General features: G+C 39.5%; 1 protein-coding gene across 1 annotated transcript; it reads right to left on the reverse strand.

Moving 5' to 3' along the window:
• Positions 1-26257: 26257 nt before the first annotated feature.
• On the reverse strand, positions 26258-103962 carry LOC124776231 (serine/threonine-protein kinase polo). The gene is made up of 10 exons (XM_047251090.1): positions 103735-103962; positions 103421-103645; positions 103129-103346; positions 102932-103027; positions 92954-93159; positions 85855-85962; positions 80227-80397; positions 70320-70473; positions 45563-45809; positions 26258-27363 (listed from the first exon to the last, which is right to left on the reverse strand). Exons 1-10 carry the CDS (start codon positions 103825-103827, stop codon positions 27178-27180), a joined length of 1704 nt encoding a protein of 567 aa, XP_047107046.1. The 5' UTR covers positions 103828-103962; the 3' UTR covers positions 26258-27177.
• Positions 103963-144179: the final 40217 nt, after the last annotated feature.

Raw genomic sequence — 144179 nt, forward strand, 5'->3', positions numbered from 1 at the left:
CTGTGTGTGACTTGGAACACTATCTACCTGCGACCATTAACAGCAAACCTCTGCATACTACAGTCAGCAGAAAACTTCCAACGCATGTGTGATGAAACATGTCCATCAAGGGAAAACCTGTTTCGGCACCCTCCTCTAGAAGAACTGTGATTTATGCGACATACTCCACTCCCCTGAAATATCTTGGACATAAATCGAGTCTTTAGTTTCATAACTATGGTGATTCTAAGTCAGTGGCACGTGTTTGTGAGGTACTGCAATCCCTGTGTATACAGTTGCTTGACGCGTGTTGTGTGTGGAAGAGATTGTATTCTGTTCCCAGAGTGAAAGCAGCATGGCATGTAATTTCAGATGTCAACACTGCTGCTGTACTTCTGTATGTTTCCTTGTAAGAGGCATTCTCCATAGGTGACGATCATTTTATAGAACTGATGCGTGTATAGTATAATTTCTGAACTGTGATCACATGTGAACAGTGCGCACTGTACACCTCTGGAAAGCTATACTGTGCATGTATCACAAAGAATCTATTTCTTTCTTTGGTGTAGAAGGAAGTAGCTTCATCTTCTTAAGATTTGTCACCATAGTGATTGGGATAGAAAACTTACAGAATGGTTGTATGTCAGATTATTGAGGGCGTTGCAGTCATCATGACTGACTCCAGACACTAGAACAATACTTTAGAATTGATAGCGCAGTTGATTTACGTAAAATGCTTCAAACTCCATCCACCTGGGGCTCCATCATACATAAACCACATGTTTCTTCCTAACTGGCTGTTAGATCATCACAACACACTCGTGTCTATTATACACCAATAGGGGATGCTAACCTCATCGCCATGCGCACATCTGGAGAGAACTTATTCACTTGGATGGGTGCCTTGAGTAAAACTGGTGCGGAACAGTCTTCGCTGGACAGCAGTTACGAACTCGGCTCACTGTGTCCCTACATGATACATGGAATGTCGTGGGTATAGTACCCTCTTACTTCTGGTCAGTTGCAAATTAAACCACTGACAGTATTGTAGGGAGAGGTGGTCGAAGACAATGCTAGGAGATCTTCCAACCACCAACTAAGAATGCAAGAATACTGTATGACTCCCATCCACATGGGGTAGACGGGCAATCGTAATCGTAAATTGTGCACTATAATCAAAGTCCTAGAAATATGTAGATAACCTAACTACATCAGTATAGGATGCTGTCTGGTATACTTTGGTGAATATGTTTGAGAATTAACAATGAATGGACATACTGCACAGTTATCTCTCTATATTCACAATGTAGTGTCGCAAACCTCTTAAAAAGAAGTACTTTGTTTCTATTACTGGCAGCTCATGTTTATCAGGCTAGGTAAACAGTGCAATGGACTACCTGAGACAAGTCTTTACAGATAACTTCAGTAAAATGGAAATGGCACTCACGTATCTCAAAGAAGTAACATCCATCACAAAATTCTTAAAATCCGAGTATTCTACTGGTTATGATAATGTATCAACGAAATTAATCGAAGGTGCTCAAGCGAATTGAGATCTATCTAAAGTTACTTGTCTAATCAAACTCTTATCAGCGTTACATTTCCTGAATGGTTAAAATATGCTGAAGTCAGGCTTCTTTACAAGAAGGGGGATAAAGAGATACCATCAAACTACTGACTGATTTCACGTTTTCTGGCTTATTCAAGAATATTTGAGAAGGTTGTGTTCAAGAATCTCCCAAAGCATCTGACTGCAAATAATACATTGTCCAAGCCACAGTTTGAGTTTCTTAAGGGTTCTGTGTAGAGAAAACTATTCACATGTACAGTGAGAACGTACTTAATTCACTAGATAGCAAATTAGGTGTTACTGGAATTTTCTGTGACCTGTCAAAAGAGTTTTAGTGTGTGAATCACAGCGTTCTCTTAAGTAATTTAGAATATCATGGTGTAACTGGCAGTACTGCGAAATGGTTTGAGTCTTATCTCACTAACAGGAAATAAAGGATGCCACCATGAATACCTGTACAGTAAGCAGTCAGTCTTCATCTGATTGAGAATTAATTACATGTGGTGTTCCTCAAGGTTTCATCTTGGGTCCATTACTTTTTCTTGTCCACATTAATGAATCTCATCTGTTACATAGTCAGATACTAAGTTTGTTTGGTTTGCAGCTGATGCAAACATTGCAAAAAGTAGCCAGTCAAGTACAGATTTAGAAAATGCTGCTAATTAGATTTTCACTGACATTAATAAATGGTTTAAAGTTAATTGACTATCATTGAACTTTGAAAAGACCCACTATATGCAGTCCAGAACATGTAAGATATTTCCTCCCAGCATGCATATGACATATGAAGACATGCATATCAAAGAGGTTGACAGTGTTAAATTTCTGGGATTACAACCCAATAACAAATTTAGAAATGCTGTGGCACCTAAACAAGTCTGTTTTTGCAGTAGGAGTGATGTCAGATGTAGGAGACATAAATACAAAAAAACTAGAATAATCTGCTTGCTTTCCTTCTATTGTCACACGGGATCCAATTCTGAGTAACTTGTCAAACTGAGCAAAAGGTTTTGGAATGCAAAGGCATGTAATAAGAATCATTTGTGGTTTAAATTCAAGAACATCATGTAGAAACCTGTTTGAGGAACTCTGTATTCTGATCATTGCCTCTCAGTATATTTATTCCTTAACGAAATTTGTTGCAAGTAATATATCTCTATTTCCAACCAAGAGGTCAATACATAGTATCAATGCTAGGAACAAGAACAATCTACATTAAAACCTAAAACCATTTACCTTGGTCTAAAAAGGGGGCCACTATTCAGGAACACTCATTCTCAATAAATTTCCAGCAACCATTAAAAACTTAGTTTCAGATAAAGCACAGTTTAAACAGGGTTTGAATGACTTTTTGATAAGTGACTCCTTCTACTCTATAGATGACTACCTTAACAGCACTGTTACACCAGCTAAATTAAAAATGTCTGCTAGATTTCAGTTTCGACAGCACTTAGTCACGACAATCAAGTTGAGGTGTTTTGTAAGTGATAAATTTATTAGAAGTGCATAACTGTTTCATTCTGACAGTACTAATTCTGTACATACTAGCAGTTCCTGTTTACTGTATTGTATTCACTTATTTTCACAATCTCCTGACCAATAACCAGGATATTGAGTATTATATTCAGATGTTTTATGATTTTATATTATATATTCTGACAAGTTCCACACTTACAAGAATCATCTCATATTTTGGGAGTATGGAACGTAATCTGATCTAATCTAGTATCAAGTACACACAAAGTAGTGGTGGGGGTGGTTTAGCAATGATAGACAAATTGGGAAGCTTGCTTTCATGTCACTGCCTGCCATTGAAATTACAGGAAAACTAGTAAAATTGATTGCACTATCAAATGTGGTGATTGTTACTGTACATTGTCCCATTCGACGGCGTCTTTTCCACCCCATCTGTCCACTGGTACATTGTTGATTACCACATAATGATTGACTAACACCTCTCGTTTGAGAGGGGGAGAGTCTTGGTGTGAACAACACTTTCCAGGAATGGCCAGCACCGAAATAGAGATCTGCAATATGAAGAATCAGTCAAACAGAACAACAAGACATTTGCTACCCCATCACTTTGGAAGATGAGATAAAATTTAAAGATGATCATCTTTGGACAGCTATTTGGAAACGCTGCACAGTTGCACAAATTCTTCCAGTTTCCATATTTGTGATGTCCTCCACATTTTTGTCTATAAGAAACACTGCCTCTGTCTTATTTCAGCCATACTGTGTGTTGTGTGAGCAGCAGCAGCGTAATTTACACTATGTGATGTCCAGCTTCCTGTGGGAGCTAATGGATAAGAACATGTTAAAATAAGTTTAGCACCTGACACAAACCTTGAAGTCTTGGTAGAAAAAAAAGTTATGGCTGTGTACACAGCTGTGGTCATACACTGCTTGGATGTGTTACAGCAGAAAAACAGTATATCAATCAACAACGTAGGGATATTCTCTTGCAACTCTTAGTCCATCCGAAAAGTTCCTCCTACCGTAAAGGTGATGAGGTTTACACTGGTCTGTGCAAGCGATTTCAGTCACTGACCACCTGCTGCAGTGGACTAATATATATTTAATGGGATCACCACATATGCTCAACGTCAACATGCAGACAGTATTTGTTTCCTGATATATCAGAAGAGAGAGATGCGGTAATACCTTATAGGGTTGAATGAGATTTTCACTCTGCAGCGGAGTGTGTGCTGATATGAAACTTCCTGGCAGATTAAAACTGTGTGCCGGACCGAAACTCGAACTCGGGACCTTTGCCTTTCGCGGGCAAGTGCTCTACCAACTGAGCTACGCAAGCATGACTCACGCCCCGTCCTCACAGTCGTGCTTGGGTAGCTCAGATGGTAGAGCACTTGCCCGCGAAGGCAAAGGTCCCGAGTTCGAGTCTCGGTCCGGCACACAGTTTTAATCTGCCAGGAAGTTTCGTATCAGCGCACACTCCGCTGCAGAGTGAAAATCTCATTCTGGAAACATCCCCCAGGTTGTGGCTAAGCCATGTCTCCGCAGTATCCTTTCTTTCAGGAGTGCTAGTTCTGCAAGGTTCGCAGGAGAGCTTCTGTAAAGTTTGGAAGGTAGGAGACGAGGTACTGGCAGAAGTAAAGCTGTAAGGACGGGGCGTGAGTCGTGTTTGGGTAGCTCAGATGGCAGAGCACTTGCCCGTGTAAGGGAAAGGTCCCGAGTTGCAGTCTCGGTCCGGCACACAGTTTTAATCTGCCAGGAAGTTTCCTTAGCGAGTTCTCTATCACGAAATGTCAGTGGAGTTATTATTGTTCAATTTTTTTGTGGTGGATGGTACAAAAAAATAATGAGGGTAGAGAGAATGTTCGGGTGACAGACACGAATGCATCCTGAGAGATGCAGATCTCCTTGGGACTGCAATATCTGTATGCAGTTTGGAAAAGCACTGCATGGTAGTAGCAAAATCCTCAGCATTCTTCCAGTTCCCGTATGATGTGGAGTTGTCCTAATTTTCTCAATAATAAACACCATTATAAATGCTTGTACTGTCTTTTTTAATATCTCATGTTCAGGAGAAAGCTTCATTCGGCACTGACCTCACACAATGTACACAGTTTGCAGAACTATGACAACATGTTCCCATTTCCATTGAGTGGTCAAAACAAGGTTAGGTCAGGTTAGTGTTTCTTAACGTCCCGTCGACAACGAGGTCATTAGAGACGGAGAGCAAGCTCGGGTTAGGGAAGGATGGGGAAGGAAATCGGCCGTGCCCTTTTTGAAAGGAACCATCCCGGCATTTGCCTGAAACGATTTAGGGAAATCACGGAAAACCTAAATCAGGATGGCTGGAGACGGGATTGAACCGTCGTCCTCCCGAATGCGAGTCCAGTGTGCTAACCACTGCGCCACCTCGCTCGGTGTCAAAACAAGGTTCTGTCAAATTAACTCAGCTCACAAAGTTTCTCTATGGGACGCAGAAGGGGTAAATACAGCACTCTGTGACTTCTGCTCATTTCTGTCTAATTGGAATGATCACGTGGACAAAGCTGCAGGAAGGGTGCTGCAGAGACTGAGGAAAAATTACAAGATGCAGAGAGACACTCTTAAACCACATTGGAGTTTTTCTGTGTGGAGTCCTTAGCACACAGGTTCGAAAAGGTGACTCCCTTTGACATACGCGAGTGCCGTGAATATGATTCACCAGTGGCTGTAATCATTAAAAGCCATCTCCACAGGATCCAACGCTGAATGGAGACAGCATGCAGACAGCATGTCTACCAGAAAGTGTATCACTATAGATCTGAAAGAGCCAGTGTATTGGTCATAGGATTTTGTACATTTCTTATGACTTCAATCTGGCATTTTTAATATTAATGGATTTCAGCTACTTCGCTTTGTGAGATATTTCTCATTAAAGAAACGGACAGCCAACGAGCTGTAGTTCGTAAAGATGCTAAGCATCACAGCGCGGGAGTAAAGAGATGAAATTTTTTTTATGTGCGCCTATACCTAGACGCGCGTCCAGCGTTTGAATGCTCTAAGTAAACACTATGACCCGCTGGGCGCAGATATTTAAAATCATTGCCGCAGGGCTGGATAGCAAGAAGTTTTGAAACAGAAGAAAGAACAATCTATCTTTTGTTAAGAAATATTCTAGAGACTTCATTATCCCTTGTACTTTTGGTCGCTGACATGTTGAGACGTACTACATAGCATTGCTACAAGTTGTATTTTTATTTTATGTAAAAACTATGTGAAACGACGAACAAACATTTCGGTAACTCGGGTGTGGATACAATGTACTTACGCACACGCAAAGACATTTAATCTTAAGAAGGAGTGGACTGACAAAGCAGCGATTATTGGACTGCGCCATCCACAAAATAAATATCAGATGTAAGTCATGCATTTATTGTGTATTTGTCAATGTGTAGAAGTTTAATGCCAATTTGTTCAAAATATATTAATATTTTACGATGCACTAATTTTCTTCTTTTCTTTTCTTTCACTAACCAAAAATGATGGCCGGCCAAAGTGGCCGTGCGGTTAAAGGCGCTGCAGTCTGGAACCGCAAGACCGCTACGGTCGCAGGTTCGAATCCTGCCTCGGGCATGGATGTTTGTGATGTCCTTAGGTTTAACTAGTTCTAAGTTCTAGGGGACTAATGACCTCAGCAGTTGAGTCCCATAGTGCTCAGAGCCATTTGAACCATAGCCAAAAATGATGTTCAAATTGTATATGAGCTTTGTTACAGGTTCGCTCTTTATTGCAGTGTCTCGATTGTGTTTGGGAGACCACTAATGTGTTCAACTTCCGATTTGTTAATCTTTCTCTTACGAAATTCCACTAATTTGCTTTCATTTCCATTTTTATATTCAAATAGGTCCCTTAGGTATTTTCATCGAATATTCTGATTGCGTGAAGGTAATCCAGGTGAAAAGGTCAATTAAGAAAACCCCTTCGTGTAATCAATCCGTACGTCTCCTGAACACAATCAAGAACCGACGCATCGGTCATCAATTAATAATCTCTCTCTTTTAAAGTCGTACTAAAAAACGACCACACAGGATAGCCATAAGTATGCAATCTAGCGCTAGGTTGCATTTTGTCAGTAAATATTACCAACCAACAGTTACAACATCACTATTATTAATAAGCAAGTTCCTAACGCCAGACATTGCATTTTTAATGATTCTTCACATAGCACACCATCTACTGCACATGATCAATCTCAATCAACCACCATCCTCCCTCTCCAGTAACCTAGTGGATATATCACAGAACCTTTGTTACACTGCCTATATAGCATCGAGATACAGTGCATTACAAATACTGTATGTGAGAAATATCTAGTGGCAGTATGAGGCAGTTGAAAATACCACATTCATTAGCTGGACCACTCTCTAAATTCGGTGAGAAGGGTGATTTTATTACAAGCTTACACCGCCATTGACGAGCACCCACACTTTCGGTCTGTTTACACACCCCTACGATCACCACATATATTGAATGTTGCGGTATTTGTGTGTAAGACCACTTCAGTCGGAAGCAATAGCGTAACTTGATTTGTAATGCTGTAACTTGGATATCATTAGTGATACTTGCGTGTGCCTGTACAACCAAGACCTGTTTTTATGCATGGTGACATTAACATAGTCATTCCAATTGTGTTTTAATAGCAAGTCGCTTATAAAACTATTATGTCTTTCTTCGTAAGACGCAATGGTACCAATCACAAACAAAACAATGAGGCATCTCCATCCATTGCGGATTTTCGTTCTGTATCGTTTGGTGCCACCAGCATTCAGTTATTGGTGAAGTATTATACTTAGTAGAAGAAGTATGATACATTTGCTGTGATCAGGCTTATAAGGCATGTGTTGTGACCTAAAGCTACTCCGGTCAGTGTTCCGACATGTGCACAGAAAATTGCTTTGTCCAGTCATAAGGGAGCTATGAATATGATTTGAGAAATTGCTATTTCAACACCTCGTAAGGGGATGAAAGATTTCACTTGGAAAATTATGTCTAATCATAAGAACAGTATAGATATTGATATTTCCAGACACATAGTCATCAGGAGGAACTATTTCTGATACTTTGCTCATTGTTGAATGTCGCCATATTGGCGCTACGATCGTAATATTTAATTGTAATTACACTGATAAATATCTGGTCGGTTTCCTAGGCGATTCTGCCTGGCGTGCAGCTGCATGGTAGAAGCAGCCGGTGGCCAGAACGAACTGACATCTGTGGCGAAGGGTATAAGCTGTCATTGAGCCACCCAAACTGCACAGGCTGAGGTAGAAGCATGCAGCCGACTTAACTATGGCGCCCTCTAGGTGGATGAATGGCAAACTGACACAGTATACATTGGGCAGCCTTTATGATCACACATGTTGCAAGTATTCTCTATGGAAATTCGAGAAGATTCAATATGAGCGAGTGTTCGCACTGGACAATTATTCCCTCCCATGTAAATTGACTGGTTGACTGTTTGTACTGCCATTCTACAAATTTACCCTCTTTATTTTGTTGAACATCGTCTGTCATGTGTGTTGTGTGCATCTAGATGGTGAAAAATATGTGGAAGAGACATTTGCTGTTTCTCTACACATGGGGAACGCATACAGTGTGACAATTGTGGAACTGTATGAAATAATAGAGTCATAACTTCTGAACAATTTGCCTTACGATGTCCAAACTGTACGTTTGGCCAAAGGGCATGATGGGAATTAGTACGTACATGCCTGATAAAGCCCACTTTCATTTGGATGGGTTCATCAATAAGCAAAATTGGATCTTTTGGGAGACAGAGAATCTGCATTCTGTGATCGAGAATACTCTTCACCCTCAACAGGTGACTGTGTGGCGTGCAATGTCCAGTCACAGAATAATTGGTGCAATATTCCTAGATGGCACAGTGACTACTGAATGGTACGTGAAGGTTTTGGAAGATGATTTCATCCCCTTTATTCAAAGTGACCCAAATTTCGACAAGATGTGGTTCTTGCAAGACAGATCGACTGCATCAAAGCAGGAAAGTGATGTACTGGAAGAGCACTTCAGGGACTGGATTCTGGGTCTGGGGCACAGAGAGGCCATTGGCATGGGCCTCGATTGGCAGCCGTATTCTCTAGATCTGAACAAATGTGACTCCTTTTTAAGGGGATATGTTAAAGACAAGACGCACAGCAATAGCCACAAGACCATTGCTGAGCCTAAAACGGCCATTCAGCAGATCATCGACAGCATTGATGTTCTGGCACATCAGCAGTCACGCAGAATTTCAGTAATCCTCTGTGCCACATCATCGCCAATGATGGCAGGCATATCGAACATGTCGTAACTCAAATCCAAGTATCTGTAGTGACGTTTACATGTTTAATAAAATGTGTGCATGCCGTAGTTTGTTGCTAATTTACGATTATCTTCATGTAATTCAGCAATTGTTACCCTGTACAGTTACAAGTGTTGAAACCTTAGTTGACTTTGTTAATTGCAAGGATGATCTGGAATCTGTTATATCATTGACATCGATATTTGTTAAAAAATATGAATGGAACTACCAGTTTCCTCTATTTTCGAGCTTTCATGTAAAGGTCTTCACAGACGAAACAAGTTTCCAGTTATTCAGTGGTTTGCAGCATGTCTCACATAACGATCTCGCTAAAGTTTCGGGTTTCTAGAAATATATTTTCCACTCTATCTTCGGAATGATACTGTGCAAGCTATTGGTAGCATACTGCTATGTGACTCATATCGAGAACTATCGCGTAAATGATATGACATTCTAGCAAACCATGAGAAAATACACGAAATTCCGTAAATTTTCGTATGCTAATCTACGATTTGAGCATAAACGTGTCACAAATATGCCGTTTTATGCCTCGTAAAAACGAATATTGCAGTTGACATCAGTTTCGATATCGGTCAATTATTTAGCGATTGATGAAGCATTTCTCGTCGACAGTGCCTACAGTAAATGTCCTTGTAATCCCCGAGTGGTGGAGATGGTCGCAACTCGTTGCAGAAACCATGGCAGTAGACAGGTCAGATTGGAAACAGTACCACTAGCGGACGCCTTTGTGCAACAGTTCAGACTGTGGCTGCTGTCTGCGGAGGGCGCACTGATCGCCCTTCAAGCTATCATATGGACGTCAGTTGCCTCGTGACCATTGACCATAGTGGATAACCGACCGACCTCACGGGAAATATATAGTGCTACGACTATATACGGTACATGTGCTTTTTTGTGATCTGTCCATCTCCGCAGTATATGTACAAGTATCTGATGGTCGAGAGATATATGTAGGATGCAGAAGTTTTGATTTTATATGGAGCAGGATACGAATTGAGTTTACTACATCGCCATAGTATGATGGTTCAATCATTTGTCGTGATATAGCGTAGTTGGAGATTGGTTTCACGTCGAAACATTGAAGCAGTGTAATCGAGGAAGTGTCTTTGGCGATAGTTCCCGTATTTCATGATCTGTAGACCACTTTTGCAGGGTTTAACTGTCAGTGCAGTATGACTGCTGTATGTTTTTAGATTTGTACAAATTAGTTTGCCACTGAAATTATCGTAATTTGCCCGTCTGTGGAAAGTGGCAGACAATGATCCCACACCAAAAGTAACAATTTGCGGGCAAGTTTAGTAAGAACCAATCAGAATACTCCATTCACAGGAAGTTCCGTGACGTCATATCACAAGACATCCTTTGTGCAGGGCGTAGGAGCCTCTACGGCATGATTCGAACAAGATGGGGCAATGTGTGTACGGAAAGTTGCATGATGTCTTCTTTGTTCGAGTATTCGGAGCAAACCAGCCGCCTCTGGTTCAGAGCTTCTCGAGATCAGCAGTTGTACAACATCGAAAATTCACTGAAAATTCCAGCCATTTTTCTCGTTGTTGGACAGTGCTTCAAATTCTGTTTACTTTGTTTTTTCCCTGCTATGTGTTGGGTTTCGAAATATGTCTTGAACTTCTAGATATGAAATTGTTCTGAGTGTCTTGTCTGCGCTTAGATACTAGTGTGCTTCTAAAAATGACAAAAATATAAAGCAACAGCCTTAACATCCCTGACTGCAGCAAGAAGTATAAACTGAGCCCACTAAGCCTTTCGGAAAAGTGATTAGGACCACAGCAGCTGTAGGATTCAGTTTTCTCTCTCTGACAGAGCCTTCAAACAAGCAGCTAAAACTCTGAATGTGGTGGGTGTCCTATTTAGAGTTAAGAGATTTTTTTCAGCTTCCAAATATCATCGTTTTGGCGCATAAGATTGGATTAGCAGCTGATATCGGTTTCGGGATCAGTAAATTAATTCGCGATTGCTGAATCATTTCTCATTGACATAACTTGGATAGTAAATATTAACACAATTCTAGATACTGGAGATGGTGTCAGCTCCATCTACAGCCCTCAGGGCTTTGTGCGCAAGGGTGTTTCGAGTTCTGCTTTTGTGATATATATGTTCAGTTTGTGAAGCCAACTGTTTAATATTTTCTGTGGCAGATCTTCTGAAGCAGCATCATTAGATTGTTTTGTGACATCTTCAAGGTACGTATGTGACATTCTGCACATTGCCAGATTTAACCATCCCTGAAGTAGTGCATGTTACATGACAAGGGGTACCCGTGTGCCACAAGGAAAGTGTGCCAGGGAGAAGGAGAAAATCTGAGGTATTTCCCCATGTAACATTAATTGCTTAGCGTGGCATTGCGGCTGCCGCATGTCAGGCCCTGGCTGGTGATGCGGGCCTGGCGCATAGCTCCTTCAAGTGGGTGCCGCTCTGGTGGACGGCAAGTTACAATCACCAGGTGTATTTAGCGCGATCTGTGACAGTGTAATCATATGGGTCTTTTCATTACTCGAATAAAAGAAAAGTACTGCAGTTGTTTAGCATCACCAAAATTGTTTAATCAATGTCAGTTTCGAGGTATACTGCGGTTTCAGAATCAAACAATATTCTTAAATTGTTCAAACAATGCTTTATGCGTGCTATATTATCCTACCATCATGAGGTCCAGCACCTCTACACAAACTGAGCGAATTTCCTACCTATTTCCAGATGTGGCGGGGGAGGAGGGCCAACAGCAGCGTCTTGTGCTTGTGTTTTGAACTAGGTCAGTTTGTGTCCAGATCTCAAGATGAGCACTTAAAATTTGACATTCCCACCAATAAATCTGAATTTCCTACCATTTGAAGTTAGGTTCGCTAAGGCAGCGCTATTGACGTATTTACATGAAGAAATTTTGAACTTCCCCACCTTGATGTCAGTGCAACGTTGCCATGTCTTTGGCCGCCACCTTTGTCCCACTACTAATTTCTTGTGGCTTCCAGCACACAGTGGCATCTTTCATTATGAAATAGTAGACATAGCTACGCAATGAATGTTGATGAAATCTGAAATTAGAGACTTCCTTATTAAGAAATACTGAGCTTAATTAAAAAATGTGATTCTACCAAGATATCTAAAGGCCTACAATATGGCCAGCTGCAGCCTAAAATAGACCCCCTCAGTTTAGTGATTGGAATAATAGACGATTCATAAGAACAACTACACGCAAGCGCTTAAATCAGAAGTAGTTCTCTACCCAACTACTCCGCATAGGATTGAAGGAATCTCCATTACGTGATTTATGCAATGTAGGTGGTGTGGATCACTACTGTTCTCGTGTACCAGATACAAAAAACATGAAATATCCTTCATCAGTACATTGTTTAACGCACAGATTCCTCTTACAATGTCTGCTGCAGCGTTGTGAACCCAAAAGAATGCACTAGTTTGAAATGTGATGATAAATCACTTAAATATGTGTGACCTAACTATCTGAAAACGGTGTGAACCTGACGTGCGGATTTTTGTATGTTATGTTTTGATTTTCTTTAATAAAGGGTATACATAAAGTCCAGGAACACTTTCAATTATTTATCGCACAAGAACGAAACATTGTTCAGATATCTTACGTGTCATTTTGAAAAGAAATCCTAAAAGTTCTTTTTTCATGTACACCGCCACAACGTAGTTCGGTAATTTGCCGACAGTCAGCGCTAGATGCAAACATAGTGCATTCAGATGCTCATCGAGCTTTCTGTGTTCTTGTTTGACAAAAACAGTTGTGCTACAGTTGTTCAAGGGATGTTTAGAACCAAGTACAGTAAGAAGCCAGCAACAAGGAGGGCCTTTTACCAATGGCAAAAAAAGATTCGTTATAAAAGGTTGCTTGTGCCCGGCAACGAGAAGCAGATGTCCCAGTATGAGCAAAGTGAATGTGGAGTGCGTACGAGAGACATTCATAAGGAGTCCAAAGAAATCTGTGCGTCGTGCATGTTGAAGGTTTGTAAAATAAAAAATGAAAAAACTTTCAGCGTTACTCTTCAAAATGCTATACACATAACATGTATACCATGTTCAGTTCTTGTGCAATGAATAATTAAAAGTGTTCCCAGACTTTCTGTGCACCCTTTATTGAGGTATAAATCACTTTATCAGTAGTTTATAGTGGTAACATGTATCAATCATTTATTCATACCCTAAATACTTTGTAAATAGCAATTTACAAAATGTATAGTAGAACAACCATTAAGAAAAATATTGCGTATATGACATGGCTGTATGGCGCGATGACCAAATGCCAACAATAAAAAAATAAAACATTTCAACAATACTGTTGTGCTACAAGAATGCATTTCATTTTCTGAGACATACCCAAAAGAACCTTTATTTCACTTAGCTATCCATCAATAAAACAGTATTAAAATCTGTAGTTCCTGATGCAGAGCAAGCCTTTGATTTCACCACTGTTCAACAATTAACATGTCCGTTTCTCTGCTAATAGACAAAAGAAAGCCAAATCAGTTAAAAACAACTTAAATTCAATGATAAAAGCTTGTATTATCTTCTGGAGGTGGAACCATCAATACTGCTGATTGGCACACGTGGAAATACATCACAACACTTTTAGTTTGGAGTGACTGGGTTATTCTTCACAGTGGAAACAGTTGTGAGAATACTGAAGGTGAGAGGGGTCTGTCTACTCTAAAGATGGCTAATTAAGACTAACCATGTCTGAGGAAGGAGAGTACAATAGACGGAAGCCAGGATGAAGGAAACAACATCAGGGAAAATGGATCAAAGATAGTAAGAGGCACTATGCTGTCCCACATTTGGAAATGACTAAAGTTGGAAGTACATCTGGATTGGAAGAAGAAAATGGCATGTGGATTATTGCAATTTAATTAATATTAAGTAGAAATATATGAGAGGTGACAAAGAAAGAAAATATAAAGTGATAAAAATGGAAAAGAATGGTCGGCACTTAGCGTGCGAACTGTAAAGAAGTATACACACAAACTTTTAGTACGCAAATATAAGAAGGATACAGCTGATAAAAAAGGATCCACTGCATGATAATTCTGAGATGAGGTGAGAGCATGTGACGGAGAGCAAGTTCACACTCTTGAGTTCAAGGAAATGGTTTACTTTAAATCCTCAAGAGGGCAGTTCACCTCAGTCACTTGCTCTAGCAGAGGCAATCATCCACATGTAGAATGTCATGGCCATGAATGTATCAATGCATAAACAGTAGGAGGAATTTCACTTGCTGCAATATCTTTAATTTTGTATTTTTACAACAGTCAGGTTGGAGTAGATGAATGGTGGGTACATAAAGTGGGTTCTGCTGTATGAACAGTTGCTGGGGTAAGGGCGGTAGTCTTTTACGGTTTGACAAGGATACTGCAAAGACTAAGAGGGCAACAAGGACAGTGGATGACCTGACAATGATACACCTGAGACACAGTCTCATTGTATAACCTGATAAAGTAGTGGATGTTGTGTTCAACTTCATACACAATGGTAAGAAGAGATGGGGTACAACAGTGCGACAACAGTTGCCATACGGACACTGGACTGGAGCAGAAATAATTAGCAAATGAGTTAACATGGTAAACAAAAGATTAACTTAACTTTTTATTTCTCCAAACAAAGACTTTTAAGAAATAACACAGCACGTAAGGATAATCAGTTTTCAACAATTTGTCCATTATATTTGGACTGTTGAGCTCCGTGGCCGTGGATAATGATATTTAATTGTAAAAATACAGCAACCAGCCACTTTTTAATGCGTTTTATTTATGCCAATATGCATTTCGGGTTTGCACCCATCTTCAGCTGGCAAATTACATGGATCTTCAGTTACTACAGTAGTACAATCTCGACAGCAGTTTGGATGCTGCAGCAGACATTCTCCTCTCCTTGTTTTTTCTTAACTTTTCTTCTTTCTTGCAACAACACAAACACTTTTTACCACGTATTTTACACAGGCGCACTGCGTTATCCGCCATGTTGTCGACAACATGGCGGATAACGCAGTGCGCCTGTGTAAAATACGTGGTAAAAAGTGTTTGTGTTGTTGCAAGAAAGAAGAAAAGTTAAGAAAAAACAAGGAGAGGAGAATGTCTGCTGCAGCATCCAAACTGCTGTCGAGATTGTACTACTGTAGTAACTGAAGATCCATGTAATTTGCCAGCTGAAGATGGGTGCAAACCCGAAATGCATATTGGCATAAATAAAACGCATTAAAAAGTGGCTGGTTGCTGTATTTTTACAATTAAATATAATCAGTTTTGCCAGTATGACCTTGTCCGAATGCAAACGGCGATATTCTGCAACTGAACTAGAGACCTTGGCTACTCTCCGAGCTCTTAAGAACTTTAACTACTTTTCTGAAGGACATGTCAGGGCGTACTATGATCACTGAGCCTCGAGTGTCTTACTATCATGTAAACTATTACATTATCATCTTGCCTGTTAGACAATGTTTCTTCAGTCATACGATTTTGAGACTGTTTACGTAAAAGGAAGTGGAAGTATCATTGCTGACACCTTATCACGATTGCCTCAGTAATTACCTAACTGAGTATCTGGTAGAACAAACTCTTGGTATGTGTAAGAATAAGGAGTTACAAAATGGTTCCAATGGCTCTGAGCATTATGGGACTTAACATCTGAGGTCATCAGTCCCCTAGAAATTAGAACTACTTAAACCTAACTAACCTAAGGACATCACACACATCCATGCCCGAGGCAGGATTCGAACCTGCAACCGTAGCTGTCGCGCGGTTCCAGACTGAAGCACCTAGAACCGCTCGGCCACACTGGCCAGCGAAGGAGTTTCAAAATAACGACCCCAGGTGGAGCACAGTCAAGCCCCCTCAGCGAGGGAATAATCCACAGATGCAATAACATTATTAATAATATGAAGGAGTTTTGTTCTACAGGACACACGCGCACGCACTTGCGTTTTAGGGCAAAAAAAAACAATAGGGTCATACGCACCAATGTCAAAACTGTACAATACGAATATAAAGAGTTAAAAACGACTACACATCAATCCCAATTGATGGAAGAGAAGACAGCTAAAAACAGGGATATGGAGGAAGGTCTATAAAATATGCCATAGAGAAATGAAGGTCCAGAAGTAATAATTAAATGGCCTTCAACATATTGCTGTTAGGATAAAAAAATAGGACAGTCCACAGCCCAGCTGATAACTCAAGATGGCAAACACAAACAGGAACGTATGGAGAGAGAGAGAAAAAAAAGAAAGGCATTCCGTCCGGAAATGGCGGACAATCAAAAGTTGGGCACAATGCGCACAAAGTGGTGGGGTAGCACCAGTTAAATGGCAATGGCTGAAGAAACAATGCCCAGTATGCAACCTAGTTAAAATGATCTCCTCGCAGAGAGAGGGCCAAGAGGAGGTCATCCAAGCTGCTGGGAGATGCTTAGTAACCTTGAGCTTGTTATGAAGGGAGGACCAGTGGAGATGCCAAAGTGACATCACCTGCTGACAGATGGAAACAGAGAGATCATCGGAGGGAGTGGAAGAATTAGCAGGCCGAGGTATGAGGACTACAGCTGTGGCTGCAGCATCAGCGGCTTTGTTTCTGGTCAGACCGACGTTACAGAGAATGCACAAAGAGGCTTTGAAGGACGCCGAGTCTGAGCAGGTTACACAATTTAAAAGCTCGTGTGGCCAGATATACTGCATGAGCTGATTCAGATCAAAGACCTCTGCTGTAAATACTGAGCAGTGTTCTGGAAGCCGATACTAAAAACAGGGGGCCAATGACGAAGGCACATCAACACATCTGACACCACAGTCAGAGTGCCATCATTGTACACAAAGGTACTATCGCGAAATTCTATGTGAAGGTCGTGAAACTGAAGGCAATACAGCAAGGCTGGAGTACTGTCCTTAGGAAGTGAATAAAGGCAAAGGTGAGCGTGGACCGCTGCAGGAAGCCAAGGTGGTGTAGGATTCACAGCCACCGGGAAAACTGTAGGCAGCATGACGATAAGCTGCCAGAGCAAGAGCCTAAAGCGAACTCCAGGACATAACAGAAGAGGGACACGCCCCATACTAACGGCCAAACGAGTTATGAAAGAAAGAGGCATAGGGAGGGTGGCCACGCATGGCAAATAGCAAGCATATCCGCCGAGGAGAAAGTCAAGGCATTAAGACAGTGGTAGTTCAGTAGCCTCTGCACATAGACTCTCAACCGGACTAATGCAAAAGGCGCCAGGGGCAAAATGGATGCCACGATAGTGGATAGTATTGAGATGGCGTACGAGGGACGGATGTGCGCACACATTAATGAAATACCCACAGTCTAGTTTCAAACAGACATGGGACTGGTACAAATGGCGGAGGGTGGTTCGATCTGGTGTCCAAGAAGTACCATTGAGGACACGAAGGACATTGAGGGACCACATACAGCAGACTGCCAGATAAGACACGTGGGAGGACCAAGATAGTTTCCTATAAAGCATGAGTCCTAGGAATTTCGTAGTTTCAATGAATGGAAGAGCAACAGGCCCAAGATGTAAAGATGGTGGAAGAAACCAATTGTGCCACCAGATATTCATACAAACGAGACATCGCTGAAGACGCCGCTCCATGAGGCAAGTCCGTGGAGAACTGCAATATATGGCAAAATTGTGAACAAAAACAGCGCCGGAGGTGCCCGGCAGGAGGCAGGCCACTATAGGGTTAATGACGATAGCAAGAATGACGACGCTCACAATGGAACCTTGAGGCACACCGTTTTCTTGGATAAAGGTGCCCGACAAGGCAGAGCCAACAGGAACCTTGGAAACTCTGTCTTTTAAAAATTCCTGAAGGGAACAGGGCATGCGGCCACACCAGTCCTCCAACAGGTGTCTGAGTCTTTCTCGAAATCGAAAAACACGGCCATTCTGGGATTTCTGGAGTTAACCATTCATGACATGGGTGGACAAAGTGATGAGATGGTCAACCCACAGAACGCTGCACTCTAAATCCACACTGTGCAGTGGCTGGTAAGTTGCAAGACATGAGCCAGCATACCAGCCAGGCAAGAATCATATGTTCCATTACCTTGCAAACATAGCCGGTAAGAGAAATGGGCTGATGGAAGGAAGGTGTTTGTCCTTACCGGGCTTAGTTATAGGTACAACAGTGGCTTCACACCAGTGTCTGGTAAATGGGCCCTCTGCCCAGCTGCTTATATGTATTACGCAGAAAATGCTTGCCCGAACGAGAAAGTGCTGCAACATCTGAGTATGAACAGCGTCTGGCCCTGGGACGGAGGATCTGGATGAAATGATAGTATGATCTAGCTCCTTCATAGTAAAGGTGTCATTGTAGCACTCACGATTCGGATAAGAGAAGGGTGTTGGTCAAGCTACCTTTGCCCATTTCCGATAAAGAAAGGCAGGGTGATAGTGGAAGGAGCTCGAAATCTCCACAAAATGGCAGCCCAAGGTGTTGGAGATAGCAATAGGGTCCATAATGACATTGTTTGCTACTGTCTGGCTGGAAATTGGGGAACGGATCTTGGTCTCCGTGAGCCGTCGGAGGTTGTATCACACGACGGAAGAGGGAGTGGAACTGTTGAACTAGTGAATGAAATCTAGCTAGCTTTTTTGCTATCCCAAAGAATGCGGCAACACTGCAGCACTGTGCACGCATCTGTTTGTAATTAATGCAGTTTGCCGTCATAGTATGACAGTTACAAATGCAGAAAGCATGTCTCCGCACGTGAATTCCCCCAATTCACCAAGGGACCAGGACACAGCTTGGTGAAGAGGAAGTGTGAGGAATGGTACGTCCTGTGGCGATAAGGATAAAGTTTTTAAGATATTCCACCTGGTCGTCACAACTGGGGAAATGATGCTCGTCATAGGTCGCCAGGGAGGAGTAAAGCCTCCAGTTGGCCTTAGTAAGCTGCCATTTGGGTGTGTACGGAGGTGGGGCAGGAGTCAGCAAATGGATAGCACATACGAAATGGTCACTGGAGTACATGCCAGAGAGGACGAACCACTAGAGATGATGGGCAAGCTTGGCAGTGCAGGAGGTCCAAATGGGAATAGGTGTGTATGGAGTCTGAAAGAATACAGGTGCTCCCGTGTTAAGGCAAATGAGGTTAAGTTGGACGAGAAGGTCAGCCAAGGAAGCAACTCTTGGACAGATTCTGGGAGAACCCTAAAGAGGGTGGTGTTCATTAATGTCACTGAGCACCAAAAAGGGATGAGGGAGTTGCCCAATAAGCTGGATGAAGTCTGCTCTGGTTACACCAAATAATGGAGGGATGTAAATGTTACAAAGGAGAAAGGAAGTGAGGAAGGAAAACGCAATCTGAAACAGCTTGAAGGCAGGTAGTTGGGGAAATAGGTCGACTACGAATGTCATCAGCAGCAAGATTCCTCCACAAAATGGAATGCCGAGCTCGCGTGAAGGTCAAAATGGACTGGGAAGAAACGCAAGAGCTCAAAGCTGTCAAGAGAATGCAATTTTGTTTCCTGACGGCAGAGAACAATTGGATGCTGCAATTGTAAGAGCCGCAAATCCTTTTTGTTGGACCAAAGGCCACTAACATTCGATTGGAGGAGAGTCATAACGAGGAAAAAATGAAGGGGTGTCACCTCGGCCGGCTGCCTAGTGCCAACCTTCGAAGACACGCAGCTACAGGGCACAGAGGCAGGAGAATTCTGCTCCGTGAGGTCTACAGAAGTGTCTGCATTCGTCAGCTGTCAACTAGCTGAGTCCAGGGAAGAAACACGGTTAGTTGTATGCACCGGCAACAGGGAGGTCAGCCAGATGACGGTATCACGTGGCAACACTGTCAAGGAGGATCTTCCAGTCGGTGAAGGAAAAGACCATTTGCCTTTGTTTGACTTCTTCGAGCCTTTCAGGTTACCAGAGGAACTCAGGTGTTGGTTAGCTGGAGGGATGTAGGAAGTCTTCATGGAAGTTTTCCTGCTGTCCTTTCCGGCCTGCCAGTACTCGTGACTTCGCCCCACGAGGCAATAGTTTGGTGGCGTGTTGCACAGCTGGAGGAAGAGAGAGGGACGCTACCATGACGATGGGCGATTTCACAACCGCGGTGCTGAATTTGAGGTCACATGACTGCTCGGCCATGTCCTTCGTGGAGCGAGATGTGGCAACAATAGTACTGTAGGTGCCAGAGGGAAAATGCTGTGTTTGCAACTAGCGAACAACTTGCGAGCGACCAGGTAAGGCACTTCTTCCTTCACTCGGTTCTCCTGGACAGCTCGCCCATCAAGACACACGAGACAATCATGGGAGGAGGCAGTATGGTCGCCACTGCTGTTGTTGCAGTCGGGAGGAGGCGGACAGTCACTCTCGTGAGCATCCCTACCACAGGTTGCACACTTGGTTGGGTGCAGACAGGACTCTTGAGTGTGGTTGTAACAATGACATTGGTAGCAGCAAATCAGGTATTGGAATATACGGTCTGACTGTGGTAATTTCATAACCTGCTTTGATGGAAGAACCACTCTGTCAAAAGTGAGGAGTGTGTATGGGCACTAAAGAGGCGTCTACTTTTTTCATCATTCTATGGACAGCAATGACACGCTGATCAGAGAGATACATTTGGATTTCTGCCTTGGTCAGACTATGGAGCAGCCAAGTGAAAATAACACCATGGGGAGAATTTAGTATTCAATGGACCTCGTCATGAACAGGACAGGCATGGAGGAGCGAAGCTGCAAGCAGTTGTGCTTGAGAATCCAAAGCAGTCATAAAAGCGAAGTGCCATTGCGTAGATGAGAGCACGATTTCACAGTGCCAGCAATTTCATCAACACCTTTCTGAATAATAAACTGATTTACCGTAGCGAAGGACTGACGGTCTACAGTACATAAAACCATAAGGAACTGTCATGCAGCTGGGAAGGTCTTGAATTAGCCTCATTCCGTTTACATTTCATAGCCGTTGACTGAAGACCGTTGGCTCACTGTGAGAAAATCCCAATGATTGCCAGTGTCTCCTATGTCACCCACCTTAGACGACTGTTCACACCTTCAGAACACGTCTTCAGAACACCTGACACAGGGACCAATCGGCAATTTGGGCAGGTACCAGCTCAGCCAATCACCTCTCCCTGGGCCTGGCATGTACCAGGGGTATGTGCAAACCCTACCTGTTGACCAGGGTCTGGGAATTACGCATTACCCAGTCACCTGTTACTGGTCAGACACATGGGTCAGCCTTCAGGAGCACACAAGGAGGGGGGGAAAAAAAAAAGAGGAATCTAAAACGCCAAAGGGTGGGAAGGATAGGAGGTGAACGAAGAAAGGAATACAACAGAGGAAAGAATTCTGATACTGACTACCAAAAATCCAGAATATATTTGCAAAAACAGCCCAGACATGTTCCCCAAGGGAGAGCGAAAGGAACAGCAAGAGAATAAACATGCAGCGTGGAAGGGAAATGAAGCTGCAAAGGCTGGGACTCAGTGGTAGCCAAGCATGAACTCGCCAAAGAGTGGTGACCCGAGAGAGAGAGAGAGAGAGAGAGAGAGAGAGAGAGAGAGAGAGAGAGAGTTTTTTTCAAAATGCTCTAATGGCATACTCATTATTTATGGGCATTATGGCACAGAAAAGTGCTGCATGAAATTTATCCTAAATTGCTATTTGCCACTTATGTTGTGATAAGCACAACACATTCTCATAGCTTGTCACTCTGCCAAAGATAAAAACTTCGAACTTGGGTAGTGAGACGGAATTGCATCTGGTATTACCTACAAAAATTCTGAGCACATTTTGTATTGACCGTTCAGGACCACTATCTTCCGCCCATGTGGGCACTCAATATGCTACCGTTAAAAATTGTAAACATAAATCACCAAAACCCATGAAGTTTTAGTTGAGGAAATGTCTTGGCTGCAAGTACAGAAAGATGATGTGACTTACCAAACGAAAGCGCTGGCATGTCGATACACACACTATCATACACACAAAATTCAAGCTTTCGCAACCAACAGTTGCTTCGTCAGGAAGGAGTGAAAGACTAAAGAATGCGGGTTTTAAGGGAGATGGTAAGGAGTCATTCCAATCCCGGGAGCGGAGAGACTTACCTTAGGGGGAAAAAAGGACAGGTATAAACACACACACACACACACACACACACACACACACACACACACACACACACACACACACCCCATCTGCACGTACACAGACATAAAGCAGACAGGGAAAGGAAGACTGGTGAAGGGAAAGGAGTGTACATGTCAAATTACTGGACAGGAAGTCTCCCCTGACCCACAGTTCTGGATGACTTTTCTGAAAGCTACACCTTTTTCTTAGACCTCTCCAGTCCTTTCCTTCGAGTCCTTCTGCCTGGAGGAGGAGCCATGGGCTCTGAAAGCTTGCCTAATTATAACCTTTGAAGTGTGTTCTGCCACCGTTTGGTGAGTAGATCTTTGATCTATCCTATTACAGATCTGTCCTATTACATTATATTGTCATAAATGGATTGTTTTGTTATAATTATGTGCTAGCAAACAGTAAAATTTGTTAGCCCTGTGATAGTGAGTGGGCCCACGAATAAAATTAACTGTTCTAACAGTAAGGGTAGATTGCACAGTATCACTGCAATGTTGGTATGATCATGGAGCAGTAACAATGAAATTTATTTTCTTTATCTCTTAAAATACCCTGTCTACATATGGTTGTGTATATGCATATATAGGAGCAGTAAAGTTTTTGACACACACAGCTGAAATCAGCTACATCATAACAAAAGTAAAGGAAGTGTCGAAAATAATACAATGTAGTGAAATGTTACTACATTAGATGCGTTAGCAAATATTCTGATCACATTTCTCATGAGAGGACTAGAAACATGTACGTAAAACAATATTCAAATACGGCAAGGCAGAGAGGAATTACGATCACAGTCATTTTCGAGCAATCAGTACTAAAATGGATGTGAAAAGGTAACAGTGTAACTGGTACAGGCAGAGACTACAGCAAATAACTAATGTACACTTATGTATCTGGAATACGCTGTGGCAATCTTTAGATTAGTTCTCGTTGTCCACTTAGAATGTTCTTCCATCCAAGAGAATTTATATCACACTCAAAGTTCCAGCTAAAAACTGCTTGAAAATTCCACGAGAGTTTCACACACTCCGGGTGTTACTGCTGACAAGCACCAGTGGCATGAGCAACAAATCAGCCATTGAGGCAGTTTAATTGCAGGCAGCAACTTAGATATGGAGTCTGCATTCTTGAAGCTTAAATGGATGAATGAAGAAATCTTTGTAATCTACATGATGATATATAAAGCCAATGGCATCTATAACACCTGATTTGCTACTTCTCCTTAGCTGCTATCAAGTGAATGAACTATTTCATCAGCTACACACAACACTTTGTGAACAATGTGGATGTAAAGTATGAGAGCACTCCAGTTACCAAATGCTAACATAGCCTCCATTACATTAATGACAATCACATGCAAAACAGTCCATATATCAAAAATTAAGTTTAATGCCTAATATCATTAAATATTAAACAAATTATTCACTTGGGATATGTATTTTGTTGTATGCATAATTAACTTGCATGTGCTATCACACTCATGACCGTTTCTATGACTTTTCTATGTAAACCACCATTTCTGAATGTCAATGCAACTTCCTGGACCCCTACACAAAGCAGCCTGGAAGTCTCGAACCCAACTGTCCTGAAAAACTTTCCTGAGATTCCCGGTTCGAACGATGGGTCCTTGGGTGCTCCTGATCTCACCTCTAATACAAGCATCACCACAATCCAATACAAATTAATAACATTTTACCTCAAATGACGAGACTACTTCAATTTTTTTCTTTTCTAGAAAAATATTCAAACTTTTTTGGTAGCTTTCTATTATGTGTCACATGAACAGGTTGTCCTACATAGAAACTCTTAGCTATGAAAAGAACATTTAATTTCAGAAAATAATTTTATAAATAAAATTCCTCACCTCAATCAAAGGGCACAATGAAACGATACATGAAATGGCATGTAAAGCTGTGTAATATTATTAGGAATCTGTAACTGAGTAACCTTTTATACGCATGGCCAGAGGAGGCAAACTTTAATATGAATATGTTCATCTCTGAAATTTTGCAAATTCATCCCCACTTATTTTTATAAATACTCTTCTTCAGCTAGCTTACTTCCTCCTGCCTTGGTCACCACTGATGTAAGCATTCTTAGTTAATAATAAGTGCATTTACTGGAAGTGGTGTACATGCATTTATTTTGAGAGTAATGATCACTATTTTCACAGATAACAATCATAAGTTCCAATTACTTTAAGGACTTAACACTTTCAACAATGGGGGCTTGTCAAAGAACAATTAACAGTTTTCATCTTGTGTAGATCACTATTAATGATAGCATGCTTTTTCAGAGCCTGTAGCTAGTATTTCACTACGAAGGCCGACATCAAAGTGCAAATAAAATTGGCACACCTGTAATAACATTCACGTAAACACAAATTATGAATTGTGAGCCTGTTATACTGACAGCGAAGTCCATGTCTATATACCCTCTTTCTCAAGCAATTTCCTGTAGCAACGTAACTCTACTACATTGCAGAGGAAGAGTTATACTGCATGTAACACATGCCTTGTGTAGCTAACACTGTCCTGTTGATAAATGTCATCACAATACTGTGGCTTTGGAGGTAACACCGGAGAACCCAAGAGGCCCTAGACCTACCAATGAGCTGTCACAGTATCACAGTCACTGCCAGCAACAACTTTAAGTCACACCCGATGGATCCACACACAAGAACACCAGTAGTAACACTGCTGTGCATCTCCAAAACACTGGAAGAATTGAACATTTACACAGGTCACCACCATACACAATGATGATGGTAATCTGAGATAATATGGAACTGCCACTCATTGCTGAACAAATTGGCATCATTCATTGATGGCATATGCTTCCCACTCATGACACCACTCTAAACACAGCCATCTGTTTTGTGGTGTTAATGGCAGCCTGGACATGTGACATTTTTGTCCAGCCACTGCTACTCTGACCAATGGTGCAAGGTGTACAATGTTTCACCAAGACCATTATTAGCGCAATGATGGTGAGGGCAGATATGAAGGTGTTACAACTCTCGTGGTGCACAATATGGCAACCCTCCTGTGGTTGTACGTAGTCAATAGTGACCCATCTCATTCACATGCAGTCCAACATCAAGTTACTGCCACATACAAATGCCCTGCAAATCTGGATACCGCACAATTTGACCAGCTGGCCACATGAAGACCCACAATGAAGCCCCTCCCAAACTGGTAAGACTGACAAATGAGTACACAGCACTTCAGGGTCCTTCACAGTAATCAACATCTGGCACTGTTTACACACTGTATATCCTACGAGGCCTGATAGAAAAGAAAGACTAATGCACTCTGGTGGCCACTACCTTATGCTTACCCATTTACATACCCACCAATAGTGAGTATGTGCAAGAAGTTACACTGACTTTCCACCAGTCTTCTAGGTCTCTAACATTTTTGTCAGGCAGTGGAGATTATTACCTTTATCTGTAATTTCTGCTGAAAATGGGCATCTTGAAACTATGTCTGCACTGAATGCTCTGGGCAACCTTCTGCACATGCAAGAGCCTAATATGCATTCCTAACAGGAATACAGCTAGGCTTAAACAGTCACCACTAAGAAAAAACTTTTTGTCTAACCGAAGTCCATTTGTATGATTTAATTAAAATCAGAAAACCCACAGATTTGAAGACTTCAAAATAATCAGTCACTACACATAAAACAAATGTTACATTCAACACAGTTATTTGGAATTTTACATGCATGTTCAGTTGATTCACATTCTGGATAGAATATAGAGATTGTTACAGTTTAAAATATTTTATTTCACAGGAGTAGGTATCTATTAATATATAAAAGAACAGATAAGGGATGAAAAAACATTAACATATAAAACACACACTACATTAAAACTTCACATTCTTCTAGGAAAAAAATATAAAAAAGGTGGTGACAGCAAGGGGTGTGGGAACAGATGGGAGGTAAAGAATGTGTCAGAAAACAAGGGGGGCAGAAGGGGCGGGGAAAAGAGAGAGAGAGAGAGAGAGAGAGAGAGAGAGAGAGAGAGAGAGAGAGAGAGAGAGAGAGAGAGAGAGAGAGAGAAGCAATGCAGTATCTTATATCAACATGTGAACTCAGTTACTTAAATGGGACAATTTATTATTGTAAAAACAAAATCCAACAATAGAAATTTACAAATGATATATATAATAGTGTGCAAAACAAAAATAATACTAACAATAGTCTATAAAAAATACTTTGACTTATTTTGGTGACTGTTCGCAATTTCTGGAGCTTCAAAAAACTGCCTGTCAATCTCAATGAAATATTCTTAAAAATATGGGCATAGTTCCACAGTCTAAAAGATCCACTGTCACAATCTTTTTGCTCAGAATTGTCATTTCGTTTCACAATTTTTATTACAAGTATGGCTGTTAAACAGTTCCCTCCTTCCACACATTAGTTTGGATCACATGAAACGTGCACTTTTCATAGACCTTAACACAAGCTCCCAACTCACATCCTGTGCCGTACCTTCATAAAAATCAGATTTCATGACACAAACTATCAAGTGCAACACACAGCAAGACCATATCAACAGTTTGCAACCACTACTATACGCGTAGAGTAACAGGCCTTTTGAAACCTACAGAGAAACACAAAGTGTCAGTCTGGTTTCTGTAGACATTGGAAGTATCCATATACCAACGTTAAGCACGGTGACTTATGGTGCTAGTAGTGAAGACAACTTGTCATATGCAAACTTGAGGCATTGTGCTAATGCACTGCTGCATCCATATTGTTTTAATGAAGAGAATTTGAATGTATTGAAGTTTTGACTATCATCAATAAATGTCACTGCACCCATCAATGGACAAAGAATAATTTTGTTGTGATCGATGAAGTTCACCTGGAAAAAATAAACATTTCAGTTTAGTACAGAAAATAAACACATCTGAGCAACAGAAGCTTTATTTACACTGTCATATTTAACCCTTAACTCATGAGGTGTGGTCTCTCAGACCGCACGAAAGTTTTAGGATTTGTCTACGAAGGTCAGTTCTGGTGGAATACCACAATGTTCCTCTACCCTCCTTAAACCACCAATCCTGTTGTGGGTTGCATTATCGTCTTCTTGGTTTGGTGCTGAAACGTGTTATTGACACTGCATTACTTATCTTTTTTGTTTTTTCCCCCCCCCCCCTCCTCAGTATAGTAAATTACATGTTCACAGGAACATGTCAGTTTTAACGATCCTGAGTTTGATGAAACTGTTAGTCTGTGTATGGCAGAAGATGTCATTAATACAGATTGAGAAACAGGGAGAAAGACTACAATTTTACAACAGCCACTGATCACAGTTCTGCTAGTAAACCAAAGAATCATTCAGAGAAGAGCTCCAGGACAATTGTGATGGGGCCTTTCTGATTCTCAAATACAATACTCAAAATATTAGTTAAAATCAAATGTGTTATGGGTGGTGATAATGAAAAATGTGGACAGTAGCACTGAATGTCAGTTTTGCAGACATATTTTCATAACTATCAAGTGCAATTTTTACATGCAAGTTTAAACCAAGAAATTTAGTTTCATGAGGAAAGATACTTGCTACAGATATACTAGAATTTTTCAGAATGTGAAATTCAGTGCTCTAACAATTCATTTATGTGTACTATTCAAAAACTGCACAAAAATATGTTATTCTGTTTGATATAAAGTAAAATACAGCAGGCATGCTTTAGTGCAACAAGTAGGAGTACTTACACAACATTTAAATAGTTGTAAAAATAAATGTTATGTAACTTAAATTAAGAATTTCAAACAATTTGCATCTTAAATCTCTGAGACTTCTTCACCTTGTAATATACATTACAGGACAGTCACCTCTTAAGTAAATGATTGAAAACTGAACTGCAACCTGTAAGGGTGGAAAATTACCCCCCTTGGTGAAAGTTAATCCAAATAAATGCAATGCAATCAAAGTTTTATCTTCTTCAAGGGAAGAATTTTTCAATGTAGTTAAAAGCCCACAGAATATCTTGGCAAATTTCAGAGAAAAACTGAAAATTATTTTCAGATAAAGACCTACACATCCAAAGAAAGCTTTAATTTTCTTACATTTAATCAAAATCACAATGATATACTAACTCTGTTCTTCTTAGACTTCAGATTTAATAATTCTAACATAGCCACACATCTAATCAAGTTATCAGAAGCTACTATTCAACAGCTTACTTCAACTTGAGTAAAAAACGAAAAACCTTTTGCGATAACACAGGGTTAACTACTAAGACATGTCATTTCTTAAACTCTAACACATACAGCTTCCCTGTTATGAAAGCGGGTTGGTGGTCAACGGACTGAAGTGTGAGATCAACTCTCAGTAGTTCATCAAGAGTTAGCAACGCCCACCAAAAATTTGATCGAGTTATTGAAGTACGTAGGAGTGGTAAAATAAAGGCACTGAAAGCAATACTGATGCCAGAGCCAAGAAATAATTTAAGAAGTAAAAGCATATGGATCAGGCCATCACATAAGCCAGAGCAGACTATGGGTCTCCCAGGGCTCACCTATGGCAACTAAACAACACTCACATCCAACTTGCTGCCACCCAAGTCAGGGCAAAGACATTTAAAGAGCAACGAACACTTTCTAGCTGGGAGATTAGCAACATTCAAGGTGAGAAGGCTAAAACAGGGGAACACCAAAGTGCTATCGCTAAAATAGAAGATACAGTACAACAGAGATGAAGCTAACCATATGTAAAAGCAATTAAAACACAGGAAAAGCGGGATGACTGCAGCAAACGGGAAAGAAGCCAGGGTTGGGGGACCCTTCAGACGCAGTACGAGGTAGAACATGTCGCAAAAACCCTGCTCCAGCCCTAAATGTAGTTCTGAATGTATATTGAGAATAAAAACCACATGAAAATGATAGCTGTTACTCACCATATAGCGGAGATACTGAGTCACAGATAGGAACAAGAAAAAGACTGTTACACAATGCTTTCAGCCAAACAGGCCTTCATCAGAATTACACACACACACACACACACACACACACACACACACACACAGACAGACAGACAGACAGAGAGAGAGAGAGAGAGAGAGAGAGAGAGAGAGAGAGAGAGAAGCTACATGCACACGCACAGTCTCCGGCTGCAAAGCTGCTGTGAGCAGTAGCGCATGATGGTAGAAATGAACAGGATGGTGGGGGTAAGGAGGATAGAGGGTTGTGTGGTGCTGGAATGGGAACAGGGAAGGGTATGTGTAGAAGAACAATGACTAATATAGCCTGTCTCCCTCCCTATTTGCCCAAAATGCAGTGGTTGGTTGTATAATTCTTTTTGTCTTTAACACTGACAGTGTCACTAAACTATGAACATGCTGTTTTTAACAAGTGTTTTCGGAAATATGATGCCAGTCGGTCAGCTGTTGGTATCACATTTTCTTTGACAGAAGTGAAAAATGTTACAGTTATCATGCGAAGAAACCATGGGGTAACAGGAAGTCAATGAATTTTCTTGTCCAAATGAATGCAGCAGTGGTGGAACTATCCTCAGTACTTAACACCTGTACTGTTGGCACACATATTTAAGGTTGTCTCTCATATGAAAGATCTAAATGTGACTGATGTATTCCACATTTAATTTGAAAGTTACAATTATGTTTTGTAGAACGTCAGTGGTTAAAAATTGACAGGAAACCCATTATCTCAAATTTATCGCAAATACACACTAAAAACTGTCCACATTCACTATGTACCCTTGGCCCCATGTAGAGAGTTTACTTTTCAACTGTGTCTTTCCAATCTAATCACTACAGAACTTACATTTCCCCATCTAGTTTATTTTCAATATTGAACATAGTATTACAGTAGCAGATTTGTTATTATAGTAAAATTAGAATCTGGGACAAAGATAGATGTAGTTGTAACAGAGGAATACTGACACTAGTTAGAGTTGCGCAAAATATAAATAAACCTCAAAAATCAAAAAGAAGTCATTCATCTCAAGTTTCAGAAGCCTCTCGTAGTATTCCAAAAAGTTAAATGAACAAACATGAATATAGAAACTTGGAAACAAAAGTAACTAATTTTCTTCATAGAGAGCAAAAAAGGTAACAAAAGGCGACAATGTTATAAAAGTGAGATAGGTGACATTCATCCTGGGAGAAGCTTACAGGATCACAAAAGTGGCAACAGTCAATTACCCATAGACTCCTCATCAAGTCACTACAAATTAATGGTTGAGGATGGTCTGTTTAAAAAACCATAAGACTCCACTAATGGCTATCAGCTCCATTGTAAAAACACTACACATTTCCAGCAACAAATATTGTTCTTGATTGGATGTTTTAGAGCAGTCAGTGTAAATGACACTTGCACCCTGATGCTCCTTAACAACAGAGGAAGCTATCACAGAGGGATGAACTTTAGCTCCTTTGAATACATTGGTCCTGTGATCTGAGTATTAACCAGCACAGAGGGAGCTATGCTTGCAGAAAAACACAGGATGCAAATTATAAGATGGTGCAGCACAGGTCCTGGCAGATAGCCTTGAGGCACATTTTAACTAGTAATCCAACCCAAGGGCAAGGGTGTCTATGCCCTTTGTGGGCAAAACTAACTTAAGTTGGGCAATTTGTAGTTTGTCAGATCACGAGACTACGAATTGGTGCTGTCAGAACTGAAAACATCTTTCCTTTAGCAAACAAGATTGTCTAAGTGGCTAATCCAGATAGTGTACGTGGCTAGTCCAACAATTTCAAAGCTTGATGTGGCACTGAACCATAAATCTGGCACCCATGGTCCAATTGGAACGAGACCAGGGCCCCATAAATATGGAGGAAAGTAGCATTATCCACTCCTCAACAGGTGCAGGTAAGGAAGCAGGGAAAGTTAAACTTTTGCTTGGAAGTACTCTTTAGTTGACTGATACTGAACAGCCAGGTCAGGTTTACAACACAGGGGTGACCTAAAAATTGAGACTGTGAAATATTATCGAAGCACTGGGTACCCACGAGGCTTCTTGGTCAGGATGTACGTAATACAACAAGTAACATTTGACTCATTTTTGCAAGGAAGAATTGCAAGCCACAATAACATGTCCAAGCAAATATCTTGGTGCTGGTGTTCGGCAAAGCCTACGGACTGTGAACGATACCAAATGCAAAAGCCACTTACATGCAGTGAGTGAGTGAGTGAGTGATCATCTCTACCACCCCTAATTTCTTCTATCAAATTAAGTAGGAAGACCCAGAAGAAAACTAAAGAAAAAATTTGGAACAAAGTGGACACACCCTTGCTACCTTTCTCTTCACAGCACATGAAGCTATCACTTTAACTTGGCATTCACACCTGTGCATATGGTACACACTGTCTAAAGGTATCTGCGATTGTCCACCACTATGCAGTTTCCTGTCAGTTTATTGTAAAAAAATCACAGAAAAAGTGACAAGTTTTTAGGAGATCCTCAATTTGCTAATGCTTTCAAACAGCTTATATTCACATCATGTACTCCCAAGTTCTGCTTCTGATGTGAAACAATGTCTCACCCCATTGACCATGTTCCTGTCCATAAAGCAAAAATTTGACATACCAGCCACATCATTTCATGTTCAACAATGTAAAGGAACATTGAATTCCATGCTGTGATATGACTAGCACCTCGTCCAGATGTATTTTCACGATCTATAAGAGATTGGCTTTAGACGGACATTACCTACAAGGTAACTCTGGAGAAAATTTAAGGAGGTGACAGCAACTTACCCTCTACTACAAATAGGTGACTTACCACTGCGTGACAGTTCATACATTTTGCCCATTTTTCAATGTGTCAGGACTAATGGCATCCTCAACTTCAACTTCTACATCTACATCTACATCTACATTTATACTCTGCAAGCCACCTAACGGTGTGTGGCGGAGGGCACTTTACGTGCCACTGTCATTACCTCCCTTTCCAGTTCCAGTCGCGTATGATTCGCGGGAAGAAAGACTGTCTGAAAGGCTCCGTGCACGCTCTAATCTCTCTAATTTTACATTCGTGATCTCCTCAGGAGGTATATGTAGGGGGAAGCAACATATTCGATACCTCATCCAGAAATGCACCCTCTCGAAACCTGGCGAGCAAGCTACACCGCAATGCAGAGTGCCTCTCTTGCAGAGTCTGCCACTCGAGTTTGTTAATGATCTCCGTAACGCTATCACGGTTACCAAATAACCCTGTGACGAAATGCGCCGCTCTTCTTTGGATCTTCTCTATCTCCTCCGTCAACCCGATCTGGTACGGATCCCACACTGATGAGCAATACTCAAGTATAGGTAGAACGAGTGTTTTGTGAGCCACCTCCTTTGTTGATGGACTACATTTTCTAAGGACTCTCCCAATGAATCTCAACCTGGTACCCGCCTTACCAACAATTAATTTTATATGATCATTCCACTTCAAATCGTTCCGCACGCATACTCCCAGATATTTTACAGTTACCAGTGGTTGTTCCGCTATCATATAATCATACAATAAAGGATCCTTTTTTCTATGTATACGCAATACATTACAATTGTCTATGTTAAGGGTCAGTTGCCACTCCCTGCACCAAGTGCCTATCCGCTACAGATTTTCCTGCATTTCGCTGCAATTTTCTAATGCTGCAACTTCTCTGTATACTACAGCATCATCCGCGAAAAGCCGCATGGAACTTCTGACACTATCTACTAGGTCATTTTTTTTATATATATATATATATATATATATATATATATATATATATATATATATATATATATATATATATATATATATATATATATATATATATATATATATATATTGTGAAAAGCAATGGTCCCATAACACTCCCCTGTGGCACGCCAGAAATTACTTTAACATCTGTAGACGTCTCTCCATTGAGAACAATATGCTGTGTTCTGTTTGCTAAAAACTCTTCAATCCAGCCACACAGCTGGTCTGATATTCCGTAGGCTCTTACTTTGTTTATCAGGCGACAGTGCGGAACTGTATCTAACGCCTTCCGGAAGTCAAGAAAAATAGCATCTACCTGGGAGCCTGTATCTAATATTTTCTGGGTCTCATGAACAAATAAAGCAAGTTGGGTCTCACACGATCGCTGTTTCCGGAATCCATGTTGATTCCTACAGAGTAGATTCTGGGTTTCCAAAAACGACATGATACTCAAGCAAAAAACATGTTCTAAAATTCTACAACAGATCGACGTCAGAGATATAGGTCTATAGTTTTACGCATCTGCTCGACGACCCTTCTTGAAGACTGGGACTACCTGTCATCTTTTCCAATCATTTGGAACCTTCCGTTCCTCCAGAGACTTGCGGTACACGGCTGTTAAAAGGGGGCAAGTTCTTTCGCGTACTCTGTGTAGAATCGAATTGGTATCCCGTCAGGTCCAGTGGACTTTCCTCTGTTGAGTGATTCCAGTTGCCTTTCTATTCCTTGGACACTTATTTCGATGTCAGCCATTTTTTCGTTTGTGCGAGGATTTAGAGAAGGAACTGCAGTGCGGTCTTCCTCTGTGAAACAGCTTTGGAAAAAGGTGTTTAGTATTTCAGCTTTACACGTGTCATCCTGTTTCAATGCCATCATCATCCCGGAGTATCTGGGTATGCTGTTTCGAGCCACTTACTGATTTAACGTAAGACCAGAACTTCATAGAATTTTCTGTCAAGTCGGTACATAGAATTTTACTTTCGAATTCACAGAACGCTTCACGCATAGCCCTCCTTAAGCTAACTTTGACATTGTTTAGCTTCTGTTTGTCTGAGAGGTTTTGGCTGCATTTAAACTTGGAGTGAAGCTCTCTTTGCTTTCACAGTAGTTTCCTAACTTTGTTGTTGTACCACAATGGGTTTTTCCCGTCCCTCACAGTTTTACTCGGCACCTACCTATCTAAAACGCATTTTACGATTGCCTTGAACTTTTTCCATAAACACTCAACATTGTCAGTGTCGGAACGGAAATTTTCGTTTTGATCTGTTAGGTAGTCTGAAATCTGCCTTCTATTACTCTTGCTAAACAGATAAACCTTCCTCCCTATTTTTATATTCCTATTAACTTCCATATTCAGGGATGCTGCAACGGCCTTATGATCACCGATTCCCTGTTCTGCACATACAGAGTCGAAAAGTTTGGGTCTGCTTGTTATCAGTAGGTCCAAGATGTTATCTCCAAGAGTCGGTTCTCTGTTTAATTGCTCGAGGTAATTTTTGGATAGTGCGCTCAGTATAATGTCACTCGATGCTCTGTCCCTACCACCTGTCCTAAACATCTGAGTGTCCCAGTCTGTATCTGGCAAATTGAAATCTCCACCTAAGACTGTAACATGCTGAGAAAATTTATGTGAAATGTATTCCAAATTTTGTCTCAGTTGTTCTGCCACTAATGCTGCTGAGTCGGGAGGTCGGTAAAAGGAGCCAATTATTAACCTTGCTCGGTTGTTGAGTGTAACCTCCACCCATAATAATTCACAGGAACTATCCACTTCTACTTCACTACAGGATAAACTACTACTCCACCACCGGTTGCATGCAATCTATCCTTTCTAAACACCATCTGTATGTTTGTAAAAATTTCGGCAGAATTTATCTCTGGCTTCAGCCAGCTTTCTGTACCTATAACGATTTCAGCTTCGGTGCTTTCTATCAGTGCTTGAAGTTCCGGTACTTTACCAACGCAGCTTTGACAGTTTACAATTACAATACCGATTGCTGCTTGGTCCCCGCATGTCCTGACTTTGCCGCGCACCCGTTGAGGCTGTTGCCCTTTCTGTACTTGCCCAAGGCCATCTAACCTAAAAAACCACCCAGTCCACGCCACACAACCCCTGCTACCCATGTAGCCGCTTGCTGCGTGTAGTGGACTCCAGACCTATCTAGCGGAACCCGAAACCCCACCACCCTATGGCGCAAGTCGAGGAATCTGCAGGTCACACGGTCGCAGAACCGTTTCAGCCTCTGATTCAGACCCTCCACTCGGCTCTGTACCAAAGGTCCGCAGTCAGTCCTGTCGACGACGCTGCAGATGGTGAGCTCTGCCTTCATCCCACTAGCGAGACTGGCAGTCTTCACCAAATCAGATAGCCGCCGGAAGCCAGAGAGGATTTCCTCTGATCCATAATGACACACATCATTGGTGCCGACATGAGCGACCACCTGCAGATGGGTGCACCCCGTACCCTTCATGGCATCCGGAAGGACCCTTTCCAAATCTGGAATGACTCCCCCAGTATGCACACAGAGTGCACATTGGTTATCTTCTCCTCTCTTGCTGCCATATCCCCAAGGGGCCCCATTATGCGCCTGACGTTGAAGCTCCCAACTACCAGTAAGCCCACCCTCTGCGACCGCCCGGATCTTGCAGACTGAGGGGCAACCTCTGGAACAGGACAAGCAGCCATGTCAGGCCGAAGATCAGTATCAGCCTGAGACAGAGCCTGAAACCGGTTCGTCAGACAAACTGGAGAGGCCTTCCGTTCAGCCCTCTGGAATGTCTTTCGCCCCCAGCCACACCTTGAGACGACCTCCCACTTTACCACAGGTGAGGGATCAGCCTCAATGTGGGCAGTATCCCGGGCAACCACAGTCGTAATCCGATCGGGGGATGCGTGGGACAAGCTGGCCGTCCCCGACAAACCCCCATCTGGACCCCCACAGTGATGCCCATTGGCAACAGCCTCAAGCCGTGTGACCGAAGCCAACACTGCCTGAAGCTGGGAGCGAAGGGATGCCAACTCAGCCTGCATCCGAACACAGCAGTTGCAGTCCCTATCCATGCTAAAAACTGTTGTGCAAAGAACGTCTGAACTAATCTACAAAGAGCGCAAACAAATCGACACAAAATTTAAACGGTTATTAAAATACAAGATTGCCTAGTAAATGCAGTAATGCTGCTACTTGCGCACTGCTGACACACTGCTCGACGGCGGAAGGAGACTACACGATTTTACACTATTCAGGTACTAAAACGCGATGCTGCAACTCTCAAATGCTATAATACGCCCAAAATTTATGAATTAAACAATGCAAGTACCAAAAACACTCAAAGAAATTAAGAATCAAACTATGTAACAAATGAGTGGGCTAGGAGTATACGACTTGCTGCTGCAGCTGCTTATCCAACGGCGGCAGGGAGTTTTTGAAACTTGGTATATTTGACAGAAATTGTGTAATATATACCCATACAATGTCTTTCAGAAAATAACCAAACATTGAATTACATGCCAAAAGAGGTATTTAGTGATGTGTGGATGGCAGCAATGCCTTAACCACGTTGTTTTAGAGTGCTGATATACATATTATTTAGGTTTTGTGATACTGTTATTTGAGTGCAACACATTGAAGTGTTAGTGGCAATTTGGAAGATTTCATATTTTGAAACAAACTTATGGAGATGGTACTTTGGGTTGTATGAAATGTTACAAATTGTTTACACAATTTAGAACTGCCTGTCAGTCAACTGAAAATGGTCCTTTGCAAGGAAGCCTTCCATTTCAGCTGACACACATTCAGAAAATCAATAATCTGGTATGTGTCAATTGCAAATTATTTTTCAACTATTAAGTGAAAAAACCTGGTAAAAGGGACAAGAGTTATGGTGAGACAATGCGTGATTCTCTTACCATGACAATACGCATGCACACTCAGTTTTATCAATTCACCAGTTTTGCGCCAAAGATCTGATGACTATCCTCCCGCAGCCACCTTACACGCCAGACTGTGCCCCTTATTTCTGAAATAACATCAATACTGAAAGAACACCTTTTTCAAACTGCTGATGACATAAAAATAAATGTGTCACAGACCTTTAAGGCCATCTCAAATGAAGGTATCCAGGACTGCTTTGCAAAACGGGAACACCACTGGGAAAAGTGTGTGAATTGGGGAAGGGAGTACTTCAAAAGGGACAACGATGAATAATCTGTAAATAATAATGATTTCTTTACAAGTCTGTTACTTTCTGAACAGACCTCGTATACCGAATAAAATACCAGGTGATTGAAAAAGATAGAACACTAAAAGACAGGAACACAATGCTCACATAACTGCATAGAACAGAGTTCAAAGGACAGCTGCACTGTTTGTAGCAATGTGGTGACTACACCACAAGAGAAATTTTTTTTTTTAGAATTTGCATAAAGCAAATTCTTCCAGTGCAACACACGTTCTGCCATCGATTCAGCAATTTACGACTGGCATACAAAATTCTTTGAAGTTGCTCACTTATGCAAAGGGCAGAGCACTGATCAGCTACACATATCGGATGAAAATGTCGAGCGTATCAGATGATGATGATGATGATGATGATGATGATGTTGATCTGGGTTGAGGGAGCGCTCGACATCATGGTCACCAGCACCCTGACAAAAAATCAACATGCAAATCTCATGGGTGGGGACAAAGGCTGTCCCCCACATGAGCGTATCAGAGATGCATTCGCACAGAACCCTCTGACGGGCAGGCCAGGAACTTCAACTTACTCAAACAATGGTGTGGCGTGTTCCAGAGCAATGCTTGCATATGAAGCCTCACAAGTTGCCATTACCATAGCAATTGCATTCCAGCGACCACAACAAAAGGTATGAATTTTGCATTTCAATTCTTCAGAATATGGCAGAGGATATTTTTTACCGAATGACTTACCTTTCCAAATGAATTTACATTTCATATACTGGGTAAACTAAACTGCCAATGTAAAAATTTGGGGTCACAAAATCCTGACATTGTTGTTGGACATTAAAGAGACTCTTCGAAACAATGTGTTGTGTGGAAACTGACAAGAATGTCATACACGGACATGCTGCAAAATCGGTTGGTTCCTCAACTTCACGAATATTTCAATGATTTCACAACTAAGCATGACAGCACCCCAACTCACTTTCACCTTGATGTGTAACATTATCTCAACACCACCAACCACAACACTTAATTGGAAGAGATGGACAACAAAATAATCTTCCTTGCTTCTGGCCTGCCAGGTCATCAGACTACACCTTGTGATTTTTTTGTATGGGAGAGGGTGGGGTGCTACTTAAAAGACAGGGTCTTTATCCCATCTATGGCAGCAACTCTTCAAGAGCTGAGACATCTAATTGTTAAAGCTATCAATTAGATAGAGATTTGTTGATTCTTGTGTCAAATGAAATGGACTACCGTTTCGATATTTCTCTAGCAATGCCTGGTGCTCATGTATAGTGTATGGTGTATGGTGTAGTGTGTGGGGGAGCAAAATACTTTGAACCTTCCTCTAGCCACTAACATGTACAATATGTTGTGATCTTTCACAGTTTGTCTGTAATAAGGAACTGAAATCTGTTTTTGTCATCCTTTATAATGTTTTAAGTGCCATTTCAATTACATGACTGACAGGCAGCTACCTCTAAATCAATGTATGCTGCACAACGCAATTCATGAAGTCATAATAAAATTGTACGAAATCAAATCACTTCCCGAAACATTTTTTAATAATCTGTACGAGTTTATTATTTAACTGCGCATGGCTGAATACTTGTCCTGTTATTTTAAGGGGGTTGTCAATTTTCAGTTTATTTTTTAATTATTAGCAGAGTTACAATGATGAAATCGTTTCTGAAGTACCCGAAAAATAATTGAATATTTGACGTCACCTTCCTACAACATCCACTTTTTGAAGGAACATTTCATCACATACAGGTTCACAGAGGTAACAACCCACACATTCACAAGGAGAGGTTTCCAAATCGTATCCTGTATGTTGTCCAGTCCACATACAGGTCAATCTTGAACTTCTAAAAAAGTATGTTCATGGGAAAACCCAGAATCCAAATAGTCTAAATTCACTCATATGGAAACGATGCCCTAACACCACATTTTAATCTGCAGTTTTATCTAATGATGGGAACATAGGGAGGATGAAGGTACTAGAGAGAATGGGCTTTAAGATAATAGGAAATTTGACTCTCGACATCTTGAGGAAAAAAGATTTACAGTGTTTCTCTGCAGCTGGAAAATCAGTTGAAGACCTGGTAAAGGGAAGAAGGTAGGAGAAACAAAACCAGAAAAGAAGCCTTGAATGGGAAAGGATCCCAAGTACAAATCTGAGACCTTCTGAAGAGGTGACTTAAGGTGAAACATTAGGTTGAACTTTAAACTTCATTTCCTGAAAATTATGTTTTTGCACAGAATACGAAGCAAGCTGCAAAGGGCACCTCATGGTGAAGTTTGCTGCATGAACAGCAAAAATGTAGTAAGCAATAAACTTTTACCTTTCATTACCTTGTGCAGGAGAGCAAGAGAAATTTGTGAAAACATATGAAATTGTGTAAAGTTTGTTGAAAGTTGGTAAGTGCCCTCATTCTCAAATACTGGATGAATATGGTCTGGATAACCTGTATGCTGTTAGTTTCACTGCATCAAGACATATGTTTTCCAACAGTAGTGCTTGTCTTACCATGTTAGAACTGTAATACAAGTGATTGTAACAGTACTATAATTTTTTTACATTCCGTCAATTTTAAGGGGGCAGTCAAGCGACAACCGAACCCCACTGCAACAAGACCATGGAATGGTTCCATTCAAAAGTAATAACCACACATGTTGAAACATTTATACCACTGGGAGATGAGAATCAATTCCTGTCAGCTGCTGACAGACTTGCAACCACATCCACTCTTGCTGTCCCTCATCTAATAGAAACTAACAGCCACATGCATCGATCTTCAAGTCACCAAAAATGTGAAAATCATACAGTGAAGGATCCAGGTTATACAGACGATGTTTTAGTGTTTCCCAATCAAATTGCGTAAGTGTAGCCTTTATCCAATTGGAAGCAAGGATGCGTGCATTACCGTGCAACAGAATGATTTCGTCCAGCAGCATTCCTGGGCATTTTCACTTTTTGCCACAACGCAGCTTCCACAAAGTGTCTTCATAGCACTGTGCATTGACTGCGGTTCCACACTGTAAGAACTCAACAAGCTTCTGATTTCTTTGGCAGGAGAGGTGTGGGATGTTTACACTTCTGGTTTTGTCATTTGCCATCAAGCTGTTGCACAATAACGCCCACCTCCATACTGCCTATCAGCTGGAGGCTATGCTTCAGCAATTTGATTGGGAAATGCCTAAAGATCCTCCATGCAGCCCGGGTCTGCCTGCACGTCTGTCCGAGTTGGACATGAAGTCCAACAGTGGAGGAGGTTGTAGATCTGTCTGCAGCAGACCGCATTCAACAAAACAGGAACTAATCATTGTGTCACCCAGTGGGATAAAAGTCTTAATGTGTGTGGTGATTACTTTTGAATGTAACCAATTCCACAGTCCCATTGTGGCAGGCATTCAGTTTATATTTGACTGCCCCTCATATATGAAGTAGTAACAATTATTTTTGTTGTCCCTCAAAGCTGCGAGATTGGCAGCCTGCAACAGGGACCAGGTGATCGCAGCCATATAGTGATCCAGATCACTAACAGAAACAACAATTATTTGCTAGGTTATATGGATGATAAACATCCAGCAGCTGTTTATTCTAATATGCTGTCAAATTTTATTGTCAATAAAGCAGGTAGTAGGAAGCTCCTGCCTATGTCATTGTTCAAAGGAAAATGATACCAGAAGGGAAACTGCCTATATGATTTAGCTTTTAGGTGACAAGAGAATGGGCAGATGACATATGACCTATGACCTGAGGCTAGATTTGACTGAAGGTTGTTTGAAAAAGAATACTAGACCCTCTGCACACCAGAAGAGATGTTGATGCTGGATTCTTTTAGTGAACACCTAACCCAGCAAGTTAAGGGTCTGATAGCAAAGAACAATGCAGATCTCTTAGTAACTCCTGGCAATTTAGCCTCACAATTCAATGTTATGCATAGACCTTTTAAGGCTCACTTGCAACAGCTTTACAGTGACTAGCTTCTTGAAGGTCATCACGCCCTCACTCCAGAGGGAGACTTAAGAAATCAATATCCATGCTGGGCTAGAGGAGCCTCACTCAAAGAGAGCAGAAAGCCAAGTTAAATGATTATGTAAAGAGTCAGAAAGCACTGTTAGCCAATGCTACGGATGACTTTAGATGATGCATTATGGGAAAGACTGTCATAAAGGAAGAAATGTCAAGAGGCTTATGAATTAGGATTGTACACTCCTGGAAATTGAAATAAGAACACCGTGAATTCATTGTCCCAGGAAGGGGAAACTTTATTGACACATTCCTGGGGTCAGATACATCACATGATCACACTGACAGAACCACAGGCACATAGACACAGGCAACAGAGCATGCACAATGTCGGCACTAGTACAGTGTATATCCACCTTTTGCAGCAATGCAGGCTGCTATTCTCCCATGGAGACGATCGTAGAGATGCTGGATGTAGTCCTGTGGAACGGCTTGCCATGCCATTTCCACCTGGCGCTTCAGTTGGACCAGCGTTCGTGCTGGACGTGCAGACCGCGTGAGACGACGCTTCATCCAGTCCCAAACATGCTCAATGGGGGACAGATCCAAAGAACTTGCTGGCCAGGGTAGTTGACTTACACCTTCTAGAGCACGTTGGGTGGCACGGGATACATGCGGACGTGCATTGTCCTGTTGGAACAGCAAGTTCCCTTGCCGGTCTAGGAATGGCAGAACGATGGGTTCGATGACGGTTTGGATGTACCGTGCACTATTCAGTGTCCCCTCGACGATCACCAGTGGTGTACGGCCAGTGTAGGAGATCGCTCCCCACACCATGATGCCGGGTGTTGGCCCTGTGTGCCTCAGTCGTATGCAGTCCTGATTGTGGCGCTCACCTGCACGGCGCCAAACACGCATACGACCATCATTGGCACCAAGGCAGAAGCGACTCTCATCGCTGAAGACGACACGTCTCCATTCGTCCCTCCATTCACGCCCGTCGCGACACCACTGGAGGCAGGCTGCACGATGTTGGGGCGTGAGCGGAAGACGGCCTAACGGTGTGCGGGACCGTAGCCCAGCTTCATGGAGACGGTTGCGAATGGTCCTCGCCGATACCCCAGGAGCAACAGTGTCCCTAATTTGCTGGGAAGTGGCGGTGCGGTCCCCTACGGCACTGCGTAGGATCCTACGGTCTTGGCGAGCATCCGTGCGTCGCTGCGGTCCGGTCCCAGGTCGACGGGCACGTGCACCTTCCGCCGACCACTGGCGACAACATCGATGTACTGTGGAGACTTCACGCCCCACGTGTTGAGCAATTCGGCGGTACGTCCACCCGGCCTCCCGCATGCCCACTATACGCCCTCGCTCAAAGTCCGTCAACTGCACATACAGTTCACGTCCACGCTGTCGCGGCATGCTACCAGTGTTAAAGACTGCGATGGAGCTCCGTATGCCACGGCAAACTGGCTGACACTGACGGCGGCGGTGCACAAATGCTGCGCAGCTAGCGCCATTCGACGGCCAACACCGCGGTTCCTGGTGTGTCCGCTGTGCCGTGCGTGTGATCATTGCTTGTATAGCCCTCTCGCAGTGTCCGGAGCAAGTATGGTGGGTCTGACACACCGGTGTCAATGTGTTCTTTTTTCCATTTCCAGGAGTGTAGTACCAATGACAAAAGTAGTAACAGCAATGGCTGGCTTAGTAAGCAGAAAAGCTGTCAAGACAAAAATTAATGTAAACCATTTCTTTTGTTTCTTTTACTTCTCCATTTGTCAAAGTGTACGCAATAAATGAGTAAGTTTAAAATAAATCAAATTTTAACATTTCTGATAGATATTTTGCATCATTAAAACAGTTTGTAAATTTAATTAGTCAGAAAAATTCTGAAGGAGCCTCTTAAAAATGAGACATCTTATAGCCAGGCAAATATGTTATATGTTTTGATTTTGTTTGCGATATGTACAAAACTGTCACACCGATTAGCATGTTGAAAGTCAAATGGCAATGCAACCTCCCATCACTGCCAAAGTCAAGCAAAGTGTTGTTATGTTTAATAAAACGGGGTGCTTCAAAACTGTCAGCAGCAGTACAACTAATTCGAGGCAGATATGTTATTCATGGAAGTGTAGAGATGGTAGGTTTGGGAACTCTTACAGCAGCATTTTCACACTGGCAACTATGGACATTCATTCCCTTCATATCTCTTTCACATTAAACAGCAGAACTAACTGATATGCAGTTGATGTAACTTCTCACCAAACAGTAGATGGCACACACCAAACTAATATGTTCTCATGCTCATGTATTTCTTATTTCTGAACAAGATATTAAAACCTGTTTGCAAGCCATTTACAGGAAATGTTCCTAGCCACACACAAGTCCAAACGATGTGTGTGGCTCACGTTGATTGATCTCTTCATGATTTGGACTCATGGCCAGGAACCCTATCCTAATTCCTCCACAGCCTGAACACCCACTCTCCCATTAGCTTCCCTCCTGGGCATCCTCAGCCCAACTTGCCACTTTCCTGGACACTGACCACCTCTCATTGTTCCATCCATACAAAGCCCATGAACCATCAAGAACTGCATTTCAGTAGCAGTCATTCCTTCCACACAAAAAAACCACACACTCCCATGAACTAAAACCACACACTCCCATGAACTTCAGCTACCTATGGACAGCTTGTCTGCAGCGACAAGACTTCTTTTGTGCAGTACGCTGAAGGTCTCAATCAGGCCTTCAGACATACACTATCCCCAAACCTAGGCCACTGACAATTCTCACAACACTTCCTCATCCACCGCCCCACCCACTCCTCCTCCCATTACTCAGAACAACTTGCTGTAAAGGAGCACCCCCCTGCCACCTTCCCCTCCCTCCCCTATTTCATAAAAAAAATCTAATATACTGGACTGACAACTAAACAATGTCTTTTGCCAGAACTACTATAATTATCACTCTGGCCAGAAATGATCATCCAGCTCACCCCACCTAGAGTGGTATTCCGCCACCCACAGAATCTTCACTATATCTTGGTCCATCGTAAGGCACATTCACCCATACCACACAAGTCATATACCTGCGGAAGACATGGGTGCAAGCCTGTCAGTACACTCACGCAGCACGTCCTTCTACAGTCCCATCATACGCTTATCCCATCTCATTAAAAGCAGGGCCATTTGTGAGAACATTCATGTCATACCATCTAATGACATTTCTGTAAAGTTTATGTGGGCATGACAACCAATTAACTGTCCAATGAAACGAATGCTTACAACTAAACTGATCACCCATGGGCAGAATGCACGGGTGTGCACATCAACAATTTCAACAGTTGTTTCGTGAATTGGGCGATCTGGAAAACACCCCCCCCCCCTCTCTCTCTCTCTCTCTCTCTCTCTCTTTCTCTCTCAACATCAGCTTCTCTTAACTGCCTAAACAACATTTGTCTTTTCAACACACCCTTCATTCTCATTATCTTCCTCATATCTATCTCCATTAGCTCCCTACTACAACACCCTAAATTCACTCGCCCTACGCCCAATCCTTCTCCCCCCATCATCTCCTGTTCCTCTATTCTGTCATTCCCTCCCAATAAACTCTTCCGTATCATTGTTGTCATGCTCTGTATCAACCCACCATTGCTGGAGGCACATCGATTCTCATCCCATGAGCCTGCTGCCTCTCCCTCCTGTACTTCTCTTCTGTCCAACTGCTGTCTCCCTCTTATTTGTCAGCTACCCTTCCCTCTGTACCTCAAGCCACCTCTCCCCCACTCCATCCAACAATCCCTCACACCCATCAAGCAGCAGAACTGCAGTCACAGCCTAATGTACCCAGCCAGCACATGCTAGCTCAAGAAAGCATCTGTCCGAAGATAGCCACGTTTCCGGTCTTGTTCGATGAGGTATCACTTTTACTCCAGTTCTTTCCAAAACTTGCTTACGTCCAATTCTGGTTGTTAAGCAAGTGGTGACTGGGTGGTTGTCCTCCAACACAGTAGAGAAAGTTACCAATATATATATATATATGAAAAGCCATCTTCAACTTGGCTTACAACAATCCTTCAGTAAACATAATGATAACTGATAGTTACTACAACAGAAACAGTGTGACCCTTAACTGTAATGCAAACATGAGGAAAAACATCTCTTCTTGGCAACTAACGCTTGTATTTAACTTCTTTAAGTCATACCTGAACTGTTCCATTTGACAACACCATGACAACACCATTGGACGTCCGAAACCACTGATACATGTATGGAAGTCTGCTAATGGAATCACACTCTCTTACAGGAACTGCAGCTCCCGCTTTTATCAGATTATCCTGCATGTACCGTTCAAAGTACTTCAACAACTTCATCTTCTTTGCCAATGTATCAGGGTAACTATCAACAGTGTAGAACTTTTCTTCTCCGTTTTCCAGTATGTAATAGAGATTCCTGGAAAAAACCAACATTATTATTCATTACTTTTACTCCTATTACTAGCAAACTGAACAACATGGAAACACAATAGAAGCAAAGTATGATGAAATTGAAGACAATTTGTGCAGTGGCAGCAGAAATCAGCAACTTTACTTTTTCTCTCATGATGAATATATCCCTCTTTCCTGATGAGGCAACAGTTTGTTGCGAAAGCTTGAATTTTGTGTGTATGTTTGTGTGTCTGTCGACCTGCCAGCACTTTCATTTGGCAAGTCACATCATCTTTGTTTATATACACACACAATATATATATATATATATATATATATATATATATATATATATATATATATATATATATATATATATATATGCCGCCCAACAGCAACCAGCCGTAAGTAAGGTGGCAGTTACGTCAGTTGTGATCAGCTTGAAGTTACTTTAATACATCTTTCCACAGTAGCCTATTTTGGGCAAGATTTTTCATAGATGCCTAACTATTACACCCCTCATCAATTACAACCTTCAAGGGGTCACGCCTACATATATAGTCTGTCAACCAAAAATATTGTCTTGTACCATTCCACTGTTTTATAATTGTGAGCCTGTAACTATTCTTTGATTATTGCTTCAGCTAACACTGTGACAAGTTGTGCTGCCATACATGCACATGAACAGCAGCAACATAAAATAAACAGCAAGCAAGGAAATGCCTCAGATTCTGAGCCAGCAGCACAATCCCACAATTAGGCTGTTGTCTACAAGACAATTAGTAATCAAATAGGTGTCTGGCTGGGATCTTATGCAACTCCACTGCTTAATGCTCTGAACAGATCATTACTGTGAGTTAACAATTGTACGCGGCAACCGGATACAATTAAAGTTTATTTTCTTGTTTAATTAAACAATGGTTTAACTCATAAGTTTACTTTATTGTTGTTTAACTAAACCAAGATGAAACTGTGATGTTACTCAAGAATGTCTGCCTTGGTAACATGAAGACAGCTATTCTTTACACTTTCACGAAGTACACCGCACGCCCACTTGTGTGTTAATAAACTTTTTGTATTCAATCCTTGTTTCTCCATTACCAAAATAACTCTACCTGGGCACCTCGGGAGGTGCCTTATGCCTTTACTACTCTAGCTATCCACCAAATCTTCGGATTCTTCTGCCGCCCAATTTTGGAAAGCTTTAAGACCCTTCTTGTATGCACTGTCAATCTTCTGATTTTTACTTTCAGACAGGGCCGCACTCCCGAAAAATGTACTGAAGAGATACTCTCACACAAAATTCTTTTATACGTGTTTTATTTTATTTTTCTGTGGTTCTGTACTTACTATTATCAATCTACATATTATATGCTCTTTAGTTCTACCATCATTTTATTGCACTAATAGGAAATCTTTTCTACAACACTGTTATTTCATAACTGAATTCCCTGATCATCATCTGACTCAAATTTTTTGATGTGGTATTTTAATTCATAAATGAACATACTTTTTTGGACATATTTAAAATGCTCCTGTGATGTTAAGTACTTTGTAAATAACCAATGTCACTAAATGTACAAAAACTGTCCGAACAGGCCATGAAGGCGAAACATTACTGACCGGCCGCCGTGTCATTCTCAGTCCGCAGGCTTCACTTGATGCGGATATGGAGGGGCACGTAGTCAGTACGCTGTTCAAGTCGTATGTAAGTTTACCAGACTGTAGCCGTTACTTCTCAATGGAGTAGCTCATCAGTTAACCACACAAGGATTGAGTTCACTCAGCTTACCAACAGTGCTCGGCAGACTACATGGTCATCCATCCCAGTTGGAGCCCAGCCCGACAGCGCGTAACTTCAGCGATCTGACAGGAACTGGTGTTATCACTGCAGCAAGGCTGTCAGCTACTAAATGTGTAAATCAGGAAAAATAAAATAAGTACTAAAGTACTTGAGAGCATGTGTTTATGAAAGTCCTGTCTTCAATCCCTGGCCCATTCCAGGGGTTTTACCAGTCATTTACTAATTTTTCCACCTCTGCATCTGTGAGAAATACAGAAGGCATATAGTAATTGAGATTTAGAATTATACTGCTGGCACCCTAGGAACAACTGGTGAAATCAGCTCACAGGTCAGAAGAATGCAAGAGCATACTATATTCAGTAAGAACATGTTTACTGAAGTGTTCAAACTGAACTTGGGATTGAAGATACTTCAGTTATGTGGGCCTGAAGTATTTCTGTGGAGAATAGAGGTTTGGCAAGAGAAATGTCTTCGTATTGGGATTAGAAATCTGTCAGTTATCTACAAGAACTTTCTGCCTACCCTCACTACCAAAAATCTGAAGTCATCTGCTTTACTAATGAAGCTATCATTTTAAGTTGCAATAACAGAACTGTGACTGCATGGTTCGTAATTAAGAGTGTTGGCCTATCAGCTGTGAACCAAAACCACAACCCCTCTATATCAGCTCAAACAATACAGCTTTATAGTTAAACACTGTGATCAAAGACAAATTGTTACTGTATGCAGTGGAAAAGGAAAGCTATCAAACCCTGAGAACACACTTTTCACACATTTCTTGTTGTATGAGTGCTTAAAGCAACCTTTTGGTACCAACTTCTCACATAAGCTGCAACCATCATCATATTTTAATTTATATAGCAATACAAAGCTAGAAAATTAGACTCAAAGTTTTGAGCTGCAGCAGAAGCCCGATTTAAAGCAGCTGTTGGGGAACACTCCCATGTTACAGTGCAAATACTTGTATCGAGACAGCTGTGGGATGAGAATACTACACCTGGAAAGTTTTGGAAAGTAGATAATGCAATCTTACACTACACTGTACTGTGCTGTATATTGTACAGAATTTAAATACCATTAGAAGCAAAACATGTAAAAAACTTAACTGCAGTGATTAGGAAAATTTCACCAAAATGGCAACCAAAACAATAACACTGCAGTACTTACAAATGAAATGCTGTACTGCACTACAGTATATGAAACACTATAAAATACACAACTATTTATAACAACATCTGCAAGCTACTGTAGCTTCATTTTTCTTCCATTTTAAGTATGTCATCTTGCTGACAGGTCATTTCACAAATTTTCTTTTTAAGCACAGTGTTCCACATTAATTTTGTGTAACAACTGAACATGGTTTCATTCACTTCCTTCTCCACTTGCATAACTGTTTGAATTACCCAGCGTACCACATCTAATGGGAACATTGTTGTCTACACTTTCTTCCTCCTCTTCAATTGCATTACCAAAGATTTGGTTCAATCTTAGCCAACATGGCTATAACTACATTAATACACTTTTTGTCATCAATTATCTCTTAAATTAGTTCCTCAATTCATCACTACCCAGCAGTTCAAGGCTATAAGACTAATACTGCACAGCAAAACATCATGATACTGGATGTTAACTGCTGTTGAAAGCTGTTACTACATTCTTCATTTCTTTCATTTTTTTCAACAACACAGTGGTTTACTCTGGCTTACGTGTTTTGGCCTTACACCATTCTCAAAGGCTCAAAATGTCTCTCACGCCCTCAGTTGAAATGAAAATTGGTCAAACATGGCTATACAGTACCTGGTCTACATTGTTTGCAGACATCTTAGTGCAATCCATGTTTCTATGCCCAACAATTTCAGTATAAAATTAATTAATATCATGATCAAGACTAACATCAGTTTTTGAGAACATTAAAAACAGCCACAACATCCCACAAAGAATTTATGCATTTCGCTGCTGATATTGGTCATGCTTTATCACAGCACCTTCAAATTTACCATTTACCAAGGAACTTCCCATTTGCTCGTCTGAATTCATTATTGAAGTGTGCAGTTTATAGCTGTAGTGAGCCTTAAATGCTTCTATGGCATTCTGATCCAGCAGCTGAATAGATGCTATTTGATTTTGGCTAAATACACAACTGTTTACCATCTTGCGATTTCAACACAAGGAAATGTGGGCGAGCTGGGAAGTGGTCATAAAAGTAAACTTCAATCGCACATTTTAAATATCTTTATATCTGTACAACAGTCTTCCAGCTTATGGCTAGCCAATGTATTTGTAGCAATGAGGGCAATTCTGTCTTTATTCATAATGAATCCCACCTTATTTCCCCCCATCCCCTATTCTTAAAAAAGAAAAAACAGTTCTGATCAGAAGCTGACTATAATAAACCACTTTTTCCATGGCAGTTGTACACCTCATTATGCAAAATTTTATCTCCTTTACTTCAGGTAGATTTCTGTGAAATTGTGTAGCAGATTCAGTAACTTAAGAACTTGCTTCTGCTCCAATGCTCATTTGGCTAATTCCATGGTGACATTTCTATATTGAAAACCATCGGTCAGAAGCACTGAAGTCTTTGTTGCCATGTGAACAAAAGTGAAGTTCTCCAATTGGGCTTCAGGAATTTGCCTGGAAGTGGCACATCTTCACTTTACTTCATAAAAATCACCCACGTTGACATTCAATATGTTTACTGTCTATTTCTCATTTTATCCGTTTTCATTCATAAATTATCCCTGGTGAAATAGTGCATATGGATGCAATTAGCTACACAATAGCTGCATTTTTTCCTTCGTTTTCCTAGCCTTATGCCTAATCTTCACAGTGTTGGCATGTTAATCTGGAATTGGCAATGTTAATGGTAGCAGACTATGTACAGATGTCCTCCCTGTTGTCACCCCTCGCTTCCAGGGCGAAAATTGTGTACCCCACCCATTTGTGTCTAATGTTATCCATCTGAAAAAGAATGACTTTCAAAAAGTTTATGAATCATGTAACTGATGTGGGGTGTACGTATGAGCCCAGTATTCGCCTAATTTGATGTGAGGAACTGCCTAAAACCCACATTCAGGCTGGCTGGTACACTAGCCAGGCATATTCTAGCCACAGTGGCAACCATCCCCAAATTCCAGAACAGGTATGATAATGCATGCAGCTTTTCATGCATATATTCCTATAAGGAAGTATTAATTAGGTAAATCAGTCGATGAGGATTTTTCACGTCCCTATTGAGTCACAATCTATTCTGACTGCCAATAGGTAGGTCATTCTGTTCAGATGGTAATTTCTAACTAGTGTCAACTTCTGCAAGTAGCGCATATGATCTGAGGTCGCAGAAAACATTCCATTAGGTTCAAGTGGAAAGTGATCATACATGGTTTATCGAAGCGTCGAATTTTGCCCTCTGGAAACTGCAGTAAGGACCAGCAAATCAAGAAAGACTAAGATTTAGGAAAAGCTGACGATTACTCGTGATGTCTAAAGTAACCTAAAGATTGATCTCTTACATAGTAATTAAACACAATTTGGCACACTCCTTTACGTGGTATATTCTCAAAAATAATCCCTTCATGAATGCTGAAACTTATGCTCTCTCTCTGCATTAATATGGGAAAACAGTCACGCTTAATCATCCAAAGAGGCCTACACACCTTCATTTAACTGTGCAGGTATCTATTAGAGAGTAAATCTGTACATTTGTCTAAACTACATGCAGGCTACACACAGTTTTCCTCTCAGCTCTCTCCGTTGTGCCACTCTGTGCATGTTCATGGCGATAAAGTGAACATGATGGAGAGAAAAACTGTAACTACACCCTGTCACTTCGTTGGAGCTGTGTTGCTTTTTTCAGAAAAGCTAACCATTACTTCATCCCAAGTTTCATCAAGTCCCAGAAGCTTCAGGTTTTATATTGAGTGATCATATATATACATTTTTTTTGCACACACAAAACTTGAATATGAAGCACCATATATCACAAAGCCTTCACAAGCTTCCAGAGAAGATCCGAGCTGTAGTTCAGATGCTCAGAACTGACATTTTTCAGCACACTGAATGTCTGGCTCAATTGCTCCTTTTGGGGGTGGGGTGGGATGGTAGAGTGCAAATTTGTCGTCTTCAAATCTCAGTGGAGAAAAGGAGGCAGTAGATATAGGTAGTATTAACACTTTCACTGCAGTGTTGGGAAAGCAGGTGCCAAACCTGTGTGTGGTGCAGGAAACGGACTTTCTCGCAATGGATTTGTTTATTTTTAGTCAGAAATAAAAGATAAACACATTGGCATCTAAATGTAACTCATTTAGTTTTACAGTTTTGCAAAAGTAATTATACTCCCAATTCTTCACGGTAATGTGAGGGAGAAGACGCACAAATAATCAAAAACCACAAATAATCGAGGTATTTCCAACCTGTTTTTGTTCAAAAGTTCATCCAAGTTCTGTGCAAAGGTACTGTAGGCCTGTTTAACAGTGTGGCATCGTTTGCTTCTGAGAGAAACTGACGTCTTTCCACAGGGCGTTTCGAATTTTCTTGAGAAACTTATTTATGTTATTGCACTGAAATCACCTCCGGCCCTTATAATCTAGAAGATTATCAGTACATTGCAATGTGGTACAATAACTAACTAGGTCACTTTCTTCATCCCAGCCTTCACATTCACAGTCTTCTTTGTTTTGTTGTGGAGTATCCGTCACATTTTGGCATCAATTATGTATTGAAAGCCACGTTCACGCTTACTGATCTTCAGCCATTCATTCAAGTATTCTTCATCAAAATCTTCAAATCATTTAAATCAATTGCCAGATTTATCATTTGTGCAGTTATTTCATCATTACTGAAACCTCGAAAATCACTTCCTGCTATACGTGGAAGAATTTTTCTCCATTACTGAAATAGTGTGTGCGGCTTTACTTTCTGCCAGGCATCAGAAATCCCACGTACAACATTTAGAGTTGTCAACTACTTCTAGAAAGTCACCAAATCATCCTTATCAAGTAGCATTTTCATTCTCATTAGTCAAAACTGGTAGCACTGTTTTACCAATGCAATTGCGCCTTGGACAATTTGCCTTACAATGGCTGTCACATTGGGCGGTAAAAACTTTTCTACTACGAGTCAATTATCAGATACAGAAGTCCACTCCCAGATCTGAAGGGTTGTTATCAAGCAATATAACATCCTTCCACAATATAACATCTTCCAGAATTCACTGAACTTTGTGTACAAATTGCGTGTGGAATTAGTTCTTGAAAATTTCACAATCCATCTATGCAGCATTTTGGTTGCAACAATGCAAAGAGAGATCCCTAACTATAATATCCTTGAATGTTCAGGGCTTTCTTGATTTTCAAATCACTAGTAGTTCCACTTTGTGGTTCCCAGAAGCATTAGCCGTGCACAAAGTTTTAATGTGTTCTTTAGACACCATGTCCAGGAGCACGAACTTCACTCTTAAAAGCAATGACTGGTTGGTAGGCACTTCCAATACATACCACTTTTGTCCGCATTATGAATTTGGTCTGGTGTGAAATTCTCACCTTCCACAAACTTCTGGAACTCTATGAGGAAGTAATCAGCTGTCACAACATTTGAACTAACAAGGGGAGACCACATCATTGGGATAACTTCGCACACCTTTAGTAGGACACTACAACAATGATGTCTAAGTAGAAGGTGCATTACTCCAGCAATTCTCAGAAAACCACAAGGAATGTTTTAGTTTCTTACTTATGTATCTGTGCGTAGGTGCTATGGTCAAGTGGTTAGCATTCGAACTACGTAAGGCAAACTTGTACGAAGCGGCTGTTTGACTCCTGCTCTAATTGTTTTTAATCGAAATTTTTATCGTCAGTCATATTATTTAATTTATATGACACTCAACAGGTAATTAACTAAAAACTACAAGCATTTCCATGAAATTAATACTGTAGAACAAAAGCAAACTGGTGCTTTTCATTTATTATAATGTTCTACCAAGAACCGATGGAAGATTCTGTTAGCAAGTATTAGGTAATTTCTTGTTATTTGGCTACTTACTATTTTTAATTAAATTTAATTATTAGGAAATATTTGTAACTATCGACTAGTAAATGAAGAAACAGTTTTCCATGGGGGTATGCCTGTCGTGAATGATTTGCGAAATCCCTTACACATCCTATCTAGTAATGCATCTGGAACTACTTTGCACCTCAATGCTTCAAAGCTGCAGACAAGCAGCACACCACATTTGGCAGTTAACCTGCATAGCACTGGGACATTGCTAACATAGCAAAAACGAACAGTGTAGATGGAAATTTTTTGAATGTCAATGAATTTACTCTTGTACTACACAAATTTAGGTTTGAGCATGACTTGAACAGTCACCTCATACACATTCATCTTACAAAGCTCGAACGCTAACCACTTAACCACCAATAACTAACATACAGTGCCTAGGCACAGATACATCAGTTACATAACTGACATATAATACTTCTCTTGCGATTTTCTTGGAATTGCCAGAGTAGTGCACCTTACTGCTTTCACATTATGTTTTAATGATCTACCAAAGGTGTACAAAGTTTGGAGTAAATCCTTGATCCCAATGTCATACCCTCCCCTTTAAGCTGCTCTCCTTGCACAGTAAGTTTGCAAATCCTGTGATGCGCAAATCCTGTTAGTCACCCAGTGATGCGTTACATTCTACTTCTAATCCTAAGGCTTCATGAAAAAAAATTAGCTTTTTTGGCACACGTCATGCCTGAAACAATGACACCTTCTGCTTGTTTCTGTGTAAACTACTGCAAAAGAGCAGCAACTAATTCAATGAATTCAGGTCTCTTTGTGCTTTTTCATGTAGATGGCCCAGAACTAGAATCTGCATTTCCTGACAAAATCCTGTATTTTCTGCTTGTTCTCATTAACATACTAAACAGCCTGCATTCAAATATCAGCCCTTAGTTTTGAAGTGGTTTCTCCTTCTCAAATCTTTCAATTACTTCTGATTTTTGTTTTAATCTCAGCATGTTTGTTTTGTAATTATCTGTTTTACAAATCTCTCGACTTGTTTTGTTGACACTTACACACCACTTAACATCAGGAAACTTATCAATTTATACACAACAGGATGGCCGATAATAATGGAAACGGTACTCTGTTGTCACGTGGCAGTTGTTTGAACAATGGAAATGGTAATTCTTGTCACACACCTGGGAGATTACTGTATTTAGAGTTTCCACAGGATGTAAAGACTGCACTGCATAAACAGGCAAGAAGGAAGCACCTGACCAATGGAAATATAATTACAATCCGGCACACTATGGACATGCAGTAGTGAAATAGCTGCAGGTTGGACATGCCTTGTGAGAAAGTGCTCTGTCCGGAAGGAAACAATGAATGGCACAGACAGCAATGTAATTTTTAAGCTTAGAATGACGTAAACAGACCTAACATAACAGTACTTGTCTCGACAAAGCAATATATGAAACCAATTTAAAAGAGCGTAGCATATGAAACCAGAAAGTGAACGCGTATATATACACAGATGTAGCACCTGATGAGTAGCATCTACCACCCATTTAAAAACATTTACGCCCACGACACAACTGTGGTGTCGCCAGACCAGATAGTGTTAACAACGGAAAAACTTTAAGCTACAAAACATATGGACACTACTACGTTATTATGATTTTATTAGCAATGCCTGGATGACTGCTGAAGCTTCTATGAAGTTTAGATGCCAGAATGGTGCATATTCATATTGACACTAGCCTTACAATACAAAGCTAACTACATTCCCCAGAAGAACTTTTGTGTTTTTTCCTGCGAACTGTGTAAGTCACCTGCAGTACCTAAGGCTCTGCATAATTCATCCCACAAAAGCCAAATACAGGATGCGTGTTGTTCAGAAATAATTTTTATTTCTCGAAGAATGCTAGCAATGAGAGTATTTTACAGTGAATGCAAATGTCCCCAGCTGCCTGGAATGATGTAACCTAAAAGAATGTGTTTACAAAATTTCCTAACACTGGCTGTAGGTCAATATCAGAAGCCGCAGAACACAATTTCCCTGAATGCCATTACAATAAGTGAAATTTTCTGAAATGTATGAAGACATCCTAAATTCTGATAATCAGCTACTTGTGACTGTGTAATGCGTTTGTAAAGAACCAAGCACAGCTTGATGGAGGCAACTTGGGGTTGTTATGAGATGGAGGAAGAGGTGAAAGATTCACCTGTACTAAGTTTTTCTGCAGCTGTTAAACCATTAATCTTGATTTAGTGTGGACTAACCCCCTCCCCATTCTTTAAGGAATGTAACTCCATGTATAAAACATCTCAGTTTGAAGAAAGCTAGTTTTCCTAATATGCCTGTTCATTAAATGAAAAATTAATTTTTTTGTCATAAGAAACCTAAAACTGTGCTCTGAAATAGTGTTTTGTTTCCCCACTAGACAGTGCCACAAGTTACGCCAAAAAATCTTAACACAACACACATGCAAATGTCATACTAACAAATTTAAATCCACATGATGGAGGTTTAAACCTTTGAAACATATCGTTGAGATAAATAAACAGTGAGTAGTAACAGAAAACTTGTTGTTTCATTTATGTCAATAACAATCATGGTAAAGCCTAAACTAAAATGTTCGCATTTAAACCTATATCTGTTTATGGCTCCATGCTTCCCGAGTTACGCTTCATACTGCAACAAAATTTGGCAAGTACAATCAATGATTATGTTGGTACTGTCTGCAAAATGTGATATGAAGGTAATACTAAGGAAGTAATTAATAATAAAAATTACTGCATAAATACTGAAAATTTACTAAGCAAAAATCTTTTTTCCGTTACGTTCTGTGGGTGGCATGAGCAAGAAAATATCACAGAAAGGTTTGACATGACATGCAATTTCTTAGTGCCATACTTCTCATTAGCAGATTGGTACTGTCTGGATAATTTTCACACTGTGTTATGATGCCTCGGGGATATATTCCCAATTCCGAACTTTGGTACGTGTCTGTGTTAAACCTATACGGAATTATTCCCCTTAACGAGTACATGACAACTCTTTAAATACAGTCAATAATTTAACATTTTTATTGCCATTTGAAGTCTTCAGAGTGTCAACCTGTGATCGGAACTACGTGGCTGTTTTGGCCATTTAGTTATACAGTCGAGCTGGTTCTAACCAACATCAAGCAGCTAGAACGGCTGCTACTATTCTTGCAGTATTCCGACAGGAAAGAGCTAACTGCCTCTCAATTACCCCCCCCCCCCCCCCCCCCCAAAAAAAAAAAAAAAAAAAAAAAAAAAAAAAACTCAATAAATAAATGACTTATATTTAACAACTTTTCCTTTTTCTGCAACGTTACTTATCTATATGACAAGACTAATGAAAAAGTTCCTTCTTCATTCTAGATAATGCCTTTACATCTAGACACCATTTAGTGATTTTACAACTATCTGTCTAGTTAACAAGAAATGTGGTATAATATACATTTAAAGGTTGCTAAGACCAAGACATGAAGTTTCGATTATATGGGCTGGAAAACCCGTTTTCTGACTATGAGACACTTCATTAGAATACTTTTAGCTAAAACACCTAATTAAAGAAAAAATATCTGAGCACCCAGAAATTTGTTAATAGGGAGTTTTATGATGAAAATACAAACTCAATGTGGAGTTTAGTGGCCTCTGTACCATCTGATTCCTGTTTTAAAGGCTTGAAGGTTGTATGGGTAAATCATTTAGAAATCTTATGTGCAGACTGTAATACAATGAACCGCATTACATACAAATCCACTATGTGTCAGTTTTTTACTTTATGGCATTCTTTCATTCCAGAACAGTATATTCATGGGGAAATTTTTAGTTCTGCACTGAAATGCTTACAGCATCTATTAACTCCATTGTCTTTATGAATTATCTATTTATAAATCAGGCTTCTAACAATGAGCAATTCAATTGCTCTTTGTATGACCATTTACACAAACTTAGCAATACCAAACTGAATTACTTTCATCAAAAATATGATGTACACACTTTTCAAAAGTGCTGCACCTCTCAATAGATTAACAACAATTGCATTTTGTACAGATATCAGAATTTTAGATATCCTTGTAGCTTTTTGAGGATACATACACAGTAAGTAGAACCTCTCATAAAATGCTGTTTGTTGTAGAAATCTTACTTAAAAATAATCACTCAAGAAAAATATACTTCTGCCCAAAAATTTCACAGAAGTCAGTAAATCAATTAAGTCAGACATGAATATTCTGTACATCAAGGAAGACATAGATGGGAGAGTAAACCGAGTCATAAACCTCGAGCGGGTGCACCTGTGTATTAAGTGCGCCAACCACAAATAACATTGTCTTGCACAGTTCCACTGACGTTTTACAATCGTGAGCCTGTATCTATTCCTTCATTATTGCTTCAGCTATCATAGTGACAAGTTTTCTTGTCAAACATCTAGGTTAACAGCAGCAATATAAAATACACAGTGAAACAGGTGAGAAAAAGAAATATATGAAATGTGCAATAAAATGGCCTAGATTATGAGCTAGCAGCACAACCCCACAATGAGGCAGTACAAGATAATTAGTAGTTAAATACGCATTACACTGCAGTCCAATTCAAGTGCACTGTTTAATGCTCGAGGTGGGACATTACTGTGTGGTAACATCTTTATGCAGCAACAGTGTGATTCATTGAAAGTTATTTTATTATTGTTTAATTAAACAGTGATTTAGCACATAAGTTTATTTAATCATCATTAATTAAACTAAGATTACAATGTGATCTTGCTTATACACATTAACCTTGTGAACACAAAGACAGTAATTCTTTACATGTGTGAAGTATTCCACATGCCCCCTCATGTTACGAAAATCAGCACACGTGCTTGAAGGCTAAAATTGAATGCAAAATCATGTAACTTGCCAAAATCCACAGAAGGCTTATTATCAGGATTTGAAGCATTATCTCATGAGCTTGAGGTACACATCCGTACTAGCAATTGCTAGTCTTCTGGTACATCAGCCAGGAACAAAAGGCAAATTAACACAGGCAATGGTTAGTAAAAGACTCAACTAGGCTAATAACATTAAGCATCAGTTTGGGAATGATGGGGGAAAGGTAAATAAACCTATTTTACAGAGGATGACATGGCAGTCAATACCATTGGGCCTTCTGAGACCTGTTCAGATGAGGCAACTGAGCTGAAAATAAAAATGTATAAAACAGTGGTGCGTCCTGTTACGACATATGCAGGAAAAACAGAAATTATGGAACTGAAGTTGACAGCAATGGAAAAGAATGTATGAAGATAGATCCATGGGATAGCACATGGAACAAAAGAAGAAATGTATCGGTAAGAGGTAGTGTGGAATACCAGACATAAATAAATGGATGAAGGCAAGAAACTGCAAGGATAATGTTGAAAGAGTTGACCTAACAAGACTAGCCAAAATTTCTGAACAGAAGACTACAGACACGGGAACAAACAACTGGATGACCACCTAAAGGATGGGACAGTAGATGGTCCAGTAAATTCACAGACTGAGGCAGAAAAACAAGGCAACTCTTGTAGGAAGTAAGTGGTTTTGATTTACTTAAGCATGTTTCAGTACCTTCTGCTCAACATTCAATGGATTTTGTTTATTTTTTTGATTACAAATGACCCTCTTTTATTGATATTATTATTGTTACAGTTTTTGATATTTTAGTCTGATTCCTGTTATAGATATATTAAAACACCTCTTACCATCACTACTGCTGTTGCTGTTTGAACAATAGTTTTGCACATATTTATCTTATCGCAAAAAACACGGAGTTTCTACTACCAGCCCACACATTACTGTCAATAACAATAACAGTTACAAATGAAGAACAGCTCGGGAAATTATTTAACATATCTGAAATATCAGACTGTAGTATCAGAAACAATAATCTGTAGAATATATGGTAGATACAAAACTACCAATACAACAGAACATTGTGCGATGTGAGATGAAGTAATAAACAAAACTCACTGACGAAACAACAGAAAATGCTGAATCATGTTCCTTCAGTGACTTCTTGCATTCATCTAAACAGCCATCTAATCTAAAACCTGGAATCTTTGTGCTCTTTTCAGCAAACACATTTTTATTACTACAAGCTGAAAGTTGAATGACGCAGCAGCAATACAGGAAGTCCTAGGAAAATATTCTGCCTCAGCTGAATTAAAGGTTCTGATGTGTCACTTTCCAGCATGAAAAAGCAAGTGATCAAGGCTATGTCTGTTGCACACTCTTGGCTGAAAATGGTGAAAAACTTCGTCCTGGCTTGGGAACAGCCCAGAAATCAGCCCTATTACAAACTAGTGGAGCAAATATTGAAGAAACAAAGACAAAACTTGTCAAGAAACACATAGAAATATAGCACTGATGAAGAAACAAAATATTTGGCTCCTTCTAATAGAAAGTATGCCAAGCAGAACTGATTTACTACTAAGGATGAAACACGCACACAAAATAATGATGCAACATTTAACATGAACTTGCATTTTTTCTGCAAAAATTCTAGTAGATTCTAATAATTTTCACACTTCTGCTTGCTGTGGTCTCACAGCAGAAACCTTATGACGACAGTTATTCACCCACATGTTTCACCATATACTTTAACAAGGAATCTATATTGGTAAAACGCTATCCTATAACCAGCACCAAAGCCCTGTATCAATTGCAGCATAAGAACTGCATAAACTATTTTCAGTATTTTGTATAATTACTGACTGAATGCTGTCTTATCTATTCATTAAGTGGTATTACCTTACGGGTAAAAGTTGAACACAATAACACAAGTACCGTACTTACACAAATCTAATGTACACCTTTTTACTACATGCAGTATTCAAAACTGAGGTGCACATACGATTCAGTGGCTCATTACATTTGAGTACAAACATGAATCTGTTGTTCACCTGCAACATCGTTTAAATTTAGGCAAGCAGAAAGAACATTGTGTGAAATTACTTTCAAACATAAAGTCACTTTTGCGCTAAAAAATATGGTAACAGGTGGGTGGGGACAAGAGTTCAATGTAGCTGAGAGTAACATTTGCTTATGGAAGGAACAAATTGGCATTATTTGCAACCATCGCTTCTTGAAAGAGATTCAGTGGCCCTCGCAAAAGGAAGTCATCTTGGTGTTGAGGTAGGAGTTCTGGAATTCATCTGTGAAAGACGGAAGAATGGGGAACCTGTGACAACTGACACCATAAGAAACAAAGCAAAAGAGGTGGCTGCAGTTCTTCATATACTGAGGCAACAGTTAAAGGCTAGTGATCAATGGGTTGATTGCTTTATGAAACAGGTAAGCTTATCTCCAAGACACTGTACAACAACATGTCAAATCCCCCACAGGATTTTGAGAAGAAACTTTAGGAGTTTCATGGATATACCATCACACTTCAAAAAGACATGAATTTTGGGCCAAATAGGCAACACTGAGGAGACACCAATTTGGTTTGATATGACATGATTACGCAACTGATGAGAAGGGGACAAAAGTGGTTACCATCAAAACATCGTGGTGTTAAAGTGTGTTACTGTAATGCTGTCAAACACATTGGATGGGCCCGAACTTCTGCCGTTCTTTATCTTCAAAGTGGAAAACAACCTCCCAAGACCCCTACAAATGCAAAGTTGTTTCCTGATGTTTGAAATCAAGAGAAGGGATGCATGACAGACTATAATTCTTGACTGGCTCAAAGTATGGGAACTGTCACCAATACTTTGTCTTACTCCGTTTCACAGTCATCTCACTTATGATGCAATAGCCAGTAACAATGGAATGACTTGTGTGTTACAAACCTTCAATGTTAGTATAAATAAGCCTTTCAAAGGTTATGCTCAGGAGAAGGAAAAATGGTTTTGTGAAGCAAACTGTGAACCGACTCAGACAGGAAAAAATTACATGTTCTGCTCTCCATTCACAGTTTCACCTGCCTGGAAAAGCATCCAGGCACCCATAATCGTAAAATCATCCAAAAAATGCTATATTTTAAATACTCTGGAGGCAGTGAAGTTACGTGCTCTGGAATGCCTCCGGGGTTCGGGAAAGATCAAATGTATCTGATGCAGACTCCAAGGATACCCAGTAATGATGACATTATTGAATAATGCATAGGAATGCATGTAATTTATGGTGTGCGCATATGATATAAGCAATGAGGTTAGGAGTTGTTTTTTAATAATAACTGTCAGTTGACAATGGGGTCATAATTATTATTCTGAGCGTTCACATACTCAAGTACTGTGTAAACTAAATTTAGCCAGCCAGTGAGGTATCAACAAACTCTCTTTGACAATTTTTAAAATCTGGGTGCATTAGATTCACATAAATACAGTATTACCATTAGAAAATATGTTGAGGCAGAGTAACAGACAGTGCAAAAACACCCAAATTTCAATACCATAGTACAGCAGAAACCCACTAATCCAGTACCTCTGGGACCTTGATGGTGTGATACTACCAAAACTTCTGGATTACTGAGCATAATCTAAAAATGTATTTTAGCCTTCTGTAATTATGTGAATGTATTTGAATTCACATGATAGCTCCCGGTCAAAGAAATCAATTTTCTTTTATTTGACGTGAGTGCAGTACACAAAGAGGAAACAGCAAAATCACTAACTGTAAACAAGGGTCCCGTGAAGACTACCCGCTTCCCTATTATAACTCAGACTGCTCAGCACATCAGACCCGTATTTACGATGTTTCCGAACCGGGGCAATAGTAGATAGTGGCGTCCATCGACCGTTTGAGATAGGACATCAAAAATTAAAAAATCGAATTTTCAAAAAAACGTTGATTTTGTAGCGCACATCTTTCTGAAGACTGATACATAAAACATACGTGTCCGAGGAATTTTAAGACATATTATTCGATCTTAAGTGTGCCAAAGTGCAACGCCACACCTCTTCACACAGCATTCTTCTATCGCACGTCACTGTATTTCGGTCTGTGGAATTGAAACGTGTATATTTTGTACTGGAAGCCATCAAACTATATTCAGGACAGTGGAAAGTAAAATGTCCTATGGTGCCTTTCCTGCTTCCAGTTGGTGGGTTTGACATCATGCGCTCTTTTTTCTTTTAAAAAAAAAAACTCTTCAGAAAATCTGAACTTTTTATCCCCTCTTAGCTAACAACTTGCTACCTTGTGTGACATAAAATTAGGTATAGGATACACAAAACCAGTAAAGAGAAGAGACAAGCAAGACCGTACACATTTCTTCAATCCCTAGGCCCTAGAATTTTTTTCTCTCTAATCTTGCTATCGCTACAGCTTTACGTTACAAAATAGTTTTACACTTCATTCATACACTCCAGTTTCTCAAGCATGAGATCGAAAAGTAGTAGTGCGAAATTTTTATATAAATTTAGAAAGGTCATATTCTTACATAATTTAAGTGATTTCACCATTTCTTCTCCTTCCTCGTTCAAACAAACAATGTTGTAATCACTAATTCTGTATCTATTCCTGCCAGTGTCAAAGCTTATTCGCCGGTTAACTTGACTAACTCTACCAGAATCACCAGTTTAGTTATCCTGAGATTATTCTCGGGTTAGGCGTTTTTACGTGTTCGTACAACGCGTTTTCCGCGCTACTTCCAGAATAGACCTTAAAGCGGCTGCTAGCCAGAGACTGTACAACTGGCCCTTGCTAGTTTATCGATCCGGCCACAAATTTTCCGTCAAAATTTCATTTTCTTGGACACACTGAGAAGATAATACGTAATTTCTCTTACCTGTTATTCCTATTAGTCGTTTATTCACATCCTGGTAGTCTGAATCAATGGATTTTGGTGGTAATCATAACAACGCTCATCATTCGCAAACCCAATCAACCGCATAATCGGACAGTGGTTGGCTTTCTTTCTTTCGGCTATACTCTACTCAGCTCGTATAGCCCCTTTTGTCTGCAGGAAAGTTTATTTCTAGATGTGGCAAAGATTCCACTGACAGACACATCACGTACACTATGCACGCATTCACAAATCAACTTATGATTCATTCGGAAATCAACTTAGAATGTGTTCAACAATGTTCAAAAACCGACAGGGACACGTTTCAAAGTCATACGAATGATCGATAGACGCTGGATGCTACGCGCTTTGTGAAACAAGGTTTTTTCCCTCAAGAATATGAATTGCCCCGCCCCCCCCCCCCCCCCCCCCCACACACGCGCACACACACACACACACACACACACACACACACACACACACACGCACACACGCACACACGCACTTCTAGATCCAGGGCTGCTGCACAATCTGGCAACTTGGGCACGCCAGTACCCGGTAGCACCTAGCCGCCTTTTTTTTCTGTAGCCAGAAGCGGAAGAAGGTACTACCAAACTGCGCATGCGCATGATCCCATTCGTAACTGTTAAAACAACTCTAATGTTAACAGTTGTGACGTCATGCTCATCGGAGGCAATTTGTTGTTACGAAGCATTGCATAGTCTTCCTAAAGCCTTTGACACATTTTGCTGTTGGCAGACGCTTGTATGAGCACTGTGTTTAGATGGCGCATTTCCTTTGCAATTTAAGTTTTATTTCAGTTTTTTCTCTCGTTCATGTTTTATTGCCCGTAATTCAAAAAATTCCCGTATTTTTCCCGGTTTTCTCCCGGATGAAAAAATTCCCGGATCTCCTGGTTGTCGCGGGTCTTAGACACCCTGAACAGAACATCTGATCAGGTGAATACAGGGTTATGAATACAAAGTCAAACAGAGGTAATGCAGGGATGAGTTTAATAATGAATAAGGAAACAGGAATGCAGGTAAGCTACTATGAATAGCATAGTTAATGCATTGTCATAGCCAAGATAGACACAAATCCCACACCTGTCACATGCCAACTAGCTCTGCAGATACAGAGATTGAAGAAATGTATGATGAGAAATGACATTCAGATTCATGGGGAACTGGAATTCCACAATAGGAAAAGGAAGGGAAGGAAAAAAAGTAGGTGAATATGGACGGGGGAAAGGGATGAGAGAGGAAACTGCCCATTAGAATTTTGCACAGAGCCTAATTTAATCCTCACTAACACTAATTTGCTGTATACATGGAAGAGACCTGGAGACACTGGTAGGTTTCAGACTGTTTATATAAACGTTAGACAGAGATTTATGAACCATATTTTAAATTGTAAGACATCCACAGGGGCAGTTGTAGACTGTCCACAATTTGTTGTGAACTGTAGATTAGAACAGGAAAAATTGGAAAACAGTAGGAAATTAAGGATATGGAAGCTGGGTAAGTTGAAAGAATAAAAGGCGGTTGAGAGTTTCTGAAGGAGCATTAGGCACCTTCTGCCTACAACAGGGGAAAGGAATACCATAGAAAAAAATGGGTAGCTTTAAATGCTGAAATAGTGAAGGCAATAGAGGAGTATACAGGTAAAAAAAGGACCTAATAGAAATCCTTGGGTAACACTGGAGACATTTCCTTTAACTGATGAAAAGAGAAAATTTAAAAATGCAGCAAATGAAGCAGGCAAAAGGAAATACAAGCTTTTCAAAAACGAGCGGCAGGAAGTGCGCATTTGTTAAGCAGGAATGACTAGAAGACAATATTTTACTAGGGGGTAAGAGAGATACCACATACAGGAGAATTGAAAAGGCCTTTGGGAAAAAACAGAAGCAGTTGGTTGAGTACCTAGAGCTCAGACGGTAAACCAGACCTAAACAAAGACAGAAAAGCTGAAATGTCGAAGGAGTATATGGAGTGTCTATAGAAGAGAGATGAAATGACCACATGGCACTGCTGGCTGGGAGGTCACATTCAAGGAAGTTCAGCCGCCGAGTTGCAAGTCTTATTTCAGGCGACTTGCATGTCAGTGATTATGAAACGGTCCAGTCCACTAGAGCAGAAAGTCTCCAACCTGGCTGGGAACAGAACCCAGGTCCACTGCATGGTAGGCCAACATTACCACTCAGCTAAGCAGACTATAGCAGGGAAACGAACTTTAAAGAATTATTATACAAAGGGAAGTGAATGTAGATGAATATGAGGCGGGGGAGATGATACTGCAAGGAGAATTTGACAAAGCTCTGAAAGATCTGAGTCAAAACAAGGCCCCAGGGTAGACTAGATTCCATCAGAACTAATAATAGCCTTGGGAGAGAGAGTCATGAAAAACTCTTCCACCTGGTGTGCAAGATGTAAGAGACAGGCGAAATAGCCCCATACTTCAAGAAGAATGTAGTAATTCAATTTCTACAGAAAGCAGTAGCTGGCATGTGTGAAAATTAACAAACCATCAGTTTGTTAAGTCATGGTTGTTAAATACTAACACAATTTGTTTAGTACTTTAAACATAGCTGCGCTACAGCAACGGTTCCACGTAAATCAGACTAAGAACAGCCGACCAGTTGCAAAGGATAAAGTAATCTTTACCTAGGTTTCAATAGATATAAATCTATCTTCTTCAGAAGACGGCAGTATTATAACATGAAGTGATATGTCCTTATCGTTTAGGCAAACATCCGCATAGTTACATTAATCATATAAAATATAGCCCTGAAAACAGGGTTTGTCAAACAAATAAAATAGGTACATAGAAGTTGCAGAGCGCCTAAGCGCTTAGGCGCTCTGCAACTTCTATGTACCTATTTTATTTGTTTGACAAACCCTGTTTTCAGGGCTATATTTTATATGATTAATGTAACTATGCGGATGTTTGCCTAAACGATAAGGACATACCACTTCATGTTATAATACTGCCGTCTTCTGAAGAAGATAGATTTATATCTATTGAAACCTAGGTAAAGATTACTTTATCCTTTGCAACTGGTCGGCTGTTCTTAGTCTGATTTACAATTTGTTTACATACAAATGGAAAAATTGGTAGGAGCCAACCTCGGGGAAGATCAGTTTGGATTCTGGAGAAATGTAGGAACAAGCAAGACAATACTGAATCTATGACTTATCTTAGAAGATAGGTTAAGGAAAGGTAGACCAATGTTTGGTTCAGATAAAGCATTTGATAATGTTGACTGGAATTTTCTCTTTGAAATTCTGAGGGTCGCAGGGGTAAAATGCACAAAGCAAAAGGCTATTTACAACTTCTACAGAAACCAGATGGCAGTTGTGAGAGTAAAGGGGCATGAAAGGGAGGTAGTGATTGAAAAGGGAGTGAGACAGGGTTGTAGCCTATCCCCAATGTTTTCAACATGTACCCTGAACAAGCATTAAAGGATACAAAAAAAAAAAAAAAAAATTTGTAATAGGAGAGTAGGAAATAAAGTTCAGAGAAAAGAAATAAGAACTGTTTGCCAATGACATTTTAATTTCATCAGAAACAGCAAAGGATTCGGAAAATCAGATGAATGGAATGGACAGTGTCTTGAAAGAAGGATGTAAGATTAACATACGCAAAAGGAGGATAATGGAAATTAGTCAAATCAGGTTATGCTATGGGAATCAGGTTAGGGAATTAGATGAAGTAGTAGACGAGTTTTGCAGCAACATAACTGATCAAAGCCAAAGTAGAGGGGATATTAAATGTAGGTAGCATTTCTGAAGAAGAGAAATTTGTTAACACTGACTGAAGATTTAAGAATCAAGAAGTCTTTGACAGTATTTGTCCGTACCATAGCCATGTATGGAAGTGAAACATGGACGATAAACAGTTTAGATCAAAAAAAGTTTTCGACATGTGGTGCTACAGAATAATGCTGAAGATTGGATGGGTAGATCAATAATGAATGAGGAAGTACTGAATATAATTGGGGAAACAAGAAATATGTGACAACTTTACCTGATTAAGGGATTAGTTGAGAGGAGATATTAAGAGATCACCAGTTTAGTACTGGAGGCAAGTGCGAGGGGTAAAAATCTTACGGTGAGACCAAGTGATGAACACAGTAAGGAGATACAGAAAGAGGTAAGTTGCAGTAGTTATTTGGAGAGAAAGAGGCTTGCACCTTATAGAGTAACATGGAGAGCTGAATCAAACAGTATGGACTGAAGACAAAGAAAACAGCAGCAGGAGGTTCTGACTGTCTAAGTCTATCCAGTCCAAAATTTCATCTTGTGACAAATTTCTCATTTCATTTTGATGAACATTTAACTATATAACAACAGCATTACCTTCATTTGGAATAGTGAAGTCTGTTTCTTCATAGGCTTTTGGTCAGAGTTTTCACCAGGATTTCCTACGAGTAGAAGACTTACTTCATTCCACACCAAAGATGTTCCAGAAATAGGACCTTTGATACTCAAGTTAAAGGAAGACCACTGAACAGTCTGAATTGATAAGCTCCTGAAAAGAAGCTCTGTAAAGAAACTTTAAATTCTGAATTACTCCCCAATCCATTGGTTGAATCAGGGAAGTAGCATTTGCTGAAGGTGAGTGGCAAATATGTTCCCTGAGATCAATTTGGACACTGGAGAGTAGGCTAAAAACCAGCCCCTGCACAATCCCAATGTCATCCATGCATTGGAATAAGCTCCACAAATTCCAATAAATTTTTTAACTCCATTAAAAGCTCTTTGCCTTTTGCACTTGCTAACAATGAAGTAGTCTTTCAGATCTATTGGAATAGAAACACTTGCACAAAATTTTATGCAGCTGATCTATTTTGGCCTTTTTCAAAGCTTTTTGTGATCCAATGTCTTTTACTGCACCTGTCTATGAGGCGAACCTTCGAAGTTAACCTTTTTTCAAAAAATCTCTTATTGTTCAAGAATCAACATTATATTCTTCCATAACCTTATTTCTACATCACTACTCTACTTGCGACAGAGCAGCATTAATCATAATTACACTTTGAAACATCACTTTTTAATCGCTGTACACAATTGGTGCACAACAGAAATTGTTCGAGATGTGACTAGAATGACTATTCGTATTACATGACTTAATTGTTGACCACTGCTGAGCGTGTCTGAACTGTTGAGTACGTACAGAGCGATGCCAAACTACTGAACATGCTAGACTGCCAGATTACTGTGGTTTTACTTTATTTGAGAATGAGACCATATAATTTCCAACAAACTTTTGTGAGGTGCCAAACAAAGGCTGATACCTTGCAACACAACCACACATAGCCACAGCCTTGCAAGTGTTGCTACACCGCCACAACCGCACTCTAATTACAGCCTAGCGCAGTACTACTCTGCCCCGTCAATGTTTATTGAGAAAGGGAACAGCATAGCCTAGTACACTAGCTGTGTGATTACTGTCTTGTACAGAACTAGAAGTGAATGCAGTTGTTAAATACACTCTGAATGACAGATTTGTAATTTGTCTGTACCAAGTGATAAGTCAATGTTCAGAAAAACTTTTCAACACTATTGGATTCCTGTGGAAACGGAGTGCAAAGTTCAGTAATTTCTATCTATGCTGTAATAAAGTGAGCTAATATTTTGTGTGTTACAGTAGCCACTCAAGATACCCCCTGGAGCAAACCAATGGACTCACCATTGCTCTGGTGAGTATACTCCAACCTTTAGAAAACTTTTTCTTGCTGACACCATCCACAAAATGATGAAAGGAAAAAGTTCATCACTTACATTTTCTCTGTTCGTGCAGTGTAACTTCATCACTAGGCCTGACATTTTAATTTATTACTTCTTTACAACTAACTGTACTTGCAACATTTTCTGCCGACAGTTCCCATATATACCAAGAAATGTACCTGCAAAATTTTATCACTGTACGGCAGGCAGGAAGTGAAACACTGAGATGTGAAAAAGAACTAGCTTTCCTTAAAATGGAGTGCAAATTCCCTGCCTACACTCATCCAGTGTTTCACGATGAGAGTACTTTGTGACTTCCAATGAACTTCAAAATGTATTTCTAAACCTTTTCCTCACTTACATCCTTATTGGCAAGTATTTAACCCATTTATTCATTTGTAAAGCAATCAGAAGTTTGGAACTGTTTTGTACATGGAGGTTCAATTCTTTTAAGAATTTGGGGTTTACTAGTGCATCCCAAATCAGAAGAGGGATTTCAGAAATTTATTAGTGTTCGGAGAATGAGCAACACCTCTACTTGCAATACACTGCAGTGTGTCAGCGAAATGCCTAGCTAAGATTACACCACTAAATACACTACTACAACAACGTCACATTTTTATCCTTGTGTATGAAGCTTCCTCGAAATTTTTTTGTTAGTGAATCAAGTATATTCTTTTTCTCATGGAACTTTATTATCTGCTTCCAAACTCAATACTGTGTACTTTCTATACACCGTAAAATTTAACTATCAGTACTCAATGCCTGAAGAAACAAATACTTGTTACCTGCAAGGAAACTAACAGAACAACATGACATCAAAACTGAACATGCACCTCTGTAAAAGTCTGAAGACACTGACTGCATTTGTTTGTTAAATCTTTATGCAGCCTTTGCACAGAAAGGAATGAAACTGATCTAGTTCCCTATCTGGGCCAAACTTCATTTCAGCAAAATTGAAATAGCTAAACTGTATGTAATGCATTTGTAGGCTTTTCAGCCCAAAATTAGAAAATAAAAAAAATGAAATTAAAGAGTTGAGTGAGCAGAAATGGTATGGTTACAAAACAGACAGACATGTCTACAAATTTGTGTGAATGCCAAGAACATGCTGTAATGAAGATTGCCCTATAATCAAGGATCAACGAATGGAAAAAAGTGAAAGTGAGAGCCTATCTTATTTAACAAACTGGTTTACATGCAAATATCTTTGTACTATACTTACTTTCGGTTGGGATGCAAGCTCAACTTCGTGTAATCGTTGAACATAACACAGACACTATCATCAGACAGCTGATAGCCAAAACCATATTTATCTGAATAATCAACCCATTTACTAATCCACACAAATGGGTGAGACGCAGGATCTGTTGTCTCATCTGTTAACCAAGCAACACATATTATTAAGGTTCAGAATGTTACTTTATATACTATTAATAATAATAATAATAATAATAATAATAATAATAATAATAATAATAATAAAATAAATAAAGGTAGCTGCAGCCATGTTCATAAAGGGGTAACAAGGACAAAGGAGATGGCATGCCCTAGCACATGTTGGCAAGTGATAGTTAAATAAGTCAATGGTGTAGAGATGAACGGAGAAACAATATGTCAAATGTAATGGGATTCACCTGTCTGCACTAAAACAGATGAAGCAAAATGTGCACGATGAAATTTCACTGATATTAATAGATTAGCTAACAAGTCTTGTGAACAAGAGGACTAACAAGTCTTGTGAACAAGAGGACTAACAAGTCTTGTGAACAAGAGGACACACTTGCAGAAATGGCATACTACATCAGATTTCTTTAAAAAATTTTACCATAGGAAGCAGCTAGTGATTCATTTAGACGAAACATGTATTCATACATATTACACTGTGAATGGAAGCTTCACAAGTATTATTGTGTACGTGCACTACTGTGCAACTATTACTGTGAGACTTTGTGCAATTGCATAAGGAACAAACGTTTTGGCACTGAGAAGCACAAATTTTCTCCTGTTTATTTCATTACCAAATTTTTGTAGGAAAACTGTTCCCCTCTTACTGCCACCACACTATACAGATCACTGGTGTGGAATCTTGGGAAGAAGAAGAAAATCCCCTCTCCACAGTGAAGAAAGTGCTGATGCTTTTGATGCTAATGAACATTGTCAATCACCCAACTTGGTGCAACCCTTTCAATGTTGGGCAACTTTAGCATCCATTTAGTGAGTCAGTACATGCACAGTAAGTCTGCATCAAGAACACACACTTGGGAAAGAGACATTTAAATGAAACCATGTACCTGTACAGCGTGAAGCCCTCACTGCATGCAGTCTGAACCCCCAAATGGTAAGACATGCAATTATTTAGATTCTAGGTATGTTTTGGGCAACCTCCCTCTACACCGTTTTTAAGCAAATGCACAGAGCATCAATCCTTGTGGTTGCTGGAAAATCAAGAGAAGCAACGTACTCAGAAAAACTCAGACATGGTCAGTGAGGTACAATCAGTTGTAGATGCAAAACCATTGTGTGTGTCATTCTTCAAGGAACATTTACTAATACCCCATCACACATGGCTCAGCAATGTCTTAAGGTATGGCCAAAAGATGGCAACTCCTCAATGTAGTTATTACATCAATTTGAAGGATTCTCCATTTTCTCTCACATCATAAAATTTGGTTTTGCACTCTGCATATCACTGAACAATGCAAACCCCCAACTGTAATCACTAATTTAATATGTAACAAGAGTAGTAAAGGTAACAATGAAGCCCACAGCCTTGGCGTTCAATCGATAGGCACAAACCATACTAAAAACTAAGCTTTAAGACAACTCATTTCCTCAGAGCCAACTCCATTATTTGGAGTCCACCCACATTTATAGTATCAGATAAAAGTTATTATGTACAATGATACCTGCTTTCACTGTACAATAGGATCAAGTTAAACATGTTTGACAAAATTTGAGCCCCTCCACGTGCCAGGAATGGGAACCAGCAACCATTGTAACAGGAAGCCTCTATTGTCTCTTAAGGCTGCACACAGAGATGCAGGCACTTCTTGCTATGTTCACATTTAATACCCTAGTAGCCATTTACCCCTTTGTAAGATACCTCTTACCTGGATTCATCACTTTTCTTTTGCAAACCCTGAATGAACCAAAACCTTTAAGAAAGGTTTTTGTTTCAATAGTTCAAACTCACGTGCTACACTGCTTCCTTTAACAATGGCACTATTTTAGACCTCTTCTCTCGTGGCTTTCAGTGACTGACATTCCATCACGACATTCCATCGCACAAGACTGTAATGCTGGACGTACCCACATGAGGGTGACCGTTACCTACATGCCAAAAGTAACATTTTCTTTCCCATACACACTATCTTGTTCCATTTCACAAAAAAGATTTTGTGCAAAATTCTGCTCCATCTTACAGCTAGGCAACCTGAAACAATTTGTAGTTGGGAAAGAATGTAACCGTCAACTTGTACCATTCAAAAGTGGTACGAAATGTTTCGTATCTTCACTACTGCCTCTTTTACCCTAAGAAAAATTTGCAGGGGTACAGGTTTGCATAAGAAACAACTTGATAGCAATTGGCTATTTTTATATTCTCTGGTAATAATCTGTAAAACTAATTGTTTTTTAAGCTTCATCTTTTGTGGAAATGTTATTGTAATTTTGAATAATTTTACACACTTATTCCTGCATGCAACTGTCTTCTGATTTTTCTTGTTACTCAAGTTCCAATTTTGCAACCATGATCATAACATCTTTAAAGGCCTTTGTGGTAGAAAATCTCATCAATAAAATTCTTGTACTTAGAATGACAAAAGATAAGAAATCTATAGCCACAGAGGAATAATAAACACACATTGTATCCCATTGGTTGCATTTTCCTCTTCATTCTTACCTCCTGCTTTCAGCTCTTGTGACACGTTTTCTTACCCAATGTTGTCGCAGCAAGTAAGTATTCTGATCATCAGTCAACCCATGAAAAGGAAATATTAAGGTGCTTTAACTACTTCTGATGCCATGAACTAGGCTTCTACAAACATTCAAGCAAAGAAAATATACAGGCTGATTCTAGAGGAATGTCACAATTTGTGAGGCGATTCTACGTGTGAAAATAAACAAAGTCCTATGAACGAGTGCCTGAATTCCAATCGTTATGGAACTGGAGCGGGTTGAAGACTATACACATCCATGAATGATTATGAAGACAAGTGTGAATATTACTTACCAAATGCTGTGGTGGACAGAATAATGGGACAAATGACTGATCCATCCTCCAAGAAGAGTTCAAAAAGCCCCACCTCCCTCTCAGTGCACTCAAGAAAGCATTGGAGGGTGTGCTGTGTTGCACATCTAAAATTGTCTCTGTGAGCTTTAATGTGGGCAACTGTGTTTTGCTTTGCTTTGCTTTAGGGCACAAAAAACTACTGGGGTCACACGCACCCATGTCAAAACAAAGAACACGAAGAAGAGAGGAGTTAAGGAACAACTATACGTCAGTCCCAATTGACATAATAAGAGACACCTAGAAACAGGTACATGGAAAAAGGGCTAAAAAGGCACCATACAGAAAATTAAATGGCCTTCACCATATTGCTTTGGCAGATAAAAAGTAAAATGTGGTAGACAGCCCGCACGTCATTTGCCGATAACTCAGATGGAAAACCCAAGCGGGAACGTAAACGGTTAAAAAATAGGCATTCCGTCAGGAAGTGGCGGACAGTTAAAACTTGGGTGCAACTTGTATTTAATGGTGGGGTAGCACCACTTAGCAAACGATGGCTGAAAAGGCAGTGCCCAATACGCAGCCTAGTTAAAGTGACCTCCTACCAGCAGGAGTGCCAAGAGGAGGTCGTCCAAACCACTGGGAGAGGCTTAATAGGCCTGAGCTTATTCCCATGAAGGGAGGACCATTGGTTCCTGACAGGCAGCAACACACAGATCATCGGAGGGGAAAATAGGTACTCGCGGGCTGATGTACAAGGACTGCAGCCTTGGCAGCAGCATAGCAGCCTCGTTTCCTAGCAGAACGACGTGACCAGGAACCCACAGAAACATCACAAGAGTGAGCAAATGACAGTTTTCCGCACCCCCTGAACTAAGGGATAGGCAGTGTACAGTGCACATAGACTTTGAAGGGCGCTGAGTGAGTCTGAGCAGAGGACACAATTGAAAAGGCTGTGTCACTGAACGTACTCCATGGCATGATACAAGCCGAACAGCTCGGCTGCAAATACCAAGCAGTGTGCCGAAGCCGATATTGAACGACACTAGTGCCAATAACGAAAGCACACCCAGCACCATAGGCAGTCCGAGAACCATCAGTGTATACAGAGGTACTATCGCGAAGTTCCATGCAAAGGTCGTGAAACTTAAGATGATAGACCGAGACTGGAGTAGTGTCCTTAGGAAGAGAATGAAGGCCAAGGTTAACAATGGTGGAAGGCTTGCCCAAAATGAGATCTGGGTTGTCTTTATCAAAACAGCATACTCTGCCCAGTCATGGGCGTTACTCACTTGTGACAAGCTGGGGGTGTTTCTGTAACCATCACCCCCGTAAGAGCTTAAATATGGTCCAGGGTATCATATTTCACTGGGGCCTTCTTCTGCAGTCTGACGATTAGCTGCGCGCCAATTTAGAGCGGTGAGGTGTAAATTCCATTTGGCGTGTCCACCGGGGTCCGAGGGATAATAAGGTTGCCATCGGTGCCTTCATCTTGGGCTTTGAGGGTGATACATTACCTGAGAAGGTCAAGGTGATAGTCTACCACTGTGATGTAAAGCCCTATATCCTTCCCCCAATGCGGTGCTTTAAATGCTGGAAGTTCGGCCATATGTCTTCCTGCTGTACTTCCAGTGTCACCTGTTGGGATTGTGGATGCCCTTCATATCCCATTACTCTCTGTGCTCCGCCTCCCACCTGTGTCAACTGCAGAGAGCACCATTCACCGTGCTCGCCAGGCTGCAGGATTCTCCAAAAAGAAAGGAAAATCATGGAGTAAAAGACCCTGGACCGACTGACCTACACTAAGGCTAAGAGGAAATTTGAATGTCTAAATCCTGTACATATGACATCGTCTTAAGCTGCCATTACAACAGTTCTAGTGCCATCAGCTCCGCCAACCCCAGTCACCTCTCAGAGCTGCAAGACTACATGTGCCCCCTGGATGGAGGGGGGGGGGGGGGGGGGTCGTGGCGGGCAGTCAGCACTTCCCTCCCTATTGCTCCTGCACCACCTACTCCAGGAGCAACACCTCCCAACCATCGGGGATATCAGTCCCCACTTCTGTGGCGGAGAAGCATAAGTCTTCTTCGGCTCCTCTCGCTAGGAAGTGGTCCCTTGGGTCGCTCCCTTGCCAGGTTTCTGCTTGTGGAAAATATGACACCTGCCAGTGGCTGAAGAGCCCAAAAGCAGCTGGTCGTAGGGCTTCACGCTCATCCTCAGTCTTGGAGACTGAATCAGTGAAGTCCTCCTAGACAGGGAAACCCATGGAGCAGTGAGAGAAATCCAAAAAGAAGATCCTCAAGACTAAGGGAATTGCGGTGGCACCCACATCACAGCTACCCAAAAGCTGCAATCTGCTGAGGACCTAGATCTCGCTGGACCCTCAGATACAATGGATATAGACTGCTCAGGCACTAAGTCAGTGGCAGCAGGTGACCCTGAGGCAGTTGACGCCTCATTGAATGTTCCATGCCTTCCAGTGTAATGACAAAGTCGTCGTCCTGTGGAATTGTGGCGGTTTTTTCCACCACCTGGCTGAGCTACGGCAACTGTTAAGCTTTACACCTGCTGTCTCCATTGCCCTCCAGGAAACCTAGTTCCTGGCAATTGGGACCCCTGCCCTCCACAGCTAGAAGGGATATTACAGAAACTGTAGCGACTATAACAGTGTCAGGTGGAGTTTGCGTTTACGTCCTAAACGTAGTCTGTAGTGAAACTGTGCCCCTTCAAACCCCTCTTGAAGCTGTGGCTGTCAGAATAAGGACGACACAGCAAATAACTGTCTGCAATGTATATCTTCCTCCAGATGGTGCAGTACCCCTGAATGTATTAGCTGCACTGATTGATCAAGTACCTAGACCTTTCCTACTTTTGGGAGATTTTAATGCCCATAACCCCTTCTGTGGTTGTACTGTGCTTACTGGCTGAGGCAGAGATGTTGAAAATTTATTGTCCCAACTCTACCTCTGCCTCAGGGCTGCCACACATTTCAGTGGGGCTCATGGTAGTTACTCGGCCATTGATTTATCAATTTGCAGCCCAGGACTTCTCCCATCTATCCACTGCAGAGCACATAATGACCTGTGTGGCAGTGATGACTTCCCCATCTTCCTGTCACTGCCCCAGCGTCAGGCCCACGGACGCCTGCCAAAGTGGGCTTTAAACGAGGCTACAACCAACAGGGTACATGGCGGCCCCACCACAACGGACTGACTACCGTGCTTGATATCAGGTCCACAACCAAGCAATCAATCAAGTCCATTATCACCGTCAGCGTAGGAAACGATACTGCACAGTTGACGGAAAGATACACACTCAGCAGGGTGACCTTGTCCAACAGTTGGAGAATGAGCAAGAGTGCAATCCAAGTCAATGAAGGATGCAATAGGTCTCAGCGCATGATGGACGCGATGCACCACGTAAAGTGCCCTTCCCCAATTGGCTCGCTCTTTGGGAAAATTTTGAAAAATGGAGGTCAAACCCTACGGGGGACCATCACATAAAGGTCAAAAAGGTGAGAGACCCCTTCTAGTTTCCTCTTACGACAGGCAGGAATACCTCGGCCCTATCCTAACCGCCAGACTCGCAGGGGGGTGAAGATGCTGTATTCAGTTTGCTAGAAGCTCTTCTATTCTGCCATACAGCTGGACTGCTGTTCTCTACATAATTACTTTTAACTGGCAGTGGTACCGAACTATCGATTGCCTTCCAGAACTCAAGGAACACAGCATCAACTTTATTCCTACAGGTCATTTTTTATCTCCACAGATGCCCTAACACGTGACCATCACACATGTTCCGCAGCAGGTGGACATTAGATATATAGGCCTATACTTCTGTTCATCTTTTCTACAACCCTTCCTGAAACCTGGAATGATGTGCACTTTTTCCAATCATTGGTAACACTTCACTCCACCAGTGATCTACAGTACACTGCTGCTAGAAGACAAGCAAGTACTTCTTCACAGTCTAAGCAGAATCATATTGGTATCCCATTATGTCCAGTGGCTTTTCCTCTTTTGAGCATTTAAGCTGTTTTTCTATTCCACGATTATTTCGAGATCGGTTAGCATTGTGTTTCTGTGAAGATGTAAAGGACGAACTAAAGAGTAATCTTCCTCAGTAAAACAGTTTATAAAAAGGCTTTAGTATGTCCATCCTCTGCATCCTCCATTTTGATGCCGTAAACAGTCACTGTGCTGACAGATAGCTTTTATCTCTTTACTGATTTAAGCAGAGAGCACCCCGCTTACATTGTTCTGTAAAGTCAGTGGATTGAAATTTACTTCCAGATACACTGAACCCTACACGCATTGCTCTCCTTATGTTAATTTTGGCTTCAGTCAGTTCGTCTGTCTGTAAGGCTTTGGTTACAATTGAATTCACTATGAATCTCTATTTTTTGTACAGCTTTCAGACACAGCCGACTAACCACAGTGGGTCTTTCACACCCCTCAAAGCTCTGCTCTGCTTGGCATACACCTGTCTAAATAGTATTTATGATTCTTTCAAACTCTGTCCATTGATCAACATTGTCAATGCTGGGGATTAAATTTTCATGCTGGCTATTTACGTAATCTCTTTTCTCAGCAAAATCTTTTTTCCATATTCCTATTAGCAGTCATTCTGAGATGCTGTGAAGGCCTTATGATCACCGATTCCCCGTTCTACATAAACAGTCAAAGTTGGGGTCTGTTGATGACCAGGAGATGTAATACGCACTTCTCACGATTTGGTTCTCCGATTAATTGCTCCAGTTATTTTCAGATGAGGCATTTACAGCACTTCCACTCTATTCCCTGGCCTTGCGACCTGCTGTAAGCACTTGCTTCTCCCATACTATACCCAATAAGCTGAAATATTTAATACTATAATGTGACCAGTACTATACCTAGTATTATCTGGGTACTGTTAACATTCATAAGCGATAATAGTTCTGGGACTTTTCCCTGGACACTCCTGCAGTTACATGTAATTATATTACGATTTTCTTTCTTCAGTGTGCCGCAAGAAGTGCTATTCTAATTAATTAGTGGGGATGGTATTCTTCGTGCCTGAAATCAGAGTATACTGTTAGCCCTGTAGACAGATTTCCCTAACCTTAAAAATAACCACCTAGGCATGCCACATTTACTCTGCTGACCTAGTGCCCACTTCCCGTGTGTATTTAACCCCTACTCTATCAACGGGTCCCACAATTCTCCACTCGACAGTGGACGTTGAGAAATCCTTAGCCAATATCAACCCAGACTCTTGAGCCCTTTGTTCAAAACTTGGCTCCAAACTAGAGGACTGATTGGTTCTGGGAAAGATGCTGCAAAATTCTACAACTTCCACCCTGTTCAGTGAAGTTAGCTGTCTTCACTAATGCAGCCATCTGCAGGAACAGATGTTATTGGTCTTTAATTGCACCTTTCACTCTTTATCACTTCTAGAGTAACTTGCCTTTACGTTTATAAAACGTCACCTCCATCCCTCTACCCCTCCACCTCGTAACAAATCTGACACATTTAGTTGGATCGTTTTGACCAATCTTTCCACTTCCTAAAACTAATTAGTTTCCCTCAGCAAGTATATAGAATTTAGCCTCCTGAAATCAAGTCCACATTGTCAATTTGTTACTTTCACAGATTATGAGCACCCACGTATATACACTTCAAGAGCGTGGGTTGAAGCTTTTATTCCATGTTCCTCTTCCTCTCGTAACTATAATGTTACTGTTTCTGGAGGCTCAACATCTGAAGGAAATCTACACGCTGAATATTTCATAAGATTTGGTACTTAGGACATCCCAAACTGAGAGTTACGATAATTTAGAGAGAGACCCACTTCTAATACTCATTCGAACCAAGACCAGTTGAAAGATTTTAAAATCCCATCTCCAGGTGTTTAAAATTAACACACATGCGGTCAGGCCAGTCAATGCAAGAGCCCCAACCACCACACGTCGGCAGAAACTGTCCACTGCTGGGCAGCTGCCTTCCTGGCTTTCCTACCAAGGGGCTGCCCAGCGGTGGACAGTTTCTACAGACATGCTGTGGTTGGGGCTCTTGCACTGAATGGCCTGACCACATGTGTGTTAATTTTAAACACCTGGAGATGGGATTTTAAAATCTCAAAACAGATCAGGGTTTGAATAAATATTAGTACAACAGATATGGATCTTTCTAAATTAACTAATATTTGTCCACGATGATAACAACTGGAAGTTACTCCTGCAATACTTTTAATGAACCAGATGCATTTGTAGGTCTTAACTAAACAACAGTGAGTAGCTCCAGAGTGGAATGCCCACTGCACTATGGAATTCCTCACTGTTTTGAGTAGCATACTACCTTTCTTGTACCACATTAGATAGCACTGATCGGATGTTGCTCAAATAAACCCAGATAAGGCATTTTTTTATACCCTGAAAGAGATGGTCATTTGCTTTGGTCTTATTGCACCATATACTGAAGTTAAGTTACTGTTGCACAAAACTGCATAATAAGGGTAGTAAGTGTTGTCCTCTCAACATCTTTTGAACCTCTCTGAACTGCTGGGCAGCCTGTCAGCCTCTCAGCACATTTCCTCCCTAATGAAGTTTGGTTTAACAGTTTGTAGAAATAGTCTGTTGCATTACTGAACAAATCTTAACAGAGGTGCGGAATTACTTTAGAATACACCTCTCCCAACCCGACACAGACACACTATGTGTGTTAATGAACTGGTTTTAGAAGTATACATTTCTTGTGCTGCTTGAATAATGTTTTCAAGTCCACAGAAGTGAATAAAATTTGTACATTATCAGATCAAGATGCAAACCGTTCTGGCACTATTTACATTCAGAAGCTACTTAATGAAGTTTACAAAACCTAATAAATTGAAGAGCTACAGAGTACCACACATAAGACACACTTACCCAAGGGCACAGTACTGGGTTTAGCCCCAGGATTTGTCTTTAAAACTCCAACCAACTGTTCAATTAATGATCTCATGTTTCTTCGATATTCTAAGGCCACAGGATTCTCTCCAGAACAGCACTTGTGGCCTGAGTTTGGTTTGGTGGCAGCAGAAATTGCAGCAGCTTCACCTGCATAAAAACTTTATTTGTGAAATTGTTTTGCTGAATAACATCAACAGTAGCAAAAAACACTATCAGGAAAGTTAAGGCAGCAAGTGTCAACTTATTCACATTACTTATGTGCTGACATAATAAATAATTGTCTAATAATTAAAATCACTTTTCAAATGTGATTACACTGTTACTTTAGTTTCAAAAGCAGTACTTGGTGGTTGATAGCTGAAAGTTTAATACCTGTTAACAATATCTGTGACTAACAGAAAGTAAGGTTTCTTTTAAAGCTCTATGGTTTTTAGCAGAATGATCAAAATTGAATAGCAAAACTGTATTTGCTTTCGGGCTTCAGATTCTGTAACTAAACAATTTTGCATATCAATAGCCTTAATAGTATTACGTAATTTTCCTATATTTAAGATGATATTTTGTGTAAACTAAATGACAATGCAGCCAAGTGTACCAACATTGCAGAACTCTTTACTTTAAAAATCTTCAATTTCATTATGTGAACCCATAAAGTATATATTATAGTCTGCTTCTCTAACCTTGGAATGAGAGATATTCTTCAGTGTGCTGCTGGAACCTGTTGGAATAATCCCCCCTCCCACTGTTCAAATTTACCACCTATTAGAACCAGACAAAGGAAAAAATTCAAGAACAGAATTAACCTTAGAATCCAATTAGATACAACCTTTTAAAAGATATTGCTGTGTTATTTTTACACACATGCACGTAAAGTTTTAGAATACGACAGTAATAAACATCTACGTTACACAAATTTACTACTATACAGTGTTCCTAATCATTTGGCCACAAGTAGGTGCCAACCTCTATGAACAGTGTGCCAGTTCTGTCTCAAGCTTGTTTTATTGCTCTTGTTTGAAGAACAAAAATTTTCAAGATGAACATTTGACAGTTTTCCCTTTTTGTACATTTTGACAAACAGGATTTTCAGATTATTTGATAGTCTTAAAAATCTACAATGATTTGTCCGAGTTTGGAATTTGTGTTCCTGATGCAGTACACCTCAAGCTATTCTAGGAACACGTGCCGACTATTTATAAATTCAGAATATTACATAAATATATAGAGCCATTACTGGTTTTATTACACTACCGGTGATATATGACTGGAAACAATAACCTTAAAATATTAAGGAGCAATCATTCTGTACACATGAAGTTGCAACAGGAAAACAAGTGGGAGGCTGAGATTCACAGAACAAATGTTGCAGAATTTCAATTTACCCTTAAAAAAAAAATTGTTCAAGCAAATCCTCAATATCACTTGTCAGTCTGGCATTCTTAGCAGGTAGGTTTTATAAAAAGATAAGACTGACAGCATTACAATAACAACACAAACTGCTAGATGCTACGAGAGAAGTGCCTCACATTACAGAGAGACTTACAACGGGAATTCTGAAATGGTACTGTATCATATGCCTCACACTCCAGCCTTTGCCTAACCTCATAACTGCAGCAGAGATTGCTTCACTGGTCCAATGATTCTGCTCCTGACCCTCCCTAGTAAAATTTATATGCTCTGGAAACTATCACTGGCACTTCTTAACACAACATTTTTAGTATCTGCTTTGTGCCACCTATAATCAACACTACAGTATCCAAGCACACTCAACTACTTCAACTGACGAGGAAATCCATACTACATTTTCTACACATACCACAAAGTGCATTCACTGCAACAGTTTTCCTCCTCCACAGAGGATTTGCTAAAGGAACAGAAAAGAGGAAAACACAGTGGTACAAACAATACAATCCACCACACACTATGAAGACATGCAGCGTATACATGAAGTTGTCCCCAACAGGTAAGTACTGAGGAAAAAGTAATTGTGTGTGCCAGAAACAAGTGAATGTTGATTGCGGCCCCTCCAGTTTAGTTGTGACCTGAGATTATTTCCAGTTTTTTATCTTTAGTTCTCAATTGGTCATTGTAGTGTATTACACGACGTACTCTTTTTTTCTTTGAAAGGAACTGCATGAAGAAATTTAACTATGAATTTACACATTGGTAACTCATTCTGCAGACTGTGACATTTTCCCCCATATAGTTGACATCTTTTTCAGCAACAAATCTAAAGAAGTGTTTCACAGTTCCCTGGTGACTTAACAGGGTTCCACACGTTAAACCAAGTGAAATTCAATGACATTTCCCTGATTACCAGCTAAGTTTTAGCATTTTTCCCTGACAAATTTTGAGATCTCAAGGGGAAGTAAAGACATAAATTGACACAAATGCAAAGAGTTTTGTGTTTCTAAAAGGTTGAGTAGAAATCCTGGGACTAACATCAAGATCTCTTGAAATGATACCTTCACTGATTTCAGAAATAACCTCAGAAAGAAGTACATCTCTTGAAAGAAGTGTGTAAGGTGGGGAATAGTTGCGTAAACCAACACAGTAGGTGACTCAATAAAAGGTTGGTTTTTACTACGCTCATTATTGTTTGTTACTACCCATTGTTTTATGTCTATTTTACAGGTATTATGTGACTTTTCTTTCATGAAATAAAGGAGCATATAGCTTACAAACTTCTTATCGTCCATACTTTCTAATTTATGAACTACTTTCGAAGTGTCAAAAATGTACTAGAATAAATAGTCTATAAAATGCTGCACTGTAGAATGCACTTGCAGTGAGACTGTCACTATTCCTGAAATCCAATGCCCTTGGCCTATGGCCTAGCGAGGAGCACTGCAGTCCTGGGTCCACAGATAAACCACCAAAATCCGCTGCATTATGCCACACAAACAGACCCAGCCTGCAGGCAGATCTGTGAGACTAGATCTAATGGGCAGGGCCTGCACACTTGTGAGAAACAATGGGCTTCAGATCAGCAGGCCCAATCTGTTAAGAGATATCTAAAGAAATGGCCTGCAGTTTTGACTCGTCATTGAAGTCCACCTGCGTGGCCAGGTATTCACTTGTCACAGACACCCTGTCGATGGAATGTGATTGTGATGATCAATCCATGTAACAGATAGCTTGCACGAATACTCTGAGAATCACTACCAGTAAGAATATGTAGCAACTCACCATAAAGATGATCACTGAGCTGCTGACAGGCACATAGAAAAGACAACCACACTCTCTCAACAACATTTTTGGCCATAGCCTTTGTCAGAAAACGAGAGTACACACATTCACACAATCACACACGATCGCCATCTCCAGCTGCTTCATCACCAGCCTCTCAGAATCAGATCCAAACAAACCACTCCTCATGCCCCTTTCTCTCCTCGGTAGCTGCTAAGCCAGTGGCAAGAATTTTGGTGCCATCACTGATTGCAAGCTGAGGGAAGTAGTAGAAGGGGGAGAAGCAGTGAAATCGAGGGATTAGGGAAGCGGCACACATTCTCAGCTGCACCCAGCCATCTCAGGAAACAAACAGTTTCATCTACTGAGGGGAAAAAATTTCCCTGTCATGTTTGAAATTCCCTGCTTTCCAGAACTAGTGGCAACCCTGCTTAAGTACCACACTTATACCTACACACATCCACATTAGAACATATCCATGCGAACTAACTAATCAATGCTTCATTTACACTAATGTTTTTTAACTTTTTCCCCCCCTCCCTGTCGGTTTGCTTTTCTTTTATTAGTCTCCATACTATGGATATTTCACTGCTTAACAACAGCAAGTTCACACCATTATCAACACTGGAAGAACTGAGTTCAGTAAATCTACAGCAGCCACGAGACTGCTGTCACATGGGTGTGGGTGTGCGCTGTCTATTTTCGACAGAGGGCTCGTTTGCCGAAAGCTCACTTTCTGACAGTCTTTTGTTGTGCCTATCTGTGACTCAACAACTCTGCTATATGGTGAGTAGCAATTACCTTTGCATAATATTGTTACATTCCATCCTAGATTTTCCATTGTTTAAAATTCTGAAATTGCGGATACACAATTTGTAAAACCAGGACTTTATCAACTACAAACACTAGCACGTTTCAGGATAAGGCATAAAAGAAAATAATAGAAAGAGGGAGAGGAGAGAGACATCGCATACCTTAGAGTTCCCGAACCCTAGAGTTTTTTAACCCCAGACCAAGATGAATCTACCAGATACAGACAGAATGAAGAATATAAAGAGAATCACAATAAAAGGAATGTTGAACTGCAAGAATGAAGGGCAAGTGGTCTCAAAATTGTCAATCTAAAAATTATTATCTCTAACAAATATTGTTTGAATTGTCAATTTACATTTTCTTTTCAGTTCTAAAATACTATGGCATGAAGTAGACTTACCCATTATCATGCCCTTTTCCGAACATTATATAGATAAAGGTGACTACACAGCTAAATCTATGCTTGTGCAAACATGCGTAAATTCCTTGTGGCCCACATGGCTGAAGCACAGTTGTACAAGTGTCAGTTTACCTGAAAATGTTGAGCACCGAAGACTGTGTGTTGGCTTTGGCTGCCTTTGTGCTTGTGTTATGGAAAGATACAGAAGAGGGAATGTGATATGTTGAGTGGAATGACGTTTAAGAAAAGAAAATACTATTCTCATCTTAATTATTCACAGCAGACACATTACAGAAACCATCTGAAGGTATTCTTGATTTTCTCCACTTAATATGATATTCATTGACCTGTCCTACATTAAGTACAACCTTTGTAAGGATTTAACTTAACAGGACCAAATAAATATTAAATCCTCTCAAATCACTGACAAATGCTTGCAAAAGCCGCCCTATTTTTGGTGCACAGGCTGAATCGTGCACACACTAACATTTTCACGAACATTCCTTATACACACGAATTTATTATATTTTTGTACACCAGACATGAATTATTTAAGGGAAACCATTTTGTCCATTCACATAATACCAGAAACAAAGAAAATTTTATGCTCCCCACCCACCGCCTCTGACTGTATGCCCAGGGAATGGGAATGAAAATTTGTAATAAATTAAGAGAGAACAAGTTGATGCAGATGAATTTAGGTTCACTCAAAAGAAAGCTATATGAGGTACTGACACTGAAGTGTTATTACTTAGTGGATGAATTAATGCAGGACAAACTGGAAATTTGAGCTGGGTACAATATGTTATCCTTGTAATGTTGTTATACATTATAGTGCTATTACTTATTAATGTAAAAATCATTGTAATTGTTTAGTAAATTTTTGACACGTCTCCTGCATGCAAGCCAAATGGATTGCAAATGTACTTCATGAGATGATTAAAACAATTATAAAAAGAACATGCATAATCAAACTAAGTATCAAGCAGCTTGTACAATCCTGATGCCTCCAGAAACACTCTAGCATGCTTGTGCCACCCTGTTTATCCATTTGCACTTGTGAAGCAAGCAGTTCAATGGGTCGCCACATTGAAGGACGGCCTACCACAAAATGTGGAATATGTCGCAAATAAGAGATATGCGAGATAGAAACTAATCTTGATAGTACATAACTACACACTAAATACATAGTGAACACTCACCAGCTGAATTCACTTCAAGCAGAGGTCGTCTTCCTTGCACCGCTTTTACAGTATCGAACCTTGGAGCTGTTGTCAGACAAGTTGTTGGCAACTGCTTTGGTAACAAGCCTGAAAAATCAATGTTTCATTATCAATATTAGTGACTACAAAACATTACTAGAGATTAAAATTCAAATAATGGGGAAGTGCCTCAAAACTTAGCATGCTTTACGTAAGATTATGCAGACTGAAGTTGCCGAGTGTGGACTACCCAATGTCAAGTCCTGTAAAAATGTTTACAGATGGGTTTGACTGGTCTGCATTGCACCCAAAAAGCCATCTTCCATCCATCATACTAGAAAAGGGATGGGCAAAAGATTCAGATCACTCACACAAATAAGGTAGTTAAGGTGTATAGAGGACAGATAACGGTACACGATCCACACAAGCCCCGAAACCAATATTTGGTTAAGCTTAAGCCGTTACTTAACTACAAGGAGAATGATCATTATTACACTGTCCCAGAGATAGGGAACATAGAATGGATTTATTTAGGGTAACTAGTTTGTTTTCTGTGCCTGATTTTAATGGGAGAAATTTCTAATTTACGAGTGGCATGAAGTAGACTTATCCATTATCTTCTCATGTACCCCACATTATGGATTTCCCATTGAACTTTTTGGGAACTTAGATATTTGTATTCTCTCTCTCTCTCTCGCACACACACACACACACACACACACACACACACACACACACACACACACACACGTCATAATTAAACCATTTAATGGCGTTAACACGACTGACAAAAACTTACAGAAAATGAAGAAGCATCTGAAGAAACTTAAGCGGGCACACCTTCATTGAAGTGTTTGAATAAATGTCATGGAGAATGAGTCAGTAACTGATTATTTTTTACTATTTCTTACAAACCATTACTATTGTCTTTATCGATTGCTGTCCCCTCATCACTGAACATAATAGATTACATACACGGAAGAAACTTAAGAGAAATGCAACTGACTGGCCTGTGTCTTGATTAAGGATTTAAAACAATCATCATCATAGCAAACATTGCAGTAACAACTTGTTGACATTTACACATCAAATTGAAAGAATATTTAGGGAAAAATCTTTCCCGCGAAGACAAAGCCAACCTGTAACATATGTCAAGATATTTGGTAATTAGTTAACAGCAGAAAGAAGACAGGTAACAGCTATCCCCTGCAAAAAATTTACCTGTAACCAAATGCAGATGAGCTAAGTAATAGTTTTATAGATTTTATGAAATTAGCCATGTCAGATGAAAATAATTGAGATCACAATGTGGATAAACTTCCCAATTTATAAGCAGCGGAACTGAATGATGACTTGCAAAAAATTTGGGTGGTGAGCTATATCCTATGAATATACTGGACGTATTTGGATTTCTGAGGAACTCTGGAACTGAAGACCTGCAGAGTAGATACTACTTGCATTCCGTTGTTTCACTGTATCAGAGTGCCTGAAACTGACTACTGTCTCGCTCATATACAACAAAAAGAGAGAGAAATTCACCTTAAAATTACAGATCTGCAACAATAGTACCCATACTATTTAAACTCTAGTTGAAGGCCAATTAAATGACTTTGGTGAATTTAACAACTATTCAAGGCCCAATCTATGCCATTCTAATACATCTAACCAAGGCATTTGACACCATCTTTCATAGCATATTAAGGAACTTTAAGATACAAAATAACTAAAAACCAGTACTTTTGAAATCAAATTTGATAAACCAAATAACGGTTAATGAAAATAAAATACCACCTGAGTGGAAAATATGGAGCCCCTTGAATGAGCTTCACTGGAACCATATGTTCTATGTGAATGACCTACTCATATTATTGCACATAAATAAATCCATGATGTATGACAATGATAACTAGTAACTTCACAGTAATGTGAACACTGTCAAAGCAGTGTGTGTGTGTGTGTGTGTGTGTGTGTGTGTGTGTGTGTGTGTGTGTGTGTGCAGGGGGAGGGGGGGGGGGTTAATAAGAAGGTTGTGGCAGGGAGGGATATCAGGTTATGAGTGGGGAACAGCCAAGTGCTGCTTTGGGGGCATGCAGGGACAGGGTAGGAAAGCTAGGTGCAGTCAGGAGGCTAGACAAGGGGGTGGAGGAGGAGCAGGGAAGAGGAAAAGTAGAGGAGTTGTAGAGTGGAAAAATAACTAGTGGTTGCATAAGTCTTTCCCCATTCTCTACATCCCCCCCTCTCTCTCTCGTCTTAATACCTCTACTGCACCTAGCTGCCCTACCCTGTCCCAACCAGTTCCCTGGATACTCCTACAAGCACCACTTCACAGTTCCCCACTCTTCCCCTGCTATCCCTACCCTTCCCCAACCCACCCCTTACCCTCACTGTCCAGATTTACTCCTTACCCTTACCTTCTCCCATAATGTGCATTTACTTGCAGTCCAGTCTGTGACTAGAGACAATCATCATGTGCATGCAAATTGTGCTTACGACACACACACACACACACACACACACACACACACACACACACACACACACAGAGAGAGAGAGAGAGAGAGAGAGAGAGAGAGAGAGAGAGAGAGAGAGAGAGAATACTTGTGTGCTTTAGAAGAATGCCTTTCGGTCGGAAGCTCACATGTTTAGCTGCTTTTTCTTGTGCTTGCCTGCAACTCAACATCTCTATATGGTAAGTAGTGATCTACCCTTTTCATAATTTAGAACAAACCAAATTTTAACTTGGGGCGTACAAACTAATTTGCCCTCTGTGTAATAACACATATTTCTTAACCATTTGTATCTTGATATATGTATAGACTATTATTATTATCTTCTTTCACTTTCTCAGACGTTAAGTCCGGTTAAAAATGGAGTGACACGGACCTTGATCAAGCGTCACTTCCTTTTAACTGTACGGTATGTGTTATATTGCATTTAGGAACTTTCGGGTAATTGAACATGTATCAATAATTACGGATTTCTGTAGTTGTATATATATGTTTGGATGTAGCTGTATTGCATTGATGTACTGGTGGATATTGTGTGGTATGACTCCTGTAGTTGATAGTGTAATTGGTATGATGTCAACTTTATCCTGATGCCACATGTCTGACTTCCTCAGCCAGTTGGATGTATTTTTCAATTTTTTCTCCTGTTTCCTTTTGTATATTTGTTGTATTGGGTATGGATATTTCGATTAGTTGTGTTAATTTCTTCTTTTTATTGGTGAGTATGATGTCAGGTTTGTTATGTGGCGTTGTTTTATCTGTTATAATGGTTCTGTTTCAGTATAATTTGTATTCATCATTCTCCAGTACATTTTGTGGTGCATACTTGTATGTAGGAACGTGTTGTTTTTAAAGTTGATGTTGTAAGGCAAGCTGTTGATGTATTATTTTTGCGACATTGTCATGTCTTCTGGGGAATTCTGTATTTGCTAGTATTGTACATCCACTTGTGATGTGATCTACTGTTTCTATTTGTTGTTTACAAAGTCTGCATTTATCCGTTGTGGTATTGGGATCTTTTATAATATGCTTGCTGTAATACCTGGTGTTTATTGTTTGATCCTGTATTGCAATCATGAATCCTTCTGTCTCACTGTATATATTGCCTTTTCTTAGCCATGTGTTGGATGCGTCTTGATCGATGTGTGGCTGTGTTAGATGATACGGGTGCTTGCCATGAAGTGTTTTCTTTTTCCAATTTACTTTCTTCGTATCTGTTGATGTTATGTGATCTAAAGGGTTGTAGAAGTGGTTATGAAATTGCAGTGGTGTAGCCAATGTATTTATATGAGTGATTGCCTTGTGTATTTTGCTAGTTTCTGCTCGTTCTAGAAAGAATTTTCTTAAATTGTCTACCTGTCCATAATGAAGGTTTTTTATGTCGATAAATCCCCTTCCTCCTTCCTTTCTGCTTAATGTGAATCTTTCTGTTGCTGAATGTATGTGATGTATTCTATATTTGTGGCATTGTGATCGTGTAAGTGTATTGAGTGCTTCTAGGTATGTGTAACTCCATTTCACTACTCCGAATGAGTAGGTAAATATTGGTATGGCATAAGTATTTATAGCTTTTGTCTTGTTTCTTGCTGTCAATTCTGTTTTCAGTATTTTTGTTAGTCTTTGTCTATATTTTTCTTTTAGTTCTTCTTTAATATTTGTATTATCTATTCCTATTTTTTTGTCTGTATCCTAGATATTTATAGGCATCCGTTTTTTCCATCGCTTCTATGCAGTCGCTGTGGTTATCCAATATGTAATCATCTTGTTTAGTGTGTTTTCCCTTGACTATGCCATTTTTCTTACATTTGTCTGTTCCAAAAGCCATACTTATATCATTGCTGAATCCTTCTGTTATCTTTAGTAATTGGTTGAGTTGTTGATTTGTTGCTGCCAGTAGTTTTAGATCATCCATGTATAGCAAATGTGTGATTTTGTGTGGGTATGTTCCAGTAATATTGTATCCATAATTTGTATTATTTAGCATGTTGGATAGTGGGTTCAGAGCAAGGCAGAACCAGAAAGGACTTAATGAGTCTCCTTGGTATATTCCACGCTTAATCTGTATTGGCTATGATGTGATATTATTTGAATTTGTTTGGATTTTAAGTGTGGTTTTCCAATTTTTCATTACTATGTTTAGGAACTGTATCAATTTAGGATCCACTTTGTATATTTCCAATATTTGTAGTAACCACGAGTGGGGTACACTATCAAAAGCTTTTTGGTAATCAATGTATGCGTAGTGTAGCGACCTTTGTTTAGTTTTAGCTTGATATGTCACCTCTGCATCTATTATCAGTTGCTCTTTACATCCTCGTGCTCCTTTGCAACAGCCTTTTTGTTCTTCATTTATAATTTTGTTCTGCGTTGTATGTGTCATTAATTTCTGTTTAATGACTGAAGTTAATATTTTGTATATTGTTGGTAGGCATGTTATGGGGCAATATTTAGCTGGGTTCGCTGTGTCTGCTTGATCTTTAGGTTTCAGATATGTTATTCCGTGTGTAAGTGTATCAGGGAATGTGTATGGGTCTGCAATGTAACTGTTAAATAATTTAGTTAGATGTGAATGTGTTGAGGTGAACTTTTTTAACCAGAAATTTGCTATTTTATCATTTCCAGGGGCTTTCCAATTGTGAGTAGAATTAATTGCTTGGGTGACTTCATGTTGCAAAATTATCACTTCAGGCATTTGTGGTATCATCTTGTATGTGTCTGTTTCTGCTTGTATCCACCGTGCATGCCTGTTATCTTGTACCGGGTTTGACCATATGTTGCTCCAGAAGTGTTCCATGTGTTATGTTTGGTGGATTGTTGATTTTAATGTGTGTGTTATCTATTGTCTGGTAAAATTTCTTTTGGTTTGTGTTGAATGTTTGGTTTTGTTTCCTTCTATTTTCACTTTTTTTGTATCTTCTAAGTCGTTTGGCTAATGCTTGTAATTTCTGCTTCTCTTCGTCTAATTGCTCTGTCGCTTCTTGTTGTGAGATTTTACCTAACCTTTTTCGTTTTTTTCCGAGATTTCATTTCTTATAAATTGTGTTAGCTGTCCGATGTCTTTTCTCAGTTTTTCTATTTTGATCTGTAGCCTGTGTTGCCATGCTGGTTTTGTGGGTTTCTTCTGTGTGTTGGTTGGTTCTGATCTCTGCCTAGTGTGTATATTTAGTGTAGTGAGTGCTCCTATATAAACCAGTAGTTGTAACTCTTCCATAGTTGTGTTTTCATTTATTTTGTTGTGTATGATTGTGTTGATAGTTTTTATTGTTGTTTCGACTTGTGGGTTATTTGGCGGTCTATGCAAGAATGGTCTAATGTCTGTATTTGTGTCTTTGTATTCTATATATGTTAGCTGAAATTTTTCTTCTGTATCTAACATGTGTGTCACTTCGTGTTCTATTTGTGCTTGTTCTGGTGGCTGTCTTAAGATTTCGTTTTCCTCTGATTGTTTAATTGGTGCACGTTGTTCTTTGTTTGTTTGCTCGCTCTGGGATGTTTGAGTCCATTACTGTATTTTCTTCTTCTTCTTCTGATTGCACACTATTTTGTTCCAGTATTTGTTGTACTTGTTGTTTGATATTTTCTAATTCTGACTGGGGTATCCTGTTATTTTTTATTATTACACGGATCTGATCAGCTAGTCGTCGTTCTGTTAAAAATTTTAATTCTGGGTATCTGGTAATAAATGTTGTGTATACTTGTGATCTGTATCCAGTTGTGTTGGTTCCTAGGTTTGTTGCTTGGTAATAACAGAACATGAGGTTTCGATTAACTTCATCTGACCATCTCATCCTCTGTCTTTGTTTTCCTTCTAGGCAGGAAGCATATCCTGCAAAACACCTCTATTTGGATTTAAATCATTTTCCAGTTGGCTAGCAGTGTCGTTACCATTGTGGGCGGGCATAAGGTTCAAGCGTCGTCCCCGACCATGACGGCGCTTGTCCGAGGCTTCTTTAGTTCTGTCCTGAACCAACTAATCACACTAAAAGGGGGGTTAGCCCTATTAGTGGTTTGTTCTTTTCGTCGCCTTTTACGACTGGCAGAACATACTGGAGGCCTATTCTTTTCCCGGGCCTCCACAGGGATTATTATTATTATTATTATTATTATTATTATTATTATTATTATTATTATTATTATTATTTCCCGAGCAAGTAAATCAATTCCAGTGTTTTTTTAGTTCTAAATGAAACTATTAAACATTCTATCTACTAGATATTAGGAATCTTCGGCTCATTCAGTATCTAACTTAACATTTATTTATGCAAAACAGTTATGACGTGTGTAACTGTTCTCAATACAAAATACACAACTGCTCAAACAAAATGTTAATGAGCACTAAATGCTTGACTAAACTCCATGTGTGTACTGAAGGTCAGGCATGCCTACATGGAACCAAATTGTAAATTTCCTGGCAGTAAGAACACTGGCATGTAACAGTGTCAACAATGACAATCCTGTTTCTCTAGCTGAAAATCAGTCTAACAAATTTCCCAATAAATTCTAACATGAAAATTAGGGGAAGCAATATGATAAAGGTGAAAGCGAAACTTACATAACCCAACTCGAATAAGAAGGAATGAGGAGCTACTTACCGTCAGTGAAAAACTCTGCTAGAGGAATCTCCGAAATTTTTGGTCTGGATTTTGGATCTGGTTGAAGCATCTGTCTAATAAGTTTTGCGGCTGATTTTGAAATCTTTGCTTGTGACGGTAAGTAATATTCACATCGTTTTATTCTTGAATAGGTTTCCTTTAAACTACTTGTTTCAAATGGTGGCTTCCCAATCAACAATGTGTACCTGGAAGACATACATTAACTTAACCAACTACATATGACCATAAATAAGGCAACTCTCAAACACTCAACCAAGAACAGTAAAATACAACAGCCACAACATGACTTTTTTTATTACTCCACAAGTAACTAACCAGGCATAACACCCAATACAGGTTCGTGACAATTACATGTTTGACAATCAGCTGCTTTTATTTTAAACCCAAATATTGACCAGTTTCAGTCACAGATCATCTTCACAGATCAGGGATAAAATAGTTGAAGCTGCAACAACACATAGCTGTCATTACTTAAATAATTGGCCATAACTCATGGGCAAAGCCAGAGCTCTGTTTACACTTATTAGTAGGTTTGCTTCTGGAAAGTCCTGTGTTGTGCACTGGAATTTATGACATCCTCTGCACATGAGACGTGTTCATTATTGAATTAACAACAGGTGCGATGTGGCTTAAACTGTTTTAACCCTAATCCATGAAGATGGCCTATGACAAACCACTCGATGTTTGAGTTCATATAAAAGCAGGCGATTGTCAAGAAGCATTTTATACATTACTTGACGACTGTTTAAATATTCAATACAGTTTCATATAGTAATAATAATTAGGTTTTCAGGCAGAAGTCTCCGCTGGGAAGTACCATCACTTACAATAACTAAGGCCAAGAGAAATAGTCTAGTTTTCAGAATGCACTTAGCTAAAATAGTTTTGTCAGAGAGATCAGTGAATAAATTTAATTACATCGCTCATTATTTACACTACATATAAATATTTCATATTACCAGCTACAGTTAAAAACTGAATTCAATTATTGCCCAGCAGTGTAAGTGTTGCCTTTGATTAATAGTTGTTCCACAGGTCACGAACACAACACCTTGTAACAATGTTTAATATGTCAGTTTAACAGAAGGTATCTTTACACACTATTTTATCTTTTAAGTAATTGTAAAATTAATAATTTATATCCAAAAATTCTTCTAGGCATACTGCATAAGAGTAGTAGTCATTTGGAAATTCTTTTAATTCAATTTTAAATGCTGGTTCGTGTGTTTCTTGTTCTCCGAAGTCCACCCCCAACCAGTTTACTGAAGTTTATCGTAAAAGAAATGAAAGATAAGAGGGATGATCAGATAGTGCCGCACAATAATTTTACTGCCAGAAAGTTCAATAAGTAACAAAACGAAAAAACACCACAAATCAACTAGCATCTTCACCTACTTTTCTAAATAGTCAGCTTATGTTCAACACATTTCTCTCATCATGCTACAAGTTTCAATATTCGCTGTTCGTAGAAGTCCGTTTGGTTGCAGTATAGCCATCTGTGGACTGCTGATTTCACTTTTGCATCTGTTGCGAAGGCGTTTGTCGGTCTGGAATTTCTTCATGGGACCAAACAGGTGAAAGTCCGACAGTGCAAGGTCTGAAATGCACGGTGGATGCTGGAACACCTTCAACCCAAACCCGGCGATTTTCTCACAAACAGGAACAGCAACAAAGGGGCAAGCATTGTCATGAAGTTTGACACCGCCAGCATTAATGCTGTGGCTTTTCTCATGAAGGACACAATGATGCAACTTAACCATAGTTTTAATGTAGACTGCATCACTGACTGTGGTCCTGTGTTCAGCGGAGTCCACCAATAGCACATCATGCCTATTCCAAAACAGTGTCACAAGCACACTGAAACACTTTTTTTTTGTTTTTTTTTAGTGTGGAACCAGTGGCATGTTTCCACTCCAGAGAGGCATGTACGGTTAAGCCTGTCCACGACTCATCACCAGCGATGACTCCTTTCAGAAAGCTGTGCCATTTTTTGCAGCATAATGTGTTCAGTGATCCAAGCTTGTCATTATTCAGTGGCCCTTGTGTTTGTCAGGTTCTTAGACACCTACCGTATTTACTCGAATCTAAGCCGCACCTGAAATTTGAGACTCGAAATTCAAGGGGAGATAAAAGTTTTAGGCCACACCCGCAAATCGAAACAAAGTTGGTCCATTGTAATACGAGACACAATTTAGGTCGAATGAATGACGATACAACTACAGTAGTTTGGTTTGAGTCTTAAGCTTAGCAGTTAAGCTTGACCAGTTAGCCATTGCTGTGCGTCAGGTGCTCCGTCCGTATTTATACGGGTACTCTTCCTTTTTCATGTGCTTCGTCTGGTTTGAATCGATTGCTTATTTTTCTTTGATGTGATAAGTGCCGTACTCTTTGTTACAGGTGTTTACGTCACTCTAAGCTGAAAATGTATTACTGTACTGTGGTACTGTGTCATGCATTGCTTGTCGCATTCTGATAATGAGTGTTTACGGCCTGTTGCCGCGAGGAAACGTCTCATTGGCAAAACAATGGCACGAGACTTATTTGTTGTTACTTACACTGCTCCTTTCTTTGATGACGATCAACAAGAACCAAATAATAGACTGCGTATGATAGATGATGTTCTGAACGAGAGTTGACCAAAAATTTTTCTGCGTTTGAAAATCTTTGCAGACGCCTCTTTAGTAAATTACATTCTGCACAGAAATTAGAGTCATCTTAGATTCAAACATCTAGTCAATTGCCGTGCTTCATTTCTGACTGTATCACTATTAGGTATAAGAATAATACGATTACAAACATGACATGATATGTATATTCTTCCTCGTTTGCTGTTGTCTCACTAGTTTCGTAGTTTATTAGGCAGACAGGATTTAAATGAGATAGCAGCAAACATGAAAGAATACATGCCAAAATGTTTATATTCGTATTATTCTTATGGTGAAGAGAATACTGAATGTAATTCACAATTCATAAAATTTCCTACTAGCAACCATCTCTTCTGACAGCTAGGAAAAAATTCAGAACGTACAGTTGGCCATATTGACAAACATCCCAAACAGTCTTGCCAGTCGGATTTTCGCAGTACAGAAAAAACTCACCTTAATTCATTTACTAACGGAGAGGTTTTGGTGCCAGTATTTATCTTTGTGCCTGAAAGCATGCCTGTGTAGCGCTACATATATTCGACGGCAGAAGTTACTTGTGGCAGCACCTACCAACATTTTTCAGAACTTCTGCTTGCTTTGCACTCGATTCTAAGCCACAGGCAGTTTTTTGGATTACAAAAACCAGAAAGAAGTGTGTCTTAGATTCGAGTAAATACAGTAGTGAGAACTAACTGTATGAAATTTCTGTATGTAATGAACAATATCACACACACCACAGGAGATGCTCAACTGTTGCCCTAATGTTCACAGTAGCACACACCCCAGTCATTCGAAATTGCTGCCTCAATGGCTCCGACATTCTGCACGGTTGCAGCTGTTACCAGCCAAGCAGAGTGTTATGAATCACTAAGGTTCACTTTGCTGTCCTTGAAAAATGCTCACTATGTGGAGACATTGCTATGGCCCATACAATTGTCCCCATACTCGCCACACATGTTCCTGGGAATTTCACTCTATTTCTGCTCTTTGACCCATAAATATTTAACTATACTTCACTGCTCTTCGTAAGTTAACAACAGTAACCTGCACGCTATGTTTGTTTCTTAGTTCAGGATTTTCTCATTACAGCTGCATATGAAAAAATACACTGTGTAGTACAAACTTTAAATTACATTGCAGTGGAATTTCAACATGCCAGCTGCAATATCAGGGGGGGAAATAAAAAAATAAATAAAATAAAAAAAAATTGTGTTTTACTTTACGAGCCTCCCTCTTATTGCCCAGGGCGCTTTTCCTCAAGACAAACAGTACAACAATCTAAAGCACTAAATCAGAAACACACAAATATCATCATTGCAGTCATAAGTTCACATATTTTAGTTACCAACTTGTGAATACGATCTTGACAACATTATGCCAATTGTGCAACTATTATAATTCCCTATACTGTACGTTATTTGGTAATGATCACATCAGAAAGCTTATTAAAACTGATCTGGTGTTAACAGAAGTGGGATAGGCACAAATACATGGAAAGATACACAAGGATGAGGCAACATATTTAATATGTAAATAGATAAAGATAAGGAAGATTAAACTTTAATGACCCACCAACAACAATGTCATCGAGATGGAGAACAATCTTGCATCAGGAAGGAGATCAGTTGTGCCCTTTTGAAGGAACTGTCCCAGAATCTGCGTTACATGACTTAAGGGAATCACAGGGATGCTACATCTGGATATCAAGTTGGGGATTTGAACAGCTGTCCTCCTGTACGAAAGTGCAGTGTGCAAACCATTTCTTCACAGAGCTTGGGTATAGAAAGAAATAAGAATGGATGTAGGCAGAATGGACTGCAAGCACAACAGTCACATGATAACATGCAATTTGTAATTGATGGGAAATAAGTAAACAGCAAAATGATAAATGACATGGCAGTTGGGCACAGGCTGTCAATATAGAGAAAGTGAGGGTCTCCAGGTTCAGAAGTAGAAATTACTTAACAATGAAGACAAGAAACACTAGTTTATAAGTTGTGAAAGGATTTTAAGATGCAAATTATGGTAAGAACAGAAGGGCAAAAAGGTTCTGGAAATACATACAAAAAAGGATCTAATGAAATAATGTTATTCGGGTTTAAATCAGCTACATTAACTTTATTCCATTTACAGGGTTCTGCCATACTGGATTACACACATAATCTCAATGTTTTTGGCACCAAGTTACTGGAGCTTTGAGCTCAATAACTCCCTATATTGTCAAAGATCTGTTTGACACCTACTGAAAATAAGGGACCCTATCTTATCAGCACTCAAAGAGGTTTACACATCTGGAATGTTCTTCAAATTTAATTCGAATCTGACTTTAGTAAATCCACCAAGGCTGTCCCTAACACTCCTTCCACTGTTACTCCTAATCCATCCACACCATCATCTTCCAAATCTTTAATCACATCAAGCAAATATTTGTAGCCATAAACCACAAAAAGTTCCAACTCTAGGTCTTTGAACTGCTCGGCCTGCTTGATGGCTAATGGATCCAGCGAGGCTAGGGCACATTTGAAATGTTTGATTTTATCAATGGATTTGCACAAGAAAACTGTGCATCTTATACCAGTATCCCACCTTGCGATGGCAGGAAACTGTGGAAAACGGAGCCCTGCTATTTCTTGACAGTAAACTTAATAGCTGGCAGCCTTTACCGGAATCTTCTTCAGAGCAACGATAAAGTCGTTTACCCAGCAGTAATTCAGCCTGTTACTTTCACAAATACAATTTGGACATCTCACATTGTTGAGGTTGGGTTATGTCCTACTTAACTGTTGAAAAGCTGAAAATATGCAGCATGATGTGTCATTCATAAGCCGGAATTTCATACTGTAAGCCCCTAGCTATAGGTTCATACTTTGTTCACTGAATAACTGCATTATCATGCAGGCATTTATCTTCAAGTTCATACATTTTGAAAAGGATAGGTTTTACCAATTCACAGCACGATGGACAAAAATGAACACATTCAGAATATACCTTTGCATATCAGTAGATTCATCAAAAAACAAATCCCACTTCAAAAATTTACTGACTGCCTCATTTTCTTTAAAACATTCTCATAAATTGGTTGTATGTTACTTTTTCTCAGAGTGGTCTCATCCAGTATTGACCTTTGAAATGAAAATCTGATTGCATTGACATCCAGGAGTCCCCACCTGGGGAAGTTTGGTCGCCGAATTGCAAGTCTTCAGATGTCACATTGGGCAACTTGCATATCAATGAGGATGAAATAATGACGACATGAACACCCAGTTGCCAAGCGGAGAAAATCTCCAACTGCCACAAATCAAACCCAAGCTCGCTGTATGGCAGACGCACTAACCACTCAGCTAAGGAGGCAGACATTAACCTTTGAGTATGCCTCTCGAAAATGATTAGATGCAGTATTGTTAACCTTGTGGGCTGGAATCCTGACTGGATTAATGCCAAGGTAACATCTGCACTTATCATTCAGATACTACTGCTTTTCAGAATTTGAAGCAAAGGCGTGCATTAGAGTAGTTTGCTTAGGTTTCAACTAGCAAAGTTCAACATTCTTACAATGTCTGTCATTCCGAATGCACTCAGTTTTTCTGTTTCTTTGATACTCATCATCCGCGGATAAATTTACTTCACGACTGCACACAGCTGAATGATGCTATCAATTTCGAAAAACTGAGTCTTAAATTCTTCTGGAATGGAACACAACTTCTTAACATTTGGCATGATTTTATTGTGAAAAATCAGTTCTGGTAAAACACTAATGCTGTGAACAAGACAGTACACAGTCAATAGTTGGGAACTGTTAAATTCATGCCAGCACTAAATTAAGTGTCAACAGCTACAGCATCCTTGTTTAAATTTCATTAGACTTCACAGATACAAGTTGACCACTGTCACTGAGGTTGACTGTTGTTAGTAAGGTTAACCACTGTTCCTGGTGGCAGGAATAATTACTGGTGCTTTACATAAATTACCTTTTAATATGTATTGATCATTGTGTAATTCTGCTTGAAGCAAATCTTAAAATCCTGTTGAAGAACAGAGCAGGAAAAGAATGTCTAATCTATTAAAAGGCAGAAAAAAAATGGGGGCAGGGGAGGGGGGAGGGAGAGAGATGTTTACACATGGAATAGAAGGGGACAGGTACAAAGTGTAATAATCTCACAAAAAGGTGTAACAAACAGCTTATTGTGCTTCATTTAATGTCCCCAAATGCATATACTACCTGTCTGTGTGAAAACAGTCAAAATTTTGGAGACATGTTGCATCTTAAATTTCTTTATTTACATATAATTACAGGTATTACATTCAACACTCGACTTCATGATGTTCTCAGAACACTCCTCACTGAACTTCCCCAGAATTTTCTATATGTTTGGTGGAATGGGCAGACAGAATTTAAAAAAAACAACCTTCCATCATAAAAATTGAACATCTTGTTTGTTACATAAATGGTCAGCACATAGCCACCACTGACAGATGGTGACTGTGAGTGAATGTCAAATGACTGTCACTAAGAGTGGCCATACAAATGATACATGGTGCATGAAACCAATTATAATTTTTGTTTACGTACTTTTGAATCCTTCACAAAGCTGAGTGAAGACAAAATACTAACAAGTTTCTATAATTTGCAACTATTTTGAGAAGTAAGTAACTTAATACCCAAAAGTCAGTGAAATAACCCAAAAAGCAGGTATGAGGCTGCAAAAGCTATAGTACCCTTTTTTCAGTTAGTAAACTTTTCACATGGAGGTTTAAAAGAAGATGATGTTTGGTTTGTGGAGCACTCAACTGCGCGGTTAGCAGCACCTGTACAATTTCCCAATCTTTGCTCAGTCGAACCTCGCCACTTTCAGGAATGATGATGAAGACAACACAAACACCCAATCATCTCGAGGCAGGTGAAAATCCCTTACCCAACCGGGAATCGAACCTGGGACCCCATGCTTGGAAAGCGTGAACGCGACCGCAAGACCACAAGCTGCGGACACATGGAGGGTGAAGTCTTCTGACTCGTAAAATCCGTATATGCACAGATAAGGTGTACATTTCTACCCACCCATCACTAATGATGGGTGTTGCCTGCCTAAGGCAGCCAGTTCAAATCGTGATGATGGGACAGAAGATTAATGTTTGACTGCTAAAGTAAGGAAATGAGAGTGTAAAACACCAAGTCTAAATACATTCATGCTTTGTGTGTATTTCCAAACCTACTCTCAGTGTAATATGAATGGAGGAGATTCGACACTACAGCTTCTAGCTCGTCAAATGAGAGTTTCAAACTCAGTGGCCCACTGTGCATTTCAGAAGTAAAAGAAAGTACTGGTATTAGCTTTCAGTTTCCCAGTTAAGATAACACAAACTGGACAAATGTTGATTAGAAGGCCTAGTACAGTTTAAGTGAAGGAGTGGCTGGCAATAACTTCACACTCTAGCCACACAGAATTCGTGGGTGTTATAGATTGAGATAAATATGGGGGGGGGGGGGGGGGGGGAGGAAGAAATCACCACCATGCATAAGCGACTGTTGCAATTCCTTCCTCAGGCACATACAGCACTCGTCACATTTATCATCCATTACAGAAAATAACATGTTTATAGTTTTTTGTTATCGGTTGTTCTACTATTTTCTCAACAGGATCTGGTTTTGTGCTGAACATGTATCAGAAGTGAAGAAGGAAACAAATGTTTTTAGATGCATTAAAAAAGTGTACTTGCACATTAGTAACTTCTGAAATTATGACATTTTATATGGGGCATCTGTTACCTGAGCATAATAGACTTCTAGCCTTCTATTAAGCCTATCAAGAAATTTTTCCTTGAGCAAATGTTATCATGGGCCAAAATCAATCATACTTAATAAACAGACCAGTAGAACAAAGCTGTTGCTAGCAAGTGTGGAAAGTAATGCGCTCTGAAGTTAGTCTTTCACACATGAAAACACGCAAGCATCCAATAGATTAGGATATGTCTTGTTGTTGTACCTTTAATAACCTCCACTTTCAGTCATCAACTCCATTATCACGTACATTGAATACAGAACTTTATACATCTCCTATGATATGTTGTTACATTCACTACCACTGAACATGACAGGCTGTAGCATGTCTTCCACCATTGTGAACAGAAATTTTATTCTACAGAATCTGAAACCATGGCTCAAGGAAACAAAACTGACCATCTAATCCCAAGAATGAAAAAAAAAAAAAATCTAAAGGGGCCCACAGTGTTCATTTTCAAACTAGAATTCCAGGTTACAGGACTATATGCCGCCTTCTGCATCATGTAATTTCAATTAACTATACACACAATATCACCCCCAACCCCCTTTGGCAGTGGATGTTGCGGGCATAAGCACACTAATGCTGGCTAGGTTACAAGCAGCTGTGGACAGGGGGAGAAGGGGTTAAGTGTGGAGGAAATAAGCACCACCCCATCCCCACAGCACAGGTAGTGTATACTACAATGCTGTGGTACGTAGCTACACATTAACTTTGCTTTGGGCAGAAACAATCCATGGTGACAGGAAGTCATCACATTCCATGAGACTGCAGCTGCTGTAGGAAATTGCTAATCAAAAAAATGTAAAGTCCAGGATGGAATAAAGGTTTTATGAAAATTGTGGCTCATTAAGCACCATATAAACGAGAAAGCTGCAGACAGGCATAAATGAAAAACTGTTATACATTTTAGGTCTCGGTCACAAGACCTTCTTCCAAAGCAAAACACATTCACAGAGCACAGCAACTCACTTTAACGTTCATAAATCTCATTTTGCTGCTTATTTGCCTCTTCTGTGCACTGCTTTCCTACATGTTACCACCCTGAATTCCTAAGCTGTGAATTTTTATATGTTAAATCGAGCACCATAATGGTACCAAAATTATTCACATAGGGAGTAAACACTGTATGTTGCACATGAAGAATTAGATAGCCTAATAGCATATCATATGCCTAACAAAGCATTCGAGAATATCTGCTACCACCTCGAAACTAACAGGATAGAGAATGGTTCCTATTGGTAATTTTGAAGTAGCTGGACAATATCTTTGAAGCGAAGCAAAAATAATTTACTACAAGGCACTGGAATAAACACTCAATTTAAGTTCAAGATACACCTTGTTTTACTACTTGCACATGAGACAAGTTAAATCTTTATCACACACAGGGCCTACCTCATACCAGGGCATACACATTCTGACCACAGAAATTTAGAATCCAAAGAAGCACTAAACCGAAAAAATAATAGTTTATTATTTAGAAATAGATGGTATCGCTATATTTTATAACAACCTGATTATAAAATTAGACTTACATGATGCAGCCAATTGACCATATATCCACTTCATAACTGTGTCCTTTCTTGTTGATAATCTCGGGAGCTATGTAGTTCGGTGTCCCACAAACAGTCCTGTAACGAAATCAAGTCTTTATTAAATTGATCTTTCAACACCAATTTCAACACTTTAGCTACTAGATGACCTAAGTCGTTAATACAGAATAACTACTTACTTTTTTCGTTCGCCATCAAATTCCAGTCTCGCTGCCAAACCAAAATCACCTATCTTGACTTCTAAATTCTCATTTAAAAACAGATTGCCCAATTTTAAATCTCTGTGAATCACTTTACGTTGGTGTAAATACATCACTCCGAGAGTCAAGTGGTGCAAAAAATACCGAACTTCTGGTTCTGTCAATGCTTTCCTCCGCTTATGAAGTTCCATGAGCGACTAAAAAAGAAATTCACAATGTACTGCAACTAGTTACCGCCGACGTAAACCACGGCAAAAACAATCGTACTCACCCTACTGCGGCATAACTCCAAGACGATGTAAATATTGTAATTGTCTTCAAAATATCCGTAAAAACCAACAACATTATTGTGGCTTAAACTGCTATGAATCTGTATTTCTTGACTAATCTTGTCTCGCTGATTACTTGATTTCATTAAGCGTTTAGGGATGATCTTCCCGGCATAAATATTCCCCGTTTTTGTGTCTGTAATTTCATAGCACCTTGCAAATCCACCCTGCAAATCATGATGAATAATGTAGCACAAACAGTTACTCCGTATCTAAGTAAAATCACATCCAATCCAACACCTTTTTCGCAACCCACCTTTCCGAAAAAACGCCCTTTCTTGTATGTCACCCCAGAAGTAGAATCAACAATGATATCAGGGATGTATGTTTCTTCTTTCGCTGTTGTCATTTTGTATAAAAGAACACAAAGTACTATATAAACATATAAAACTTATTTTCCAAAAAAACACAGTGCTTCCAAAACCTCGATCAATGTGTTATGTTGACCGTTTCGCATACTACTAGACAGCAGCAGTTTGAATGTGTTTAAGACACCTGAGAGCCAATACAGTGGAAGATCTCTCGTCTACCCCGCAGCTATTGGTCAGTTACAACCAGAGTTTCTACGATGGATCGCAGCGAAGCAGAGATCTCATTTTTACATGTGTGGGCTTCCACGTGAAACTCAAATGACGCCACTCAGAATGCGTCACCTAATTTGCGTGCGGAACACGAGTGACAACACCTTTTCCATGCCACGAAAAGTTAAAAGACGTGATAAGTGACACCACTAGCTGTTTCACAAGATACATTACAGAGCCGATTGTACAAACTCAGGATAACAGCCGGACAACTATTCTCGGAGCATTCATCGCGCTTGCTGTTAGAGGTAGGTTTTTGTAAACCACACAGAGAGTATTTTTACTACTATTCTCAAGAATGTGGCTTCCAATTTTAGCCATAATCAATGTGTCGCGTGAATAAAACGGAGAATGTACTTTATACTCGGAATTTCGGAAAACATTATCAGGTTCGCACAAATAAAGCAATTCGGAGTATATATTTCACCCGAAAATGTTCTCAGCGTGAGTAAAAGGGTGGGGGAAGTTGCTCAAAACAAAGAACATTCCTCTGATTTCGTATGGGTAAAACTAGGGGAGCTTCTCACAAGCGGAGAACATTCTCCGCTTTTTGACGTAATAGAGCTGTTGACGTTCAGTTTTTCCGAGTTTTTTTTCTTCTTTAGTAAAAATGGCAGGTTAACACCACAACAAAATCCATCCTCGTGATCTGTCCACAATCGTCTTGTTATATTTGTATTGTTGCTGCACAGAAAAGTAAAACTGAAACGCACTGTTACTCTTCCAGAACACACTGACGCCAGGTCCATATACTGAACAATTTGCCTGTTTGAGTGAGCCGAATTGAATGTAACATTATGCGTGTGATCTGTGCCAGACATGGCAGGCGACACACACCAAGAAGTTTCTCAAGGAGGGAAGACAGTGAGAAGGAACCGCCTCGTCAGAGAATGCCCTTCGAATTTTTTATTCATATGAAACTGAGAAATTTCTTGGAGAGTGTTCTTTTACTCCAAAACTCTTACCTGGAGAAAGTTCTCTTTTTTTACAACCTAATGTGGTGGTGGGATTGGTTATAATATCTATGACATATTGACTTACGTTCCAAAGCTGGGTTCACACACACAACTAAAATGCCACCACAGCTAATGGCATAGAGCAGTGGCACTGCAGTAGCAAGTGTGAACACCATAGTTCAACATAAGAGCCGCGACACTCCCTCTCGTTTCCGTTATCCACAGGGACAGCAATGCCCCAAGCGGCTAGCAAGCGACACTTCTGAATACGACATCGGATGAGTGCGAATACTAACGTTTATATTGATTTATAATAGAGTTTTCACAATTGAGAGTATATGTAAAGACATAAAACTCAGCAATATGTAAAAAAATGGCTGCACGTTTGTCATTCTTTACTTTCCAAAGGATCCTGAGATATGCAAAACGGTACATTCCAGAGTAGTTTATTTACTTTTCTCTTGTAATGTGCAGAAATTTGCTGAATCGCCGTGTTCATTTAACAACAAAAAACTGCTAGTAAACACTAGAAGACCTAACCTTTTGCAGAAAGACACTGTATATCTACCCAACAAAGCAGAGGTTTGTTCAAAACACTTTCAGCCAAACCAGTGAATGTGGAATGTAGGAAATCTGTATGGAATGTAATACCTACATTATTGAAGGTACAAAATAAGCCGACACACCTGTAGCTTAAGGGAAAACCACACAGCGATAGTAAATCGTCAAAAACAATAAAACTGTTTCCCAACACACAAGAAACCAACTGGATAGTTATTGCTAAATCTGCATCGCAAATGGCAAGAATCTTCAATACATTCGCTTTTGAAAAAAAGTAATTATATTTACAAAATATCCACTTATTACCAAGTTCAATGAAGTGCAAGTATGGGCAAACAGAAGTGCATGCTTCTCATGCATGAAATATGTGTTTATATCCTCTTGTTTTCAGCGGAGTAAGCTGCAAATGTACACATATTCGAAAGTATGTCTTCATGACTAAGGCATAGCTTATGTCATTGAATCAATGCGATTCGGCTGTTTTTACATGCATTTCATGAAACTCATGTCTCTTGAGAAGTTACTAACTCAGGGAACGAAAAAATATAACAACTGTCTTGTTAATTAAGCAGACTATAATTAAAAACACACCAAGTGAGGTGGCATAGTGGTTAGCATACTGGACTCGCATTTTGGAGGATGATGGTTCAAACCACATCCATCTCATCCTGGTCGAGGTTTTCTGTAATTTTCCTAAATCGCTGCAGGCAAAGTGGTTACTTTCAAAGGGCATGGTCCACTTCCTTCCTTACTCCATTTGGTCTCCTCCCCCAAATCAACTAACCAACCAATTAAAAACAAACACTATCGTTACAACACATGTGACTGTCTGCTTGCTCACCACTTAGTGTCGCTCCAGCTGTCAAACGGTAACACCAAGGAGTGTCGTGACTATACAGGGTGGTCCATTGATCGTGACCAGGCCAAATATCTCATGAAATAAGCGTCAAACGAAAAAACTACAAAGAACGAAACTTGTCAAGCTTGAAGGGGGAAACCAGATGGCGCTATGGTTGACCCGCTAGATGGCGCTGCCATAGGTCAAACGGATATCAGCTGCGTTTTTTAAATAGCAACCCCCATTATTTATTACATATTCGTATAGTACATAAAGAAATATGAATGTTTTAGTTGGGCCACTTTTTTCGCTTTGTGATAGATGGTGCCGTAATAGTCACAAACTTATAAGTACGTGGTGTCACGTAACATTCCGCCAGTGCGGACAGTATTTGCTTCGTGAAACATTGCCCGTGTTGAAATGGACCGTTTACCAATTGCGGAAAAGGTCGATATAATGTTGATGTATGGCTATTGTAATCAAAGTGCCCAACGGGCGAGTGCTATGTATGCTGCTCGATATCCTGGACGACATCATCCAAGTGTCTGGACCGTCGCCAGATAGCTGAGTAGTTTAAGGAAACAGGAAGTGCTCAGCCACATGTGAAACGTCAACCACGACCTGCAACAAATGATGGTGCCCAAGTAGGTGTTTTAGCTGCTGTCGCAGCTAATCCGCACATGAGTAGCAGACAAATTGCACGAGAATCGGGAATCTCAAAAACATCGGTGTTGAGAATGCTACATCAACATCGATTGCACCCGTACCATATTTCTATGCACCAGGAATTGCATGGCGACGACTTTGAACGTCGTGTTCAGTTATGCCACTGGGCCCAAGAGAAATTACGGGACGCTGACAGTTTTTTTGCACGCGTTCTATTTAGCGACAAAGCGTCATTCACCGACAGCGTTAACGTAAACTGGCATAATATGCACTACTGGGCAATGGAAAATCCACGATGGCTGCGACAAGTGGAACATCAGCGACCTAGGGGGGTAATGTATGGTGAGGCATTATGGGAGGAAGGATAATTGGCCCCATTTTATAGATGGCAATCTAAATGGTGCAATGTATGCTGATTTCCTATGTAATGTTCTACCGATGTTACTACAAGATGTTTCACTGCATGACAGAATGGCGATGTACTTCCAGCATGATGAATGTCCGGCACATAGCTCGTGTGCAGTTGAAGCGCTATTGAATAGCATATTTCATAACAGGTGGATTGGTCGTCGAAGCACCATACCATGGCCCGCACGTTCACCGGATCTGACGTCCTCGTATTTCTTTCTGTGGGGAACGTTGAAGGATATTTGCTATCGTGATCTACCGACAACGCCTGACAACATGCGTCAGCACATTGTCACTGCATGTGCGAACATTACGGAAGGCGAACTACTCGCTGTTCAGAGGAATGTCGTTACAAATATTGCCAAATGCATTTAGGTTGATGGACATCATTTTGAGCATTTATTGCATTAATGTGGTATTTACAGGTAATAACGCTGTAACAGTATGCATTCTCAGAAATGATAAGTTCACAAAGGTACATGTATCACATTGGAACAACCGAAATAAAATGTTCAAACGTATCTGCGATCCGTATTTTAATTTAAAAAACCTAACTGTTACCAACTGTTAGTCTAAAATTGTGAGCCATGTGTTTGTGACTATCCCAGCGCCATCTGTCACAAAGCGAAAAAATTGGTCCAACTAAAACATTCATATTTCTTTACATACTACACGAATATGTAATAAAAAATGGGGGTTCCTATTTTTAAAAAAAAACGCAGTTGATATCCATTTGGCCTATGGCAGCGCCATCTAGTGGGCCAAACATAGTACCGTCTGGTTTCCCCCTTCAACGTAGACAAGTTTCGTGTTTGTAGTATTTTCGTTTGACGCTTATTTCGTGAGATATCTGGCCCGGTCACGATCAATTGGCCACCCTGCATACTAGACTGCAGTGAACACCTAGTATTCAGTAGCGTCACTCAAGTCCTGCAAGTTTTGTATTTCCATAAAAAGTTCAATTCAATTGTAGAAGGGGTGTCCGTAAAATAAGGTTCCCAATTTTTTTTTCACAGTATAAAACTTGTTTATTTCATGAATGCATACATTTTTGGAAAGTTCAGACTTAACCTCTTTTTCTGCATAGTCGCCACTGAGGTCAATACATTTTTGCATGCAGTGTACGAGCTTTTGAAGCCCGAGTCAAAAAAATCTGCCGCCAAGCCGCCAGATACCTGAGAACCGCTTCTTCCAGCTCTTCTCTGTCGCTGAAATGCGTTCCACCCAGGTGTTTCCTCATGTCAGAGAAGAGATGGTAGTCACTTGGGGCTAAGTTCGGGCTGTAGGGTGGGTGTTTGACAATACCCCATCCAAATTTTGCGATGAGCTAGTTGGTGGCTTTAGCGGTGTGCGGTCGAGCGATATCTTGATGCAAACGCACCCCCTTGGACAGCATACCCCTCTTCCTCTTTTGAATTGCACCACGAAATTTTTGCTGTGTCTCTCAGTACGAGGCAACGTTGATTGTTGTACTGGTGGGCAAGAACTCGTACAACAATACCCACTTCCTGTCCCAAATAGTGTTGCCATCACTTTGAGTTTGTCTGAATTTTCGCGATCTCGACAACTCTGGGTGCTTCCACAGTTTGGACTGTTCTTAGGTTTCGTGCGTGCGGTAGTGCACCCAAGTCTCGTCTCCAGTGACGATGGAGTCGAGATATTCCTCGCCATGAGTTCCGTGATCTTGAAGAAGTTCTTGGGCCGCTTCAACGCGTTGACGTTTGTGGTCTTCGGTCAACATTCTTGGAACCCACCTTGCGCAAACCTTAGCACACCCTAGATTCTCCGTCAATAGAGGTTTTGCTGACATCAGGGATCATTTCGGAGAGCTCACGAACCGTCACTCTTCGATCTGAGAGCACCGCCGCCTCCACTTTTCCGATTGTTTCATCCGAAACCGATGGCCGTCCGGAACGCTCCTCATCATGGACGTCAGTATGCCCTTTCTTGAACTTTCTGCACCACTTGCGCACGTGTTGTACGCTCATACACTTGTCTCCACAGATTTCCCATAGCTGGGAATGGATTTCTGCCGGCGCAATGTTTTTTGGAGACAGGAAACGGATCACTGAGAGCAACTCACACCTGGCGGGTGAAGCGAGGGGGAGATCCATCACCTACGGCTGCCAAGCCAAGACTGAGCTCCGCAGGCAGCTCGCTAGGGAGGGGATCTGGAGTGGGGGAACCAAGGTACACTACAGAATCGCGGGATCCACCGTAACAGCGCTTTTCGGGACTGTAGCGCCATGGGAACCTTATTTTACGGACAACCCTCGTACTCCATAGTGCCACTTGCCTTCCACCACTGCTCCTTGGCGGCTGTTTTTTGACTCACAGGGATTAATCAGGGACCACAAACACATTTTGAGAAGAGTAACACTCTAAAAAGAAAATGCTGTCTGCTATGGTAAACCATCCAACAGCTGGCATGTAACTGTCATCTGTAGACGTGCCACTCTTCCAAGATTGTAGAATCTTGTTGTCTATGTTGATGTAGGCGTTTCCAACAACTAATTTTTTTTAGTTTAAAAGGTGCCACACCTTACCCATAGGCCATTTCTAGCATATAATGTACAATATTTATACTGTGCTTTGTCTCAAAACTACAAGGTTTATACAACTCAATTTTTTGGTTATTCAGGGTGAATCACCTAAAACTTGCACCGCAAATATTGTGGAAACGGAAAGTGCTATTGATGTGCGGTTTTCATAGAATGGACTGGTGGTCAGACACTTGTGATGTCAGGCAATAAAAAGATTGTAATGACACCTAGAATGTGTTTTTTCTGTAAATATATAATTTTTACTTGGACTTATGCCTAATGACATTAACAAATTAAAATTATGATAAATTAGAGTGTCAGTGGTGTTTGCTGTAGCATTCTACTCGATCGTTTACAACGTATCGTATTTTGAAGTCTTCCTACACCGGTCGCATTGTGCTCAAAATGACCACCAGCAGCACCAACACACACGTCTAATATGGTATGGAACGAATGCTGCACAAGTGCTGGCATTTCAGCTGAGATGTCTGAGCAGGCTGCAGTAATATGTCGTTGCATGTCATCGGGTGTCATTGGTATGTCCTTGTAGACAGTGTTTCACTTCTCCCTTCAGAAAACAGTCTATAGGTGTCAAATATGAGGAATGGCCCAGCTAAGGTACAGGTCCTCTGCATCCAATCCAGTCCTGGACAGACATCACGTTGGTACCACTAGTTCCTCCTAGTCTGCAGAGGACATTCTAGTACACATGGAAAATGGTCTTTCAGGAGGATGCAAAACTTTGGTGTGTTCAGTGTTCCATGTAAGAAACATGGCCCTATTAGCAGATGGTTCACTATTCCACACCACATGTTTACACTCCATGGACGCTGACATTCCAGCTGATAAAGCAAATGGGGATTGTCAAGGCATCAGTAGTGCATGTTTTGGCAGTTTACCTGACCACGATTGGTAAATGTGGCTTCATCACTAAACAAGATATGTGATACATCTGGAGTATCCTGTCTTAATGCCCACGTACAAAGGTTAACATAATTATCATAATCACTTCTATGCAGCTCTTGATGGCAAGAGATGTGATAGGGATGGAACCTATGTCGATGGAGAATCTGTAGGACACTTGACTGACTCATGCTCCTTCTTTGTGTGATTGGGTGGGACCTAACGTGCAGAACAACTGCAACAGCAGCAAGAACGCTAATTTCCCACTCTTTTGTCTTCACTTCAGCTACGTTGTCTAGGTGTTACACTAGCCCTTTCGCTTAACTGGTTGAAGATGGTGATAAATAATTGCCGAGATGGTTAATGTGTACTGGAATATCTTTCCACATCCACCGTACAAGAATGAACTGCGTTTTTCCTACACTCTCCATACACAATGAGCATGCCAGCTTTTCCTGTATTGGTAAATGCCGTTGTCTGCTGACGACCTGCTTCATGGACTGTCACACACTAACTGACCAGCAAGTCGCAATGCACACAAGGAACACATAAGCACACTATAAACAAACATAACAGCATCATAACTAGCAACTAACACAGGCTGAACAGCACAAACTAGCGTCAGTGTGGAAACTTTCCACAATATGATATCTCGTAAACGATTCGCTCTAGACTCCTTCAACACACACCACTGACATTCTAAGTTACACTACTTTTAGTTTGTTAATATCAATAGAAATTGTTTCATATAAAAAGTATACTTACACAAAAAATACACTGTCTCTGTATTATTACAATTTGTATATTGGCTAACAGTATGAGCTCCTGACTACCAATCCATTCTGTGAAAACTTCACATCAATAGCACTTTCCATTTCCTCAATATATGAGGTGCAAGTATTAGGTGAATCATTCTGTATATTAAGTTTATCCTGTCGCAGACAAAGTAGAGCAGCCTGTGTTATGTGTGTGTGTGTGTGTGTGTGTGTGTGTGTGTGTGTGTGTGCACGCACATGCACAATATTTGTAAACAAATGATGTAACCCACAGTCATGAAAAAGTTTTGTATTAATAAATAAACTTAACCTATAGCCAAGAAAGCGAGTTTATATAAGTCTTGCAGCTTGTGAGACAAAGTATTGTACAAATATTGTGATTTATATACAAGAAATAGCCTCTGAGTGAGATGTGGCAGCTGTTAAAGTAAAAAATTATTTGTTGGAAATGCCTACATCAACGAATACAATAAGATTTAAAATCATGGAAGAGAGGCATGTCTGATAATACATCAACGAATACAATAAGATTTAAAATCATGGAAGAGAGGTATGTCTGAAAATGATGTTTACATGCCAGCTGGTGGTTAGTTTGCCATGGTAGACAGCATTTTTCGTTTTCCAGTATTACTGTATTTCTTTTATAAACATGTTTATGGGTCCTGATTTATTACTGCTCGAAATCTGTTTTCGGATCCAACATTCGATTTCAGTGTCTGTCATCAATTGAGTTTCTTTAGCCAGGCATGGAAAAAATAAATTCATTTTCGCTTTCAGATATCTGTCCTCTGTTTAGGATGAACACTCATGAAAGAAATGTCCAGGCCATCATAGTACTTTTGTAAAATGCCACAAAAAAAAGAACTAAACTAAGAAAACGTCAAAGCTTAACATCCACTACTACAAAAAGTGTGGGCATTGCGAAAATAGGTTAACTTGTAATATCAATATTCCTGAGAAATATTGACCTTGATTTTCTGATCTGTTCCATCACGTTCTGTCACACCACCTACGTATCAATCTTAAATCAACATTACTACAGCAAATACATGAAAGAATTATTTATTGAGAAGAGTATGAGGCTGAAGGATTTCATATTATTATTTCGTTTTTGTTCTAACTTTTACCTTTCTTCAGTATCTTCTCTTCAGTACTACTCTGGGTACACTTAGTATCATCATGTTTGCTTCTGAAAATCCTGTATTATATATTGATGCTCATGACATGCTCTACACATTATTTAAGTATTGACAAATGTAATGTGGTGGCTTAAACGATTTTAACCCTTATCCATAAAGATGGCCCATGGCTGAAACTGGGTGACATTTGGGTTTAAAATAAAAGCAGCTAAAGGTCAAACATTCATTTTATACATTACCTGATGGCTGTTGATAGTCATCTTCCAAAAAGTCAGGTATGTTCCCCTGAAAAGAAATCCCCTCACTCCATTGCCTTCATAAAGGTCTATAAAAGTGTCCTATCTAAATCTTGGAATGAAAGGCAGAAAATTCAGTTTGATACAGCATATATTAAGAGTGAAGTGGCTCTGTGAGCAACTTATGCTGTCAACAAATGTGCTATAGGTGACAAGTGTACACAGTATGCTCATGACATGATCTACACATTATTTAAGTATTGACAAATGTAATGTGCTGGCTTAAACCATTTTAACCCTTATCTATAAGTAACCAAAACACCTGGTTGTTCTCAGCTCCAGTTAGTACTATTTTAAGGAGAACTACCATAAAGATCCCAAATGTTTTAATAATGTACATGGTCCCATCAATGCCTGCTAATGTTGATAAGTTCTTGTCATCTCACAAAACATGATGTGTGGAATAACAATATTAAAGACTAGCCTTGAATATGAAAATAGGGGAGAGAATGACTTGTCTTCTCTCAAATATAATAAGCTATTTGAATCAGATGATTTTTACTATAATACACAAATTTCTATTTCATATTATGTGTATGCACATCACAGGTTATACTTAAATCCATGTAACATTGTCGAAATTACCATTCAAGTTAGTTAAATCTATCCCAATCATCAGGGAAATATTATTTTATGTCAACAAGGAGACATCAATCCCAACGAAAATTAAGAGAGGAATTTCATAAGGACCGATAGTTGGAACACCCTTTTTATTGTGTATGTTAATGATTTCTCAACTACATGGCCTGTAAAACTGACCTGTAGGCTGGTGATATGACTGATTTCATCCATTTTGAATATACGGTTAATGACAGACAAAATAAGAAATTATTCAACAAAAGTTGCCAATGATGTAAAGCTAACCAGCTATATGTAAGTAAAACGAAAAAAGAGGAAATAGATTATATTCTAAATCCACAAGAAGGAAAGAAACAGAATGTCAAACTGTTGTGCATCACAACATATCAAACACTCTCATAAGATAAGATACAAAATATATGACAGGTAAACTTGCACATGTGATTTTTCTACCACATAAGATAAGACATTCTATCAATAAAAATTATTGGTTACCTATTAATATGCATTCCTTCAGTCCCAGCTAAAAACAGGGTCGGTTAAGTCAGGGTAATTCAGTATAAAAGCACAGTACAGAAACAACTGCATGCTGGACAGGCCATATTTAAGGCTGTCATTGATACATAGTACCCCTAAACACCTATGTCTCCAGATGGTTCATGAACTTTTGCAGACAGTACAAATCCTATATATAAGATGGTATTAGAGATATGGTTTAAAAAATATGGCCTGTTATTCAGTGGAAGAACGTGTTCAAAGAAATTTGAAGAATGTGTATAATGAGGAAAAATATCCTAATTACTAATAAGTAAGAGTATCGTATCTATGTAATTATTTAAATCACATAAGTAATCATAATATACTTCCTCATTCATGTAAAATGTAGATATACCATATATAATATGAAATGTGTACTTCTGTAGTTAATAAAATGGTGTATTTACACATGTAGAATTGTTTAGATGTGTAATGAGATGTACTAGAATGCAGATTATACAAAAAGAATCATTAGTTTGTAAACGACTTAAAACTTTTTTGTATTTAAATGAAAAGCCAAAGCCAATTTCATGGTAAAACAGATAAATAAACATCTTTTGGGCATTATTGTCTTTTCATTTGGGAGGCCCCAAGTGAGATGAACAGTTGGTCTAGAGTATGCAAAGTTTTCCAAGAGGATCTAACTTAAGAAAACGATAACTATCACAGTTTGTCATTTGGTAGGAGGTTAAATAAATAGAAACAAAATTGTTCAACAATAGAAAGGGAAGAATTAGCAGTTTTGTTTTTGCTATCTGTTAGCAGATAATAAACCCATAGTCCATGCTGATCACCAAGCGTCACATTCCTTATGAACAGTAAACTCCTGCATCATAAGAATGCATTATTTTTACAGGAATTTCATTTTGAAATAAGATACATAGAAGGAGTTAAAAATGTGGTAACTGATGCATTAATCAGAGTGCCACTAGGCTATGACATTGATTATACTTCCCTGGGAAATGCAACTAAATTTATAATACACTTTTTGAAGGTTGTTGCACATAACACAAGTGTTAGACAATTAGCTCACATGATTATCAAACAAAAATGTTGGATCTGGTTTTAGATCTTACATTATTAAATGCTACAAAAGATGAGAAAGGAAATTAATTGGTTGTTGCATGACAACATTTTATATTGGCGATATAATGAAAATAGCACATATTGCTGTAGTTAAGTCAATACAATGTATCTACCAAGATTATGGCAAGTACAGTATTTGGAAATGTCTCCAACATAAGGTCAGACATTATTATTTCAAGAGTATCAGTAAGTTAGTATGGACAATTCTTAGGTCATGTCCAGAATGCCAGTTAGTGAAGGAAACTATGCAACCAGTAAAATATAAAATGTATGCTAACAGACTTACAATGAGGTGACATAAGTAATAGGAGACCTCCAAATATCATGTCAGACTTCATGTTGTCCAGCATTCTGCCGCAAATGGACGTAGCATGAACTCAACAACTCGCTGGAAGGCCACTGCAGAAGCATTCAGTCATACTGTCCCTGCAGCTATCCATTATTGCGGAAATGTTGCCAGTGCAGGATTTTGTGCACGAATTAATCTCTCCATTATATCTTACAAATACTTGATCAGATTCATGTTTGGCAATCTGGATGGACAAATCATTCACTTGAACTGTCCAGATTGTTCTTCAAACCAATCATGAACAGTTGTAGCCTGCTGACATGGCGCATTGTTATCTATTAATATTCCATCGTTATTTGGGAACATGAAGTCTATCAGTGGCTGCAAAAGGTCAATGATCAGATCAGTTGGAACAGAGGACCCAATCCATTCTATGTAAACAGAGCCCACATCATAATGGAGACATTACCAGCTTGCATAGTGCCTTGTTGACAACTTGGGTCCATGCCTTCGTGGGATCTGCGCCACGCTTGAACCCTGCCATCAGCGCTTACCAACTGAAATCGGGGTCTCAACTGTGTGGTCTCGGTTTTCCATTAGTCCAGGATCCAACCGATATTATCATGAGCAAGAGAGAGGTGCTGCAGGCGATGTCGTGCTGTTAGAAAAGGCACTCACGTCGGTCGTCTGCTGCCATAGTCGATTAACGCCAAATTTAGCCGCACTTTCCTAATAGATACATTACCTTACATCCCACAATTATTTCTGTGGTTATTTCATGTAGTGTTGCTTGTCTGTTAGCTCGGTTATTAAGTCTAGGCCGTTGACCAGTTTGTTGTTTGTGGTGAGAGGTAAAGCCTGAAATTTGATATTCTTGGCACAGTCTTGAGACTGTGAATCACGGAATATTGAAGACCCTAACGATTTCCGAAATAAAATGCCCCTGCATCTAGCTCCAAATGCCATTCCACATCCAAAGTCTTTAAATTCCCGGCATGCTGCCATAATCACATTGGACACCTTTCCACATGAGTAGCTGAGTACAAATGACAGCTCTGCCAATGCACTGCATTTTTATATTTTGTGTACACGAAACTACTGCCATCTGTATATGGGCATATCACTAGCCCATGACTTTCGTCCCCTCAGCCCAAAGGTCTATGGACCTCGTGTCTGTCGATTTTTTTAGACTGTTGCCATAGAGGCCATAGAGAAAAAGAGGGCTACAATATATATATATATATATATATATATATATATATATATATATATATAAAATGAGTGAATGTTGTTCTAATCATGTGTGGTTATATCTGTTAAAAGTAGGCATCACCAAAGAGTGGAGAAGGATTACTTAATAAATGTAGGTGTTCCCAAACGGATTTTGTCTCATAATAATATAAGATTTGTTAGTGAGGACTTTAAGGAGTTGTTGGGAAAGATTTGACATCTAACATGTTACAATTTTGACATATGTAAAGTATTCTTACAGTATATAGTGTGCAAGAGGTGGGACTGCTTTGTAGGACTTATTGCTCTGAACGACATACTGAATGTACAGATCTTGTCCCTGAATTTGAGGTTATATTGACTGAAATATCTCATATCAATATAAAGTTAGTGCGTATGGACATTGTAGGAAAGGAACTGGTAGGAGAGCCATTGTTGTCCTTGTTGGGCTAGCCTGTGGGACAAAAAGCCCAAGTGAATGTGACTTAAGCGATTATAGAGAGCAAGTGCTAATTGGCGATTAAGGAAGCATAATGAAGTAGCACCAGCATCTAGTTTTAAGGTAGGAGATAAAGTAATGGCTCAGACCTATGGATGAAATTCCAAATTATGTGAAGGACTTGGGAAATTCTTTCAGCTTTTCCAAGGCCCATGGGAGGTGTTAGAAGTACCCTATCCCAAAGCAGTAGTGCTATGGGATCCAAACATTGGAATAATAAAAGGCTTATGTCATATATCACAGATACTTATATATCATGAGGAACTGTAAGTAATGTTGAGCATACAGAAGCACCTAAGTTAAGTTAACTGGCTGGAAATATTACAGTAGCAGAGATATGGAGAACACTGCAACTGAAACACAATTAATATTAATTATAACAAATGAGGGAAAAAGAATGCAAAGTGTTGTAATAGATTACCTTGGATGCAACAAAGTACACTAAGTACTGCATAGTAGTTTAATAATTAAGTAGAAATCTAAAGAGAAACAGTAAGCCATAAGTAAGGTTGGAACTACAAGTATAGATACAGCAATAATTGCCAACACTCATTTAAAATAAGAACTGTGATGTTGTAAGCATATGTGAAAACAGGGAGGAAAGAATATAAATCAGTTAATCTTAGATTAGTAGCATGTCTAAGTGGGGTAATACATAAATACGTATGTATCAAATTAAGTGGTGGAAGGAAACTATTTTAAAATATCCTATTAGTCCATGAGCAGCATAGTATTACTGATCTACCTGAGCTGTAGTTTCTAAGTTTTTTAGTCAGAACATGATTGGCAAGTGCACATATGTAGTGTTGGCAGAGACCCTTGTGCTCACTTAAAGGGGTTGGTAACACGATAAAAAGGGACCACAGTATCCCATACGATATATAATTACTCTCTCAGCACCAAGCCCACAGGTTCTATGGGCAGTGCACCCTTCCAAAAGTGCCAAGCCTATAGGTTCTATGGGGCAGCGCATTTTGTTGATTAAAAAGCGCTGCGCGTTGTTTTCGCACCTCTGGGTATCGATATATGATGTTTATACTGTTATTTACTAGTTGCAATGATAGATGGGGTGAATGCACGTCTTGTTTTCGCTGTACTTCTTTCGTTACAAGTCACTGTTTTCGCCTGCAGATAGAGAACTTTATTAGCATTCTGTGTAAGAGAAATGGCACATCATGGTTTATCTGATGAAGAAATTGCGATCTGCTGAATTTTGAAGACATTTTCGATGCTCTAGATATTGAAGATTGTTTGGATGACATAGATCTCATTGAAGGCGACTGCAGTGTTCAGGCACAGAACTGTAAAATGGTGGCAGAAAGCATTTTTTTCATTTGATCGTACTGGGAGTATCAAATGCATTTTGGTTACACAGTTCATTTCAGACCAAGAAAACGCTAGTAACTGATTTCATTACCAATCTTGCTAACAGTTCCAAATTATCAAAACAGACCTGTAGACTGACTGACACAGAGGCTTTTCCTGCAACATTTACCACCCACCAGCAAAAAATATGCCTCCCATGTATTTTATGTTGGTTCTTCACAAGCAGAGAAAGAAAGTGGGAAAGAATCTTGCTACAATATACGTTATTAGTTGCAAATGCAGTATAAATCCATGTAGAAAGTGCTATTGAAGTTAAATACGACATTCAGCTCTGATCATTATGTATTTATGAAAACATTACTGTATGCATATGTATGTATGTATGACTTTTTAATGTTACAAAAACAAAGTCATGTATAATAATATAATTTGCCCGTGTTGTATCAGAAACGATTTTGTTCATAGTGGCATATTAAATAAGGCAAAACGGCTTAAATAGTGTTATTTTTATATTTATATGTTCGATATTTTCCAAGATATAAATTTTTGAACACAGCTAAAATTCCCTGGTTTTTTTCAAGGACAAGAATTGGACCTAGTATTGAAAATGCTTAAAGTACAACCAAAAATGGAGCACTTATAATATCATGAAGAGAAAATAGAGAAGCAGTAATTTCAGGCAGAGTATATGAGGGAAGGGTAATGTCATCTATGTTTTTTCAGGAAATGAAAGATGAGTTAAAAGGACTGTTATCCAGTGGGAAACTAATAGTACTGCTAGAGACATTCTATTGGTAAAGTGGTAGCATACGGTAGTCGCTGAAAGTAAAACACAGATGAATGATTCTTTATCAGACAGATTCCAATTAAGTTTTATCCTGTACAATAAAAAAGATTTAACTACACTTTATAGAACTTAGTAAGTAAAGCTATGGAACTATGTGTGCTAAAATAGCATGGGAGATGGATAATATGATGAATAATATGACACATAAGTTATTTCACCAAACAGTACTAGAAGTATAAGACGATCCTTGGCTAAAAAGAAATGCGAAAGTGCTACAACTACGTAATGTATAATCAATAAAAGGGCAGATACTTTAAGAAAATGTCAGTCGGCAGGAAGGCCACTAAGCCTTAAAACAAAATCTGTGTCATTACAAACAATATTGAGATGCTATTATTTAATCATTAATGTAAAGATAATCATGAATATATATTTAGTATCGATTGTGAATAATGTAGTGTGTAATCATTTATTGTACTGTGGCAAAAGTAATACAGAAAGAAATGCTAATGTACTGTATCTTCATGTTAATGAAGTAGTAAAAGATTAATACAGCTGAGTCAAATAAAGGAACTGTAAGTCACTGTAATGATGAAATGATAGCCATATGGAGATAAATGGCATAAGCTCAAATTTTGTAATTTATGTATAATATACAAGTAAAATAACTATTATCAAAGCAAAAGACATAAAGTATAGTGACGCAAATGAGCTTAATTCATAAGATGACATAACCTGTGTAACCAAATAAAGCCATAAAACAAGGCTAGAGCATCCAGTATAACTGTTACCTGGTGTTTAATTTAAAACTGGAGTCGCTCAGCTAGTGGGGGGAGTATATAGCGTTGACACACATGTGCAGAAAGGTGTGCAGTGTACTGCTGCATCCATCTTCAATAAGCTACCACTAGAATTCAAAAAGTTTAGACGTAATCCACACGCTTTCAAATTGAAATTGAAGAGTTTCCTCATGGGTCACTCCTTCTATTCTGTCGAGGAGTTCCTTGAAAAATTAAGCTGATTCTTATTGATTGTGTTTACTTAACCTTATGGCTTGACTTTTTTTAGGTTCATAAACATTTTATTTTATCTGTTATTACTTTAATGTTGTAATTTCATGTATTGACACGTTCCATGACCTTGAAGATTTGCTCCTCAATTTGGTCCTATGGAACTTGATGTGTAAATAAATAAATAAATAAAAACAATATGCCATGACAAACACTGACAGGTTCTGCTGAGTGATGCCAGGCAAGTACGATTGTGTGTTAAAATTTTCTATTATAGATTTCATATCAGTTAGTGTACTGAAAATGTTTATTTGGTGTTTGTTTCATGACGAATAATCGAGTCCCGCAAGGTGTTCCAGCGCTGTTCTGACGATGTGACACAGAATGTACTAGTCACTACTGGGGTCCAACTGATGGCGAGTGGATGACAAATTACCTGGAAGACATTGTTAATTATTAATAATAATTGTTGTTGTTTTTGTTGTGGTCTCCAGTCCTGAGACTGGTTTGATGCAGCTCTCCACGTTACCCTATCCTGTGCAAGTTTCTTCATCTCCCAGTACCTACTGCAACCTACATTCTTCTCAATCTGCTTAGCGTATTCATCTCTTGGTCTCCCTCTACGATTTTTACCCTCCACACTGCCCTCCAATGCTAAATTTGTGATCCCTTTTCAGAACAAGTCCTACCAACCGGTCCCTTCCTCTCGTCAAGTTGTGCCACAAACTCCTCTTCTCCACAATTCTATTCAATACCTCCTCATTAGTTACGTGATCTACCCATCTAATCTTCAGCATTCTTCTGTAGCGCCACATTTCGAAAGCTTCTATTCTCCTCTTGTCCGAACAATTTATCGTCGATGGTTCACTTCCATACATGGCTACACTCCACACACATACTTTCAGAAATGACTTCCTGACACTTAAATCTATAATCGATATTAACATATTTATATTCTTCAGACACACTTTCCTTGCCATTGCCAGTCTACATTTTATATCCTCTCTATTTCGACCATCATCAGTTATTTTGCTCCCCAAACAGCAAAACTCATTTACTACTTTAAGTGTCTCATTTTATAATCTAATTACCTTAGCATCACCCGACTTAATTCGACTACATTCAATTATCATCGTTTTGCTTCTGTTGGTGTTCATCTTCTATCCTCCTTTCAAAAAACTTTCCAAGTCCTTTGCTGTCTCTGATAGAATTACAATGTCATCGGCGAACCTCAAAGTTTTTATTTCTTTTCCATGGATTTTAAACCTACTCCGAATTTTTCTTTTGCTTCCTTTACTGCTTGCTCGATATACAGATTGAATAACATCGGGGATAGGCTACAACCCTGTCTCACTCCCTTCCCAACCACTGCTTCCCTCTCATATCCCACAACTCTTATAACTGTCATCTAGTTTCTGTACAAATTGTAAATAGCCTTTCGCATCCTGTATTTCACCCAGCCACCTTTAGAACTTGGAAGAGAGTATTCCAGCCAACATTGTCAAAAGCTTTACCTTTCTGCTTTCCCTTCTTTGCTTAGAACTGGGTTTCCATCTGAGCTCTTGATATTCATACAAGTGGTTCTCTTTTCTCCAAAGGTCTCTTTAATTTTCCTGTAGGCAGTATCTATCTTACCCCTAGTGAGATAAGCCTCTACATCCTTCCATTTGTCCTCTAGCCATCCCTGCTTAGCCATTTTGCACTTCCTGTCGATCTCATTTTTGAGACGTTTGTATTCCTTTTTGCATGCTTCATTTACTGCATTTTTATATTTTCTCCTTTCATCAATTAAATTCAATATTTCTTCTGTTACACAAGGATTTCTACTAGCCCTCGTCTTTTTACCTACTAGATCCTCTGCTGCCTTCACTATTTCATTCCTCAAAGCTCCTGACAATTGTTCCCTTATGCTCTCCCTGAAACTCTGTACAACCTCTGGTTCTTTCAGTTTTTCCGGGTCCCATCTCCTTAAATTCCCACCTTTTTGCAGTTTCTTCAATTTTAATCTGCAGTTCATAACCAATAGATTGTCGTCAGAGTCCACATCTGCCCCTGGAAATGTCTTTCAATTTAAAACTTGGTTCATAAATCTCTGTCTTATCATTATATAATCTATCTGATAGCTTTTAGTATATCCGGGATTCTTCCATGTATACAACCTTTTTTTATGATTCTTGAACCAAGTGTTAGCTACGATTAAGTTATGCTCTGTGCAAAATTCTACCAGACGGCTTCCTCTTTCATTTCTTACCCCCATTCCATATTCACCTACTATGTTTCCTTCTCTCCCTTTTCCTACACTCGAATTCCAGTCACCCATGACTATTAAATGTTTCGTCTCCCTTCACTATCTGAATAATTTCTTTTATCTCATCATACATTTCATCAATTTCTTCATCATCTGCAGAGCTAGTTGGCATATAAACTTGTACTACTGTAGTAGGCGTGGGTTTCGTGTCTATCTTGGCCATAATAATGCGTTCACTATGCTGTTTATAGTAGCTTACCCGCACACCTATTTTTTTATTCATTATTAAACCTACTCCTGCATTACCTCTATTTGATTTTGTATTTTTAACCCTGTATTCACCTGACCAAAAGTCTTGTTCCTCCTGCCACCGAACTTCACTAATTCCCACTATATCTAACTTTAACCTATCCATTTCCATTTTTAAATTTTCTAACCTACCTGCTCGATTAAGGGATCTGAAATTCCACGCTCCGATCCGTAGAACGCCAGTTTTCTTTCTCCTGATAACAACGTCCTCTTGAGTAGTCCCTGCCCCGAGATCCGAATGGGGGACTATATGTATTAATTAATTATTAATAAACGAACATACGATTGTATTCACGTCTGTAAATGATGTCTGACTGTTAACATTAAAAGATTGTGATGTATCAGATTAGTACATGTTGGTGAATGATTTGTATATAATAATTTCTTAGAAGATATATTAAGATAGCAGAGTTGTGAGGAATGGTAGATATGCCACTCTTTAATTTTTAGACTTTCTTGTTGCATGAAGATTAGCGAGACAACTACAAATGATTATTCTTATAACTCAGTGGAAGTTATTAGAGGCTAAAATTGGCAGTTAAATGAAGAGATGTGTTCTTATGCACAGAATAGGATTGGAAGTGTAGCAGTATCCCTGATAGTTAATATTACGAATATTTATACTGATTATTTTGTACTTCATTATTCAATATGTACGAACTCTGATCAAATTTTACGAACTATCAGTGCTTATCTAACCAGCTGAATAGTGATTTAATGGTAAGAGGGAAATCAATGAACGATATTACTACGAATTCAATGCATGCGAGTTACGCTGAGTGACCAAAAAGATTATTAATGGCACTTAGGTGTTGTTAAAGAACTTACATGATCTAAGTGTGACTTTTGGTAGATTACTGGTGCCTTGCAAAGCACTTAGAATTAATATCAGAGTGATATTTGAACACACATTACTACAGTTATCAACAAGTGTGTTATCTTTCACTGCGACTCACAAATGATATGAACACTGATATTTAAAAACCATTCATGAGGTGCAGTAAATTGTACCATTTGAAGTGAGTTACTTAAACGCTTACATACTCAAGAAAAGGTATACTGTTAAATACATTCATTACAAAAGTGCATGAAAGAGAACACTGACACCAGAGATTGTTGTGTTTCTGAAACACTGATTATGGACTCTTCATTTGTTCCACAATATCACAACCTTCTCCCATGAACATAATTCAACACTATAAACCCAAATTGTCCATGAGTCTACTCCTTGTTAGCGAAAGGAATCTGCTCATTTAAATAGAAGAAGATTTGAATTTTATGACACTATTCATCTAAGTCCTTGTTATACTATGATTTGCACCTGTGGTGTGGTGACATATGGTCACATCAGCAACTAGATGAGAAATAAAAGTCTGTAGCTATCAATTAATTCTTCACAGACAGCCTGTAGATTATGTCAGGAAAGGAGGAACAACAAAGGTTACAGAATGTGAATCCCATAAAAATACTGTGTGACAAAATCACGCAATGTTGATTTTCCACCAGAGAAGTTATGTGCAACTAAATTATTAAATGCCTTCTCTTAAGAGCACTTCGAACAGACAGTTCAAAGCCCCATTCATGATGGAAATATAGTAGATCTAATGACAACAAATGGACATGACCTCTCTGAGAGTGTCCACATCGAAACTGCTATCAATGAATATCTACATGTTAGGAAGATCTACATGTTTAGTGAATTAGATAAAGAAGTAGTAGTGTCAAAATCTCAGTGAAGAACTTGAAACTTTTAGTAGAGGACAGGAGCATGTAGAGAAACTATGGCTTAAGTGTAAAAGAATAGTCGACCATGCACTGTACAGATATGTACCGAGTAAAACAGTTCTTGATGTGAGAGACCTTCCATGGTATACAGTTACAGTAAAGGAACTACTAAGGAAACATTAGCTACTGTGTAATAGGTATAAAACAAAGCATAGGACTACAGATAGTCAGATGTTGAATGAAACACATTTGGCTGTCAAGGGAGCATGAAAGCGCCAGTGACTACCGTAGCAAAATACTGCAGAATGGTCTTTCGCAAAACGCAATGAAATTCTGGTCGTATTTAAAGGCTGTCAGTGGCACCAAACTTACGTCAGACACTCACAGATGAGCTAGGAACTTAAACTGTGGAGAGCAAAACCAAGTTAGCAGTGCTTAACTCCTATTTCAAATGTTCTTTTACAAACTAAAACCCAGGTGCATTTCCCACAATTTAATTCTCATATCGCTGGAAAATTTAGTGAAATAGATATTAGTGTCTGTGACATTGAGAAACAGTTGTAATCGTTAAAATTTAAGAAAGCCCCATAGCTTGACAGAATCTCTGTTAGATTATATATCCAATTTGCAGCTGAGCTAGCCCCTCTGTTAACTATAATCTGTCGTAGATCCCTCAAACAAAAGTCATTCCCAATAACTGGAAGACGGCAGAGGCCACATATGTACACAAGAAGAGTAGTAGAAGTGATCCACTGAACTGCTGTTCAATATCCTTGATATCTATTTGATATAGAGCCTTAGAATATATTCTGAGCTCAAATATAATTCGGTATTTTGAACAGAACGACCTCCTCCACGTCAGCCAGCATGAATTTCGAAAATATCAATCATGTGAAACCCAACTCACACTTTTCTCACGTGATATACTGAGAGCTGTGGATCTAGACTGTCAGGCAGATGCAGTATTTACCAGTTTCCGAAAATCATTTCACTCGGTACCCCATCTACACTTCTTATCAAAAGTACAATCGAATCAGGCATCAATTGAAATTTGTACCTGGACTGAAGATTTCATAACAAATTATCCTGAATGTAGAATAATGGATAGATGTAGAGGCAACTTTGGGTGTACCTCAGCGAAGTTTGTAGAGTCCCTTGCCATTCATGTTGTATATTAATGACCTTGTAGACGATTTTAGCAGTAACATTAGACTTTTCACAGATGATGAAGCTATTTGCAACAAAGCCCAGCCTGAAAGAAACTGCACAAACATTCAGTCAGATTTCGATAAGGGCGTTCAAAGATTGGCATGTCGCTGTAATGTTCATAAATGTAAAACTATACGCTTCACAAACGGAACAAAACCTAGCAGTCTATGACTGTAATATTAGTGAATCCAAACAGGAAACTGCAAACTCATACCAATGCTGGGTGTAAAACTTGTAGGGAATTTGCAACAATTCTCTTTTTCTTTGATCTCAGGTGCACATCTTTAATGGGACTGAGGCTGAAGAATAAACGAGAATTGTTTTAAATGTCAGTTCAGTTGCTGATTCTCTTGGGATGAATATCTCTGCTATAGTTATTTTGTAGCATCATTAAATGAGTCAATACCACAGGCGAAGTCGTGGATAAAGCAGCTAGCACACTTGAGTCTATTAGTAGGGAAATACATTCAGTGTACAAATGAGATTGCTTACAAATAACTCATGCGACATGTCCTACACTAATGTTTATGTGCATCGGACCTATACCAGATAGGATTGAAAGGGAATATTGAATGTATACAGAGAAGAGCAGAACCAAAGAACACAGCTTTGTTTAACCTGTGGAAGAGTGTTACAGAGATGCTAAAAGAACAGAAATGGCAGATTCTTGAAGATAGATGGAAATTATCGTGAGAAAGCTTATTTAGAAAGTTTCAGAAATCATCCTTGGTATGACTCTAGGAATATATTACAACCCTATACATGTCACTCCCATAGGGACTGAGAGGATAAGTTTAGGCTAATTGCAGTAAGTGGTCTCTCAGACCATGACGCTCTATTTACCTCTGATATTGCCTACACCGATTATGTCGCAAACCTTACTCTGAGCTATGTGTCACATGAACCTTTGTCTTTGATGTGAAAACGAAAAATTGTAATTGTTACCATCCATTGTCACAAATTTATCAGAAATTTACTATTAATGTAAGTATATTTTGCATACCTCTGATGTCTTATTTTACGAAAGATCGTTGTTTTGTTTCTAGCATATTACAGGTAGATGGTTCACTCTCTTTGTAAACAATCACTGTTCAGTAGAATATTAATGTTTTTATTTCAGTTTGAATGAAAATGTCGAAAGAGACCCTGAATGTAAATGTGTCACCCCAAATGTCAACTGATGGTCCAGTTACCGTAACAACAAGCAGCTCTGGTGATGATGACTATGGTTCAGATGACCCCTTTGTTCCTGAGAGTGATGATCTGTCGTCTTATAATCATAATGATGAAAATGAAAGTGAAAATGGTGAATACCATGGTAGTGGGAGTCCAGCTTCTGGTGCAACAGAAGAAGAAAACAGTCAATTTTTCTGTGGGAAAAATAAGTGTTTCACATGGAACTCACAGGAACCATACAATCATGGTAAAGTGAGGGAAAGTAATGTTATAAAATTATAGCTGACATCACTAAAAGGCAGCACCCTGAGTCTGAATAAGAATTCTCTGCCCTGTGAAGTGTGGCGATTATTAGTCAATGATGAGATGATTATCGATATTGTTAGGGATACAAATACAGAGCTAGAAGTATTCAGAAGGAAACTGAAAATTGTTGAGGACCATCGTACAAAGGCACTGATTTTAATGAAATAGAATCTGTAATAGAGTTGATGAGACTATGGGCCATTTTTAAATCTGGATAAGAGAATCTCCAGTCACCAATCTCTATGGACACCACTGGCTACCCAGTTCTACATGGGGTTATGTCCTTGGAAAGATGTCAAGCCCTCGTATTGCCTTTGCGATTGATAACTCATCTACTCGAAAAGATAGAGAAAAAGACGATCCAGCTGCAGCAGTCTCCGTTGTTTTCAACAAATTGATATGAAATTTCCAGAAAGTATACAATATATTGGAGCACATGGTTGTGTAAGTGAAGCACTAATTCCTTTCAGAGGCAGGTGTCAGTTCCGAATGCTCATGCCAAATTAAGCAACCAGTTATGGAGTAAGACTCATGTGTCTTACTGATGTTCATAATACATATCTTCTAAATTCATACACATTCTTGGGGAAGAACAGTAATGGAAAGACATTGTCAATTCAAGAGAAAATGTTGAGCAAGCCAACACAATCTGTAGTGTGTGTTGCTGCACCAATAACGGGAACCAATCGCAACATGGTGGCAGACAACTGGTTCTCATCTCTTTATACGGCGTCTGAATTGGCAAGCAGGAAACTCACCTACACTGGAACTCTAAAGAAGAGTACAAAACAGGTCTACAAAGAGTTTCTTCCTAAGAAAATTAGAGAAGTTGTCTCTTCAATGCATGGCTTTGCCAGTAATGTAACACTGTTGTTTTCCATAATGCCACCAAATCTCGTGTTGACATAATGGATATAAATGTGCAAACCCATATGACAAGAAGGATACATGTTCCAAATTTATCAGCTGAAGTGAGGAAAATAGTAACAGACACTTTCACACAACAAGATGCAGAAAGGAACACAGACCACAGAGCAGACAGACTCGAAAAAAGAAAGACGTGCCACTTTTGCCCATATGAAAAATGCAGGAAAACTAATTACAAGTGCATCAATTGTAGGGCACCAAATTGCTAAATTACTTTGAGTGTTCTCAGAAGTTGTGTAAAGAATATGTAATGAAATTGTAACTTTTTTCTTGGTGAGAATGCAAATTTATGAGCAAGAAAAACATTATATATATATATATATATATATATATATATATATATATATATATATATATATATACAGGGTTATTACAAATGATTGAAGCGATTTCACAGCTCTACAATAACTTTATTATTTGAGATGTTTTCACAATGCTTTGCACACACATACAAAAACTCAAAAAGTTTTTTTAGGCATTCACAAATGTTTGATATGTGGCCCTTTAGTGATTCGGCAGACATCAAGCCGATAATCAAGTTCCTCCCCCACTTGGCGCACCATGTCCCCATCAATGAGTTTGAAAGCATCGTTGATGCGAGCTCGCAGTTCTGGCACGTTTCTTGGTAGAGGAGGTTTAAACACTAAATCTTTCACATAACCCCACAGAAAGAAATCGCATGGGGTTAAGTCGGGAGAGCGTGGAGGCCATGACATGAATTGCTGATCATGATCTCCACCACGACCGAACATCAAGATGGAAGTGCAGTGGAGCACCATCCTGTTGAAAGATGAAGTCAGCGCTGTCGGTCTCCAGTTGTGGCATGAGCCAATTTTCCAGCATGTCCAGATACACGTGTCCTGTAACGTTTTTTTTGCACAAGAAAAAGGGGCCGTAAACTTTAAACCTTGAGATTGCACAAAACACATTAACTTTAGGTGAATTGCGAATTTGCTGCACGAATGTGTGAGGATTCTCTAGCGCCCAGATTCGCACATTGTGTCTGTTCACTTCACCATTAAGAAAAAATGTTGCCTCATCACTGAAAACAAGTTTCACACTGAACGCATCCTCTTCCATGAGCTGTTGCAACCGCGCTGAAAATTCAAAGCGTTTGACTTTGTCATCGGGTGTCAGGGCTTGTACCAATTGTAAACGGTAAGGCTTCTGCTTTAGCCTTTTCCGTAAGATTTTCCAAACCGTCGGCTGTGGTACATTTAGCTCCCTGCTTGCTTCATTCGTCGACTTCCGCCGGCTACGCGTGAAACTTGCCCGCACGCGTTCAACCGTTTCTTCGCTCACTGCAGGCCGACCCGTTGATTTCCCCTTACAGAGGCATCCAGAAGCTTTAAGCTGCGCATACCATCGCCGAATGGAGTTAACAGTTGGTGGATCTTTGTTGAACTTCGTCCTGAAGTGTCGTTGCACTGTTATGACTGACTGATGTGAGTGCATTTCAAGCACGACACACCCTTTCTCGGCTCCTGTCGCCATTTTGTCTCACTGCGCTCTCGAGCGCTCTGGCGGCAGAAACCTGAAGTGCGGCTTCAGCCGAACAAAACTTTATGAAACTTCCTGGCAGATTAAAACTGTATGCCTGACCGAGACTCGAACTCGGGACCTTTGCCTTTCGCGGGCAAGTGCTCTACCATCTGAGCTACCGAAGCATGACTCACGCAGGGTACCCACAGCTTTACTTCTGCCAGCACCGTCTCCTACCTTCCAAACTTTACAGAAGCTCTCCTGCAAAACTCAGATGGTAGAGCACTTGCCCGCGAAAGGCAAAGGTCCCGAGTTCGAGTCTCGGTCGGGCACCCAGTTTTAATCTGCCAGGAAGTTTCATATCAGTCACACTCCGCTGCAGAGTGAAAATCTCATTCTGAAAACTTTATGAGTTTTTCTATGTATCTGTAGTGTGTCGTGACCATATGTCAATGAATGGAGCTACAGTGAATTTATGAAATCGCTTCAATCATTTGTAATAGCCCTGTATATATATATATATATATATATATATATATATATATATATATGTGTGTGTGTGTGTGTGTGTGTGTGTGTGTGTGTGTGTTTTAGTGTGTGTTTGTGCAAGAAGTACACTCAGTACTGTAACGAAAATGTGCAATTAAAATCAGATAAAAATCATAAGGTCTGGCCACTGATGCAGCCAATAATGTGACAAAATTTATGTTCCCATTTGAGGTTAACAGCCACTCTTCCTGTACACCATGTGTGAATGGAATATGAAGAAGCGCTAAAGACTTGCATAATGGGACGCACTCTCTGCAATGCACTTTGCAGTGATTCACAGATCATGGATGTAGATGAAGATGTATGTGAGATGGAATTCAAATGCGCAGAATCTGAAGAAATATAAGATGCAAGTGAATTAATTAGTAATCCTCGATCAAATGAGAATGTAGTTAAATTTCCTACTGATCAGACTGAGACTAGCAATCAAGAAAGCTCTCCTGAATTACGAAATGGCTGTCAACTTCTTAAAATACATCCACAAGAGTGATTTAATGATTACAAATTTGGTTACTGGACGATCAATCACATGGAACAAATGCGTTGGTTCACCTGATGAAAACAGTCAAAGAAGAACTTACACCAACAACCTTCAGCGCAGTTATAGAAAGCTGTGATTCTAATAAATGGTTTAATTCAATGAAATAAGAAAAGCAGGCCTTTGAAGAAAATGATACCTGATACTTGGTGGAGACACAGTCTAACATGTCAGACTGTGGTTTGAAGCACAGTCTAACATAACAGTCGCGACACTCACTGTTGTAAAAGTTGTTACCATTTGACAGCTGGAGCGACACTAGCCCTCCAAGCGGCGAGAAAGGAGAACTTCAAATGCATCGAAGAGCAGTGTTTGTCTTGCATCTTTTTCCTACGTGATTTATGAAATATTCGAATTAGTTTTTTGCCTCCAAGAGTTTGTGTAATATCAGGAGGCATAGATGTTTCTAAAAATGATTCTAAAGTAAGCACAACTAGTGATAAAACTCATGAATACAGTAGCAAGTTACGATAAATTCCTGAAGAAACACTTGTGACGTTGGATAGAACTGCAGCTTAAAACGCTGATATCAACGGAATATAACCACATAGATTCACACATAAGAAGCATAGACATGTACCTCTATATGTAAAAGGGATCAACGACCCATTTGTCGTTCCATAGGCCAATTGTGTTTTAGTCATGCCACCTGTCGACACAAGTACGACCTTCATCTTTATATTATTCTAAGTGGGACGAGCAACCGCCAAATAGTGGGAGAAATATACTGTGAGTGTAAACTCCAAGTCCTCCAAGCCAATACAATTTTCAGAAGTGCTGTCATATGTTAAATTTGCCATTAGAGACTTGTCATCCAATGACATATGCACTAGATTAGATTAGATTAGTACTTGTTCCATAAACCATGAATATGACACTTTGTAATGATGTGGAACGTGTCAGGTTAATGAAAGGTGTCTATACAAGATATTACATTACACAAAATATTACATGACACTTAATTTTTTTTTGTTGGAGTTGGCGAAATTACCCACTTACTACACCCAAAAATTCATCCGATGAGTAGGAGGAGTTGCCATTGAGAAATTCTTTTAATTTCCTTTTAAATGCTATATGGCTCTCTGTCAGACTTTTGATGCTATTAGGTAAGTGACCAAAGTCTTTTGTGGCAGTTAATTTACCCCCTTCTGAGCCAAAGTTAGATTTAACCTTGAGTAGTGAAGATCATCCTTTCTGCTAGTGTTGTAACCATGTACACTGCTATTGCTTTTGAATTCGTTCAGACTGTTAATAACAAGTTTCATAAGTGAATATATATATTGTGAGGCTACAGTGAAATCTCTAGCTCATTAAATAAGTGTCTGCAGGATGATCTTGGATGAGCTCCAGCAATTATTCTGATTAAATGCTTTTGTGCATTAAACACTCATTTACTCAATGACGAGTTACCACAGAATATGATGCCATACGAAAGCAGAAAATGACCCTAATAGCATAAGTAGCTGAACTCAAAAGTTTCAGCAGATTCTCAGTGTGTTTTTTCCAATTCAAACCTCCATCAATGCATACACCTAGAAATTTTGAATATTCTATCTTAGCTACCGATTTCTGATCGAAATCTATATTTATTAATGGTGTCATTCCATTTACTGTGTGGAACTGTATATACTGTGTTTTGTCAAAGTTTAGTGAGATCCCATTTGCAGAGAACCACGTAATGATTTTTGAAAAACATCGTTGACAATTTCACCAGTTAATTCTTGTGTGTTGGGTGTGATAGCTATACTTGTATCATCAGCAAAAAGTACCAGCTTTGCATTTTCGTAGATATAGAATGGCAAGTCATCAATAAGAACAGCAGAGGACCCAAGACCGAACCTTGCAGCACCACATTGTTGATTGTTCCCTAGTTTGAGAAATCACCAGCGTTTTGCATGTTATATGAACTTCTTATTTCAATTTTCTGCACTCTTCCAGTTAGGTATGATTTAAACCATTTGAGCACTGTCCCATTCATACCATAGTACTTGAGCTTATCTAGAAGTATTCCATGATTTACACAATCAAAAGCCTTTGAGCGATCACAAAAAATCCCAAAGGGTGACTTCCGGTTACTCAGAGCACTTAATATTTCATTGGTGAAACTATATATAGCATTTTTCGTTGAAAAACCCTTCTGGAAACCAAACTGACGCTTTGTAAAAACTTTATTTTAATAAAGGTGTGAAGCTACTCTACAATACATTACTTTTTCAAGAATTTTGGATAAGGCAGTCAGAAGAGAGATTGGGTGGTAGTTGTTGACATCAGACGTATCCCCTTTTTTATGCAATGGTTTAACAATGGCATACTTCACTCTATCTGGGAAAATACCCTGCTTCAGAGAGGTATTACATATGTGGCTAAGAATCCCACTTATTTCTTGGGAAGAAGCTTTCATTATCCTGCTGGAAATGCCATCTATTCGAAGTGAGCTTTTATTCTTGAGAGAGTTTATCATCTTCCTAATTTCAGAAGGATAGTGGGCGGAATTTCAATTGTGTCAAATGGTGTGTGTAAGGGCTCTTCCATTAACTGCCTTGCTTCTTCTAATGAACATTTAGATCTTATTTTCTCTACAACATTTAAAAAATGATTATTCAAAAGGTTTTTGGCTTCCGGCTTCTTGTTTGTCAAGTTTCCATTTGCTTGGATGGTAATGCCATCATTCTGTACTCTTGGTTGCCCTGTCTCCCTTGTAATAATATTCTAAATTGTTTTGATTTTGTTATTAGAGGTATTAATCTCAGACATGATGCACATGCTTCTCGACTTTTTAATAACCTTTCTTAAGGGGATACGGAATCGGATTTTGGGTTAAAAAATCGATTTTTTTTTTATTGGCGTATTATATTCTGCCATGTTTCCTCTTTAAAATGACGTATCATACATAGCTCTACTACAATTATAACTATTTTATTTTTATATATTTGTGAGATCGGGTATTGCGCTTTAGTTATACACGTCTCTCGTGGCTGACCATGAACTTTTTGGCAGTACCTTTAAAGTGACATGAATTCAAATATCCCGGTTTCCAGCGACTATTTATACACTAGTTGCCCGAAAATGTTTCTCTCTGGTTTCCTCAAGTTACTCTTTGACTTTGTGGCGGGACTGTTTTGTAAACAGTGTGATATAAGAAAGTAGTTGTTGTTGAGTTATTTCGTATTTAGTGCTTCATTTTTCGCAGTGAAAATGCCTAGAGCTAAAGCAAAAGTATTTAAAAAGCGTGTGAACTGGCAAAAGAAAAGAAATAATGATTCATTAGCAAAGCAAAGCAGTTCATCATCATCACTGTTGGAAAATGTGAATCCACTTATTACTGATTTGCCGAACGAACTTACACCAAATGAAAACAGTGCTTCTCATAAAAAACTAAGAGATTTGGAAGAGAAATATAATTTACTTGATAGAGGGAATGAAGTTTTTGAACTCATTGATACGAATATATTGTGTGAAGCTCTTGAAAACAGTTTGTGCTGCAAAAAATGTCATGGAAACGTTTCTCTGAAAGTAGAATCCCATGTTGGCCTGGCTGCCCAGTTTAATTTAATATGCAGTGTTTGTAAATACAGCTGTAAGTTTCCAAGTTCGGTTTCAGTAACTGTAAATAATGGATACAAGAAAACTGAACTTTATAGTGTCAATATTAGGTTAGTTTATGGATTGCGAGCAATTGGTAAGGGCAAAGCAGCTGGTGATATGCTATGTGGTGTTCTAAATCTTCCAAGTGCACCTTCAAAGTTTGAAGCTTACAATTATGTACTAGGATCTGCAGTTGAAGATGTAGCACAGAAGTCAATGCAGGTTGCTGTGGAAGAAGCAGTGGAAGAAAATGACGGCAGTCGTGACCTCACAGTGGCGTTTGATGGCACGTGGCAGAAAAGGGGCCACACCTCCAACAATGGTGTTGTAACAGCAACTAGTGTTGATACTGGCAACGTTATTGATGTTGCAATAATGTCTAAATACTGTAGGTGCACAGGCAGGCTGAAAAATGAACACAGTGATGACTGTATTGCTAATTATTATGGTAGTAGTGGTGGCATGGAGGTTGCTGGGGTGAAGAAAATTTTTCATTGCTCTTCACAGTGGTATAATGTTCGCTATGTCAAATATCTGGGAGATGGTGACTCTAAAGCATTCAAAGAAGTTTTGGAAAGCAAACCATATGGGAACAGTGTAAATATAAGCAAACTTGAATGTATAGGACATGTGCAGAAGAGAATGGGTGCCAGGCTGAGAAGGTTAAAATCAGTTATGAAAGGGAAAAAACTAGATGATGGGAAAACCTTGGATGGCAGAGGAAGATTGACTGATTCCATAATAGACCACATTCAGAACTGCTATGGCCTTGCAATCAGGTAAAATACAGGCAATCTTGAAGAAATGAGGAGAGCTATATGGGCTTTATATTTCCACACCGCATCCACGGATGAGCATCCACAACATGGTTTGTGCCCCAAAGGTGAAAAGAGCTGGTGTAAATACAATAGGGGACTAACAACAGGAGAGAAATACATTCACCACCACAGTCTACCATCAGCCATCATGGCAGAAATAAAGCCCATTTTCAGAGATCTGGCTGACAGAAGTCTTCTGATGAAATGTCTTCACGGAAAAACGCAGAACCCCAACGAGTGCTTGAATAGTGTGATATGGCATCGTCTCCCAAAAACAGTGTTTGTCGGAATTAATACACTACATTTTGGTGTGTATGATGCTGTGGCAACCTTCAATCTTGGAAATATAACTAAATGCCAGGTCCTTCAAAAGTTGGGTATGTGTGTTGGTTCCCGTACGGTACGTGCTATGTTCTTTTTAGATCAGCACAGACTAAGGCATGCTGATAATATAATCAAGACATTAGTGAAAAAAGCAAGACAGGTGCAGAGGGGTGCCAAAAGAAGACTTGAAGATGATTATGAAGACTGTGAAGGGGGTATTAGCTACGGATCAGGAATGTTTTAATCTTCTTTCTCCGTTTCCCGTAAGTTTACTTTTTACTTCATCTAGGAACATTATCTCAGGTACTGGTCAACCTAGAAGTCTGAAATTTTTATGACGTAGTGACATAGGTCCCTATTACATACTGAAACAACGATTTTTTAATTACTTGATTTACAAAAGACTTAGGGGTGATAGTCTATTAAAAAGCGATGGAAAAAATTTACTTAAAAATAAATGTACAATATCTCTGTAAGAAAATACTTTGACAATAAACTGTTGTTTCAGTATTGTTGTAACATATGAATGCACATACAGTAAAATTTTTACCTCTCTGTCTCCAGTAGTTTGTGAGAAAATGTTCCCTATAGTAGGCATATATTAACATTGCGGGGATAGGTGATTCCGTATCCCCTTAATGTAGCACAGTAGTTTTTGTAATATTTGGCTGTTTCTGGGTCATTACTCTTTCTTGTTGAGTTCCCTTTTGTGGTTACAAAATATTTTTATTCCTTTAGTAAGACAAGGTTTTTTGAATGGTTTCTTATAATTAGATTTAACTACTTTCTTGGCGAAACAGTTTTCAAATTCTCTTACAAGTGTATCATGAAATAAGTTATATTTTAAATTAGCATTGGGTTCCTTGTACACTTCATCCCAGTGTAACTGATGAAGATTTTCTCTGAAATTTCTAATTGTTCAGTCATTAATTGAATGCAAAACTTTGGAGGGTAGTTCTGAATTACTGAATGCAACTATGTCATATACTGTAACTAGCTGAGCACCATGATCAGAAAGGCCAGTTTCAACAGGACAAGTATTTGTTTTTATAAACTTATCTTGTTCTATAAATGTGTTATCTATCAATGTGCTGCTGTCCTTTACTTCCCAAGTAGGAAAATTAAAGACAGATGTCAAATTGAAAGAACCGAGCAAGACTTCCAGGTCATTCTTCCTAATACACTCTTTCAGTGTTCCAACATTGAAGTCCCCAGAAATAATAATTTGCTTTCCCCTATCTGCAAGATAGCACAACAAGGCATCCAAGTTTTTCAGGAATAAATGAAAGTTTCCTGAAGGGGACCTATATACTGTTACAATTATAAAAGAGCCCTCCTTTAGTTTAAGTTGACAGGCGCATGCTTCTATATGTTGCTCCAGACAAAACTTTTTTGTATCTAAGCTTTTTACACAGTGATAAGTTTTGACATATATGGCAACTCCTCCTCTCACCTTATTCTCTCTACTCATACGTGCAGCTAGTTTATAACCACTGATATTTACGTTTTCCATATCAGACACAATGTGATGCTCAGACAGGCATAGAATATCTATTACATTATCAGACTCAGTGTCATCTAAACAAACCAGGAACTCATCTACTTTATTCTTCAATCCAGGAATATTTTGGTTAAAAATGATTTTTTACTTTACATTTGCGAGAATCTACTTTTTTATTTAATCCACCAATATTTTGGTTAAATATGATAACATTATTATTTACTTTCCTTTTGTGAGAATTTTGTGTGTTTTGGACCTCTTTAGCACCTGCCTGGCTGAACTTCTCATTGGACTTCGATATTAGTCTGAAAAAGAGGTACATCCATGAGTTCTACATCTACATACATACTCCGCAATCCACCATACTGTGCGTGGCGGAGGGTACCTCGTGCCACAACTAGCATCTTCTCTGCCTGTTCCACTCCCAAACAAAACGAGGGAAAAATGACTGCCTATATGCCTTTTTACGAGCCCTAATCTCTCTTATCTTATCTTTGTGGTCTTTCCGCGAAATGTAAGTTGGCGGCAGTAAAATTGTACTGCAGTCATCCTCAAATGTTGGTTCTCTAAATTTCCTCAGTAGTGATTCATGAAAAGAACGCCTCCTGTCTTCTAGAGACTCCCACCCGAGTTCCTGAAGCATTTCCCTAACACTCGCGTGATGATCAAACCTAAAAGTAACAAATCTAGCAGCCCGCCTCTGAACTGCTTCTATGTCCTCAATCCGACCTGATAGGGATCTCAAATGCTCGAGCAGTACTCAAGAATAGGTCATATTAGTGTTTTATAAGCGGTCTCCTTTACAGATGAACAATATCTTCCCAAAATTCTGCCAATGTACCGAAGACGACTATCCGCCTTTCCCGCAACTGCCGTTACATGCTTGTCCCACCTCATATCGTTCTGCAATGTTACGCCCAAATATTTAATCGATGTGACTGTGTCAAGTGCTGCACTACTAATGGAGTATTCAGGCATTACAGGATTCTTTTTCCCATTCCTCTGCATTAATTTACATTTGTCTATATTTAGAGTTAGCTGCCGTTCTTTACACAAACCACAAATCCTGTCCAAGTCATCTTGTATCATCCTACAGCCACTAGTATCCCCCCCTTATGGATTTCGCTAACAACCCTGCCAGTTTACCCTTCCCTTTCCTATTGACGTGTAGGCCATGCCTTGTGGAATCCTCCCTGTCAATAGCGTCGACGGGAACCAATCAAATGTCTGACAGAGTGGCCACCCTACGCAACTGATCCAACTCCATATTTACCCTCCTGCAGAGCGGTTCAGCTGAGGCTGATCATGCCGCACGATAGCAGGCACCAACCCAACTTTGGTATGGGTCATTGCCTAGGCTATTTTCACCAGGTTACAGTCAATACTGTAGCCCTGATCCGTATCAATAGTGTTTCCCACTCCACCCACTATCATCACATGATCCTGCTTTGTGAAACCCTTGCACAAGGAACCTATATCCTCTACCACCTGGCTAAGACATGCACTTGGCTTGAGAAGTTTGACCTGGTACCTGTCACATAATTTTTCCTGCAAAATCTGGCCCACACCTCTTCCATGGCTGCTACCTGGCAACAGAACTTTCCTCTTACCTTCCACTTTTTTTGAAACAGTTGGTTTCTTAGTGATATTCTGTTGCATCTACTTCTACTGGAGCCTCTTCCTTTCGTAACTGTGGTAGCAAGGCAAATCAATTGGTTGTGCCAATTGGGAAACTGTCAGACACTGTCCTCTTTCTGTGGCCCCTGTTCCCAGCTACCACTTTCCACCGTTGTTTACCTTCATCCCACCTTAACCTCTTCAGTTCCTCCCTCGCTCTGTCCAAATCAGCCTGAAGGGCTCTAATTTTCTCCTCCTGTTCAGCTATAATCCCATCTCTTGAGCAAACCCTGCAAAAGAATGGAAGAGTCTCGTTTGTTTCCCCATAAACACCAGTTTATGAGTATCGGAGAAATGCTGTACCATCTGCTTTACAAGGTGAAACATATTGTCACTTTTCCCACATTTTATTTGTACGCCTTCCACATACGTCTGTAATATATTATTTGACCGAAACATAAAACATTCTGACAAAACTTGTATGCCTTAGTGCTGTAATATAACGAATTTGGAGCAAACAGCTTATTTTTTCTTTCAATCTTGCAGATGGCATGCTAATCTGGTTTAACATCACGTCAAGGGCATCTTTTTTTTAAAAAAATATTGTGATTCCTATAGTCTTCAAAATTTTTTTGTCCTTCTTCACTTGATCCTTCTGATACAGTTTCTGTTGCTGTCTATACTTGTGCTTGTCTTTTCTTGTGCCATGACAGTTTTGAACGAAGTCTAGCGATCTGCACTGTCTGATACTCAACAAGCTTTTTCTGAACACGAATAACTGCACCTATTTTTACCACTTCATTGTCAAAGCAGGTCTGTGTTGACGATTCAGATAATCTGGCACTAATAGAATGAGAGTTGAGCTGACTGCTTCTGTGTCATAGGAGTGTTTTACAGCTATAGACGGATTGTCGAACCTTTGTGGAATCTCCTCTTCATCGTCAGTTGAGGTGGCATATTTGGAATGTCAAACAATGTGATCAACTGCATTCCACATGAGTTTATTGTTGTCTGCATTCATGAACTGTTTTGTTGGTCATGTAGCCGACAAAACGTAACGATATTATAAAGGTAAACATGGTCTTTTTCCGTAAGATCTTCTCGTCTGCTATTCACTAGCCATTTTCTAATCCTAAAACGAAAATTAATCATCAATATACAGTTTAGTAACATGGTGGTGTATACCTCTCAAGGTCCTTTGGAAACCTAAAAAAAAAGACAGATTCGGTATCTTCTTCTTGTTGTTGCTGCAATTTATTTCTCTTCGCTACGCTCCCATTTGTAAAAACCATTGTACAAGCCAAAGTAAACTACTACTATTTGCTTTCGCTTTCACGATCGCGCCAAACTCAACAGTATAACTTAGTGGCCGCTTGACACGCTGCTGGCGCAGTGGGCAACAAAATCGGGGCATTGTGTCGTGTGTGTCATGTTAGATTGTGGTAGAACTGCCTGGTGAACATGAAATCGAAAACATGATATTTCATCTAAAATACAAAAACCTAATACGTCGATTGATCGATATCTAGCTCGCTAGTCGCTTGGTTGTTCGCGGTATGTTTCAACTTTCAAGTCGTGGAGGACTCGGTAATGATGGAAATTTAGCACAGTTACTCGTTATGACACTACTCGCACCTTAACAGTTCTCGCAACTGAAAAAATCTTGACGTTGGGCAATTCGACATTAGAAATGTATTTTTGTGTGGCGACTTGGACACAGAAATATGTTTGACTCAACCAGAAGATTTCGATGACGGGTCATTTCTTGTTTATCCTCAATAATTCATTAAATGGACTTAAGCAGTCATCGCATTGCTGAAATAATAAGTTTGACTCAGTCTTGAAGCATACTGGACTTATTCGTTATGTAGCAGACCGTTGCACTTACATTCTATAGACCAAAACAGGAAAATTGTTGAGTGCCATTTCCGTCGATGGTAATCACATCGCAGGGTCGATTCAAAAACTGTACTGAATTTGTTTTTGACTTGTGTCAGAATTGAACATTACAGTGGGCTGTTTAGACACAGCACTGCACCATGGTGTTCAGTTCTAGGATCATGACTTGTCGCACACGTTATAATTGTCTTGATCTCGCTTATGCTGTTTCAGAAGTTGCTCGATTGATAGCCAAAGCCACTTCTAACTGGAATGCCGTTAAACAAATTTTCTAAGCGCATCGGAGTACATTATTATTTAGTGCATGAACTCTAGCAAAATGTTTAGGCCATATCAGTGTGGAATGTATGCGTTCCAAACATCAACTTGGGGACTTGTTTATAAAGCCTTTAAAGTGAAACAAATTTAAAGCAGTGTGTACTGAGATAGGACTTCATGAGTAGTAGTGTGTTTTGTCCATATATTATATTGTGCATCACAATTCGATTGGGGTGAAGTTTAAATGAAATAAATCGAACTTTATTGTGTTTGTAGGTGCCTCCTACTGTCGTACATAGTTTTGTGTTCCTTGGAACGTTTGTGTTATGAGAGAGTGTATTATTTGTTTTCCTGTTTATGTTTCAAAGCGTTATGGTCTATTGTTTGTTGTGTGTCCAGTACACTAAATGCACCATTTTCTTAAGTATCCTGTTACATTCTTGCTACAAAATATATCACCATGAGATGATGTCACACACTGATAAGTTGCAAATACTAGCTAACAGATATTTATGACTGGGTGAACTATGTCAGTGCAACCTAGAGACATGTTCTCTACTGTAAAGATGATTACTTGTCAGGACCTAAGTTTAATGCTTTCGTCAATCAAACTAACAAGAAGTTAGTGAAGTGGTATTGTTAACATTTTCAACTAGCCTTCCTCGATTATTTCATGATACATGACAGTAATGCTTGTAGACACAGAAAATTTTGACCAAACCCAACAGTCTGTGGTAAGTATGGTTTACATTTGTGCTTTCTTTGACTTTAAATTTTGTGGAAGTATTAATAATGTGATGTTGAGATTGGCAACATAAAGTGCACACAGTATAAAAAGAGTTCCTATTTAGAATAGGGATTCTAAACACTTTCTTATGTTTACAGGTACCATACCTGAACTACGCTTTGTTACTTGATGTTGAGATAATTCAAAATATCATTGATAGTAGAACTGTAGAAGTTGTCACAGCTCCAATAGAGCATCTTCGTCAGAAGAAAGTTTAGTTTGAAGTTTCTGAACGAAATTAAGTTAGGTTTTTTATTGAAAGTGTGAAACCTCATCCACTCAGCAGCTTTCATTACCAGAAATAAGTTTTATGCTGTGAATTAAATTGCTAGTAATCGGTAGAAAAGGTTAATAATCTGCATGATTCTCTAGATTCTATTCCCATTCTTTTATCGATTTATTTGTTTTTCAATAGACCATTCAGGGCAGTGGTACTGGATGTGTCAGAGTCATTACAGAAATAATACATACACTTGTAAAACATTAACAAAGTAAGATAAGTTAAGGGGAGTGGGGAGGGGCAGAGCAGGAAATCTGCTGTAGCCTACTGAAAGGAATTATCTAAGCATTCACCTTTGTAATTTTGGGAAAACCCAAGTCAGGATGGCCAGACAGGGATTAAACTCCACACCTCCTGAATATGAGCCCACTGTATTAAGACTGGCGCAGGCACCTTGCTCAGAACATTATTAGAAAGGTAATCACATATACCTAGTCCGCACTGTGGTTGCAGCATTCACAAGAAGTAAATCAATATAACAAGGATACGAAATTTTGAAAATAAAAACACTACTGAAAAAGTGAAAACACATGAACGTATTACATATCACTGCTAAAAAGTACAGCATGCACAATAAGTAAATTAATGACATTACTAAAACATGAAACTTTGATATAAAGTACTTTTGAAAAAATAAAAACACACAAACTGTATATAACACCGCTGAAAAGTATGACACAAAAACAAACGGAAAACCTGCTAATACCTATGTCCATCATAACTAGGCTAACTTCAGATTCCTTATCATAGTAGTTGTATAGCACTGCGTAAGAAACAGAGGCAACAGGGAACCAATAGCAGAAACATTATTTTGCAAAGACAACCAGCATAGATTGTACATCAGTTAACAGAGTCAAAATACATCAACAATAAAGGAGTCCTAATAATCCTGTAAGCTAACATATTCATTACATTGTAAAAATTCTTCTCAACAAGAAATGATTTAAAGTCTGCTCTTAAAGCTGTTTCCCTCTCAAATACATTCATCTATGCAGACAATGCATTATAAATAATACCACCAAAATGGCTCACCTGCATTTGAGCACAAATTGTTGTAACTTGTTCTGTATAGCACGACTCACAGTTGTGAATATTATAGCTGTGGTAATGAGTTTGTTTCCAGGTCACAAAGTCCAGCACTTGTCAACAACACACATTTGTATATGTACAAGGAGGGTGCAGTAAGTGAACACAACTTTTTTAAATAGGGGCGGGCAGGGAGTCCTTGCAGAACTACGTGAAAAAATTTGAATATCCATTTTCTGTAATGTAAAAATTTCATTTAGTTGACTATTAAGTTTACCCCAGAAAACCATCCTATAAGCTGGAAGAGACCGGAAGTAACCAAAATGAGCCCTTCTAGCACTGTCTGAGGAGAAATGGTCTTTCCAGTTTGTCTTGAACAACATACATTCCTAATAGTTTTGTGCATCATACCTTTTCTACCTCATTTCCGCCCAGTACCAGATGGAGATCTTGATTTATATTCATCTTTTCAAATTGTATGTAATTTTTTTTCTTCACATTAAGAGTCAACCTGTTGGCACTTAATCATAAATGCAAGGACTTGAGGAGTTATCAGTTGTGGACAGAGATTCCTTCACGTCTCTCACTATGACACTAGTGTCATCTGCAAACAGCATGATCTTGTATGCAGTTTATGAGGTGTTTGTCATTTATATGGATAAGGAACAGAATGGCACCTAACACACTATCCTGGTGTGCACCTATCTGAACGTCCCTTGCATCACGTACTAATCTGACTTATGATATGAGCGCCACAGTCTATGGTCTGTCTTGGAAATATGATTGAAACCACTTGCTTTCTATTCCTTCTAACTCCATTGCTTCCAGCTTATGAAAAAGATTTTTATTATTGTTATCCAAGTTTCGGCATTAGGGAAGTGTTAGATTCCACCTGTCTGCTGTGACCCATGCTGTCATCAAAAAACAACAAAAAGGGAGAGAGAGTGAAACTAACAGGATAGCCACGGGAAATAGGGGGCTTGGGGCAGGACAGGCACAAGCTGAATTTACAGCAATATGAAAAACACTGCCATCACAAAACAAATAGTATCCACAAAAACAAACACACAAAGTTTTCAACAAATGATATAATTCTAAAAACATGAAAACCGTAGGAATCTTAAATT

This window comes from Schistocerca piceifrons, chromosome 2, assembly GCF_021461385.2.
Source record: "Schistocerca piceifrons isolate TAMUIC-IGC-003096 chromosome 2, iqSchPice1.1, whole genome shotgun sequence".
In the NCBI taxonomy this organism is placed as follows: Eukaryota; Metazoa; Arthropoda; class Insecta; order Orthoptera; family Acrididae; genus Schistocerca; species Schistocerca piceifrons.

Excerpts from the sequence above, each read along its gene's own strand:
- LOC124776231 (XM_047251090.1), bottom strand. The coding sequence starts at position 103,827 with ATGACAACAGCGAAAGAAGAAACATACATCCCTGATATCATTGTTGAT. Across the intron at positions 93,160-102,931 it reads TGGTCAATTGGCTGCATCAT|GTACACATTGTTGATTGGGA; the intron begins GTAAGTCTAATT and ends TATGTCTTCCAG. Across the intron at positions 85,963-92,953 it reads AGCAGAGTTTTTCACTGACG|GCTTGTTACCAAAGCAGTTG; the intron begins GTAAGTAGCTCC and ends TTGATTTTTCAG.